Source organism: Populus euphratica, unplaced genomic scaffold (assembly GCF_000495115.2).
Source record: "Populus euphratica unplaced genomic scaffold, PopEup_1.0 scaffold52.1, whole genome shotgun sequence".
Taxonomy (NCBI): Eukaryota; Viridiplantae; Streptophyta; class Magnoliopsida; order Malpighiales; family Salicaceae; genus Populus; species Populus euphratica.
Window position 1 is genome coordinate 412,759 of NW_011499933.1, and position 109,672 is coordinate 522,430.

The 109,672-nt window shown below is 33.3% G+C and overlaps 15 protein-coding genes and 1 long non-coding RNA gene across 27 annotated transcripts in view; 8 read left to right on the top strand and 8 right to left on the bottom strand.

The window, feature by feature from the left end:
• Window positions 1-4,781, top strand: part of LOC105136233 (ankyrin repeat-containing protein At3g12360-like) — a 9,962-nt gene extending 5,181 nt beyond the window's left edge. For both annotated transcript variants that reach the window (XM_011041482.1, XM_011041480.1), the window contains one exon: window positions 4,167-4,781. In XM_011041482.1, coding sequence (XP_011039784.1) covers window positions 4,167-4,766 — 600 coding nt within the window. In that variant the 3' untranslated portion in view covers window positions 4,767-4,781. The remainder of the gene's footprint in view (window positions 1-4,166) is intronic.
• Window positions 752-3,092, top strand: LOC105136232 (zinc finger protein CONSTANS-LIKE 2-like). The gene is made up of 2 exons (XM_011041479.1): window positions 752-1,804; window positions 2,510-3,092. The coding sequence occupies exons 1-2, from the start codon at window positions 887-889 to the stop codon at window positions 2,867-2,869; spliced, it is 1,278 nt and encodes a 425-aa protein (XP_011039781.1). The 5' UTR covers window positions 752-886; the 3' UTR covers window positions 2,870-3,092.
• A 418-nt stretch (window positions 4,782-5,199) lies between the features above and the next one.
• On the bottom strand, window positions 5,200-6,239 carry LOC105136231 (uncharacterized). Its single transcript, XR_844312.1, has 2 exons — window positions 5,733-6,239; window positions 5,200-5,633 (listed from the first exon to the last, which is right to left on the bottom strand). It is a non-coding gene; the product is annotated as an uncharacterized LOC105136231 (long non-coding RNA).
• Window positions 6,240-12,997: 6,758 nt separating this feature from the next.
• Window positions 12,998-16,130, top strand: LOC105136230 (ankyrin repeat-containing protein At5g02620-like). The gene is made up of 3 exons (XM_011041478.1): window positions 12,998-13,746; window positions 13,916-14,460; window positions 15,509-16,130. Exons 1-3 carry the CDS (start codon window positions 13,125-13,127, stop codon window positions 16,058-16,060), a joined length of 1,719 nt encoding a protein of 572 aa, XP_011039780.1. The 5' UTR covers window positions 12,998-13,124; the 3' UTR covers window positions 16,061-16,130.
• Window positions 16,131-22,928: 6,798 nt separating this feature from the next.
• LOC105136228 (ankyrin repeat-containing protein At5g02620-like) lies at window positions 22,929-26,853 on the top strand. 2 transcript variants are annotated; one of them, XM_011041476.1, is made up of 3 exons: window positions 22,929-24,051; window positions 24,282-24,835; window positions 26,195-26,853. In XM_011041476.1, the coding sequence occupies exons 1-3, from the start codon at window positions 23,400-23,402 to the stop codon at window positions 26,783-26,785; spliced, it is 1,797 nt and encodes a 598-aa protein (XP_011039778.1). In that variant the 5' UTR covers window positions 22,929-23,399; the 3' UTR covers window positions 26,786-26,853. The 2 variants fall into 2 exon arrangements, with proteins under 2 accessions (XP_011039778.1, XP_011039779.1); XM_011041477.1 differs by having other exon boundaries at window positions 24,288-24,835.
• A 19,016-nt stretch (window positions 26,854-45,869) lies between these two features.
• On the top strand, window positions 45,870-46,865 carry LOC105136301 (histidine-containing phosphotransfer protein 4-like). The gene is made up of 6 exons (XM_011041590.1): window positions 45,870-45,929; window positions 46,043-46,176; window positions 46,287-46,349; window positions 46,510-46,581; window positions 46,671-46,743; window positions 46,833-46,865. The coding sequence occupies exons 1-6, from the start codon at window positions 45,870-45,872 to the stop codon at window positions 46,863-46,865; spliced, it is 435 nt and encodes a 144-aa protein (XP_011039892.1).
• Window positions 46,866-49,340: 2,475 nt separating this feature from the next.
• LOC105136234 (putative germin-like protein 2-1) lies at window positions 49,341-50,481 on the top strand. The gene is made up of 2 exons (XM_011041483.1): window positions 49,341-49,452; window positions 49,788-50,481. Exons 1-2 carry the CDS (start codon window positions 49,341-49,343, stop codon window positions 50,321-50,323), a joined length of 648 nt encoding a protein of 215 aa, XP_011039785.1. The 3' UTR covers window positions 50,324-50,481.
• Window positions 50,482-50,780: 299 nt separating this feature from the next.
• Window positions 50,781-52,627, top strand: LOC105136302 (probable protein phosphatase 2C 28). The gene is given in 6 exon segments (XM_011041591.1): window positions 50,781-50,813; window positions 51,344-51,543; window positions 51,636-51,873; window positions 51,963-52,033; window positions 52,035-52,107; window positions 52,268-52,627. Coding segments are annotated over 6 exon segments (753 nt in total). The 3' UTR covers window positions 52,406-52,627.
• A 48-nt stretch (window positions 52,628-52,675) lies between these two features.
• On the bottom strand, window positions 52,676-57,047 carry LOC105136235 (histidinol dehydrogenase, chloroplastic). Of its 3 annotated transcripts, none has more exons than XM_011041484.1 (15): window positions 56,901-57,047; window positions 56,618-56,736; window positions 56,392-56,522; window positions 56,215-56,267; window positions 56,052-56,124; window positions 55,809-55,910; window positions 55,627-55,728; window positions 55,435-55,506; window positions 55,298-55,360; window positions 55,157-55,198; window positions 54,638-54,697; window positions 54,392-54,502; window positions 53,741-53,911; window positions 53,311-53,401; window positions 52,676-53,128 (listed from the first exon to the last, which is right to left on the bottom strand). In XM_011041484.1, the coding sequence occupies exons 2-15, from the start codon at window positions 56,727-56,729 to the stop codon at window positions 52,845-52,847; spliced, it is 1,467 nt and encodes a 488-aa protein (XP_011039786.1). In that variant the 5' UTR covers window positions 56,730-56,736; window positions 56,901-57,047; the 3' UTR covers window positions 52,676-52,844. The 3 variants fall into 3 exon arrangements, with proteins under 3 accessions (XP_011039786.1, XP_011039788.1, XP_011039787.1); XM_011041486.1 differs by having other exon boundaries at window positions 56,392-56,513; window positions 56,618-56,717; window positions 56,901-57,046; XM_011041485.1 differs by having other exon boundaries at window positions 56,392-56,513; window positions 56,901-57,046.
• Window positions 57,048-57,952: 905 nt separating this feature from the next.
• LOC105136236 (protein POLLENLESS 3-LIKE 1) lies at window positions 57,953-62,100 on the bottom strand. Of its 3 annotated transcripts, none has more exons than XM_011041489.1 (6): window positions 61,657-62,100; window positions 60,514-60,726; window positions 59,804-59,952; window positions 59,660-59,728; window positions 59,362-59,578; window positions 57,953-59,307 (listed from the first exon to the last, which is right to left on the bottom strand). In XM_011041489.1, the coding sequence occupies exons 1-6, from the start codon at window positions 61,873-61,875 to the stop codon at window positions 58,216-58,218; spliced, it is 1,959 nt and encodes a 652-aa protein (XP_011039791.1). In that variant the 5' UTR covers window positions 61,876-62,100; the 3' UTR covers window positions 57,953-58,215. The 3 variants fall into 3 exon arrangements, with proteins under 3 accessions (XP_011039791.1, XP_011039790.1, XP_011039789.1); XM_011041488.1 differs by having other exon boundaries at window positions 57,953-58,683; window positions 58,732-59,578; window positions 61,657-62,099; XM_011041487.1 differs by having other exon boundaries at window positions 57,953-59,578; window positions 61,657-62,099.
• A 798-nt stretch (window positions 62,101-62,898) lies between these two features.
• LOC105136237 (small RNA 2'-O-methyltransferase-like) lies at window positions 62,899-69,800 on the bottom strand. Its single transcript, XM_011041491.1, has 10 exons — window positions 69,521-69,800; window positions 68,476-68,751; window positions 67,973-68,062; window positions 67,349-67,806; window positions 66,868-67,110; window positions 65,295-66,247; window positions 64,630-64,781; window positions 64,407-64,523; window positions 64,174-64,296; window positions 62,899-63,635 (listed from the first exon to the last, which is right to left on the bottom strand). The coding sequence occupies exons 2-10, from the start codon at window positions 68,731-68,733 to the stop codon at window positions 63,174-63,176; spliced, it is 2,856 nt and encodes a 951-aa protein (XP_011039793.1). The 5' UTR covers window positions 68,734-68,751; window positions 69,521-69,800; the 3' UTR covers window positions 62,899-63,173.
• Window positions 69,801-71,011: 1,211 nt separating this feature from the next.
• Window positions 71,012-75,771, bottom strand: LOC105136238 (6-phosphogluconate dehydrogenase family protein). 4 transcript variants are annotated; one of them, XM_011041492.1, is made up of 11 exons: window positions 75,574-75,771; window positions 75,430-75,483; window positions 74,432-74,520; window positions 74,020-74,134; window positions 73,013-73,163; window positions 72,831-72,913; window positions 72,506-72,601; window positions 72,105-72,247; window positions 71,752-71,836; window positions 71,520-71,599; window positions 71,012-71,387 (listed from the first exon to the last, which is right to left on the bottom strand). In XM_011041492.1, exons 1-11 carry the CDS (start codon window positions 75,685-75,687, stop codon window positions 71,300-71,302), a joined length of 1,098 nt encoding a protein of 365 aa, XP_011039794.1. In that variant the 5' UTR covers window positions 75,688-75,771; the 3' UTR covers window positions 71,012-71,299. The 4 variants fall into 4 exon arrangements, with proteins under 4 accessions (XP_011039794.1, XP_011039797.1, XP_011039795.1 ...); XM_011041495.1 differs by lacking the exon at window positions 75,430-75,483 and adding an exon at window positions 75,011-75,071 and having other exon boundaries at window positions 75,574-75,761; XM_011041493.1 differs by lacking the exon at window positions 75,430-75,483.
• A 3,501-nt stretch (window positions 75,772-79,272) lies between these two features.
• Window positions 79,273-83,974, bottom strand: LOC105136239 (probable LRR receptor-like serine/threonine-protein kinase At4g20940). Its single transcript, XM_011041496.1, has 3 exons — window positions 82,216-83,974; window positions 80,543-82,090; window positions 79,273-80,058 (listed from the first exon to the last, which is right to left on the bottom strand). The coding sequence occupies exons 1-3, from the start codon at window positions 83,270-83,272 to the stop codon at window positions 79,490-79,492; spliced, it is 3,174 nt and encodes a 1,057-aa protein (XP_011039798.1). The 5' UTR covers window positions 83,273-83,974; the 3' UTR covers window positions 79,273-79,489.
• A 5,612-nt stretch (window positions 83,975-89,586) lies between these two features.
• Window positions 89,587-94,681, bottom strand: LOC105136240 (obg-like ATPase 1). The gene is made up of 12 exons (XM_011041497.1): window positions 94,511-94,681; window positions 94,261-94,428; window positions 93,611-93,734; window positions 93,219-93,310; window positions 92,988-93,086; window positions 92,687-92,800; window positions 92,535-92,599; window positions 91,956-92,072; window positions 91,627-91,702; window positions 90,822-90,914; window positions 90,570-90,620; window positions 89,587-90,010 (listed from the first exon to the last, which is right to left on the bottom strand). The coding sequence occupies exons 1-12, from the start codon at window positions 94,595-94,597 to the stop codon at window positions 89,912-89,914; spliced, it is 1,185 nt and encodes a 394-aa protein (XP_011039799.1). The 5' UTR covers window positions 94,598-94,681; the 3' UTR covers window positions 89,587-89,911.
• Window positions 94,682-97,121: 2,440 nt separating this feature from the next.
• On the top strand, window positions 97,122-100,087 carry LOC105136241 (heat shock protein 90-2). Its single transcript, XM_011041498.1, has 3 exons — window positions 97,122-97,335; window positions 97,842-97,983; window positions 98,064-100,087. The coding sequence occupies exons 1-3, from the start codon at window positions 97,213-97,215 to the stop codon at window positions 99,896-99,898; spliced, it is 2,100 nt and encodes a 699-aa protein (XP_011039800.1). The 5' UTR covers window positions 97,122-97,212; the 3' UTR covers window positions 99,899-100,087.
• Window positions 100,088-102,398: 2,311 nt separating this feature from the next.
• The window catches only part of EMB2758 (Tetratricopeptide repeat (TPR)-like superfamily protein), a 17,970-nt gene continuing 10,696 nt past the window's right edge, over window positions 102,399-109,672 (bottom strand). Inside the window, exons 2-4 of one of the 3 annotated variants that reach the window (XM_011041500.1) lie at window positions 105,703-105,832; window positions 105,538-105,583; window positions 102,399-105,012 (exon numbers count right to left, since the gene is read on the bottom strand). In XM_011041500.1, the coding sequence (XP_011039802.1) occupies window positions 102,555-105,012; window positions 105,538-105,551 (2,472 nt within the window). In that variant the 5' untranslated portion in view covers window positions 105,552-105,583; window positions 105,703-105,832 and the 3' untranslated portion in view covers window positions 102,399-102,554. Of the gene's footprint in view, window positions 105,013-105,537; window positions 105,593-105,702; window positions 105,835-109,672 lie in introns of those variants that run through there. The other 2 variants (XM_011041499.1, XM_011041501.1) reach the window with 2 other exon arrangements.

The following is a 109,672-nucleotide window of genomic DNA, read 5'->3' on the forward strand; positions in this document are numbered from 1 at the left end:
TTATCTTAATATTATGTTCATTATAACAAAGTTTGCGTGTTAACTTCGTATGACTGAGTTTTTTTATATATATTTTTTAATTTTATCCTTTATCATTAAATTATTTCACAATTCAAGTTGACTCAAATTAATTTATTTTTTATTTTTTATTTTTTTTGCAATTTATATTATCATTGTTGTATTATTTTAATCATGTTATTTAAATGAAAAATTAAACCAATCACTTGAGTATTAATTCTTTTAAAATATTCTTTATATTAAAAAAGATTTTATTTAGCCTGCGGGGTATTGCTTAGCATAAATTTTGATATGTTTGTTTTTAAGTTTCAAAAATATTTTTTAAAAAATTAATTTTTAAATTTGTTTACTTCAAATTAATATTTTTTAATGTTTTTATATCATTTTAATATATTAATATAAGAAAGTATTTTAAAAAATATATTATTTTAAATAAAAAATATTTTAAAAAATACTATAAAACATTCCTTAGTTATCAGCTCAAAACTTCAACGTTACAACGTCAAAATTTGCATCTCAAGAAAGCTGAAAACCCCACCAAATGTTGAACCCATTACACTCCACGTGTTATTCACATGTTACAACTTCCAAAAAACCATGAAAACTAATACTCACTGACTGACACGTGTATTCGCAGAATCTTACCCATTACAGAGTGGACCAACAACGACTTGACTCTGACAAGTGTCTTCATAAGCAAGCGAGTATTGCAATCTTTCTCTATTCCCAGCAATGTACTCCAAACCCCAAAACGGTTCTTACTAAGAGCCATAGCAGAAAACCATGCAGTAACTCTCTCTTAACTGGGACCCACTCCGACACTCAAACAGCCACAAGATAATGAAACAACTTCTCAGCCACTTAATTTATGCCACGTGTCACGTCCTTGATACTCTCCTCCCCTCTTGTGTTTTTCCTACAGGTATCCCTCATCCTTGCACCTAATGCTCACTCACTCTCATACACAGCTAAAGACAGTATAATTGAGATTGGTATTGGGAGAAAAAGAGAGGAAGTGATGCTGAAGGAAGAGAGCGGCGGCAGCGGCAGCGGCGGCGTCGTCGTTAACAATTGGGCACGCGTATGTGACACGTGCCGTGCAGCAGCTTGCACTGTTTACTGCCGGGCTGATTCGGCATACCTATGTGCCGGTTGTGATGCCCGTGTGCATGCTGCAAATCGTGTCGCATCGCGCCATGAGCGCGTGCGGGTGTGCGAGGCGTGTGAGCGCTCCCCGGCTGCCTTGTTGTGCAAAGCAGATGCGGCATCTCTGTGTACTGCCTGTGATGCTGATATTCACTCTGCAAACCCACTAGCACGCCGCCACCAACGAGTCCCAATTCTGCCCATTTCCGGCTGCCCTTACGGTACCCAAGTAGGGCCTGCAGCTGGTGAGACTGAAGATCAGTTCATGACACAAGAGGGAGAGGAGACTATTGGTGAGGAGGATGAGGATGAGGCTGCTTCATGGCTGTTGCTAAATCCTGCGAAGAACAGCAACAACCAGAATAATAATGGCTTCGTGTTTAGTGGGGAGGTTGATGAGTATTTGGATATTGTTGAGTACAACTCATGTGCTGAGAATCAATATTCTGATCAGTATAATCAGCAACACTACAGTGTTCCTCCAAAGAGTTGTGGGGGTGACAGTGTTGTGCCGATTCAGTATGGAGAAGGAAAGGATCATCAACAACAACAGCAACAACAGTATCACAATTTTCAGTTGGGATTGGAGTATGAGCCCGCTAAAGCTGCTTATAGCTACGACGGTTCAATCAGTCAAGGTGTAAGTACAACTCACTGTAGGATTTACCAAAAGTTCTAATACTCTCAGAAATTTTATCATAGTATCTTCTCTTGAACAGTTTTGAGCTCTATTAAGTTCATGTTAAGATCATTGGGAAATATCTTTAGTCCACAACCTATTTCAACGAAGTGTTCTCAAAATTTAATCTCATTTTTACTATCGGCAGCTTTATACATATGTTAAATTATTTTCTATCTTTGTTGACAATTAAGTTGCTAAACTAGCTGAACCAGTCTGCGTACTCCTTTTAGTATCACTTAGGTATCTTCATAAAGCTAGTTGTAGACTGGATATTAGAATCGTTTGTGTGTCAAGATTAAAGAGCTTAGAAGTATCATATTCTACCACTCACACTGCTTGTACTGGTAAAAATCCGAAGGGGATATCTCTCTGCACTTTAAGAGCTCTCTATTCCTTTTACCTTTATATTTCTCCTTTAATGGATGGAATCTGAGGGTACAAGTGTTTGAGCACTTTTGTTTTTCATCCCCTTTTCTTCCAAGTGATTGATTTAGGATTGACATCATTAACTTCCAAGTAATCCATTAATAACATAGTGAGTATGATCTTATAGGCAACAGAAAAATATATGTTACAGATAGTGATAATCCAATTAGTTCCCGACAACTTGGTGAAATTTTCATATGGTTCTAAACATTTGCTTTTCTTTACTCATTTAATTAGGTCTCCATGTCATCCATGGATGTTGGGGTGGTGCCAGAATCAGCAATGAGCGAGATCTCAATCTCGCACCAAAGTGCTCCAAGAGGGACAATCGACCTTTTCTCCAGCCCTCCTATCCAGATGCCATCTCAACTTAGTCCGATGGAAAGGGAGGCAAGAGTCCTAAGATACAGAGAGAAAAAGAAGGCGAGGAAGTTTGAGAAGACTATCAGGTATGCCTCAAGGAAGGCCTATGCAGAGACCAGACCCCGGATAAAAGGTCGATTTGCAAAGAGAACAGATGTAGATGTCGAAGTGGACCAGATGTTCTCGTCAACACTAATGGCAGAAACAGCATATGGGATTGTCCCATCATTCTGAATCCAGTGTGTAGGAGAAAGAAAAAAAATACCTCCTTAGACGGGGCTTGTATTTGTTATTGCTAAAGATGTGGTACTGATACTCTGTTTCTAAATCTAATTGGTCTTGATCAATGAGACATGCCCTTAGTAGTTTTGCTAAATACAGTAAAGCTGCTGCTATTTTGTAAATGTCTGTATCTACTAGTTTTGAAATTGAAAAAAGAAATAAAAAAGTTAAAGTATGATAATTTTTCCTGAAATTAATTGATAATTGAATGTGATTTAGCCACCAAATACTTGACATGGGAAGAAAACGAAGTTCCAAATGGTCACTGAAAGTAATGCCGGGTCCATCCACAACAATCTGATAATTATATGCAAGAAAATATATATATATATATATATGGATTCAATTTCTTGATTTCTCAATTTGGGTTCTGAATATCTCTTTTTTTTTTTTATTTGAAATCAATTCATTTTATTGATATTGTTAATGATGAGATTTGATCACTGAAGTTGAAAGGGTTTTTTTTTTTTTTTTTTAACGAGGTGAGGAATGACCACCGATTCTTTTAGCTCCGCATCTTAACCATATCCGGGTCCACATAACTATTGCATCTTCTATTTTTAGTTTTGTTTTAAAAATGTATTTTATTTAAAAAATTAAATTAATATTTTTTAATTTTTTATAGTTTTAATAAGTTAGTGTAAAAAATAAAAAAAAATAAAAAATATTTTAATATATTTTTTAAAAAATTACTTTTAAAAATAACATGTACTGCAAAACTAAAAATAAAAAAATCTTTGAATAATTTAATAATCTTTTTTATTTGGAATGAACTCGTTTTATTGATTTTGTTAAGTTTTTCATCTACAATAACAGATTATGCATATGAATCGCATGTAACTGTTTAAAAAAACATATATTATTCAATAAATAAATGGAAAGTAGTACAAATGAAGGAAAAAATACAATAAATTAAATTTAAATAATCTGAAAAATAAAGTTGAAAAATCTAGTAGAAACTTGACATAATCTTACAAGCAATTAAGGAGAGTAACAATAAACAATTATATATTGGTTTACCATCCTAGCTAGGAAATTAATTTTTAGAATGAAATGATGTAGAATTGATGGTATATAAAATTTAAGTCCACATCTTAGTTTTCTTTTTGGAGATAATTGGGCTAATATAAAGCATGCGGTTTAATTTCAACCAAATTAGTTTTTTTTTACCTGCTAATAAATGATATTTGTTAAATACCTAAAAATTAATGATGGATTGGTACGATATTTTAACCTAAATATTTTGCAGAAAGAGATCCTAGAATCCCTTGAAGATGTTGGCAGTGGACCGCTTGGCAGCCGCAAGGTTTTGAAAGGACAGAATGAGGGGGAAAAAGAAGCTTTGAGTAGAGCAAGAGAGTCTCATCTAGTAGTTGGGGCGCTGATAGCAACGGTAACATTTGCAGCAGCATTCACCCTCCCTGGCGGTTACAAGAGCGACCAAGGCACTGCGATTCTAGCTAAAAAAGCTGCTTTTATAGTATTTATCATCTCAGATGCAATGTCAATGGTGCTCTCCATTTTAGCTGTCTTTGTCCACTTTTTGATTTCGCTGATTCATGGTTTTGAAATGGTCAAGGATAAAGTGATAGATGAGGATACCACTGAGATACTATTTGTGGTTGCCACGTTGTTTACCATGATTGGCATGGGTACAATGATTATCGCATTCGTCACGGGCACATACACGGTTCTAGAACCTTCCTCGGAGCTTGCCATCAGCACTTGTCTCATTGGCCTGAGCTTCTTCGTGCTTGGGAATTTGGTGTTTGCGTTCATTTACAAGGATTCACTAGGGAAACAAGCAATCCTAAATTTTCTATCAGATAAACTCCGATTTATTTTTTAAAATTCTTATTATGTTCAGAAATCATGCAATTGGTTGCCAAATCAGTTCTCATTTTTTTTAATTGATGCGCAACACTAGTCAAGTGTCAAAAACTTTGACACTATTATTTATTTATTTATTTACTTTCTTTTTCCTTTTCATGACCAAAATTTATTGACACAAATTGTAGTTGGGACAACTAAATTTGTTTTCCAAGTACAATTTGCTTTGATGGTTTGTTTATTAATCAAGATTGTACTTGCAAAGTATTATCCTGTAAGGAAACTACTCTAAAAAGTGGGATATGCCAAGTTTTATTCCTCTTTGGCTCCTCTGCCTCGTAGCTAGCTTGTTCCATGAAGTGCATGTAAGGTAGGCAGAATGTCATCGACTCCATTGGATAACAAGTCAGACCTGACAAACCCGACCGGCCTTGATATACAAGACCGTGTGTCAAAATTGTATCTTGTCCATGATAGATGAAAATAAAGACTGACATCTTTGCCGCTTAAGGTAACGTTAAACAAAGAACTTAAGATGAAGGCAATATTAAACAAAGAGCTTAAGCATACATCAAGCATGACAAATCGCAGAGTTTCCTACAAGAATTTAAATTTGGCATGAGGAGAGGCTCTTGGGAATTGGAATAGATTTTCAAACATGCTTTAGCAAGAACCTCAGCAGCTCCATTTTCTTCTGACACTTCTTAGGAAGCCAGTCTTTGTCCCTCCCTGCATACTTTGATTCTATGTTTTTCTTATCGCCAACAATTCTGTGTAGTCTGATAGTCTTCAGCTTGGGTGACAGACTGCGTAAAGTGGCCTTTTGTGATTCTAAGTACTAGTCTCCTTTCTTGAATTGATGCTTCTTCCGGAACTTTTAATGTATCTAAAAATTCAATTTGCTACATTACATGTATATATGTTATACATGGTAGAAAGATAGATGGATGAAAAGGACAAACTGTGAAAAGTTGCAAGCACTCACATAAACATAGGAGGAAGATGTCACTTCAAGAGTCGGTGGCTCAAGCTCTGGTGAGCTCCTCAACAAGTGAAACGTCCCTGGAAGCTCCCATTTTCTTAGCCAAGTTTCTAATGTCAAACATTTGCGAATTCAGATGGAAGGTTACATATTAATCGCCTCACCCACTGAAAACATCTTTGCTCATGGAACAGGAAAGAACAAAGTGAAGAAGAAATATGAAGACCATACATTGATATAATACACATTTATGATTGGAAAGTTGGAATGCAAACAATTGTCTTGAGTTTCTCTACAATGATTATGAATTTGTAGTCTCTGTAATTAACAATTTATCAGTAAGAGCAAATTAAAATTAACATACCATTGAAAAGATTTATAGGCACATTTGGGATTGTGTCCAGGATCTGTTCTGTTCCCAGATTTCAATAATAAAAAATGTATTTGAAAATCCTGTGATCTCCAACACAGGTTTGGCCTCCAAAAACTTAAGGCCACGATATAGGAGCTGCAACACTTTCCCAAACACTACCTGTATCAAAATATGTTTCAGAGATTAACACTCGAGTAAATTCATAGGAAAATTTAACTGACTTATTTTCTAAATGAAATTCAAGCAGCAACAGTTCTTAAAAAAGAAACACACACAATGCATACTAGGCATGTGAAGTGTGACTTTTCCACAAATTAATAAGCTGAAAGAACTCTGGCTTGACTCAGATCAATGGCACTTCTCAGCAGTTTGTTAAAAGCTTCATCATCTACAAGATTTTCTAGCTTAAGCTGAAAACCAAGCTCTACTCTCTCCAGGCAAGTGCAGGACCTATCTTCAATCATGTAGTCCTCAAAGTCCAATTCTCCCCAAAGAGACAAATGAGTGTACATTTGGAGCGCAAATCTTCAGATCCTTACTATTCCACCCATTCTGTTTTAAATAACCTAAGCACAAACTCTTCACGTTCTTCCCATTCAGGTTCTCGGATTTCATATCATTACACTCCAAGATAACCAACTTCTGCAGCGAAGGACTGTCAGACAAAATTATATTCAATTTCTCATCACTGAGATCATCACTCTTTCTCCGTAATAAGCTTAGGGCCAATTAACGGACCTTGTATTATAATAACAGAAACATGCCAGTTCCAGATGACAAAGGTCATCTTTATACATGGTAAAATGAAGCTCTTCAACCAGCCTTTTAACAGCGAAATGAATCCGTGCATAGATAGTTGACTCGAACTCATGTTTGTATACAAAGAGGGCAAAAATAGCTCAAGACAATTAGATACCAACTAGTTAGGGATATCACGCTACATTACGGGTAACATTCCAAACTAAGTTCTAATGTATATATATAAAAAAGAAGCTATGAATCTGTGGACATGTGTTTTGATGGCATAATATTTCAAAATTGAAAATTAAAATTATGATATTTGTACAAATTAAAAAATATAAAAAAATAAATCACATAAACAACTGTTAATGCTAATTAAATACTAAATAGAGAGTTTATTTTTTTTGTGTAAAAAACAAAAAATAAATGTAAGTGTAAATATTTGAACTAATAATGTAGTCACTTTTTGATTTTTTTATTTAATTGTGTCGAAATAAAAATGAATATTTGTAAAAAACATAATGATTTGAATTCTAATGAAAAAGATATATATTTACTATTTAGTCAAAATTATCGTTTCATATTAATTTTTTTATTTAAAAAACATATATTTTCTAATAACAGTATAGTAATTTATCAGATAAAGAATAAAGAAAATAAAAATAAAAATTAGAAAAATTCTATTGATTTGAAATAAAGAGTAGAGAATGTATCTCTCTAATTTATTACACAAACATGTCATTTTTTTAAGAAGTATTGTTTTTCTAATTTTTTTTTAAACACAGGTTATTGTGAGCCAACTTTTAAATACCAGACTAAATTTTCATAGTGCAAAACCAGCCTTTACACAGCTCTTTCTCCATGACCCGTGGCTCCGAGAGGTTTTTCTAGTACCAGAGTTCTGAAGAAGCAAACCCCAAGCCCCTAGTTGATATACGGTTAGACTACCACCTTGGGGTAGTTTTTTTAAATCATAATCTTATATATATTTTTAAAAAAAATTACTTTGAAGATTTTAATAAAATACAAGAAATACATTAAATAAATAGCTAGTGATATCCTGAATGCTGTCAAATTTTCGCAGCATTTCATTACAGAAGTGAGTTTTTATAGTGTCTAAATATAAATATACATTTTGGTGTGCATGGCTTTAGTGAGTAAAAACTAGACGAGACTTGACTAGACAATATGAGAGAGGTCATAATTAGTTGTTCTGTGAGAGGTGAGGCAGAAATCCTATTCTGTCAGATTTTAATTCGAGTCTAAATGATGGGTTTATAAACTCTAAAACCGCGTTTTTTTTTTTACTATAATTGTATATTGTTCTTATAAAACATTCTGAATTTATTATTTTTTAAATAATAATTCATTTTAATCTTTAAAATTTTATTTTTTATAATTTAATCTTAATTAAATGTTAATTACTTATGATTTCTTAGTTAAGAGTAAAATTAAAAAAATAAGAATGAAAAGAAAAAAGACATCAAATATGAGTGGCGTACTAGAGACTTCAAATAAAATACATTTTTAATCTTTAAAAAAATTGGCATTTGATGTAACCATATTATTCGATAGTTTCACCCATATTTACCTAATGTTTTGTCCATGTTTTATATGTAAAATGCCTTGATATTCTTTGTTTTATGTTTTGAAGGTACTTTTAGATGAAAAATGCAAAAAGGAGTAAATTGGAGATAATTGGCAGATTTAACATTCAGTCAATGTTTTGTGCAGAGCGTGAGTTCTAGAGATCGAAATGAAGTGATTCCAGTGGCACTAAAAAGCTAACATCCATACCTTTTTGGAAATGTAATGCAAGAAAAATAAAAAGAGGAAGATCATGGAAATCACATCCTTCAAAGTCAAATCTCGCATTCTGCCACTGTTGACCTTTGTCTATTCAAAATTCAATATCTAGAGCTATAGAAGTCCAATTTATGCAAACTCAATTGTGTTGGATTCCTGACTCAAAGTTCTATAAACGCTACAAATTTCATCCAAAAACGATGTCAGATGAGGGAGATATGAGTTTTCAAAGATGACAACTAAATTCTGCCAACAATCAAGTTTCGTGAAGAAATGAGTCCAAATTACGTTTCGAAGCTTCTAAACCGTCATCCAAGTTTTTATATCAGCAATTTAGCTCCTCTAAGTCAGAGTTTGAAGATTTCATGCAAGGCTATTTCTCTTTTTTAGGGAAAATAGTTATTGAAGTACTTAAATGTCAATTGTCAACTTAAGGGAGGACTACTTTGTAAATTAGGAACTAGGGTTTCTTAGCATATAAAAAGAAAGAGAGAGAGGAGAGAAGGGGGGTAGCAGCCAGAAGTGAAGAAACACAAATTCTCTCCTCTACAAACCCAAAAAAATCATGCTCTCTTCATTTTTTAAGAGTAGTTGTTCAATGGTTATGCAAGGCTAAGCTCTTTTCTTGTTGCAAGGACACAACAAACCTTCAGATTTCAAGAACCGTGAGATTTATTCTTCCTTTTATTTTCAGTTTATATTATGAATAAGTATGGTTGTTTTCCTATGCATATTTTCTATGATTGTTGTTGATAATTGCTAGAGCGGAACTCTAAGTTATTATTGTGAACAATTTATTGCTAAGTTTGGTATCAAAACCGGAGTTGTGATGTATGAACTTGTGAAGCAACTAAGCTTGATAATTGTGGCGGAACTATATTATTAAACTTAGGGAGAACACTCAAATATCTAGTTCTTAGGGCTGTCATTAAACTAAATCATTAATGCGGACATTGTGATTGTTTGTTGGTTAGGGTTAGTTATACGGCGGATCCGTTAATTAACCAACATTAAGAAAAGATAAAAATTCAAAATATAAATTGTAGTTTTGTTTCAAGGATCGGTTCTAATTTCCATTGGTGGATGTGTGCTTGCAACCAAGGTTTGTTTTCTTGATAAATTTCGATTTCAATTGATTTTGTTTGCTAGCGTAATTTCTTCCATAGTTTAGATCATCACAAATCAAAACCCCCAATTTGCATAACGTATAGCATAAAAATCTGAACTAAATCTTCCTTGTGGGATCGACCCCTTGCTTGCTCTATACTATCTTGTGTGTTGTGTTTTAAGCTAGGGTAATTAATTTGTGCGACCACGACATCGCAACAACATTCATATAATTCAGGTCTCTTGAAATTTTTAAAAATTAATTTTGATACACAATTTTATTTGTGTTATTTTTTAGTCTAAGATTAAAAAAATGAGAGAGATAAGTGTTGTCAAATTCTAATAATAAGAGAGAGTTAATGTTCACTCTATTTTCAGCCATCAAAATATGTTTTATTAGTGTCCATGAGTTCATAGATATGAGAGGGGATTTATAGTGGTTGTTTAAAGCCTAATGTTGCATAAAAATTTAGATTTAAGCTGGAAAAACCAAAACTACCTTATTTAATTTTAAATTTTTGGAATTTTTTTTTTGTATTTGAAGTTGATGAAATGATTTTTGGGTATTATAGAAGTGTTGGTGAAGTGTTTTGAGGTTGCAATAACTTAAAATTGAATCTTTTTACTAAAAAAGGTATTGCCTCAATTTTCCAGCCATAACTATGATGGTCAAAATTTGGGATCACAAATGATACATCATTTATATTTTTTTTTTTAAATAAAAAAAATAAAATCAAGCTCAAGCATGCGAGGTTGGGCTTGAATGCCCACCCACGCGGGACATGGGCTGTTTTCTAACTTTTTTTAAGGAGTAAATATAAATTTAAGGTAAATAATTATTGAACTAGATTGATTCCATGACCCGAAATATATATTTGATGAGTTAAGTCATAATATTTTTTTTTATTCTAATTGACATCTTCTTTGAATGTTTTTCTTCTTAAATAAATTTTAAATTTATGATTGAATTAATAACCCTTATTTGTGATTAGTTTTCTTATTTAACCTTTTTTGAATGGAGATTTTTTTAATAATGTTGCGTGTATTTAGTTTTTGAAAAGAATATTCTAATTAATCTATAATGCTTTTAAAAAAATTTCATATAGATAAATTTTATATTTTAAAATAAAAAATATTTATTTCAGATAATATTTCTAATATGTGTATCATTGCATAATATTTTTGTTTTTTATTTTATTTAATCAGTTTAATGCATGTGTCTATTTTTATTATCATTTAATTAAATAAATTTAACAAGTATAATCGAGTAAATAACTCATCTTGTAATATTAACTGTATTGATTTATTTATTTTTCTTGATTTTTTAAATTTTAATTTTAGTTATTGTTAATGATTTTTTTCTCATTTATTAATACATAAAATTCTGAATTTATTTAATTACATATATTCCTGAATGTCTTAATTTATATATATTTTTAATGTATAAAAAAACAATATAAATAATATTTTTATATAAAAAATACCTAACCATGATATAGGAGAGTCAAATAACAAGCTGATAATCCAGACAGATTCCTCGCCAGCTAATTAAAAATGACTCCAAAAAATCAATGCAGATGCCTTTATAAATAGGAATTATTAATTAAAGAACTCTTAACTTGCTTGAAAATGAGTCCAAATTATTAAACTCATTGCTAATTAACAAACGTTTAATCATTTAAATAGTAGTAAAGTGGTAAGTATTTGGAATCAAGAGATTTGCTCTATTTGTGATCTCAGGTTCAAATTCTTAGTTGCTCATATGATGGTCACTAGAAGCTTACATGATCCTAAACTTCAGGGCCCATAAGATTAGTCGTGGTGCGCGTAAGCTGGCCCGAACACCCATATTAATCTAAAAAAACATTTATTATAATTAAAGACATTAAACAATTCACATTAACTCTTAAAAATCGATGCAGATTCATCATAGACAAGACTTATTAAATTAAGATTTCTTAAATTGCTTGGAAATGACTGCCTATGTGCCTTACAAGAGACTGGTAATCACTATATTTTTAGTATTCTACTATAAGTACTATATGATTATCTCTCTATATTTGGAAATGGATAAGGATGAAGTGATAGATAAGGAAATCCCTGGGATATTATTTGAGGTTGCCACGTGGCTGACCATGATTGGCATGGGGACATTGATTATTGCATTCGTTACAGGCACTTATGCAGTTCTAGTACCTTCATTGGAGCTTGCCATCAGCACTTATCTCATTGGTCAAACTTCTTCTTCCTTGTGTACTTAGTGTTTAGGATCATTGACCAGAATTTACGAGATGAGATTGAAAGGGTGACGTCATATGGTCAGCAATCATGTGGTTGGTTGCCAATCAGTTATCAATTGTTTTATTGTAATTGATGCGGTTCACAAGATTTGTGGTAAAAAACTCTGACACTATTTTGTATTTATTTATTTTCATTTTTCTATTCATGACAAAAATTTAGTACAGCTAAAATTATTTTCCAAGTACAATTTGCTTCGATGGTTTTTTTGTTAATCAATACTGTACTTGCAAAGTGTTTGTTTTTTATTTTAAAAGTGCTATTATTATTTTTTTATTTTTTATAATTTTAAATCATTTTAATATACTAATATTAAAATAAAAAATTATTTTAATATATTTTAAAACACGACTAAACAAAATATTCTAAAAAGTCGGGAAATGCCTAGTTTCATTCTCCTATGGCTGCTGCGCCAGCCAGCTAGCTTGTTCCATGAAGTGGCTGGAAGAATCTCATCGACTTTATTGGATAGCATGTCAGACTTGACCAACCAGATAAGAAAAAAGGAAAAAAGAAACCAACTAGCTATGAATCTGTGGGACTTGTATTTTGATAGCATAAAAATATTTTAATTGGTAAATCACATAAAGAATGGTTAATCTAATTAAAGGCTAAAGCAGTTGGGTATTTTTTTATATAAAAAAACAAAAAATAAATGCAGGTGTAAATATTTAACCTAGTAACATGGTTGTTTTTTTATTTATTTAATTGTATAAAAATAAAAATAAAAATAAAAATTTGTAATAAAGATAGTTATTTAAATTCTCTGAAAAAAACAATTTTAGTTAAAATTCTCTTTTCATAAAAAAAAAAAAGTTAATGCTTGCCATCAGCACTTGTCTCTTTGTCTGATTTAATGTTTTTAAATAAAAAATATTTTTTTTAAAAAAAAAAAACCGCCATCTCAAACTCTCTTTAAATACTCTTTTATCCAGGGAGGCAACAAACCACAGAAATCAGCAGCTTGTGATCAGTTGAGTGGAACCTCTTACCTTTGAGCCACATTGGTTTCTCCTCCCCTTCATTTGTTTACATTTCATTTAGTGAGGTTTTCTAAGCTACAAAATAGTATGGATCCTGTCTTGTTCAAAGCTGCAGAAGCGGGCAATATCGGTCCCTTTGAGAATTATCAAGCCTGCAGCCTCAATCAGTTATTGACTCCAGACGAGAACACCATTCTTCATGTCTACTTGAAAAACCAAAGCAGTGAACCGGAATCCACTGATTTTGTTGATAAATTTCTTGAAAGGTGTCCACCACTGTTATTCCAAGCCAATAAGAGAGGAGAAACCCCCCTCCATTTGGCAGCAAGATATGGCCATTCCAATGTGGTAAAAGTCCTAATTGACCGTGCAAAAGCTCTACCTGCAGATCCGGAGAGCGGAGTAACTAAAGCTAAAATGATGTTGAGGATGACCAATGGAGAGCGAGATACAGCGTTGCACGAGGCAGCTCGAAATAGTCGGAGCCATGTGGTCGAAATATTGACTAAGGAGGACCCTGAGTTTTCATATCCCGCCAATGTACATGGAGAAACTCCACTTTATATTGCTGCTTATATTGATGATTACAGTTGGGGTCAAGAACGAGAAAAGGTGATCGATGAAATCCTTACTAATTGCATCTCAGTGGACTATGGCGGCCCTAATGGTAGAACTGCTCTACACGCGGCAATCGAGGTGGGAGATCATGGTAGGATTTTTCTGGAGAATTAAATAATTTATATATAATATTGTAAACTATAATTTAAAAGCCACGTATATTTGATTATATATATATATATATATCCGTGTTTGCTTCATAATTAGCTATTTAAATCTCTGTTGTTCATGAAGGAGAACTTTATTGCTTGTTTTGTTGGTTTCAGAGACAGCAAGAAAATTGTTGGAAAAAGAAAAAACGTTGACGAAAACAACCGATGAGAACGGCTGGTCACCACTTCACTACGCTGCCTATTATTTAATATTGCCTAATCGTATAGTGGAAGTATTACTAGAATGTGATGCGTCCGCGGCCTACATTGCTGAAACAGAGAAGAGGAGAACAGCACTTCACATTGCGGCCATTCGAGGACTTGTAGACGTAATGAAAGAGATTGTTTCTCGATGCCCAGCTTGTTGTGAGCTAGTTGATAACAGAGGTTGGAATGCCCTTCACTATGCTGTGGCCAGTAAAGATAGCAGAGCATTCAAGGAATGTATGGAGATTCCTGAACTTGCAAGACTTCACACCGAGAAGGATGACGAAGGAAACACGCCCTTCCATCTAATTGCTGCTTTATCGCAGAGTTGGGGAAGTGTTTTATTTAACGATAGTTATGGTTTTACTAAATGGCAGATATATGGTCTTAATAAGCGAAAGCTACGCGTCAACGACATTTTTGAAGGAGATTTTGCAGGGATGCAGGTAATCAATCCTCTATGAATTAACTGTTGTGATAATTAACGCATCCATTAAACCCCCCTATATATATATATATATATATAATGAATCAATTTCTCGATTTCTCAATCTGGGTTTTGAATATAATTAAATCACAGCAAACTAGTTTTCTATGACCGATTTTCATCTAGTTCCTTTGCATCTCCGATTCTTTTAGCTCCGCATCTTAATCATATCCACCAAATGGTCCCCATAACTTTTGTTCAGTTTCTCACTGTATTATTTTTTATTGGGATCAGTTTTGTAACCGGTATCATCTTAAAATATCTTCTGTTTCTAGTTTCGTTATAAAAATGTATTTTATTTAAAAAAATTAAATCAATATTTTTTTATTTTTTTATAATTTTGATAAACTGAAATAAAAAATAAAATAAAATATTTAAATTTTTTTAATATATTGTTAAATAAAAAAACTTTTAAAAACCATTTCTACCTTAATACTAAAAAATAAAAGTGAAGTCATCGGAAAAACTTAAAAAAAAATTTTATTTGAAATCAAGTAATTTTATTGATTTTGTTAATTTTTTCATCTACAATAACAGATTATGCATATGAATAGCATGTAACTGCTTAAAAAAGCATATATTATTCAATAAAAAAATGAAAAGTAGTAATAAACAATAAAAAAACATATATTGAAATTTTGAAAATCTGAAAATTAAAGTTGAAAAATCTAGTAGAAACTTAACATAATCTTACAAGCGATTAAGGAGAGTAGCAATAAACAATAATATATTGGATTACCATCCTAGCTAGGAAATTAATTTTAGAATGAAATGATGTAAAATCAATGGTATATAAAATTAAGTCCACATCTTAATTTTCTTTTTGGGGATAATTGGGCTAGCTAATGTAAAGCATGCGGTTTAATATATACACTAACAGAAAGGATTTGATTGCGAACAAACTAGTTGCGGAAACAAAAACAAAGCCCTGGAAGTTGATATATGATATTTGTTAAATAGCTAAAAATGATGGATATCTATGACATTTTACCCTAAATATTTTGCAGAAAGAGATCCTAGAATCCCTTGACGATGTTGGCAGCGGACCGCTTGGCCGCCGGACTATGGCTTTTAAAGGACGGAATGTTGGGAGAAACAAAGAGGGGATGGATGCTTTGACGAAAGCAAGAGAGTCTCATCTAGTAGTTGCGGCGCTGATAGCAACTGTAACATTTACAGCAGCATTCACCCTCCCTGGCGGTTACAAGAGCGACCGAGGCACTGCAATTCTAGCTAAAAAAGCTGCTTTTATAGTATTTGTCATATCAGATGCCATGTCAATGGTGCTCTCTATTTCTGCTGTCTTTATCCACTTTTTAATTTCGCTGATTCATGGTTTTGAGTTGTTCGATGAGAAAGTCGCTATGAAACAATTGGGGGTTGCCACATTGTTTACCATGATTGGCATGGGTACAATGATTATCGCATTCATCACGGGCACATACGCTGTTCTAGAACCTTCCTCGGGGCTTGCCATCAGCACTTGTCTCATTGGCCTGAGCTTTTTCTTCTTTGTGTTTTTAGTATTTAGGACCATTTTAAAGGATATGGAAGATTAGGTTTACTAGTGAAACAATCAAATCAATTCTAAATTTTTTATAAAATAAAACTCCATCTGATGTATTATTATAAATTTTTATTGTCATATGTTCAGAAATCATGTGATTTGTTGCAAAAATCAGTTGTCAAATGTTTTATTTATTGTCATTGATGCTCATTACGAGTCAAATGGTCAAAAACTTTATACTATTTTTATTTATTTATTTTCTCTTCCCTATTCTTGACCAAAATTTAGTAACATAAATATTAGTTGGGACAGCTAAATTTATTTTCCAAGTATAATTTGCTTTCATGGTTTGTTGATTAATCAAGATTGCACTTGCAAAGTGTTTGTTTTTGTTTTCAAAAAACATTATTAATTTTTTTTGTTTTTTGTTTTTTGTTTTAATTATTTTTTTATGATTTTTTTTATTTTAATGTGTTAATTTTAAAAATAAATTTTAAAAAATAAAAATAAATTATTCTAATATATTTTTAAATAAATAATAATTTAAAATACAATTATTATCGCATTACAAAGAATCTCGCTTTCACCGTAAGAAAACTACTCTAAAAAGTTGGGATATGCCAAGTTTCATTCTTCGATGGCTGCTGTGCCAGCTAGCTAGCTTAATCATATCCATCTAGTTCCTTTGCATCTCCGATTCTTTTAGCTCTGCATCTTAATCATATCCATTAAATGGGTCCACATAATTTTTGTTCAGTTTCTCACTGTATTATTTTCTATTTTCTATTGTTTTCTAATGTAAAGCATGCGGTTTAATTTCAACCAAATTAGTTTTTTTTTACCTGCTAATTATATATAATATATACACTATCAGAAAGGACTTGATTGCAAACAAACTAGTTATGGAAACAAAAACAAAGGCCTCGAAATTGATATATAATATTTGTTAAATAGCTAAAAATGATATATGATATTTTACCCTAAATATTTTGTAGAAAGAGATCCTAGAATCCCTTGAAGATGGTGGCAGTGGACCGCTTGGCTGCCGATATAAATATTTTTTAGATTAATATAAATGTTCGAGTTAGTTTATATATATTATAATTAATTTTATAAATTTTAAAATTAATAATTATATAACTTTTTTATAATTGTTATATAAATAATTAAAAACTTGAAAAAAAAAATTCTTGGTACTTAATTATTATTATTTGACCAGCGCAAGGTTTTGAAAAGAGAGAATGAGGAGAGAAACAAAGAGGAAGAGGATGCTATCAGTAAAGCAAGAGAGTCTCGTCTAGTTGCTGCGGCGCATTCATCACGGGCACATACGCGGTTCTAGAACCTTTCTTGGGGCTTTGCCATCAAGACTTGTCTCATTGGTCTGAGCTTCTTCTACCTTGTATCTTTAGTGTTTATGTTCATTGGCCAGAATCTAAAAGATAAGATTTATTAGTGAAACAATTAGTTCTAAATTTTCTATCAAATAAAATTCAGATGTATTTTTTTTAATTCTGATTGTTTTTGAAAAACAATTGTGATATCATATAGTCAGAAATGATATGGTTGGTCGCCAAATCAGTGGTCAATTTTTTTTTAATTGTAATTGATGCGCATCACAAGATTTGTGACCAAAAACTATCACACTATTTTTTATTTATTTATTTTCATTTTCCTATTCGTGACTAAAATTCAGTGACACAAGTACTAGCTGGGACAGCTAAATATATTTTTCAAGTATGATTTGCTTTGATGGTTTGTTTATTATCAAGGTTGTACTTGTAAAGTATTTGTTATTGTATTTAAATAGTGTTATTAATTTTTTTAATATACTGATATTAAAAATAAATTTTTAAAAATGAAAAGTAAAATATTTTAATATATTTAAAAATAAAAAATATTTTAAAAAACAAAACAAATTAATCTGAAAAGTGGGAATATGCCAAGTTTCATTCTTCCTTGGCGCCTGTACCAGCTAGCTAGCTTGATACATGAAGTGCATGTATATGGTTGGAATATTCTCATCGACCTGACAAACGAGACATTAAATATATACCAACTAGTTACGGGTAACATTCCAAAACTAAGTTGTAGTGTAAAAAAAAAGAAAAAAAGAAAAAGCTATAATCTGTGGAGTTGTGTTTTGATTTTTGATAGCATAAAATTTTTAAATTGAAAATTGAAATGATGGTGTTTGTATTAAAAAAATAAATAAATTAAAGAATTAATAAATCGAATGGTTAATCTAATTAAAGGCTAAAACAGGTGGGTTTTTTTTGTAAAAAATAAAAAAAAAATGTAAGTGTAAATATTTAATCTAATATCTTTGCTTTTTGGTTTTTTATTTAATTGTATGAAAATAAAAATAAATATTCAATGATAAAAATAGTTATTTTTAGTTAACATTCTCTTTTCATATTAATTTTTTTAATTTGAAAAACATATCTTTTCTATTAGCAATAAATTTTAATGGATAAAAAATAAAAAAAAAAACTAAAATAGAAATTAGAAAAATTGTATTGATTTGAAATAAAGAGTGAACAATGTATCTACTCAAAACTTCTTTTTTTTTTTTATTAATTTGTTTCTTTCTTTTTTGTTACAAAAACATGCTAGGGGTTTTTATGTTAATATCACTCTTCATGAAAGATGGATATTGTACAAAATCTCTTCCCTGGTTCAAATCCAATACCTATTTATGCATAGTGGTTAATGATGTGGCTAAAAACTCAGAAAATATTAAGAGATCATAAATAGATCCCTGGTGCTTTTCTTTAATGTCCTAGTAGAAGACCGGTGATATTGTGGAGATTCTACTTTCCAAAAATAAAAGTATTATTATCCAGTTACACTTGCTTCCTTCACCCAAATATAATTTTTTATTACATGATTTTTATAGACAAATTTGTTTTCATGAAAAGTATAGAAGCATTCCCATAATGAATATTTATAGAATATTCCACTTATTAGAGCCTTAGTGGCGATAAGTTCACATAGATTCTTTGTGTTTACAATTTATTTGTTGAATCTTTAAATATATGCTTTTTTGATTTTATTCTCTTGTTGTATAATGATAAAGAGCCTAATCGTGCTATTTTTATCCGGTATGCTAGTGCTAAAATAAAAGGTTAGCTTAACATATAATTTATAAAGATGAAATATAAAGCCAAGATCAATATTGTGATACCATATCTGAGTAGACTAATAAAATATCTTACCAGTTAAGCATATAGATTTTTTTCGTAAAAAACATGCAAGCAAGAGTCAAAGAAGGATTGATGGAGATTGCATATGGCTAAGATCTATTATAGAGTGCTCTTTATAACAAGAGTAGTTTTATCAAAAGAGTTGAAGTATTGTGCTTATTTTACATATTATTTTTCATATTTCTTCATAAAACTAGAGTTGTCTTTTATCTTTTGGTGCATCTAATGGATCAATATGTTGTATTTCTTATTGATGAAATGAAAGAGTGAGAAGCTATTATTGTATAGCTAAAACAATATTGTTGAGTATCTATACTTGATAGATGAGTTTTTGAAGACCCGAAGTTTTTATGGTAAGAGATCAATTACTCTTTCTTGTCCTAAAATTTTGTCAACCATGAAAAGTTTTATAGTGTTTTTATGAACACATTAGCTAATTGATTTCTTATGTTTGCATTACAATGGTTCTCAAAGTTGAACTGGAAATTTGTATCAACCATATATCTGCTTCAACCAAGCCTAAGGTTCATAATCTTACAAGTTACAAACCTTTACCACACCAATTGCGATGAATAAATAATTAAAAAACATGGCTCAAAGAAAAGGTAAGACACAATGGAAGAGTAGGTTACCCTTCAAACCAATGGTTTTTATCACTATTTTTGTATATTGCATATACTCTTAAACATTCTTGATAAGATCCTAAAAAATCCAAGCATTTTAGGGGAAATGTTTATGTCTTGAATAATTGGTTAATCTCTTGACTTCATTCTTCTTTTGAGGTGGATGGTGGCTAATTCTTGATAGTTGTAAAAAAGTCTCATTTGGTGATTTTTTAGGACTCTCTGAGAATTAAGTCAATGAGTTTGAAGAGAAAATATAATAATATTACAGAGAAATACTCTCTCTCTCTCTCTATATATATATAATAGAGAATGAAGATTCTAAACTATTTGTATAAAAAATTTTTAGTTTATTTATAACTCATAAGTCTTTTATTGATAAGGAGGGACAAAAATATAATATTATCTTGATAATATTAATAAGAGAAAGAGAGAGAGAGATCAAACTTGAGAGTGAAAAATTCAAGATTATCCCTGGAAACATCATAATGTCTGAAAGCCCATCTAGAGAGTATTATTAGTTCTCCTAATTCTAGTTAGCCTAGGTGACATTTACTTTGACCATAGAACGAGATCTTCATGCTTTGTTAAGGTGGACCATTTCAAGTTATCATGTAGGGTGGAGTCATCACACCAGAGAGAACCCTTTTCGATGAGATTTAGCAATTATATTAGAAAGATCCCTTCCAAGAAGATTGTGCAATCATGCTAAGGAGAACCTCTTCCAATGGATTGTGCTTTATTACAAACGATGTTAATAATGAGGTCCTAAAAAATCTAAGTAATTTAAGAACAAGACTTATGTCTTAGATATTGGTTAATTTCTTAATTCTGAAAATCTGGTCTATTTTCTCTTTGAGGTGGATGGAGGCTAGTACCTGATACCTGTGAAAAGGTTTCCTTTGATGATTTTTGGAGACTCTCTAATGATTAACTTAATAACTTTAAAGAAAAAATATATTAATATTACAAAGAAATATTCTAAAAATAAATAAATATACATTAGAGAATGGAGATTCCAAACCTTTTGTATAAATGATTTCTAATTTATTTATAGTTCGTAAGTCTTTTACTGATAAAAAAAAGAAAAAACATAATATTTTCTTGATAGTATTAATGAGAAAAAAAACATATCTAATAATATATATATTAATGAGGGAAAATGATGGGTGCTTAATATAGGTAGGAAGAATAAAGTAAAAAATATAGCTATATTCATAAAGAAGGGTCTTTTTCTTAACTTATCTTAAGAGAGGTTGGTTGGGTCCTTCCTTTGACCGAGTCCAAGAGAGGTTTTTTGGACCCTTAAAACCGGATTCATCAATACTCTTCATTATGATTAACCTCACTTGGCTTCGTAGGGGTCAATTTCTTTGCCCCACTTGCTTGTTTTCTGTCCTCTTTTTTCTTATGGTTAAAGCTTGACAACAATATCCTTATCTTCAAGTCTTCAAGCCACATTGTCCCTGGTAATTCAAAACCACGGGAAAGAGATTCATGCCAAGTTGGGTGCAGTTTTGTCTAGGTTGCTGCAAATAACGGTAATCGGGCTTGTCAAAGAATGTGTACTTGGAAGGAAATACTTCTCTCCTCCTCAAAACATTAGGAATTGACTTTTTTACCATCAATACATTTTTACTCCGACTTCAAATTAGTAACTACACCAAATTACGAAAAATACTCAGTTATTGTATAGATGATTGAAGAAGAACAAATAAAATTCTATTTCTTTCAAGGACAAAGCAAAAATTTGTGGTTATCAGTTCCATTTTGTAAAGCAGAACTTTCTAGCATGGCAAAAGACATTTTAAGCACACAAAGGCATTTTAAGAGAAGGCAGCTTTCCTTTTATGGCAGGTTGAGGAACCAATTTTTTGCTGTCATTGTTGAAATTATCTGCAGAGAAACCATCCCAGATCCATATGTGGTCTGCTGAGGAAAGAAAGGGCTAGAATAATTGCATGATGATCTACAATGAGTGAAACAATTGAGGTTTTTAGTGCCATATCTTATTTGATTTTTATATATTTATTTAGCCTTTTTTCTTCGTGTATTGCAGAAGTTCTTGAACATGAACATACTCAGTATGATTGTCCTACCTTGTCTTCCTCGACGTCAATTTCTCTTCCCCACTTGCATCTTTTCTGTCTTCGCTCGTTTTTCTTCTGGTTAGAGGAGACCCCAATCTCCTTTATCCTTTATCTTTGAGTCCAGGATGTGTCAACCATTTTTTTTTAAATTTGTTTTTTTAGTTTGGAATTAAATTATATTTTATATTTTTAAATTATTTTAATATATTGATATTAAAATTAAATTTTAAAAATAACAAAAAATATTATTTTAACAAAAAAATCTGATCCGTGTGCGCTTGTCAGATAGCTATTCCATGGGCAACGCCAAAAAGTTGAAAATTCAGAGCCAATTTGCAACTAGGTTGAAAAAGACTAAATTGCATGCTATTTTATTAGAATAAATAACGAATCAATGCAGATTCCTCGCCAGCTAATTAGAAATGTCTCCAAAAAATCAATGCAGATCCCTTTATAAATAGGAATTATTAATTACGAAAAAATATATTTTTCATGACTTCTACTTTTGAAAAATAAAGTCATAAATACTTATAATGTGTCTGGATTGAAACCATATTCTTAAAAAATTAATTTTTTTTTATTAAAATTTAATATAATTTATATATTTTGGATCATTTTGATGTTAAAAATAATTTTTAAAAAATAAAAAAATTATTAACATACATTTCAACACAGAAAATTATTTGCAAAACAATCATTACTACATTGTCAAATAATTTCCAAACATAAATGTATATTCTATTTTACTATAAGTATTATATGATTACCTCTCTTTATTTGGAAATTAAGTTTTTTAATAAAGATTTAGAAATCATACTTGATTATTATTTTAAGGAGAATAACATTTATTAACCATGTTAGATGATTATAAAATCTTCTAGCGATAGAATCTGCTAATGCGACCAGTCCCCATTGAAACGATCAAAAGCGACGGCTACCGATTCCCCTGTTCTTATTCGTACTCTATCTTCATGACAGCTGCCACTTACTTACTAAGTTGTCAGCAACTTCATTTTGGCTTAAAGAAATATTGCAATAATTGTGGGAAATACACTTCCAAATCTTATTAATAGAGCCAACTCCATCCATAACCATGTTGTTCAACAATCACCTAAAAGATGAAGTTATTTGCGTTATGAGTCTCTTTGGGATTAGCATGAATATCTTGTTAGAACCCCAAATCTTAATATATATATATATCCAAAGTTTTGCCATCGTATAGGGCAGTTGAATGACTTTCTAATAATAGAGTAGCAATGATTTAAAAAAGTCCTAAACATGATTCATATATCATGCTTTGCGAAAAAAATCTTTTATGCCCTTTTGTAATTGTGTTATCTAGCTTTCTCCTTCGTAAAAAACCAAAGAAATCAGCAGCTTGTGATCAGTTGAGTGGACCCTTTGTGCCACAGTACTTTCTCCTCCCCTTCATTTGTTTACATTTCATTTAGGGAGTTTCTCTAAACTACAAAATGGGTTCTTCTGAGAAAATGAAACGTATCACCTATATGGATCCAGTCTTGTTCAAAGCTGCAGCTGAAGGTGATATCGATCCCTTTGAGAAATATCAAACCTGCCTTGATCAGTTATTGACTCCAGACGAGAACACCATTCTTCATGTCTACTTAGGAAACCAAAGTAGGGAACCGGAACTCACTGATTTTGTTGTTATAATTCTTGAAATGTGTCCACCACTGTTATTCCAAGCCAATAAGAAAGGTGAAATCCCACTCCATTTGGCAGCAGCATATGGTCATTCCAATGTGGTAAAGGTCCTCATTGACCGTGCCAAAGCTCTACCTACTGATTCAGAGAGCGGAGTAACAGAAGCAAAAAAGATGTTGAGGATGACCAACGAAGAGCAAGATACAGCGTTGCACGAGGCAGCTCGACATCGGCGAAGCCATGTGGTGGAAATATTGACTGAAGAGGACCCTGAGTTTCCATATTCCGCCAATGTTCATGGAGAAACTCCACTTTATATTGCTGCTTCCATTATCACGAGGTGGAGGGAAGAACGAGGAAAGGTAGTCGATGGAATCCTCGGAAATTGCATCTCAGTGGACTATGGCGGCCCTAATGGTAGAACTGCTCTAAACGCGGCAATCAGGGTGCGAGATGATGGTAGGATTTTGTGCTCAAGTCTGGAGAATTAAATAATTTATATATAAAAGCGACGTATGTTTGATTTTATATATCCGTGTTTGCTTCATAATTAGCTTTTTTTAAAAATAAAATAAATTATACCACTAAAATTCTTTGTGAGTTTAAGTATTGGATATATAGTAATTCACATAGACCATGCGAAATCTCTGTTGTTCATGAAAGAAAACTTTTATTCCTTGTTTTGTTGGTTTCAGAGACAGCAAGAAAATTGTTAGAAAAAGAAAAGAAATTGACGCAAACAACCGATGACAATGGCTGGTCACCACTTCACCACGCTGCTTGTTATGACTGGTCTCCTCGTATAGTGCAAGTATTACTAGAAAATGATGCGTCTGCGGCCTACCTTGCTGAAACAGAGAAGAGGAGAACAGCACTTCACATTGCTGCTATTCAAGGACATGTAAACGCAATGAAAGAGATTGTTTCTCGATGTCCAGCTTGTTGTGAGCTAGTTGATAACAGAGGTTGGAATGCCCTTCACTATGCTGTGGCAAGTAAAGATAGAGTAGCATTCGTCCAATGTCTGAAGATTCCAGAGCTTGCAAGACTTGGAACGAAGAAGGATGACAAAGGAAACACGCCCTTCCATCTAATTGCTGCTTTAGCGCACCAGCAGAAGCAATGGCAACGTGTTTTATTGAACGATAGTTATGGTTATAGTGGAAGGGAGACGATATGTGGTCTTAATAAGCGAGAGCTAAGCGTCGACGACATTTATGAAGGAAATTTTGCAGAGATACAGGTAATCAATCCTCTATGAATTAACAGTTGTGATAATTAATGTATCCATATATATATATATTAATTTCTCGATTTCTAAATTTGGGTTCTGAATATAAATAAATCACAGCAAACTGGTTTTCCTGTACATCTCCGATTCTTTTAGCTCCGCATCTTTAATCATATCCACCAAATGGGTCCCCGTAACTTTTGTTCAGTTTCACTGTATTATTGCCTGTCGGGATCAGTTTTGTATCGTCTTACGAGTATATATCTTCTGTTTTTAATTTCGTTTTAAAAATGTATTTTATTTAAAAAAAATTAAATTAATATTTTTTATTTTTTTATAATTTAGATAAGCTGATATCAAAAATAAAATAAAATTTTAAAAAATATTTTAATATATTTTTAAATAAAAAAATTTCAAAAACTATTTATACCATAATACTATGCATACATAAAAGTGAAGTCATCCAGATAACTTAATAATTTTTTTTATTTGAAATCAAGTCATTTTATTGATTTTATTAAGTTTTTCATCTACAATAACAGATTAGGCATATGAATAGCATGTAATTGCTTAAGAAAACATATATTATTCAATAACAAAATGAAACGTTGAAAAACAAATGAATGAAAAAAAAATACAATTAGTTAAAATTTTGAAAATATGAGAATTAAAGTTGAAAAATCTAATAGAAACTTAACATAATCTTACAAGCGATTAAGGAGAGTAACAATAAGCAATAATATATTGGAATGAAATGATGTAGAATTAATGGTATATAAAATTAAGTCCACGTCTTAGTTTTCGTTTAGGGGATAATAGGCTAATGTAAGGCATGCAGTTTAATTTCAACCAAATTAGTTTTTGTTACCTGCTAATATATTCAGTAACAAGAAGGATTTGATTGCTAACAAACTAGTTCTGGAAACGAAGGCTCGGAATTTTATATATGATATATGTTAAATAGCTAAAAATAATGATTATTTGTTTAAATTTTTAGATTGAGTTGGTTTTTTAAAAAATAGTATTAAAAATTTATTGATTAAGCAGTTATAAATTTAAATCTCACAATTTTTATTTTAATTAAGAAAAATTAAACACAAAATAATGTGAATAAAATCTAAAAAAATTTCACTTGAAAAAAATACTAGAAAATAATATAAAATTATTTTTAAAATCTCTTTAACCTCTTAAATTTAAATCTTATTATCTTTATTTTAATTAATAAGAATTAAATACAAATTAATAGGAATGAAGTTCAAAAAATTTTCACTTAAAAATATATATTAAAAAGTAATATAAAATCCTCTTTAACATCTTAAATTTTTAGAACAATTATCTACCATATTTTACCTGAAATATATATTTTTGCAGAAAGAGCTCGTAAAATCTCTTGAAGATGTTGGCAGTGGACCGATTGGTCGCGGTCCCTTTGTTATGAAAGGAGAGGAAAAGAAAAACAACGAGGAGAGAAACGAAGGAGAAGAGGAAGCTTTGAGTAAAGCAAGAGAGTCTCATCTAGTTGTTGCGGCGCTGATAGCAACGGTAACATTTGCAGCAGCATTCACCCTCCCTGGCGGTTACAAGAGCGACCAAGGTCCAAATAAAGGCAGTGCAATTCTTGCTAAAAAAGCTGCTTTTATAGTATTTATTATATCAGATGCAATGTCAATGGTGCTCTCTCTTTTAGCTGTCTTTATTCATTTTATGATTTCACTGATTCATGGTTTTAAAATGGTCAAGGATGAAGCGATGGACGAGAATACCACTGGGATATTATTTGGGTATGCCATGTTGCTGACAATGATTGCCATGGGTACAATGATTATCGCATTCATCACGGGCACATATGCGGTTCTAGAGCCTTCATTGGGGCTTGCAGTCAGCACCTGTCTCATTGGCCTGAGCTTCTTCTTCCTTGTATATTTAGTGTGTAGGTTCATTTACAACAATTTAATACATTAGATTTACCGGTGAAACAATCATTTCTAAATTTTCTATCAAATAAAACTCCGATGTATTTTTTTTTTAAATTCTTGTTGTTTTTGAAAAAAATTTGTGATGTCATATGTTGAGAAATCATGTGTTTGATTCCTAAATCAATTGTTAATTTTTTATATTTTATTTTGTAATTGACGCGATCACAAGTTAAGTTGTCAAAAACTCTAATATTATTTTTTATTTGAAATCAAGTCATTTTGTTGATTTTGTTAGGTTTTTCATCTCCAATAACAGTTATGCAATGAAACACATGTAATTCAATAAAAAAACGAAAAGCAGTACAAATGAATTTTAAAAAGTACAATTTTAAATTTTAAAAATCTGAGAATTAAATTTGAAAAATCTAATAGAAACTTAACATAATCTTACAAGCAATTAAAGAGAGTAACAATAAACAATAATACATTGGAAATTAATTTTAGAATGAAATGATGTAGAATTAATGGTATATAAAATTAAGTCCACATCGTAGTTTTTTTATGGGGATAATTGGGCTAATGTAAAGCATGCGGTTTAATTTCAACCAAATTAGTTTTTATTACCTTCTAATATATACCGGTAATAAGAAGGATTCGATTGCAAATAAACTAGTTGTAGAAACAAAAACAAAGACCCAGAAGCTGATATATGATATTTGTTAAAGAGCCAAAAATTATGGATATTTTACCCGAAATATTTTGCAGAAAGAGATATTAGAATCCCTTGAAGATGCTGGCAATGGACCGCTTGGCAGTCGAGTTTTGAGAATAGAGAATGTTGAGAGAAAGAAAGAGTTAGAATGTCTAATTGGTCTGAGCTTCTTCTTCCTTATCTATTTCGTGTTGAGGTTCATTTACAAGAATTTAGGGGATGCGATTTGGTAGTTAAGCAATCAATTCTAAATTTTCTATCAAATAAAATTCAGATGTATTTTTTAAGACATTCTTATTATTTTTGAAAAACATTTGTGACGTCATATGGTCAGAAATCATGTGGTTGGTTGCTAAATCAATTGTCAACTTTTATTTTTTATTTATTTTTATTTTTTATTGTAATTAATGAGCATCACAAGTCAAGGGGTAAACAACTCCAACACAATTATTTATTTATTTTTCTTATTTATGACTAAAATTTAGTGATGCAAATACTAGTTGGTACAGCTAAATTTATTTTCCAAGTACAATTTGCTTTGATGGTTTGTTTATTAATCAAGATTTTACTTGCAAAGTCTTTGTTATTGTGTTTAAAAGGTATTATTAGATTATTTTTTTAATTTTATATTATTTTTTAATTTTAGATTGTTTTAATATATTAATATTAACAATATTTTTTTTTAATAAAGATAAATAAATTATTTTAATATATCTTTAAATAAAAAATATTTTAATAAACACTTTACCATAATCATTGTCGCACCCGATATCGTGGCGGCCTTAAAAATCTCTTAAATCTTTGGAAAGAACGGATTTCTGACATCCTGTTCTTTAATGAGAATATTCTTTGTTTAAGAAGTCGCCACCTATTATTATGGTTACTAGGAACCCTAACTGGTCAACAGAGATTCTATGATCCGAGACTGGTTACGTAAAGGGAAAGATATTATCACCCATTAAACATCCTACCTAAGGTAGGCTGCATTGCTGATTTTTGTCCTTAATTGCTAACATTTTTTTTGTTGGTTTATACTATGATTGTTTGTGTGTAATATTCCTAACTCTAGCGCCAGTGAATATTCAACTACGGATATTTCCAACTCTGGCGTTGGTAAATATTACATAGGTATCAAAATAAATAAATTTAAATCATCTTTTTTTCCTTTTATTCCTGACTCTGGCATCAGTGAATAAATAAATAAAAGTAAAAAAAAAAATTTTACACATGCACATATTTTTTTTATTTTTCTAGCTAAATAAAATAAAATACAATGAATAAAAATAATATAAATTTAAATCGGTATTTTTATTCCTGACTTTGGCGTCAGTGAATAAACCAATAAATTTATATTATTTTTATTCATACATACATAGTTTTTTATTTTCATATTTTTTATTTTTACCAGCAGGCGTGCGTGAACTGCTCACGCACGTCTGCTACAGGAAGCATGTAATTAAAATGCAAGAAGGAAAAGAGCAATTTACCTGGTGCTGCAATTAAAGATGATAATGACAGTGGAGGGCCGGCCGCTGATGCTATTTTCTCTTCCTTTGTTTTCCTCTTGGTGTCCCTCTAGTTCTCCTTCTCTCTGCCCTCTTTTTCCAAGCACACCCCTAGCAAACACAGACCAATTAATTATTTTAGCAAGAAAAGAAGAAAACTTACCTAAGCATGTGGCTGCTGAAGGCGAAGTCGAGGGGGATTAGGAAGAAAAAGGGTTGAGGGGTGTCGCAACACGCCGTCGGGCGACGACTCCACTCCTTTTTTGTTTTTTTTTTAAACAAAAGGAATTTAGTTTTTATTTGATTGGGGGAAATAAAGATTTTATTGGAGTCGCCATCTAGTAATTTGAGGGAACTAGAAATCCAAAATTAGACACTGGTCCCAGAGATTCGGGTACTGGGTTAGTTATGATTAAGGGAAGGTAGACACCACCCTTAAAACATCCTTTCAGAGAAAGGTTACCTTTAACTTGTGTGTTTTTCTTATTTTTGATTCAAATGCTATTATATTTTTGAGCATATTTGTAAAATTTTTAACATGGTTAACGTCGGTCCCTAAAAATAGGAGACGCGTTAAAAATGACATCAGTCCCTAAAATTAGGAGACTTTGTCTAAAATATCGACGTTTATCCCTAAAAAGGAGAGTTACGTCTAATTTACCAAATAAATAATAATGGACATAATCCATATTTGGTATTTAATTTTTTTGACATCGGTCCTTTTCTATAAATAAAAGAGACGTGTCGAGGAAATTTATTTTATAAAATAAAAATTATTTTGATATCATTCACAAATAGATATATCAATTCTTGAAAATTGGGTTTTTGACCTATGAACAGTGATATGATAAAATGGGTGTTAAACCCGCGTTGTTATTTATTTTGGTTTTCTTTTGTTTTTTTTTTATGCAAGAATTTACAAGTATTTATATATAAAAATATCAAAAAATACAATAAAATATCATAAAAATTACCTGAGCACCCCTGTATAGGCAAAAAACTGAAATACCCTCGGATTTATCGAAAATTTACGAAAATGCCACTGGACCCGCGGTTACTGTTCACACGCGGGTACTGTTCACGGGCGAACTTTTCCGGCAAACGATAGTCGATTCTGGTAGATCTGAGGACGAGGATTCTGATGGTGGTGGTCTCGTTGTCCGTTGATGGCTGAGGAGGGAGAATCGACGACTTGAAGGTCGTTTGGTCGATGTCGGTCACGGCCTTTTCCCGGCCAAATTAGCCGGTGAAAAAGTGTGAAAAGGCCGGGGTTTTGCTCAGGGGGAGGTGATGCACAATTCTGCGGTGGTTTCACGGCTTGCGACGGCCGTAAATGGGAGATCCGTGGAGAGAGAGAATCGCCGGCGAGAGGAGAGAGAAGCTCTGAGTTTTGATCTGGTGTGGGCGAGTGTATGGTGCACTCATGCGTCTGAAGGCTGTGAACCGCTGGATCTTGGATGAATAGATCGTGCGGCTGTGATTCGTTTGATCTCCAAGTTGATCGGACGGTCAGGATTGAATGGCTACGATCTGGTGCGGCGCGGTGTACCGAGTGCTCGGTATACCTGCTGACGTGGCGCAACCAGATCGAAGGGCAGATTATTTGAACGGCTGAGATTGATTTGGGTTTTAATCTGGTGTGGTAAAGCCTATTGTATCCTAAGAAATCAAAGGCTCAGATCTAAACACTATTAGATCTAACGGTTGAGATATTTTTGGTATTTTTTAATTTATTAAAAAAAAAATTAATATCTTACTAGGGTGCAGAAAAATATAAGAAAAATGAATAGTAACCCAAATAGTAATACGTGAGAATTGAGAATCAGAATTTGAGAATTGAATTTTTTAATCTTTTTTTCTCTTCTGCTTTCTTGAATTCATTGGCTATCCAATGAATTCAGATAATAATTCACGGATGAATTGTTAGCAATTCACGGATTCAAACTTCCACCGATTACTATTTGTCTTATTATATATAATAATATTAAATATTAAATAATAATACTAAATAATAATAATAATATTTATTTACAGGGGTAAAAATTAAAAATTCAAATCAGTATTATAAAAAGTTTTTCATCCGCTAAAAATTAATTTTAAATTATAAAAAAACTTTTTTATACGGGTATCAACTCGGTGGACCGGTTTTTTTGACCCAAAAATACCAGTTTTGACAAAAATAGTCCGAAACTCATTTTTTATCGCGGTTGGCATGGTGGGACCCGTATTGACCCGGTGGACTCGGTTTTGACCGAAAATGACGGTTTTGACCCGAAACAGCTCGAAACTCATTTTTCATTGTGGTCGACATGGTGGGACCCGTATTGACCCGACGGACTCGGTTTTGATAGAAAATGACGGTTTTGACCCGAAACGTCCTGAAACTTATTTTTCATCCCGGTCGACATCGTTTAACCCGTATTGACCTGGTGGACTCGGTTTTGACAGAAAATGACGGTTGACTCGAGAAAATATATTTTAAACTCTTTTTTTTCTTTTTTTTTTTATCTATTATATTTTTTTGTAATGAATAATAAGATAAAATAACATTCCTAAAAAATTTTAGTTAATCCAAAATTGGGTTACAACAGTTGCCCCCTCTTTACAATGCTTACGGTGCAAAGACATTAAAAAAATCATTTTCTTTTGACTTTGCATAGGAAGTATTGTAAAGAAAAATGCTGGAGATGTTGAAAAACACATATATTTTCAGTTGGTCTAATTCTTATGGGCGACCTACCCAAGTGAAAAACATGAAAATGTTTTCAATCTTGATTTAGTGAAATACATGAAAGTGATTTCAATAATGGTTTGGTGAAATACATGAAAGTGATTTCATTGATGGTTTTCCTGAAATACATGAAAGTGATTTCAGATTGTTTTACATGAAAGTAATTTCATCCTTGATTTTGTGAAATACATGGAAGTGATTTCAACGATGGTTTTCTGAAATACATGAAAGTGATTTCATATTGATTTTGTGAAATACATGAAAGTGATTTCAACAATGGTTTTCTGAAATACATGAAAGTGATTTCAGATTGATTTTGTGAAATACATGGAAGTGATTTCATCAATGGTTTTGTGAAATACATGAAGGTGATTTCAACAATGGTCTTCTGAAATACATGCAAGTGATTTCATCATTGAGTTTCTGAAATACAGGAAGTGATTTCATCAATGGTTTTGTGAAATACATGAAGGTGATTTCAACAATGGTCTTCTGAAATACATGAAAGTGATTTCAGATTGATTTTATGAAATACATGCAAGTGATTTCATCATTGAGTTTCTGAAATACATGAAAGCGATTTCATCATTGCTTTTCTGCAATACATGAAAGTGATGTCATCATTGATTTTCTGAAATACATCAAAGTGATTTCAGATTGCTTTTATGAAATACATGCAAGTGATTTCATCATTGAGTTTCTGAAATACATGAAAGCGATTTCATCATTGCTTTTCTGCAATACATGAAAGTGATTTCAGATTGATTTTGTGAAATACATGGAAGTGATTTCATCAATGGTTGTGTGAAATACATGAAAGTGATTTCAATAATGGTTTTCTGAAATACATAAAAGTGATTTCAGATTGATTTTATGAAATACATGAAAGTAAATTCACTATGATTTTCAAAGTTAATGAAAACTTCTAAAGGAAGTCATATTTGTATGACTCAGATCCGATTTGTAAAAATTGATCTCAAAGATGATGAAAGCTTCTCACGAAAGTCTTATATCTACGGTTGAGATCTGATTTGTGAATCAATCTTAGAGATGATGAAAGCTTCTCATGAAAGTCTTATATCTACGGCTGAGATCTGATTTGCAATCAATTTCAGAGATAATGAAAGCTTCTCATGAAAGTCTTACGTCTATGGTTGAGATTTGATCATCTGTTCAGAGTAATAGTAAGAGTAGAATCCTTATAAATTACGCAGTTTTTGGTGACAAACATCATCAACTTCTTGTATTTCAAGCCTTTCAAAGTTCCCAACTCTTGAAGCTTTAATCATGTCTTCCTCTTCTTCCAATGTTAACCCAAATCTTGTTCCTACAGTAGAGCCTATAGTTTGGCGTACTACTTTTGAAGTGAATGGTCGTCCAGTTACAATAGAAGATACTGTAATGGACAATGAAGATACTGCTGTAGCCGTGGCTAGAGACATGGTCCTTCCCCGTGATGAAACCATGCTGGCAGCTAGGAGCGATATTGAAGCAGTGAATCAGTCACTTGCTCTCAGTATCAGAGCTACTTCATCTCTGGTGAACGTTGCAGAGCGTCTTCATGCTAGAAGACTTGAGCTGAATACTCAGGTTCTTGATCTCCATCATCTGATTGAGAACTTACGGAATAGACTCCGTGATGAAAGACGTCAGAGAAACGACTTGGAGAGGAGGAACCAAGAGCTGAATACATGTGTCGACTTTTGGAAGGACTATGTTAACACACGACACCTCGAGTTTGAGGAAGAGATGGAGAATATGCGTAAACAATTCGAAGAACTTCGAGGCCTGATTAATGATCAAGATGACAATATCCCTGATCGTCCTCGCACTGTTTAATATTTGTACTTTTAAACCTTTTGTCATGAATAAAAAATCCATCTTTCTTGTCTTCATTTATGAATTTTGCTTTTATGAAATTGCCATATTTGATGTGATTAGAATAACTTTATTTTGTTTGAATCTCGTTGGATCTCGTTGGGAATTTTGTTTCAAGAAATATCTACAAGACAAATATGCAATGTTTGTGAAGTTAGATGATATGAGATGCATCTTACCTTTTTGAAATATAGATCCCCCATTCATCTTGTCTGGCGATTTTGAATGTTAGCAAGCTCTTTTGATTCACGCGTCTTTCAAATCTACTCAAGCTGACCCATGCTGTTGAGTTCTCCAAGATAAACATTATTTGAGTTTCTCAATAGTCACTACCTCTTTATCCATTGGATACTTCATTGTGAGCATTAGCTTCTCTTTGGTCTGGCATCATGTTGCTGGTAACATTTCCGTTGTTGAGGATTTTTAACCAATTCATATGGTCAATACATGAGGATAATCCCACTCATTTTTCATGTGTATCTCCCACCAGGGAAGCAAATTTCTTTGTACCATTAGGAATCTATTGATTGCTTCTCTGTCTCTAGAAGATTTCTTGTGATTGCTTCTCTACCCTTGGAAGAAGTAACTGTCTCTTTTCATTTCCTTATTTGCTCTTGTTGTCGTTAGAATCTCTGATTTTCTAACACTGCCTCTTGGTGTCTCATATATCTGTCTTCTTCACATAGAAAACCATTTTTTTTCAAAAATGATTTTTCAAAAGATCTCTTTTGTTTTTGAAAACTGAAACTCTCAATGTTTGTTTATAACAATGTTCAAGCAACTCTAAGGATTTGTAGTAAATCTCTCAATAAAAGTAATCTCAAATAAAGGTAAGTGATGAGATGACCATCTGCTTTGGTTTTCAATGTGTTCAAGCAATCTTGAATGTATTTTGAGGGAAAAGGAACAATTGCCCTTTATTTTTAGAAGCAGTCCTTTTATCAGCATGAATAATAATGAGTAATTATTTGCTATATCATGACTCTTTATGAAAAAGTCTCTTATATTTTGGGAACGTTGTTTATTAATTCAGGTTGCTTCCTTGATTAGAAAGGACTTTAAAGGCATGTAATGTATTTATGGCTCAAGGCTGTAAAAGAAAGAGGATTTCATAAGCTCAAAGAAAGTGTTTAAGGGTTTGAAAACTATAGATCACTGTTATCTTATCTTCATCTTTTCTTTTGCTATCTTGACAACAAAATGATACTAAATATTCCAAATTAGGAATTTTTTCTATTTGTTGGGAATTCTCTCAATTATTTGGAATTTTTTATTTGAATTCCTTGTTGTCAGACTTCATAAGCTCACATGTCTTCAAGATGATTTCCATGATCATTTCTTTCATTTTGCCCCCAGTGTAGGGTGTGATCTTAGTTAAGGTTCTTATGAAAAAAACTTTAAATAGACTTGGCTCAAATTGGGACTGCAAAGGATAATTTTAAAAGAAAGTGAAAGGAATATCAAAGATGGCCTTTCTTCATTTCAAGTAGGATCGGTTAAAACCAATAAACTTTGTCCACATCCAGCGTAATATTTTGGATTTATAAGATACCACATTTTGCGAGTCCATGTCAAGCTAATGTACTACCAACCATTATTCATGCTGATAAAATGTAAGTCCATGACAGAATTTAAGTGATAGTTGTTCCAATTGCATATTTTTGACTTGTATGGTCATCTCTTTTAAGAGAATTGCTTTGAACATTATCCTAAACAAATCATTGATTTATTTCATTGAAATCATAAACAAAATCAATTCTTTTAAAACCTCATTTAAGAAGAATGGGTTCTCTTGTAAAAAAAACATTTGGAAGATTAGATTGTTGAGCCATTGAGATCATGCATGGGCTTTTTTGTGAAGTATATGCAAAGAGAATTTCCTGGCCAAAACTTCATTTCATTTGATTTTGATTGGATGAAATACATCATACATAATACTTTTTTACAGAATCAGAGTTCACGGGCCTAGGTAAATCATCTCCATCCATCCTAGTTAACAACATAGCCCCTCCGGAGAAAGCTTTCTTCACTACATATGGGCCTTCATAGTTTGGTGCCCACTTGCTTCGGTCTTCACTTGGTAGTGGTAAGATTTTTTTGAGTACAAGATCCCCTTCTTTGAATTCTCTTGGTCGGACTTTCCGGTCATATGCTTTGGCCATCCTTCTTTGGTATAGTTGGTGATGACAAATTGCGGCCAACCTCTTCTCACTTATCATGTTTAGCTGCTCATATCTCACTTTAACCCATTCAGCTTCTTCTAGTTTAGATTCTATTAGTACTCTCAAAGATGGAATTTCTACTTCCAAAGGCATCACCGCCTCCATCCCAAATACTAATGAATAAGGTGTAGCTCCAGTAGACGTTCTTACTGCTGTGCGATATGCATGTAGAGCAAAGGGAAGCATCTCATGCCAATCCTTGTAATTAACTACCATCTTCTGGATAATCTTCTTGATATTCTTGTTTGCAGCTTCGACAGCACCATTCATCTTTGGTCTGTAGGGAGATGAGTTTGAATGTTTAATTTTCCACTTCATGCACAATTTTGTGATCATTTTTCCATTAAAATTCTGGGCATTATCGGTCACTATCTTCTCAGGTGAACCATATCGACAGATCAAATCTTTCTCAATAAAACTCTTGACCACCTTTTGAGTTACATGGGCATAAGAGCTGGCCTCCACCCACTTTGTGAAGTAATCAATGGCTACTAAGATAAATTGATGCTTATTGCTGGCTTTTGGGTTGATTGGCCCAATCACATCTATTCCCCACATTGCAAATGGCCATGGTGATGTCATATTAAATAGAGGAGCTGGAGGTGCATTTATCTTATCACTATACACTTGACATTTATGACATTTCCTGACATAATCGATGCAATCTTTCTCCATGGTCATCTAGAAATACCCTAATCGTTGTAATTGTCTAGCCATCATATGCCCACTTGCATGAGTTGCACAAATTCCTTCATGAATTTCTTGCAATGCTAACTTAGCTTCGATTTCATCTAGACATCTCAGTAAAGTCCCATTGAATGACCTTTTGTATAGAATTTCTCCATCCAGGTAAAATTCCAGAGCTAACCTTCTCAAGGTCTTCATATCTGCTTTGGATGCCCCCAAGGGATACTCTTGATATTGGATAAACTGCTTGATGTCATAAAACCATGGGTTCCCATCTATTTCTCCTTCAACTGAACAACAATGAGCTGGAAAATTTCTAATCTCAATGCAGATTGGTTGTACTCTTACTCCGTAATCAGTTTTGGCCATAGAAGCTAAGGTTGCCAAAGCATCAGCAAACTGGTTTTTGTCTCTTCCCATGTGGGTAAAATCTATCTCATCAAAGCCCTCAGTCAGTTTCGAGAGATATTGTTGATATGGTATCAATTTTTCCTCCTTGGTCTGCCATTCGCCTTTCACTTGACAGATTATTAACATTGAATCCCCATAGACATCAAGCTTCTTTATTTTCATCTCCAAAGCAGCTTCTAATCCAAGGATACAAGCCTCATATTCAGCAGTATTGTTAGTGCATTCAAATTGTAGTTTGACTGAGATGGGATATTGCTTCTTGTCAGGTGAGATTATCACAGCGCCTGCTCCATTACCAGAAACATTCACTGCCCCATCAAAATACATGATCCACCAATCATTCTTTTCTTTGTCCTCTTCTACTATCAACACATCCTCATCCGGGAAGTCAAATTTCAAAGGCTCATAGTCATTGATAGCATTATCTGCTAGATGATCAGCAATTACACTTCCTTTTACAGATTTTCTTGTCTTGTATACAATGTCATACTCAGCCAACATCACTTGCCATCTTGCTATTCGGCTTGACAAGTAGGGTTTCTCAAAGATGTATTTAAGAGGATCCATTTTTGAGATCAACCAGGTGGTATAATACAACATATATTGTCGAAGACGCTTCGTACTCCATACAAGAGCACAACATAGCTTCTCAGTCACAGTATATCTGGATTCACAATCTGTAAACTTCTTACTCAGATAATAGATAGCTTGCTCCTTTCTTCCAGACTCATCATGTTGTCCCAACACACAACCCATTGCTACCTCAGTTACTGTCAAATACAAGATCAAAGGTCTTCCAGGCACAGGGGGCACGAGTAAAGGTGGATTCTGTAAGTATTGCTTTATTTTATCAAAAGCCTCTTGACAATCTTTGTCCCATATACCAGGGTTCTTTTTCCGAAGTAATCGAAAAATTGGCTCACATTTTGTTGTTAACTGAGATATGAATCGAGCAATGTAATTCAAACGTCCTAAGAAACCTCTTACTTCTTTCTCAGTCTTAGGAACTGTCATAGCCTGAATTGCTTTCACTTTATCAGGATCGACCTCTATTCCTTTATTGCTTATCACAAATCCTAGCAACTTTCCAGACTTTACCCCAAACGAGCATTTTAAAGGATTTAGCTTCAACTGATACTTTCTTAGTCTTTCAAACAATTTTCTTAGAACCTGAACATGATCTTCTTCGTTTTTAGACTTGGCAATCATATCATCCACATACACTTCAATCTCTTTATGCATCATATCATGGAAAAGTGTCACCATTGCCCTTTGATACGTGGCTCCAGCATTCTTCAACCCGAATGGCATCACTTTGTAGCAGAATGTTCCCCATGGTGTGACAAAAGTGGTCTTCTCTTTATCTTCTTCAGCCATTTTAATCTGGTTATAACCGGAAAATCCATCCATGAAGGAGTAAGTTGAACTCCTAGCAGCATTGTCTACCAGGACATCTATGTGAGGCAAAGGAAAATCATCCTTCGGACTGGCTTTGTTTAGATCCCTGAAATCTACACATACTCTGATTTTGTTATCTTTTTTTGGTACCACCACTATATTAGATACCCATTGAGGGTATTTAATAACTTCTAGAAAACCAGCATCCCACTGCTTCTCTATCTCTGCCTTGACTTTGAGCACAATATCTGGGCGAGTTCTTCTTAATTTCTGCTTAACAGGTTTACATCCTTCTATCAAAGGTAATCTGTGTACTACAATATCAATGTCTAAACCAGGCATATCTGTATAAGACCAGGCAAACACATCGATATACTCTTGTAGTAATGAGGTTAAACTGCATCTTTCTTCTGTAGTGATCAGAGTTCCAATCTTTAACTCTTTTTTATCTTGCTCGATGTCTACATTTATCACCTCTAGTTCTTCCTTCGCAGGTTTCCAAGCATGCTCCGACTGTTCTACCCGTCTAGCAAACTCTTCATCCCATTCCTCTTCATCCATTGCAATCTCATCCTTATCAAAGTTTGGCCATTCATTTTCAATGCAATATGTTTGTGGATTTATGGAGGATTCACTTTCAGAATTCCTGAAAGCGGAAGGTGTTTTTTAGTGTGAATGCATATCTTGTAGCCGAAAAAAATAAAAGGAATTCAAAAAACACTAATGAAAATGCTTGATCTCAATATTATTTTAAAAGTTGACTCAACAATTATGAAAAGACCTTATGTTGTCATCTTAAACCAAGATTTCAAACTAGGTATAAAAACACAAAGCAAAGTACAATGCAAAGCACATAAAAAGCAAATATAAGTAGACACTTAATCATTACTTCTTAAAAACAATTGGGGCTTCTTCAATCTCCCAATTCTGGAATACTTCTTCAACTGAAAGCTTTCGCACAAAGGCATTGGTTGGAGCTTCTTCTAGAGCATGGACAGTTAACTGTGGTAACAATTCATCTTCTTTTATTGTTCTTGGCTCATCATCACAGTTCCAGCCTTTCTCTTCACCTTCTTCTACATTGTTGATATCCATGACAACAAGTTTCTGTCCCAAGACTTCCATCATGTTTTCAGGTTTCATCACATATGCTGACTTTGGAAAAGAAACATAGATAGGTGGGATTGCAATGTCTTCTTCCTCTGGCTTTCTTCCTTCTATTCTAGCCAACCTTCTCTCTCGCTTTATCCTAGCAGCTCTCTTATGATCATCTTTCTTAGGCTTGAAGCCAAGCCCAAACCTCTGATCAACGGCCTTAATTTTCATCATGTTGACTCTTTTATGATTTCCAGCAATTAGATCATTCTGGAATGGCAGCCCATGTTTTAAAAAGCATTTAGCTATCATTCTAGCAGTACTAGAAATAGTTGGTCTTCTTAACACAGTATTCTCCGGTACCCATTCGGTGTTCACAATCTCGAAGGCATGGAGATCTCCATCTTTGCAATCTTCTGCTTCAATATAAGGGACCGCCACATTCCTTATCATGGACAAGGTTTCTTCTGCCTTAACTTTCACTAAAGTACCATTGATGATGTACTTCAGGCATTGGTGTAGAGATGATGTCACAGCCCCAGAGGCGTGTATCCATGGCCTTCCTAATAACATGCTATAAGAAGGATGGATATCCATCACTTGTAGGGTTATCAAAAACATCTGAGGCCCTATAAACAATTCAATATCAATGGTCCCTATCACCTGTCTAGGGGAACCATCATATGCTCTAACCGTCATAGTACTTGGCCTCATATGAGTAGCATCAATTGGCATCTCATCCAGTATATACCTTGGTAGCACATTCAAAGCTAAACCATTATCCACAAGCACTTTGCCGATCAGACAGTCCTTATATTTCACAGTGATATACAAGGGCTTGTTATGCCCAGTCCCTTCCGGGTCTAGCTCATCTTCAGTGAAATATAAGTAATTGGAGGCTTGAATTCTTCCCACCAAATGCTCCATTGTATCATGAGTAATATCCTGTGGCATATATGCTTCATTCAACACCTTTTTCAACGCTTTACGGTGTAACTCAGAACTCAAGATAAGTGACATTAAAAAGATTCTAGCAGGAGTTTTCTTCAACTGATCTACTATACTATACTCACTATGCTTCATCAACTTCAGAAATTCATTAGACTCCTCTTCACTTATGGGTTTGTTCACTTCCATATCTTTAAAAGCCTCAACTGTTTCTTTTCCTTTAGCTTTCCTTTGCCTCTCTAATTCTTCTGGTGTAAAACACCGACCACTTCGAGTTAAACCACTGATTTCTGTATGGACGACAGGAGTAGGATTTTTAACGTTGAAAGCATACCCATAATTGTAAGGCATTGTGCCATAACTTCCATTATTGGTACATACAGGCTTGATTAGGATTAGTTTTGGCGGACCACCCACAGTTGGTTGGAGTCTGCAAACCTCTCTTTTTTTCTCCTGGCCGCCTATCATCCCCACTGCACTGCTTTCTTCTTCACTTTCTATCCGTATCATGCCGAAAATCAGCATCCTTTTCACTCTTTGGTGAAATTCTTCGCAATCATCAATGTGATGTCCCACCTTGGCATGAAACTTACAGTAATTATTTCCATTCATTACTGGTTCAAACTCGGATAAATATCCAGACTGTACCATCATACCGTACAGTTTTTCCATGGAAACCTTCAAAGTTCTTTCCTTCTTACCCTCTACTCCGATAGCATTCACCCCTCCATTGCTTGTAGCATGATTGGGTAAAGGGTTAGAATTCACATTCGGTGCATCATCAAAAGTTATCCATCCAGCTTTTATCAATTGAAAGAGCTTGTTTTTGAATGCATTACAGCTTTCAATGTTATGCCCAGCAATGCCAGCATGATATTCACATGTCATATCAGGCTTATACCAATTTGGGTATGGAGGTTGTAGTGGGGTTAAAGGAACAGGGGCCACTTGCCCAATACTCAACAACTTCGAATACATTTCTCCCAAGGGAAGTGGTAATGGTGGCAATCGTTCTTGGGTTCTTTGAAAATTCCTTCTTGGAGGATTAACAATCTGGTTACTTTGTTGGTCATTTGGTTGGTTTTGCTGGTTGGTAAGGAAAGGTTTAGTGAAGCTTACACTTGCAACTTGTTGGGTAGGTCTTTGGAAGTTATAGTGATGGTAATTTTTCTTCTTACCCTTGTACCCTCCTTCCATATTGTTCACCTCAGACTCCTTCTTTTTCCTGATAAAGCCTTTCTTCTCAGTAGGCTCTAACATTCTCCCCATTCTTATTGCTTGTTCTATCCTCTCAGCAATAGTTACAGCATCATAAAAGTGCTGAGCTGAACTACCCACTAAGTGTTCAAAGTAGGGAGATTTAAAAGTGTTGGTAAACAGAGTGACCATTTCTTTTTCTAACAAAGAGGGTTGCACATGGGATGCTTTTTCACGCCATCTCAAAGCATATTCTCTTACAGTCTCTTTGTTGCCCTTCTCCATGACTAACAAGCTTGACCTGTCCGGGGCTACCTCCATGTTGAATTTGTATTGCTCCACAAAAGCTTTGACCAAATCTTTCCACTTTCTGATCTTAGTATTATCTAGTCTTGTATACCAACTTAGTGCTGATCCAGAAAGACTGTCTTGAAAGAAATGGATAAGAAGTTTCTCATCATTCACCACTTCTGCCATCTTATTACAATAAGATTTAAGATGAGTGACTGGGCATTCAGTTCCCGTATATTTGATAAATTCCGGTACCCTAAATTCTTTAGGTACAGCTACATTCGGGACTAAACACATCTCTGCAGCATGAACAGGATCATATAAGTCTGCCCCTTCGACTGCTCTCAATCTTTCTTCTAGAGCGGTCAATTTGTCATAATCAACAGGTTTAGAGTATCTCATCCTATGTGAGTCATCAGTTGTCAAGTTTATGATCGGCACTTGTGCTGGTGGAACATTGACAGTGAACTGCTGTTTAGATGAAGAAGGATTTGCTCCTAGATTTTGAGAAGTGAACACGAAAGGAGCTACTAGCGTAGATGCAGATGGAGTTGCAACTGCTGGCTGAGTAGAGGTATCCTCTCCAGACTTGGATGCCAGGGCCTGCTCGAGTAGACTTGTAAGTCTTACGATATCATTTTTCATGCTCTCTAACTCCCTTTGATAGTGAGCCTCTAGATGTGCTCTTTCTTCATTCTCCATTATTTTTCTTCGTAGTCGAGTGTAATGAATTTTATGGTCTTTTGGGGGACCTATATTTCAGCCTGAATGAATGCAATAAAAATGAATGAAATGCATAAATGGATGCAAAATGCCATATGAATAATGCATGCTTGTTATTTGTTTCAGGCATTCCTTTAACTTATGATGAGGAATAGACCAGATCAAATTCTCTTAAGAAAGTTCTCACTGAGGACTCCAAACCTACAGGAACTTGAACTGATTGAGGGAAGAAATTTGTTGCCTTAATTTTGATCTGGTAAAAAATTCCTCAATAAATTTGTTTTTTTTTTTTCATCTCACACTTCCTATAAGGATCGGTGGAGATATAATGAGAATATGGAATGTATATGAAAATGTATGTTAATGCATTGATATTTATTTGTGTCTTATATCCTACTTGATAGGATTTAACTCATAAGGTTTGGCTTAGTTTATTCTATCCTTAAAGAAATTATTTGGTTCTTAAATTGTCCGAATTACTTGTGAAGTAACTGGCCTCTTAACCTTATGCAACATGAGTATGGGAGAAAATTCCACAATACCCGTTGCATAGGGTGAGTTACAATCCAAGCGAAAGTCCAAATGAGCATCAGTGGACATAAGTCACACTTGCCACTTGAATCTTTCTTTTCTAATCTTAAAAAGGACAGCTCGGGTCCAGAGCTTTTATGGGTTCATCGTGAAGTGTGTGAATACACAAATAAATATCATGCATGCATGTGGCCAATATGAAAAATTGAAAAGAATTACAGTAATAAATAATGTAAATAAAATAAATACCAAAAATAAATAGCATATAAGAAAAATCATATGAAAAGCAAACACAAGCAGTTGGTTCAACCCTAAGTCCCCAGTGGAGTCGCCATTTTGTCGCTACACGCCGTCGGGCGACTGCTCCACTCCTTTTTTTGTTTTTTTTTTAAAAAACAAAAGGAATTTAATTTTTTATTTGATTAGGGGAAATAAAGATTTTATTGGAGTCGCCATCTAGTAATTTGAGGGAACTAGAAATCCAAAATTAGACACTGGTCCCAGAGATTCGGGTACTGGGTTAGTTATGATTAAGGGAAGGTAGACACCACCCTTAAAACATCCTTTCAGAGAAAGGTTACCTTTAACTTGTGTGTTTTTCTTATCTAATTCAAATGCTATTATATTTTGAGCTTATTTGTAAATTTTTTAACATAGTTAACGTCGGTCCCTAAAAATAGGAGACGCGTTAAAAATGACATCAATCCCTAAAATTAGGAGATTTGTCTAAAATGTCGACGTTTATCCCTAAAAAGGAGAGTTACGTCTAATTTACCAAAATAAATAATAATGGACATAATCCATATTTGGTATTTAATTTTTTTTTGACATCGGTCCTCTTCTGTAAATAAAAGAGACGTGTCGACAAATAATATTTATTTTATAAAATAAAAATTATTTTAATATCATTCACAAATAGATATATCAATTCTTGAAAATTGGGCTTTTGACCTATGAACAGTGATATGATAAAAATGGGTGTTGAACCCGCGTTGTTATTTATTTTTGTTTATTTTTGTTTTTTTTCACATGCAAAAATTTACAAGTATTTATATATAAAAATATCATAAAATATCATAAAATATCATAGAAAATTACTTGAGTACCCCTGTATAGGTAAAAGATTGAAATACCCTCGGATTTATCGAAAATGCCACTGGCGGCGTGTGTGGCTCACGCGCGGTAACTGTTCACGCGCGAAATTTTCCTAAGAAATCAAAGGCTCAGATCTAAATACTATTAGATCTAACGGTTGGGATATTTTTGATATTTTTTAATTTATTAAAAAAAAAAATTAATATCTTACTAGGGTGCAGAAAAAGTATAAAAAAAATTAATAGTGCCCAAATAGTAACCTGAACAGTAATTCCGAATTCACAATTGCAAATGCAGAATGAATTTTTTATCTTTTTTCCTCTTTTTTTTTTTTCCTGCTGTCTTGAATTCATTGGCTATTTATAGCCAATGAATTCAGACAACAATTCACGGATCGTTAAGATTTTCAACTTCCACCGATTACTATTTGTCTTATTATATATAATAATACTAAATAATAATATAATAATATAATAATACTAAATAATAATAATATTTATTTATAGGGGTAACAATTAAAAATTCAAATCAGTATTATAAAAAGTTTTTCATCTGCTAAAAATTAATTTTAAATTACAAAAAAACTTTTTTATACGGGTATCAACTCGGTCGACCGGGTTTTTTGACCAAAAATACCAGTTTTGACCCGAAACAACCCGAAACTCATTTTTCATCCCGGTCGACATGGTGGGACCCGTATTGACCCGGTGGACTCGGTTTTGATCGAAAATGACGGTTGACTCGAGAAAATATATTTTAAACTCTTTTTTTTTTCTTTTTTTTTTATTATATTTTTTTGTCATGAATAATAAGATAAAATAACATTCCAAAAAATTTTAATGAATCCAAAATTGGGTTACAACAAAATGTTTGTTTGATTACATTACATCCTTAAGCATTTATAACATTATTCCGCCATGAGATTATTTGTTCTCTTCTTATTTTAATTATGATATACTTCTAATAAATTTGAAGTAGCTATGATTTAAATTGCACAAAGAAAATATTAATTTATAATAACATTAACATTTTAGTTGTTTTGCATGATAGCAATTTTGTTATATATGTGTCTACCACCAATTATAAATTTTTATATTTCTTATTTGAATTATTTGAATACAGAGATGGAAATAAAGATCCATAAATCATGTTTCTATTTATTTATATCTTATCTATTATACATTAGATAAAAAAAATTAGATATTAAGGTGTGTGTGTGTGTAATAGTAAAATTATAAATGTTATGTATATGTGTATTATATCTATATTAGGATATGTATATACCATATTGGATTAAAAAATATATATAAATATTGCACACATATATGGTACAATGTATATATTTTGGATTTTAGGCCGGATTTGATAATATATATATTTTATTCATTATTTATTGAGTAAAATAATTATTAAAAAAAATAGAACCTCACCCATTTAAATAGTTTAGTTACGGTAAAGGTTGGATTTTCAGAATAAATTTTCATCCCTATTTTAATGGTGTAATCTGCAATTTTAGAAGCATTAAAAATTGCCTGGATAGTGAAAAATGTTCGTTTCCTGCATCATTTTTTGGCCAATATATAACTCCCATTCCTTTGCCATTCTACTACACAATTAAGCCTTAACCCTTCTATTTATTTTCTTCTCTAGAGACTCCATTCAAATAACTTTTTTGATTAATTTTGTTTCCTTCTTTTACCTTCAGAATGGCTAGCAATCCCTTGAGCCAACAGCTTAGCACCATGAGGCAATCATTCTACGAGGAGGTCTTTCTTTACCATGGAACAATTTCAAAGTGATTTACGTTTTTAATTTTTTCTTAGTGCACAAACTATGAAGAGTACACCAACATTTTAAGCTTGCATGTTGATTATTGCAGGGACTGTTGGATCATGGACAAGTGAATTATCTTGAGACTCTTGAAAATGAAGATGATCCCGACTTCATTGAAAATATTTTCACCTTGTTTTTAAGGGATTCATCTAAATACATTGCTTCTATTGAGAAGGCTTTGTAAGTGGGTCTAGTACTAATTAATTGAAATCTTGCATTTTTTATTTTAATTACCAAGATGGTGATTATATATGATTTACTCTTTTTTTCCCCTTATTGTGCTTGCACAGGGAGGATGATTTTCCCTTCATCCTTGAAAGAATGATGTATCGGCTTAAGGGCAGTAGTGCCAGGTAGGGGAAAAAATGAAAATCAACATCATATATATATATATATATATATATATATATATATATATATATATAGCATTTCATGAGATAATAAAATTCTTGCTGGGAATATTTTATTTTTATTTTTATTATTAATGGAATTTAGCAATGTTATTTCTTGTAGCATTGGTGCGACCAAAATCAATGACGAAACCAATAAACTCAGGGGATTTTGCCATGAAGGGGATTTAGAAAGGTGAGATTTATGTCTTTGAAAGGAGCCACAGGTCATGTGCTACATGTAAAAGATAGAGAAATTTATTTTTGCATGAATTTTATATATAGTGCCAAGGCGTCTCTCCAAAAACTGAAAGCAGAACATGCCAATTTCAAGCAAAAGCTTGCTGTTTATGTTGGGGTAACTCTCCCACTCTCAATTCTGTTTCAATTTTTGAATCATACACAGTTTTGTTGTATGTTCTTAAACATTTTCGTTTCAATTTTCAGATAATGAAGCAAGTCAAGCTCTCTGAGTATTGAGCAAGATATTCCACTAAAGCAGAAAATCTCCAGATGAGTTGGGGATTTGGTGAAGGAATTTATGTGGAAAGGAATTTAAATCCATAGATTTGTTTCATGGCTTTTTTATAAGAGTGTTAGGTGTCAAGCCTTCCCTTTTATGGCTAGTTTAGTAGGTTAGGAGAATCTAGATTCCTTGGAGCTTCTCTTAATCGAGAATAGATGTACAACAAATCAGATTTCGTTTAATTATTCTCTGTGATCTCATTCTGATAAAAAATATTGTTCTCTATAATTTGAGACCAACACCTGTTAAAAATTAAAATTAATACGTGAAAAAAATATCAAATAAGTTAATTACGCATATGCAAGTTTTTTTTTATAATAATAGATTGATTTATTAATTAAACGGGCATTTAGATAATGGCTTGCATATACAAGCTGTGAATATTTTGATAAATTCAATGGCATTAATATCAAAACATTGCATTTTTTACATAATTTTTAGGTAATGTTTGCTGATTATATATAAATATGCATGTTTTCATGTCTTTCTTGTTTTGAAAAACACAACCCCATTTAGAAATTAGAAATTATAGAAGAAATAAAAGATAGAGATGGCAAGAATATAAATTTATTTGATTGAAAAAATTAAAAAAAAATGAATATAAAATAAATATATTTATGAGATCATTTTCTCTATATTCAATTTATTCAATGGGTCAGGTTATGATTTTGTAGTAGATTAAGAGCCATTATAAAGCCTCCTTAATTAAATTAAATGATGATAAAAATATATGATAAAGGTAGAGTTGGTATTTATCTATAGCATGAACCAATTCACTCAGTAAAACTTGGATAGCATCGATCTATAAACACCTCTACAAAGATTATCGCGTAACTCAGTTGTGACGGATCTAATTAGAATTGTCTGTGTAATTTTCTTTATATATTTCACAAATCAGATTTTATATTGCAATAAAAAATAAAAACAGAATATATATATATATATATATATATATATATATATATTACATGATTTCTTAGAATATTTCAGATGGGTTTGCTTATGAAACCGGTTTGCAAAGTCTATATATGTAAGTAGGTGGACTTCAAACTAATTAATAACAATGTTCACCATACGTAATTAAATCTTAAATGCATAGCATTTGCAAACACACACAATATAGCTAAAACTATCATTAATATCTTAAGAGAATTTAGGTTATGTTTGTTAAGACTTTTCCAAATTGATTTAAGTTGTTTTTTCTTTTTAATTTATAGTTTTTTTAATTCATAAATATGTTTGGTTGGAAATAACTTTTAATTTAAATCAAAACCTTGTTATAGAATGAATTGAGTCAAGATTTTGACTTAATCAAAAGTTGAAAACCTTAACTTTTAACTTATAGTTCTATAAAATAATTTATAGTACATTTCTTCTTACCAAATATATTTCCAAATTTAATTCATTTTTAACTCATTTTTATCTTAGATTACTTCTTCTAAATAACTTTTGGATAATGATTCAAACTTAAAAATTATAATTTAAAATTTATGTAAAACGAACTTTTATGATATAATAATTTACCTTTAATTTATGAAAATAAATTCATGAATTTCAATAATAAAAAGAAGGAGAGAATTAGTCCTAATCAAGCATATATATTTTCCCCTTCCAAATGAGGTTATTAATTAAACCTTGCTCGTGCACTCCTGACTTAGTCCTCAACGCTGCAATGTCATAGTAACTTCTTGCCACATGTACAAAACTAGCAACCTAGAATTTCCTTGAGCTAACGTTTCTGTCTTCCTTCTTCTTCTTTTTTGGTCTTGTCTTCTTAATTTTTACTCTCCTTGTCCAAAGATCCTTTCTTTTCTCTCTTATTTCTTCTTACAATAACAAGTTTAAGATTCCATATCTTGATTCATTTTACTCAATGGACAGGTTATGAAGCCATAGCCGAATCCTTAAATATGTGTAAACCTAGCCAATGCCGACGGTAGAACAAAGTTTGTTCACACAGGCAGCCCCTTTGTACTTGGCACTTGGCAGCATACGAAATGTTAAGCTCCAATTAATTAATAAAAACTGCCTTACTCCGTCTTTCCACTTTAATTATAGCTTATTTATTCCTCCATGGCCAAATCTTAGCTAATTATATTAATAGGACCACTGGACCAGGTCCTCCATGGCCAAATCTTAGCTAATATAATGTTATATGTGGCTTATAGGATGCTTGCTTCTTATAAGTGGCACGGATTTGGACAGGAAAGAATTTAAAAGGGCTAATAAGACTCTTTCAACCGAACGGCATAGATGCTGGTGATTAACTTGATTAATTATATCCTCCATCTCTCTTTTATATGTGTATATAAAGGAAGCATGGAGCATATTTGATTCGCAACCAAAAAGCTTGAATAGCATTATATTCTTGGGGCACAAGCAATTAATAAATTGTATCAAAGAGCTAATTCCATACCTCGCATTTCGCAATGGCTCCTTCCATTCTTTTCCTGGGATTCCTAGCTTTGTCCTTCTCATGTGCCCTAGCATCGGATCCAAGCTCACTTCAAGATTTTTGTGTAGCTGATGGAGATAGCAACGGTTTGTTAAAGATATTGAAGTTTACGTCTAGCTTTTTCATTTCGTTGCATTGCTTGCTTATTTTGTGTTTAATATTCTTATAGTTTTTGCAGCTGTGGTTTAAAAATTTTAATTTAAAAAAAAACTATAAATTATAGTTTTTTCTTAATCAAAATTTCAAAAGAGAATTTTTAATGGGATCTATATAAAAATATTATAATATATATTGATTAATTAAATATTTTTAAATATGTAGTTGGGACAAAATACAAACTGAAACAAATGTAACTTTAATTTCAATGATTGTGTTGCCTTTTTACGGAGAAACATGACACATTTTGATTGTTTTATGGCAGTTATTGTCAATGGGTTGGCTTGCAAGGACCCCAAAAATGTCCAAGCTAGTCACTTCTCTTTCAGTGGACTTCACTTGGCAGGCAACACATCAAATGGAGTAGGGTCTAAGGTAACCGCAGTGAATGCAGTCCAAATACCAGGACTTAACACACTTGGTATCTCTGTTGCACGCATTGACTACGCACCATACGGCATTAACCCTCCACACACACACCCTCGTGCCTCCGAGATCTTGACAGTTCTTGAAGGCAGCCTTGAAGTTGGATTTGTAACATCTAACCCTGGAAACCGTCTTGTGACCAAGGTCTTACAAAAGGGTGATGTCTTTGTGTTCCCTGTCAATCTTGTTCGCTTTCAAAGAAATGTGGGAAAGAGCAATGCGGTTGCCCTAGCAGCCTTGAGCAGCCAAAACCCAGGTGCTATCACCATTGCAAATGCTGTGTTTGGGACTAATCCGGAGATCCCTGATGATATTCTTGCGAAGGCTTTCCAGTTGGACAAGAATGTAGTCAATTTCCTACAATCAAAGTTCTAGACATGGAATGGAAAATAGAGTTCGATTGGCCATTAATTTCTTTGTAATTCGTTAGTTTTGTACTTGTCTTTGTGTGCGTATGCACTTGTGCTTTATTACATGATGGTTGGTTTAAGTTAAATTGTATTAAGTGGATTAAAAGGTGTTCAGTCTTTCTTTATTAGCCACCACATCTGACTTCATTTTACAAGCTCCTTTCATGTATGAACCCATTTAACCTATTGATCTATGACTTAAACCTTAAACCGAGATAAATGATAGATTAGATACAATCACAAATGAACACACAAAATTAAGATTTATCGAAAGTGTAGATACTTGTATCCTGTTCCTACTCTTTTGTGACTGCATTTTGTAGAGGTACCAAGCTTGTATAAAAAGATGATCACCATGTTATGCCCGCTTGAATTAGCAGCAGCTATACTCTTTAACAGTTGAATGTGAAGAAGGTCAAGCTATGGCTATCATCAATTATTTGAACACCGTGAAGGTATGCCATCCAGTTTGCTTGTTATCTTACTAGAGTTTATATTTGCATCTCTTTTATGATATTTAGCATATCACTAAACCAAGCATGGAGGCCTGGATTGTTGGAATCGAAAAATCAGAAACCCAAAGTAACATGTATGAATGAAAGTATAGAAATTCATATATTAAAATTATCAATAAATTTATTATATGTATATATGTTTGTCTTTTCAATTAACATGTTTATATATATTAGGAGACTAACCAAACACAACCCTAGAGTGCAAGTCCCATGGTAGTTATCATAAGGAATGTTGGTAATATTTGAGTTTATTGTTCTTCCTTGTGTGCACAAGGAAGGGATCATTTAAGTCACTCTGTAGAGCAAAACGCTTGACATTCTTTTGCTTCCTGAATTCTAAACTTCCTTTTTCGTTAAGGAAGGACTAGCTGAATCATTTTGCAGGATTAGAAATAGGGATTTCTGATATCTATTATCTGCTCAATGGAAGTTGTAATCTGATCATTTATGATATCTACGTGTGACTCAAGGAGGACAGTGGATATGATTCTTCCACTAACGATAAAAATGATGAAGAAGAGGAATCTCCTCGTCGGAATGTCATCCCTGGATACCATATGGTCCGAGGAAAATTGGGCCATGGAATGGAAGATTATGTAGTGGCAGAAAATAGGAAAATCAATGGCCATATGTTAGGGCTTTATGCGATCCCTTCGCTGCTATATTCTTGGTTTATAAGAACTTTTGGACAAGAAATTCCTTTCTTTCTTTTTTTCATTTTCAGCCTGATTTCTGGGCAAACCTGAAATGAGCGATCAAGAGGACATATAAGGTTACTGATAATGAGATTGTGGATAGAATAATTGGTTCTCGAGGAGGGTCAACAGCAGTTACAGCAATACTAGTTGATAAAGAGAATTTAATTGTGGCCAATGTTGGTGATTCTCGGGCTATCTTATGCAGAAATGGTGTGGCAATACAAATCTCAGTAGATCATGATCCCCAGAAGGAGAAAGAACACGTTAAAAGCAAGGGTGGATTTGTGTATGAAGCGCCAGATGCACACAATTATCCTTTCTTCTGAGGATTGAAAGCGTAGGCACTCCTTTCCTTTCTGCATACAATTAATCCATGATTAATTCAGGCAAGGTTCCGCGTGTGGACGGGCAGTTAGAGATGGCGAGGGCTTTCGGTGATGGGAGATTAAAAGAGCATATCAGAACCAGATATAATGATTGAACATATTGATGAAGATACTGAATTCATAACTTTGGGGAGTGATGGCTTGTGGAAGGTTAAAAAAAAAAGGCTTGACTTTGCCTAAACTTGGCACGTTGTTATCATTTTCGATGCATATTTGAGCGAGCATAGCAGAATAGCAGAACCAGAAGGAATACAGTGGTGCTGTTTTTCCTTGAAATAAATTAATGACCCTAACAATCTGTTATATACAGGTGATGTCAAACCAAGAGGCTTATGATTGCATTGCCGATCTGGAAGATGCTGAAGAGGCAGCAAAAAAGTTGATTGAAGAGGCATTAGCCAGGGGAAGCATGGATGAAATCTCTTGCATGGTTGTAGCTTTTCTCTAATCATGTTCTTGTTAGGCTCTGGACAACATCTGAGCACTTGTCTTCGCTTTTTACTGTTGTCAACTGTTTTATCAGGCATAGATTTAAGGACTCCTACTTTTCCTGTTTCTTTTTCCTGACATTCGTGAGGTGGATGAGTACATTAGGATATTTAGGGTTCGTTTGACTGGCCTATAGAGGCTAGTCCATTCCCTGCCATTCCAAGAATCTGCATGTCACCCAACAGGACCTCAAATTAGATGGTACCATTCAATATCTATGCACCTTTCAAGGACATGAACCAGAAGAGATTTATTTATGATTCAAAGGGTTAAGTTACATTACATGCCAAAACTTCTTAGGGATAAAACAAGGTGAGGATTTTTGTCGACTCAAGTGGGCTAACAATTTAGTCCCAAAAAATAATTACATATTGAAGATCAGGTGCCTATTCGATACACTATCTCGTATTGGAAACCTGTCTGGCTTCAATATCCTGAAGTCTGAGAGTTACAGCTCTCTTGTGAGCTTCCAGTCCTTCAACTTCTGTCATGGTTGCCACATATGGGCCAAGCTTTCTAAGACCTTCCTCTGTCAAAGACTGCACCGTCATGTATTTCTGGAAAGAGTCCAAGGATACCCCACCATACATCCGTGCATATCCATATGTTGGAAGGACATGGTTTGTCCCACTGGCATAATCCCCAACACTCTCTGGTGTCCACGGACCCAGGAACACAGAACCTGCAGTGAAAATTATCCAAGGCTGTGTCATATATTTGTTCTCTTTTAGAACAGTTGGAGCGGGGCATTCACTTGTTTTCAAAGGTAGAAATTGAGTGTGGCATCGAAGGTGATAGTAACAATGTCGACATAGATGGCAACAAAGCTGAAGAGAAATACTAGATAGCATTGAAAGACCATACCTGCATTCTCAATAAAGCTCTCCCACTTTTCTGCTTCTTTTACATTAATGATCAGATGCTCAGGTGCATACAAGTTTGAAAAGGAGACAGCCTAAAAGACCCAATAATCAAGTTTTTAGTATACAAAACAATTTTTTAGCAATTCCTAAAATGCCAAACAATCCATGAGAACAGTCTGGGAGGAAATGTACTTGGGCTTGTCAAAAACATTTTTCATGCTTGTTAACAACATAGAATGCAATTAGTAGCATGAAGATTCTGATAATTATGATTCAACAACTGCATGTTACAATTCATTAGACAGTAAGAACTTATGCAGTTGCTTCCTATATAATTCTAGATCCCACCATCTTAAAAATGCAGAGAAAGCAACTTTCATAGGATTGAAGCAACAAATACACAGGTATGAATTTTCAAACAGTGGACTGACCTCAACCATGTCTCGAGCAAAGACAGTGAAACTGTGGCTCAGGGCTTTTGAAGCATATTCACCCCTTGGTAGGCTTTGACACTGCTTACTTATTTCCTCTTCAATGGCTTTCATATCCACACCATCCCCAGCAACTACAAGAACAACCTGACTGTCAGGGCCATGTTCAGCCTGGAAAATTCAAAGAATTTAATAAAAACATCAGAAAAGATAATCTCTGGCATAAATGAAAGCAACAAACATCTAATCCCTGGTACAAAATCAAGGCTTTGAAAAAGGTCTTAAAGGAAATTTTGATTTAACTTTTTACATTGATGATTGAAAAATGTGACGGTGAAAATTTCAGTATACTGCCCTGAGATGGAGCACAGATTCAACCATAAGGAGAACTAAATATACCACATCGTAAATATCTTTTCATATTGCATAATGTAGTATAAAACTAAGTATAAGACAATGCATTTTGATATATCAGTTTATCCTGCTTTATCTCAGGGGGCAAAATAATTTTGCTTTCCTCTGCTTTCCATACAAATCTATCACAACGTAGATTTCATTAACGAGGGAGGATTATATGCAGATGAAATATATGTGCCACCCACATAACATGAATATATATATATATAAACTAAAAGGAAACGGGCTAAGCACCTGGGATAGTAAATCTGCAGCTATATGAACAGGACTAGCATATCTGTCAGCAATGACTAAAACTTCAGAAGGACCAGCAGGCATGTCAATTGAAATCATTGCTTCACTGTTCTGTTATGTAAAAAAAAGAAAAAACAAGGAGTCAAATTGGAAAAAAGATCAGCATTTTCTAGCCAGACAGGGAAAGAGATAGAGTTTCTTAGACTAATAGACTTCAATAACTTCTATTGATGAGAGTATCCATACTTGGAGAATCATTTTTGCAGCTGTCACGTACTGATTTCCTGGTCCAAAAATCTTTGCAACCTACAAATTTCAACCCAAAAAAGCTAGCTCATTACAACCAGTAAAGAATTAGCTATCCAGAGTAACTAAAAAGCTTCTAAATATTGAAGCTTGCTGTATCTTGTGTTAATACAAAACTTGTTTGAAAGTTGACTTTCTCATTTGAAAAATTATCAACAAAACTATCTTTGCTGATTTCTCAACAAGATTTTTAACATAAATTTGAGAGAATTACAGTGAGGTAAAGAGAGAAACCCAATATATGCAGGACCACCTAAAGAGCGTACATTTAGCATTTGAAATGGAAAACAAAATAAGCTTTTTTGTTTATCAATTCCATAGTAAACATACTCTGGTTAGCAAACAGAAAATGCAAAACACAAGAATAAAGACCACAGAGGACCAATAAAAGGATTATGTGTTCTTATTATCAGCTTCAGCTACTAACAATTGGGAAATAAGATGATGAGAAATAAATACCTTAGGGCAAGAGTCTGTTCCCCAAGCCATTGCAGATATGGCCTAGAAATCAAAAGTTCATAAGACCAGTAGGAACATGAATACAATAAAGATAACTGTGCCAAATGCACAAAATAAATAGTCACAAGTTTGTTTTCTAACCTGAGCTCCACCAGCTTTAAGGATGTGAGTGACACCAGCCTTCTTGGCACAATACAGTACCTCCTACAGAAGACCATCTCATTGAGTACATGCTTTGTAAGAGTATAACATTTAAAAAGCCAAAAAAAAAAAAACACCTTGCATATGCTGCCATCCTGAGCTGGGGGAGTCGCAAGGACAACAGTTTTACACCCAGCAATTTGTGCAGGCTGGTTTACAAAAAAAAACTAAACTGTCAACCAAACAAACTTAACGAGAATGTGGCAATCATAATAAAGATTAGAACTTGAACCAGCCAAAATAATTGATACACAATGCAATCAACTTACAATAGCAAGCATCAGAGCTGTGGATGGCAAAACTGCAGTCCCCCCTGGTACATAAAGACCTACAGAACTAATGCTTCGAGCCACACGTTTGCAAATAACACCCTAAAATATTTTGAACTGTCTAAGCTTTGTATCAACACAATATGCAGTAAAGCAAGATCAAATCTCTAGTATTGACATACCTTCATGTTTTCAACACTTTTTTCAGCTGATTTTTGAGCAAGATGAAATGCATATATGTTGTTATACGCCACATCAAATGCTTCTTTAACAGTTGCATCAAGCTGCAATACAGCAAAAGCCAAAAGATGGAATGTTTGAAGTAACATTTGGACCAAAAATAGCAAACCATACAAATCACTGAATAGATAAAATAAGAAGTGCAAGGAATTTCTTCTACTAAAAGATATGTTTTTGGAATTCACCTCCGGATCAGGAAGCTCAGAAACATTCTCGACGATCTTGTCTAATTTGACTTTGTCAAATCTTGAAGTATAACTACAAAGAACATATAAACATAGCCTCTTTACTAAAAATAGCTCCATGGTAAAACAATAAAGATAAAGTACTAATTAAAGAATCACTAACTCTTTAACTGCAGCATCACCTCTTTGACGAACATCATCAACAATAGGATTAACCTAAAAACCAACAAAAAACAATACAGCCTATCAGTAATTAGCTTATCAGAACTTCAATACAACAATCTTAAATTTAAAGAAAAAAAAACGCCCTTTTTCAAAACAAAACAAAAGGGTCACTTACAATTCCAAAAATGGAAGAAAAATCAATACGAGGCCGAGCTTTCAAACTCTCAACCTCTGAATTATTAAGTTCTGACAACCTATATGACTTCATTGCACACATTACTCTCTTCAACTTAAACCCTTCAACAACTACAGAGAAGAAAAATAACCCATCAAATTAACAATAACAAGAAGAATTTAAAAAAAAAAAAGCAAAATTGAAACTTTTTAAATGGAATACATACCCAAGAAATTAGAAGATGGGTTGTATCTGGGTTTTGGAGAAGCAAAGAAACTGAATTGTGGAAGCTTTGTTAAAGTGTTGTTCTTGTTAAGTAACAGAAGCTGGGAGTCCATTAATCACCTTCAATCAATCAGATTAATCACGATAAAGGACATAATGAGAAATGAGAATTTTAGTATAAAGTTACAAACTTTATCAGAATGTAGAACTTTAGAGTATATAGTGAGAAATTAAAGATGGGAACTTTTATAAAAGAAAAATGGAGGAGATTGTTATAGAGTTACCTAGTAATTGAGAAAGATGGTGGTGATAGTTAATGAAGAGTTGTGACGGCGGCGGTGCTGCTGCTGCTTGTTTTTAGTCTAGTGTCTGTAAATACGAGAGCCGGTCAAGAAAAAAAGTTGATTTCACAAAAAGAAAAAAAGAAAAAGAAATTGGATTTTTCACTCTTTCAGCTGGTGTTGCATATTGGTTGTTTGAAATATTGAATTTATATTATTGTCCCTCCAAAGCTCTATCTTTTTATATTGAATTTATATTATTGGCCCTCCAAAGTTCTATCTTTTTAGCTTCTTCCTATAAATATTGGGTTTTTATTTTCACCCTTGGACCAGGTTAGCATGTTCCTATTTTGGGATTAAATCCAAGAGAAAAGTTTAAAAAAAATATATTTTGTTCCTGTGTATGAATCAATAGTAAAGTCAAAGGAAAAAAAATATATTTCTCATGTTATTAATTCTATTAGAATTTCTTCTCAAGAAGAAATGTCACTATCTATTTTTCAATTGATATTTTATAAATTGTTTAAAAATTAATGGATATAAAAATAATACAAAAACGATAACAATAAATATATTGAAAAAAAATAATTACATAAAAATTTTATTTAGAAATTTTTTTATTGAATATTTTATTTTTAAGTAGTTTGTCTCTTTAAAAAATTTATAATTTCTTTAATAATCCCAGAATAATTAACTTAAACAAGATAAAAAAACTAAAAATTTGAATTAGAAAGGAAAAACATAATAAAAATTTAAAATAAATTAGAAAATTCAAAAATAAAGAGAAAAACAACAACACTAATATAATTATCACTTTCTAAATCTAATTTAAAGATCTTTTAAATTTTAATCAGTTAGTCAATCCCATTATAGAATTAAACTAGTAAAATTTCTTAACTGAATATAAATATAATACAATCATCAAATCAAAAGTTATTCATCATCTTATGCAATTCACATATTCTTTAGATTTAGTTCTATCATAAAGAGCTCCATAAATATTTCTACAAAATTATCTACATAGCCTAGTGATACGAGATCCGCAACTAACTAGCTAATCAGAACTAGAAGTTTTGTGTTTAATATCATGATTGATGAGTGACATGGATACACTCACTATACAAGGAAACAATGAAGGCGGGAAGAAGGCCTGAAAAAGACATCACAATGCTTGATGCAACAGTATCTCACCAAGCAGAAAAAATTTGAGATAGAAAAAAGAATAAACACTCCATATTACATGATTTTGATCGGTGCAGTTCAAAAACTCTCAAACATCACTGAATTATATCCACTTCTGACGTATTTTGATTCAAGCTCATGGACTATCTGGAGTAGGAGTTATGTCTCGGAAAACCTGCAACCTGTTTCTCCTCTTTGTATTCACATCCTCTGCAGATTCGTAAGACAGTGAGCGTCGCGCATTGGAATTCCTTGATGAAACTGCATTCAAGGATGTAGCATAGCCATCTTGAAGATCAGCTGCTTCAAGTTTTTGACATATAGTTCCTAGCTGATTCTTTTGGTAAGAATTCTGATGAAATGTGTTGACATTTAGATTTTCATCACTGCATGCTCCTTCATAATTCCAACTATGGAAACTCTGGCCAAGGTCTGTAGTTAACAGGTCCACTTCTTCTTCTTCTTCTTCTTCTTCAACCATATCTGCCCAACTCTTGCGATGAGATTTGAGTGAGCTGTCCTTTCCAAGATACTTATTTCCAAAAGTTTCTGCTGATTGATCCCAGTCACAAGTAGTGGAGGCTTTTGATACCCCTGCATTGTCAATAACCACGGTCTGCTCCGTGGAACACTTTAGACTTGTGTTACTGTCTTCTGTTGCAGATTTCCTTTGGCGACCACTTTCCTGAACATTTCTTTTCCAGCTTGTATGATTATCAGTTAAGTCTAATAGTTTTCCAGAGAGATTCCGGATTGCATTCTCTTTTTCTGTCTCAGCTGTATCCTCTCCCCACCTTATCCTTCTCTGATCTACATTATCGAACCCCCAGCAACATCTTCTTGGTTGTGTATGTATGGCTGGAGATGTAAATGTCTTCTTCTGTTCTGAACTTGGGCCTATTTCAGCAAAACTAAACCGATAATCCTGCATTTTGCTGGCAAAACCAAGCCTTTCACCTGGGCTGGCAAAACTAGAATCTCTCCTCCAGCTATTTTCAACTGCGGTTTGTGGAGAAGACTGGGGACCACCTCTCAGTCCAGGTGATATACATTGAGAACTCCTATTATTGGATGCAAAGAAGCTTTTCTCATTCTCAGAGTGATTCTGCAAATAAGATCTTCTATTATGTTCATCTGACAGCACTCTATCTTCATTAAATACACCTGTGCACTTTCTAGAGTCCACGAATCCCGAAACATCTCCATTCCGGGAGCTAGCAATCTCTTTCAAATTTCTGGTGGTAGGCAATGCCAAAGACCTTTGGTGAACTTTTTCATCTTGTTCGGTTGGTTTAACTATTAAATGTGACTCTAATTCAGTCAGGATTTGACAGGCACGCTGGAAAGATTTAGCATAGGAATCATCCATTGGTTTAATTCCAGATGAAGCTTTTACGGTTTGAAGCAGAGATTTTGCTTCTGGAATTCTGTTCATGTGCATCAAGCAGATAGCCAAGTTGCACTGCTTGTTCTGATCTGGCTCCAAAGATATACCTTTCCTGAAAATCAAATTTTATTTCATGAAGAAGATCGCCATTTTCATGTCTAGGTCTATCTTCCAACGGAGAAAAATAGTTTACTTGTAATATTGTTCAGCCAAACCATAATCGTGATGCTGTAAGCAAGCCCACGCCAAATTCCCTAATATCCTGCATCAGTCAAAATGAAATAACAACCAGAGGTATGCAGTATAAATAGGAAAGACGCAAAACAAGTGGGATCACCTTGATCTTTCTTGGTCAACAGTTATTTGAATCTTCCTCCCTTGAGATCTGGCAGTCTTTATCTTCTTGCCAGAAAAAGCAATACCCTCTTCAATGAGCTTCAGTTTGCATTGAAGCATTTCAATCTCTTCTTCAATCCTTCCAGATCTCTGCGAAAGAAGAAAAGTCTCGAGATATAAACATGCTTCACAATCCATCCAATATATTGTGACAACAGCCTCAGGGAGCTAAATGGATGTGCTAACCAGATTCCTCAAAACAAACAGAAAATTATTTGGCCACACACATCGCAAATGCATGCTTCTAACTCAACAATATCTCCTAGGTCTCTGAAAATAATAATTATCTTTACCATCTAACAAAAAAACAGATTGACCTGCACTACGTATGAAATGTGAACGCCTTTGCATTCATTAAAAAACCTGATATAGAAGAAAATTTCAGACCTTAACTACATTTCAAACTGAATGAGTTCCATTTTGTTTAAAACAGCACCATTGCAACAGATGATTTCTTCAACATTAGTGCAGAAAACTAGGAAACCTTGCAAGGATGCTTTCCCAAGACAACTCATAAATGATCTAAGATGGTTCTTTACATAGATTTTCCTCATGAAATGTCAATAATGGAGAAATCACATTACCAAATCATCAGAGTCAATTATTGACAAAATAGTACAGTTTGCAAAGATGGAAAAGGTAGCATTTCACCTTGTAAAGTTCAACTAGCACATTGTCAATAGATTCCTGGGAATCATAGGGACAGAGATGACGAAAGGATTTGATCGCCTCAATTGCCTCATCAGCTCGATCCAATTGCTTCATCACCACTGCCATGTCTTTCAAGGCACTATCAACTCGATCCCCAGAATTGATAGCAGCCCAGAATAGGGAAACAGCCTTGCTTGGATCCTTCTCTATTAACTGTAATAAAAGATTCAACTATCAAAATCAAACACAAACACAGAATCCGAACCCGAAAATTAATATATCCAATTAAGTTCCAAAAATCATCCATTAGTGAGTCCTCTTTAAACAGTCAAGATATCCAGGAGCCTAAAATGGAATGTCAAAAACTGTAATGAAATGTGAATAGGTACATTTCATTACAGTTTTTGACATTCCAACAAATTAACCTTATCTTCTTTCCCAAGGAAACTAACAAATAATCTAATAGCTCATAGTGGTATAAGCTAATTGTATTACTCGTTACTACTTCAGTGCCTTAATTCCCCTTATCAAGTGACAATGTCTAATTCATGACTCTATTTATTTCAATTCCCTTTTCCTTTTCTCACATTTCTTACCTTGCAGCAGTTACCATGTGAAATCGAGTGATTTTTCATGCAAATAAAAGTTCTATTCTCCTAAAAATCAATAGGGAGACATGATATGTCAAATCTCATTCTAACCTGTATTATCCAAACCCGGAAATTCACAAGACAGATTACATTTAACTTTCAAGAACCAGAAATTTCAAAGGAAGTTCTCCAAAAAAAGAGAGATTAAAATCAAGTTATGGAATAATTTGGCATTTCAATTATTAATTAACCAAGAACAGACATAAATCCACAGTTTAATCTCCTCTCCCAATTTCAACCAAACAGATAATTTGTAAGTAAACGTAGAATAGGAAAAAAAACACAAAAAACGAAGAAGAACCCACAAAAATTCATGAAACTTATCTACCATTAGATAACTAATACTCTTCAAGAACCCAAGTATTTTCCAACTAAAACAACATATTGAACAAGGATTGAAACTAAACTCAAAACCTGCCAAGACTAAAACTTCTTCAAAAACCCCATAAAAACCATTAATCGAAACAACAAAACAACCCTTAAAAGTTATTACCTGGACGTGTTTGGCTCTGACATAAGGAGAATCACCGGCAGGGACTTTATGAATAACATGAAAAATATCACGTTTACAACTAGGAGAAGACACCCTTTCTTTCCTCTCTGACATTGGCATCATGGCAACCGCCGGAAAATGTTGAGACCTCCATGACGCCGGCGGTGTCCAGAATCCCTTCGCCGGAGAATTCTTGTCTTCGTTGTTATTAGACCACATTTTCAATAGAAAGTGCAAATCTTTAAGACCTTTAATTTTTTTTGAATTTTTTCAAGAAAGTCATATAAGAAAAGAACTCTAAGAAATGCGTTTTTCGTGAAGGGAATGATAGGAGGTTCGTTTTTGCTTGGTTAGAGAGAAAGTGAAGGAAATTTTTTATTGAGAGAGGAGAGAAATCATAGAGAGGTGTGATGATTGAGGGAAGCAAAAGGGAAGGTGAAAATGTGAAAACAGGAAAGACTAGCCGTTTTATAACAACTAGCCGTTGGAATTCGCACGTGTGGCGTTTTGCACTTGTGTTTGTGTACATTTTATTTTATATTTCGAAAATCACTCTGTTTTTTTTTTATTTCTTTACTCTTTCTTTTTAGGGATTGAATATTTTTTAAAGTTAAGTAAAAAACATTTGCTTGATAGTAATATTTCCAGGGTCTAATCCTAAATAAATTACTGGAAATCAACTAGGTATATATGATTTTTTTTTATTTATTTAGAAAAAAATTCTTTAAAATTAACTTGATAGAATTTTAATCAAGTTTAATAAAATCAATGGAGATCAAGTTTAATAAAATTGATTAAGATTAACTTGTTGATTTATCAAAGTGTGGCTAAATATTAAAAAAGAAGGTATTTGAAAATATGATAATTATTGTTTTTTAAAGTTGTTTTTTTAAATGAATTAAAAAAATATTTTTATAGTTTTTAAATATATTTATCTCAAAACATTCTAAAAAAAATTAATTTAAAACAAAAATAAATTCATTTTTTTATGAAAAACAGGTTAAATCATAACCCCGAAAAAAAACTGAAAAACAAGTCTAAATCAAGCTTAGGGTAATGACTTTGCCAAAATCAACCCACTAAATTGGACTAAGTTTCATGGTTACTATTCTCAAAATCTCTATGATCTATCCATTTTATTTTTTATTTTTTTTTATTTTTTAGAAATAATCGAAAACAGTAAGATATGAAAATGAATCGGTAAATGATTTTGCATGTAAAACAAACCAACATAGATACATATAGATGATCAAAATAGACTTGTATTAATTAGGCAGGAATTCTCTCAGTATTCATAAATGGCATGGGGTCTTTGAACGAATAAGAACATGCAATCCCTTCATTTCACTGCCAAAATATTTGGTCCGGCAGCAAGAAAAAATGCATCTTTTCTGAGCCTGCACTTGCCTCATTCTGTTAGATACTTTCTCCTTCCTAGAAATAATGTAATATATCAGTACAGGGCTGTACTAATTAACTAATATCTTTGCCAGGGTGTGGTTTAGAAACGCTAAAAATTAGTTTCTTGTCGAAGAGGGTACCGATCTATCATCGCGCTTCCACTCCCATATAACTTTGCAATGCTCAGAGGAATTTTCTTGCGTTGGAAGATCATTTTCATCAAGTAGGCTCTCCTGTTTAAAGACAGCAATTTGCGATGCAAAGCCTGGTTCCACATCACCAGAACCACCAACCCCACTGAACTCGACACTGTAATGGTGCCTCTTGGCTAGATCTGATGCCCAATGGTTGAACTGCTCTCTTGTCCACTCAAACTTGTGGTCATGGTTGCGAAATTTACATGACTGTGACTGGCTTTTCTCCTCTGGATCGTCTTCTTGAGTTGTGGGACTGGATCCTTGTAGAATCACGTTGTATTCGTAATTTGGGGTGGAAACTATAAGAACCTTTGGACGAAAATAACTCAATGCAATGTCACCAAAAAGACAGGCCTGTTCCTCCTCCATATGCTCAATTACCTATAAGCTCAAAGACATCAGGTGAAAATAAGAAAAACAGAGGAGATGGAAACCAGTTCATTGATTTATAGAAACGACATCTTTAATGATGCTAAAAGTTTCTGGCAGTACAATTACACCTGAGAAAACGCAGTGTGGAGATACTATTAACATAGGAAGAATAAGAATTTGGCACAACTAGAGGCAACAGAGGGCTAATCAATTTTCAAAATACTAATATAAGTTAATTTTGTAAGGCACATTTGAGCTCTCCCAACATTCACAGGGAGGTTGTAGACTGGCACAATAATATATAGATAAAACATGTCAATAAACCCCAAAAATTCTGGGAATCCAAAACATAGCACAATCAAAGGCAAACACGAATTCCCTTTCTAAATGTTCAAAATTATGTAATATGCAAAACATATTTGTTGATAGATACTGCCACCATTGTATGATATTCCAGCCAAAGAAACAAAAAAGAAAAATCACACTAGCATGCTAACCCAAGAGCTCCAAACGAGCAAAAAATGTGCCACAGGAGGAAGGTAAATACCTCTAAGCAAGTGCCAATATCAAATCCACACAATCGAGGATCAAACTCTGTGATGGAACCATCATAAAGAATAGCAGATTTGATGCCTGTATCTGACTTTGTGCTCAGTTTGGTATGCAGTATCTGCATAATTAACAATACCCAAGACATGTGACTAATTCAAGCGTGTAGCTAACAAACAAATAAAGGGCATAGAGCATAGCAGAGAAACATTGCTCAGAAATGATTCAGACCTTTGCAGCACGGCTAAGACTCTTCTTTGATAAGTCAGCACCCACAATCTTTTGTAGTGAAGTTGGGTAATCTAACAAAGAATCCAATAAACTTCCAGAGCCACATCCGAAGTCAACCTGAAAAAAAAAAAGTCAGAGACAAAGAAGATAAATGGTGAGTGATAAAAATTGCAAACTCAACATTCTGTTGTTTACTGTTAAATAAAAAATAAAAAATATGTACCAAAGTTGTAGCACTGGATTTTTTAATATGCTGCACAGCATATTCCACCCGTTGCTTGGAGAGCGGAGGGCTGAAAAGAGCCTGCTCCATTCTTTCTTCTGGTGGTTCTGTCACTCGCAACAAGGTTACATCGTATTCTAAGCAGCAAACTTCTGCCAAAACAGGAACACAGAAGATCATTTCAGAGTAAGTTAGATGTCAGATCCAATTGTTAAACTAAATTTATGTCATAAACTAAGATTTTTCATTTTCAAAGAGTACAAGTACAGGTTGTCATATAACATAAATTCCATTATATAGTAAGTCAGTTCTGTTTCTAATAATTATAGGAGAAACAAATCATGCTCGTTGTTCCCTTCATGTCATATATGGTTGTCATTATAAGAAGAAATAATTAACAACAAAAAGAGCGATTCATCTCAAGAATTAATAAAAAGCACCAATCTCAATCTCCAAATCAAAGATAAATAAAGAAATGGATAAGATCTGCTTCCTTATTGGAAAATCCAAAGTTTTAGGAAAGTAAATCAATTTAGTCACCCATGTCTTGATTCACTACATTAACTAGGTTATCTATGTTTTGATCTAGGTTGAAAATAGAGACCAATAATTCAAAACCAAGGTTGCGAAAATCATCAATCAGATGTCAAGAAGCACATAATTACCTGAGGATAACAATGAAAGAATCCTTGCAGGATCATCAACTGCAGCTAAAATGAACTCTTGAGGGGGCAAATTCATGTTGAAATGAGCACACTGGCCAACTGACATTTGTGTCACAACTCCTTCAAGAGTGGAAACCACTGTTCCATTCCCTATCTCAAACTCAAATTCATCTTTACTTTCAATAAGCTCTTTTGTATGTCCACCTTCTGTCACCAAGGACACAGAGTAACTTATACTCAACAAGGATCCATTGGAGGGGCAGACACCGGAATATGAGCCTTCAATGTTTGGTAAGCAAACATCTTGTCCTGACAAAGTATATTCCATATTAGTACTTTTTGATTCAGGTAATTTGGATCCTTGACACCGACTTTGCTGAACATTATGAAGAGATTGGCATAAAGCAAACTCTTTAAGAAAGTTTTCAGAAGATAAGCTAATGTTGAGGGCATCAGCAGAGCAATTTAGCTTCTCCAAAGGCATGCCAAGGTCCTTGAAACATGCGTTTAACCATGAGAGAACTTTCAGAGAAGCACTCTGGATAGCATCAGTTTGCTTCTTATAAATCTCCCTAGGGGAACACTCTATGATCAAATCCTGACCCTTGGAAAATACTTTTACTGTGCACCTAAAGCTGCTTTCCAGTCCTACTGATTCTCCACCAGCATTTAAACTTCCTCCATTAGTGTATTCAGTTGCTAGTTCAGCTGCCTCGGTAACCTTCAACTTCTTCTGTGATCTTGGTAACTTGCATGATGCCTTTAAAGGAATACTTGTAATGGAGAAGATAGGTTCAGATAGCTGGTGCTGACGGCAGAATGTGCATAGGATTTCCCTTGGGAAGGAACCCCTCCAATTTGTTTTTGTAGTGAATACGGAGGGCAACTCTGCAGCAAGTATTGCTTCTCGAGACAACTTGTAATTTCCACTAGGTATCTTGCTTAAAAGCATCCTGAATAAGCCAATCTAAATTGATTAAATAATGAATTGTTGAAGGCTTAGTGTATTAAAGTACATTATGGAACAGTGCGTGCATTGCATAGGAGATGCAAACTTTGGTGATAAACTGTAGGGGTCATTCATTGCCACAGTAATTAATATGGAGCAATAAAATGGTCTAAATTCTAAGTAATAGACCATACAACAGTTGATTAATTAAAAAAAAAGTTTGGTATTCATCTTCACACAAGCAATTATGAAAAAAGAAAATAACAAATAAAAGGAGTATATCCAGCAAAAATATTATGTGAGAAAGAAAAAAAAGTTCAGTGTTCATCTTCATATAAGAAATTTCAAAAAGAAGATGAAGAAGATGGATGGATTATATCAAGCAAATTATGTGCAATTGAAAATCCAACAATAAAATGGCATCATATTAGAATGAATAACTTGAATTTAATTCAACAAAAAGCTTAACCTTCAGTGACATTATTAAACATGAACTAAGCATTGTACTACCGAAGCACATCAAACTTGCATCAAAACTAAGGTTTGAACAACATTGCAGAGAGAAGACAGAAAAGACTAATGATGGTAAAACAAGAGATTCATGGGAAAGAATTCAAAAGAGACCTGTAATATGATTGGAGGGACACATCTTCGTGGAAAAGTTCTTTAGACCTCCATGTGTATCCAACAGATGCCATAATTGCATCACCATATATTTCTTGACCACAGAAGTAGTTTGCCCTTGCATTCAAAAGTCCTTCTACGTGAAAATCTTTCACATTTGCATGGTCTGACAATAGTTCCATCACAAGTGATTCAGAAGCAGCAAAATACAATCTTGTCTCAGAAGAAGCTTTACCAATAGTCCTGTTGGAGAAAAAGTATGTAGTGGTTCCAAAAAACAGTCATTCTTCTTCCAGTTTGATAGGAAAGAAAAAACATTATTTGATAAAACAGAATATGATGCTACAAAAAGAAGAATAAGGCATCTTCCAAACAAGAAAACAACATCACATCATGTCATATCTGTAAGGAATAAGGAACCCAATTTAGGCGAAAAAATACACCATCTCAGGCTTTCTGTATTATAACTAATTCCACCTACCTTGAGAGCAAAACTTTGCTGGCATCTGTTACACCAAGTTTTTGTGCAATAACATCCAGGTAATATCCAGAAGAAGAAATATCAAGAGTCAATGGCTGAATAGTCTCGTCCAATGAAGCTGGGATCTGTATTGCTTTAACTAATATGTTTTCTGGGGAACCAGATTGCTGAATATCTGATGACTCTATAATCTCAGTGGGATATGGATTTTGCTTCTGAATTGAAAGCTGCCCCTTGGATGTTACAACAGACCCTGCTAATCTTGGTATAGCCCTCATAATTGATGACAAAGCCAAAAAGGGTTTTGATTCCACCTCAGTGTTGAGTAATTTACACAGATTACTTGTCTTTGTATCACAGGCAGCAATGACAGAAGCAGGTATCAGACCATAAAGACCACCTTTTCTCTGCAAAGCTGCTCTAAGGTGACCACTCAGCGGATGAAGAGATGAAAGGAACTAACAAAGACCCAAACATAAAGGAGGAGAGGTTAGAGCACATCATTATGCACAAACCAAGTCAAGGATTCTTGCATATATATGACTGGCAAAAACCAAGTGATCTGCAAGTATTACATGTAGAACACAAACTGTTATACAATTCAGTTCTATACAAACTACCAACCTCGTCTGTAAATATATATTTGATTCGATCAATCAAAGCATCACAAGGATCCTTTTCAGATGGGTTTTCATCTGCAGGATTGTTGCCTAGCTGCAGGATAAATAGTAAATAAACAGTTAAGTAGTTAAATTACATTGCCAAAAAAAGAAGGTAGGGACAAAAGAAAGATCTACATCAGTCTTCAGTTTAATGAACTAAACTATAGCAGAAGAAAAGCTGAAAACTGCATGATAAATTAATCTCAAATAAAACATGATGAATAAAAGAGCAAATGTGTAAAAAATACATTGCTTCTCTATAAGCAATTGCGCTGTCCAAAGAACAACTTAATCTCCTCACATAGTCACACAGAATAAGTATCTACATTCTGGCAGAGGAAATAACCAACAAAACTTTAAAATTAACAAATAATCAATTCCATATCCATCTAAGTTAGTCTGTCTTTCATCACGAGGAAAGTTCAATCAAATTGGAAAAATCATAAGAAGGAAGCTAAAGCATACCCTTTTTAAAGCCAAATGAGCAGCAGACTGCTCGGAATCCTTCTTCTTTCTGCAGATATCAGAAACAACAGTAAATTCTGGAAGTTCTAACCGGCACCGAAATAGAGAGGGGCCTTTCTGAGGAATTGCCAATCCTGGGCATCCATTCTGAGCTGACTCCTCCTTTACCTCCTCGACCGTATAGCATGCCTTGTTACCAAACTTTTGGTGTATGATAGCCTTAGGTGTAAAAACTGTCTTCTTCACTCCAATTTCCATATGCAACCTCCAAAAGTTCTAATAAAAGTCACAACCACACATATAACTGTTACTAATGAAAACAAATTCAATTACATAAAACAAAACTTTATCATGAAATGCACAATGCTAGAAGCCAATTTGCTCTTTGTCTTTATTCAGAAACCAAACAGCCACGTACATAAAAATAAATAAATAAAAGACAGTTTAGGATAAAGAGCATAATTAAGCAATTTTTAAAAATAAATACATTTGCTTCACTCCATTTTCCATAAGCAACCCACAAAGGCTCTAATAAACGTTACATGCACACATTATTAAAATTTTACGAGTAACAGGTGGTATATAATAAGGACACCAACTTTTATCAAAATGTTAGTAATTATAATAACAACAACAAGTATAATAAAGAAACAAACCTCAGGCAATCATTGTGAAAAAAAGACAACAATTAAGCAATTGGAATAGTAAAACACATCTGTTTCTGAGGTTTCTCAGTAACCAAACAGCCCCATACATAAAAAGACACGAGCTTTATGCAATCAATGAAAAACAAAGCGAAGAATTAAGCTGTAATTGAAACAAAAAGCATAGAAACACAAAAATCTAAATGACCCAGAACTCAAAATTCTCAAATGGACAAACTTTACCATCTCCCACGCTCAAAAGTCACCCTATATGCGTATGTATAGACGTATCTGTAGTGTATGACTGAGTATGTACAGATACTGTACAATAAGCATGCATAAATACATTCAAAAACAACAATAAAAGAAAATCAGAGAAGCAGGGAGGGGGAGGGTTGTACCTGTGAAAAAGAACAACGTATGCAAATGGGGCTGTGGATTTGTTTGGCCTCTTGAGTTCCTTCTCCGCTAAGAAGAGTGTTTTTGCCTTATGGGTTCTCTGGGGTTATAGAGAGAGATGGAGGAGGTGGTCTTTATAGTCTATGAGGACTTCGGAAGATTAAGACATCACATAGGGTCATAAGGAACTCATGAAAGGAGTTCCCCAGAAAGCACTGAGGTATTAGTACTTGAAAGTAACAAGGGTATGCATTTTTTCCACAGGTTTGTCATCTATGCTTTTAACTGGTCGGGTGGGTTGGGATGAATACTTTTTAAAGACAGTTTTTTTCTTTTGGATATAAATAGATTGTGTTTACATGTTATATTGCAAGGTGTTAAACTCGATTCTATTTGATGAGTTGGCTAATAAAATTTATGATTCTAAAGTTTAATTTTGATCGAATTTTAAGTTAAATTTTGAAAAATATTAATACAATGAAATTTATTTCATCTTACCGAATTTCTGATTAATCTTACCGAAGTAAATATAAACTTTGCTAGGTGAATATCTCGAAAACTTTTTTAAGGAAACAAAATAAAATAATATTATTTTAATAATAATAATTTACTCAGTTAATGTTGGTTCCAGCCACCTAATAAGCCATGTCTTTTCCCAAATTGGTTTCAAATATAACTTCAAAACAACAAGGATTCATTTTGTTCGATGTGTTTCTAAGCTTCTAAAGTGTCGGATAAGGAAAGAATAAAATAGAAGAGTGAAAAGAAATGGGACAGCTTGGTGAAGAAGGGAATTTTATGCTTTTTTTTTTTTACATTGAGATTGAACATGTTTTTCATTTAAAATTTGAAAAAAAAGTATTTAATTTATATTTTTTTGATCATTTTGACATGCTGATTTTAAAAATTAAAAAATATTATTTTAATATATTTTTTTAAAAAAAACCTTTATTATACTTTCAAATACCCTCAATCTTCTTTTCCTTTTGATAAATTATCAAGATTGGAATAAATATATGAATTTAAAACCATGCTATGACTTTGTTTTAGAAAGCAACATATTATAATAAGTTAAAACAATTCTTTAGAATTTTGACTTGCGGCGAGAGAAGAAACATACAGCTTCAGATATATTCAAATAAAATTTAATAAGGCGGAAGATATCACATCCATATGTTTGTCCACTATAATAAGATAGCCCATGTTTTAGCTAATATGGCAAAGATACGCTGCTGCTGCTAGTGGCATGGAGGGTGCCCCTCCTACAGTGGTTGACTTTTCAAAGATGATGTACCCTTCTCTCTTTTCATAGAATGAAAATTGACTGCATCAAATATTTGGGGTGATGGGATCAGCCTGTTGTTGTCATTTTGTGCTGCTTGTTACTAGTTTGAGGATCTTTGATCTTCAATTTCATCATCATCATCATACAGTATATTTGCATTCCCATTTTCAATCCTCTAAGAACAAGTTTCACTATGTTGATATTAGTCTGTCTTCCAAAACGAGTGTTTCTTGCCCTTTGTCAAGGAAATTAAGGTGGACAGAAAAGGAAGAACATATAGCCCTTCTCTATATGAAGCATTCTGTATTGTAAAAGTTTGTGATTCATGATGGATATGGTCACCAAGCTTCACAAAGGGAGACAGTTCCTGTCAGTGACAATTTATTTCATACAGAACGAGGCAATCAATTCACTAGCTCTAATAATGGTTCCACCTTCAGAGTTTATGAACACTAGGGCCCTTGTTATCTGCTACTAGAAACCACTCTTTGGTCAGCTAAAGTTCATCCTGGCCTCCGTAATAATGGCGGAAAACACAGGAGAAGTCCTTGCTTTCATGTCCATCCTTGCACAGCTCAGTGTATCTGCACAGAATGCATTGAAGATAAAGGAAAGCAGAAATCATATGCACTCAGTTCCGACAGTTTCATGTTAGTTCAGAAAAAAGAGATTCAAAAATGGAAATGTCATTTGTTGTACGAAGCAGAGGTAGTTACATCTCTTGTGCTTGGTATGTCAGAGGACATTGAAGACCACCCTCCTTGGCTGATGTTGCAGCAAGGTTCAAGTCCTTAGCCTGCATCATACAAAAGAAAATGTTCATCATGCTCATGAGCAGGCCAAACACTCAAATATTGTAAGGATACAACAGCCATTCGGCAGGCAGGTTTCAAAATCCCTTCTCAATAATAATTCGAGTATCAGCGAGAAACAGGCTAAATCACCCACCATGAGCTTAGATGCAAATCCGCCAGCGTAGTTCCTTGAAGCTGGCACGCCTTCCATCACTCCAGGAACTGGATTATAACTATCACTGCATGTGGGAAATTTCATCCAGTTAAATTAGTGGTTTCCAGGTAATTACTCATCATATTTAGAGATTTTAAACTGGAGATTCTTGTTCTTCATTTTCATTTCTTAGGTATTTTGAAGTTAGTCACTCCTACTAACTCTCTAGCACAAACTTGAACCCAAACAAGGAACTGTCACTGGTTTAAGAGGCTGGCTTCTTCACAATGTCACTCGAAATTGAAGCCAAGCTATCCAATGTCAGTAAAACCTGTAAATGTCAAGACAGATACCTACTCCAACACCGAGCACTTGAAGTGTTTAAAACCTTTGTCAGGGTACCAGCAGAAATTCCAAGTGACTGACCAAGAACAAAGGCTTCTGATACCCCTAGCATGCTCACAGCCAATGCCAAGTTGTTGCAAATCTTTGCTGCCTAAACAACAAATGCAGCACCAGAGATATCAGATGCTTGAAAAGTGAACTCCAGGAGGTGAAGATTGAATATATTTTTCCACTCATGTGCTGAAATATAGCATTCCTTTTTCATTGATTGCATTTCCATTTATATATCTCAGTTGCAGGACTAAAATTGAACCCTCATGATTTTTAACATATGATAAATTGGAAAATAAATACCCATGGTTCGAAATAAACTTAATAGGACTAGCTTTGAGTGCTAGCGATAACTTACCGAACCTGTTCCTCCTCCACCACAATAAATTGCATTTTTACCCATTGAAAGAAATAAGGGTTCCGCAGCAAGATAAGCATCCTCAGAGCCACCAACCTGAGTGAAAAAATCTTTTGCCCTTCAAGTAAATTATAAGAAGAGCACAGGTGGTATTTAAGATGTTATGTGGAATAATAGCAGTCTAAACCAACATACTCTCCCCAAGTATGGCGTCCCTGGTCTCAAATCTTGCCGCCTTAAACCCAACAAAGTAACTTCAAACGGAACTAATGGAATTTATAAAGAGCAAGTGAAAAGGGATTCTGAGAAAGGTGAGAAACCATACCATAAAAGTAAGTGTACCAGCTTCTGCAGCAAGAACACCTCCAGAAACAGGAGCATCCAACATGACAGGTTTCTCCCAGTAACCTGCACAAGTCATAAGAGATATAATTCGTTGTTAGAACAGGGGAGGAAGGGAAGGAAGAGCATTAACGATTTGTAACAGAAAACACTACAAAGTGATACCTTTCTTTTCTTTTAGAATACAATTAGATACTGCAACAGAAACTTTTCTCGATGTCTGGGGATCAATTGTAGATGAATCTATTAACAATTGTGGTCTCATGGGATTTGTACAACGAAGCAAACCCTTTGGTCCAGTGTACACATCCAATACCTGCATCATTTAGACTACTGCTCTCATGCTGACAGACAAGGCAGGGTAAACAAAAGAAGAAGGTGGAATCTTTCAAAAAGCATGTATTGATTCAGACTGAGACATCTGAGTTTTCAAACTATTAAAATTAAACAGCATGCAGGAAGAAATATGGATGCATCCATACACAGGATAAATTATTAGAGAAGAGGATTTTATAGCTACTTCAGCAGTAGATTTTCGTTGCATTTGGGATTTAAGTTTCAGTTTTTCACAAGAAGTGTGCTGATATTCAATGTTGTCATCCAGAGAATTGGTGCTTTTTAAGCAATGGTCATAGGCTCATTGCTGTCTAAAATCTCTCATGAAAGGCTACAGAAGCATGAATGGTTTAAATCCCCCAATTCTTAGCTTTACTTTCCAGTTTCCCCATTCTTTATCCTTGCAAGCATGCCAAAACATGTTGTGAATGATTTTGTTTCAAGCCTCATTTCTACAAGCACATTATCAAAGGGTTACTTTGACTTTTTATGAAAAGAAGAACCATAGATATGAAATATTTCCATTTCTTATCTCTAAGAACCGAGAACTCTTTTCCAAATCCCTGATGCCACCCACTGGGAATTATATTATAGTGTGATTCGATGAGCTCATTCTCTTACCTTACCTAAGGAACACCAGCTCTTTCGACTTTATGGGTTGCAATGCAGAGGCTTTCATATTTATATTTATATTTAAAATATTCAGTAACATAACACAGAGGATGAAGCAATGTCTTAACAAGTTAGTACATTATATGAACACAACGGTATGTAACCACAGAGCTGCATATATCCTGAACATCACAGACATGACTGAATGGAACTACAATACTTACATGAGATGAAGATGGCAGCATTGTTATAACAACATCACTTGCTTCTGCAACTTCAAATGGTGTTTCTTTCGTTGGAACTCCCATGTCAGAAAACATCCTCATGACATTACAGTTTCTGAAATAAAATCGAATTTTACCATTGATTCCAGGTGATTAGATAGATGCATGTATTACCTTCCATATATTAAACCACGCAACTAAGTTTATAACACAGACAAAAGAGTTTTCAATGCCAATCTTAGGCAAGCCAGCTCCTCTCAGCACATATCTGTTAACATTTTCACTATGTTCAACAACTCTAACAGCTAGCGTTGCCAAAAGATTATAAAACTCAACCTGTTATTTACAGAACTTTGTTTCAATCAATTTACAGAAGCCATGGCCACGACAGGGGAAAAGGCTTATGACTTACATGTCATGAACAGCCACTTTGTATCCATTCTTGATCAGGTTATTTGCCATTCTGGATCCCATATTTCCCAGCCCTATGAATCCTACACTCTGTAGTACACCAATCAATTGAAAAGGGCATGAAGAGCATTATAAAACAAGAAAAAAAAAAACATAAAGCAAAAAAGTGACATTGTTTCAGCTGAAATAGGCATTTAAACAGCCAATCCTTCTTCTTGATGCATAGTGCATGTGATTTAACAAGCTAATTCATATACCATTCACAGTATACATTTCCGGCAAAAACAAAGAAGAAAAGAAGTCTTTTTCAGTTTCAAGGGTGCAGATCAGGGCTAGAAATAAACCATTCATTCAACACTAAATTGAACTCCCCTTGAACTTTGTTTCACATAGTTGATAGAAATATTGTCATAAAAAATGTTACTAGCTTGACAACAACTCACACCCAGTTCCATATTTTCATACAGTACTTGATTGTGCCTCTTTTTTCACTCAAACACCCTGCAGAACATTCAGTGAGGAACATAAAGACTCGAATTACTTAAGGTAATCGGCTCATAAAAGAAAGCAAATTCCTTACTAGTGGAAACCTTATTTGTCGAAGTTGAATACCATTTTAGTTTTCCTTCAGTCAATTTGATCTGGAAAAAAAAAAATCAGCAATCATTCTCCAGTAATTTTCAAACCACTGACTTTGTTATTTAAAGATTACTAGTTGTAGCCTTGCTGAGAAATTCATACACAAGACAAGCTTGAATTTTGAATTTTAAAGCTATTAGCAAGAATTTAAAGCCCTCTTTAGTCTTGAAACATGGAATTCAGAACTATTTGACAGTGACATAATTCTATATTTTTTACTAACTCGTTCTCTTAAAGATAATATGATTATCCATGTAATTAACTTGTTAGAACCCCAAGAAGCAAGCTTTAAAATTCTTTTAGATCAAGATTTTAAAATTATTCTCTTCTGTTTGACTTGTTTGAATCCAAAGAACCAACCTTTTCATTGAGTTGTTCATCATCATCTAACCCATTTGAACTAGAAGTTTGATTCTAATCTAAAGCATGCCAAACCAGTGATTCTAACAAAACGGGTATCCACACATTACTTTATAGTATTGAAAGAGATACTAAAAGGGTTACCTCAAACTGGGATGATAGTTGTGAAGAAGAGAATCCATGAAGTGGAACATGGTGAAAGAATGGAGATTTGGTTTTCAATAGAGACAGTGAAGCTCTCAATCTGCAAATTGCCATGGATAAGTGTCACACCTTTTTTTTCTTCCTTATCGGACAAAGCTTGAAATGGTTTTTCGGTACTATCAAGTATCAACTATGAGTTTACTTCTTGATTACTGTAGCCTGTTTTGTTACATTGGATTGTTACAGATAGCTTCTTGTCTTTTTAGCATTTTATTTACTTATTTCTTTATTTTTATTTTTATTTTAGCATTTTGATCTGACACATCGCGTGGCTGCTGACGGTGTTTTCTTTTTCTATGGACAAAAAAAAAAAACAGATTCTTTAGAAGAGTGCATGAAATTTTCACATGGCAAATCAATGAGACAAAACAATATACCTTCTTGCATTTATTACCACTCACATTCCTTTCTCCAATTATTAACCTCGAGCACTACACATGCATCTGGCTAGCTCAGAGTACTCTGGACTTGGTTTCCTGAATTGCGGGTGGCCTTGGATTACATGATTAAAATGATATTTTTTTAATTTTTATTTAAAAAAATTAAAATTATATTATTTTAAAAAAAATAAAAAAAAATCAAACTAATTTTTCATCGAGTTCCATGTCTATCTACCAGCCAGAAACTAGATTTAATAAAATGACCTCAAATGAACCTCTACACATGCATGCATGTTTAAACTTACTTGCCAAAATGCAATGAATTAACCTCAAATTAACCACTACACATGCATAGATACTTAATAGCTAACTTAAAGTACTAGGAGAATTTTGATGGGAAACAGCAGCTGACATGGATATGAGAGCCAAATTAGGAAATTTTGAGAATATAATTGTCCCTTTTGTTGAAAGATTTTTGTCATGGGATGAAATATGGAAATGAGTAATAGGAAGTGTAAGTTAATAATTTATAGTTGGTTTAAGGGATTTGATACTTGTTTTTTTTTAAAGAAGATCTTGAGTTTGAGTTTTGTAAATAAAATAGACCGTCATTAAAAAAGCTTTACTTTTTAATGGATAGTTTCTATTCAATAATTAATTAGGATTCAGTAAGCTTTTAAATATTAAAATTTAAATAAAAAAATAATTTATTCACAATAAAATTGGAGTTGGTGGTTGTTCATGGCTACTCTTAGCTAAACTGGTATGAGTATTGTAAAATTTAGTTAATGTAATTTCTTTATTGCAACATATTATATTGATGATGCTAGAGTTGGGTCAATTTGTGAAGTAATTTTAGACCTTTCGTTTTGAACTATCAATGGGATGGTGTTAGAGCTTGATTATGCTTTGATGTTTGAAGAATGGACTGTAGTTCCAATTAATATAGGAATGGCAACCTCAATGGTGACCTCCATCAACTAATCTACCATATTTTTGTATTTATTCAATTTTCTAAAATTAAGAAATTAATATAAATAAAAATAACACGGTAAAAAAATATTGTAAATTTTGCATGTAATATTTTAAAAAGTATGGAAATGAGCTAGCACAAACTCCAAACAAAAAAAAATAAAGAAAAAATGAATGAATGAAACTTCATAAACATATCAAATATGTGATAATAATACCTTCAAAATCATTAAAAAACTTTAATAAAACAAGTTCACAAACATTAAAAAAGATTATTAACAAACATTAAAAAAGATTATTAATAATGATTAATATGATTCACACATGCTATCTAATACCAAGTAAGTCAATAATCATCTTTTTTTACATGTGATATTTTAAAAAGTATAGAAATGAGCTAGCATAAACTCCAAATTAAAAACAAAAAAGAATAAAAGAATAAAACCTCATAAACATGTTAAACCTTTGAAAATAGCACCTTCAAAATTATTAAAAAAAAATTAATAAGACAAGTTAACAAGCACCAAAAAAGACTATTAATAATAGAAATGATTATTTCTGATTCGGTTTAGTTTTTATCTTTAACAACCAATTAAACTGAAAGGCAAAAAAAGAGACCCAAATCAGAACCAGTCCAAACTGACCAATTTCAGTTTGATTTGGGTCCGGGTTTTTAGGTCCAAAACCAGAAAAACCTATGATTATCTTTATGGCTTTGTAATGGGCTTCATAATGGGCTTTTAGTGGATTTTTGAGAGGCTTATAATTGATGTTAATAATATCTAATTTTCTTTAAAAAAAATTAAAGTATATTTAATTTTTTTTCCACTAAATATTCCTTTATATTAAGTTGTTATTGTCAATCTTATGTTCAATATATTTTTTACCTTCCTAATTTTTTTCTCCTGCTTCAAAAAAATTTAAATAACATATAGTTACACATCAATAAGTTAAAATTCAAATTAATCTAAATTATAAAAGGCTTAAAGAAAAAACAACAAATAATATTATCATAAAACACTTCAAGCTAAAAAAAAAAAATCTTCATTTGCACATCATTTCAATAAAAAAAACATATCAAGAATATTGCACTTTCAGTTCCTTTCAAAATTCTTTATTGAAGCATCGTCTTAATAGTACCACTTTGATACTTGAAATTCAAAATATAGAATGATAACATGATAAATTAAAGTAGAAGATATAAAAAATAAAAAAAATAGAATTTTTACCATATATTTTGAATAAATGCATCAATTTGTGAACTAATTATCATATGTTACTATATGCAACTTTTCACTGAATTCTATAAAATAAAAAATTAAACATGTTATAATAAAAAATAAAAATGCATTAATTAATAAATTATAAAATAAAATATGTAAATTTATAAGAAAAATTATCTACTTCAACGTTTTTGTAGGGTTCAAAATCATTAATCAACGTTCCATCATCAATTGAAATTGATCCATGATGCAATTAATTTTAATAACAAATAAATAATTGAATTGTTGTTAGAGATAGAAAAATTCAAAATTGGTGAAGTATATGATAAACTGTACTAAAAACAGATTCAGAAGCCACTGTAAACATAGAAATAGATAAAATATATACAATTTTTTAAAATATCTTATATTTTAAAACATTAATTATTTATCAATTCCAAATATTTAATTTATTATTATTAGCATCCTCACAATTATCAATAAAATAACTCTCCATTTCATTTTTATTTTATATACTATTTTTCTCTTATAAGAATCCTTTGAATTGAATTAAAGCATTAACATCTATATCGATGTGATCCATACACGCTGTTTAATACCAAGCAAATCACTGGTTTGTTTTTGAATGATGCCTGTGAATTATATTGGTATTGTTGATAACTTATATTTGTGGATTTATATTATTAAACTATACCTATAATTCTTCCATTTCTTCTATTTTAGGCTCTGTGTCCACGCTTTACCATAGATTTATATATTTTTTTATTTATTTAAAAAGCAAAGCATGTTTAGACACTACCTCAGATTTTAAAAAATATATATATAAATATAAAATAAATCAATTCGAGTTATACCTTTAATTGATCAAATAAGTTAATTTTATTTTAATAAGATAATAAAATAATTTAACAATAATAAAAAGATAAAATTAAAAAAGAAATTGAACATGATAACCATGGGAAAAAATCTTTAGAAGCATGTAATTGGATAAAAAAAACTTAATTAATTCTCTGATTTCTAAAAATGAAAAAGAAAACAAGAGATGTGAAAATACAGAGAGCAACGCAACCAAACATTCTGATCCAGGTGACCACAAGATCATCAAGAAATAGCCTTGGACTGAAAATCCTCCATCCATTCCTTTTATACAACAATGGTTAATCTCAGTAGCTGCTAACAACACTAAAATGCAAAGGAACAAAGGACCAGAGATATGAAAAGAGGCCAATGAGATATTAAACCCCATATTCAAGTCCCAATCAAAGTGGAACTGACTACAAACTATATCGACGAAAGATCTTCATATATGGTCTTGATGCCTGGCCTGTCGGAGACAGACCTTATACATCTTAAAGCTATTCCAAGGACCTCCTTCATTCCCTTGTCAACTGCGGGGTTCACCATCTCCGGCACCAGTGCAGGATCAAAGCAATCCATTGCTCTCAACCGCACCCAATCTGTCAAATCAACGCTCCCCCCTTCCCCAGAAATCACATCACCTGCACACCTTCCAGTTAAAAGTTCCAACATTATCACTCCAAAGGCATAAACATCTGACTTGAAGGAGGGAAGTGGCTTCTTGGAAGCAGCCAACTCTGGTGCGCAATAACCCAAGACCCCAGCATCAAGTATCTGTTCAATGGTGCCGGCTTGAGTCATGAGTCGATGGCGGCAGTAATCAACAACACGTGCATTGAGATCAGGCCCATCCAGGAGTACGTTTGTTGATTTAAGGTTCCCATGTGGAACAGCACGGTCAAAATGGAGATAGTTCAGGCCACGTGCAACATCAACTGCTATCTTGAGCCTCTGAACCCAAGTTAATGGGAGGCCTTTTCTTCCCGGTCGATCTGAAAAGTCAGGTTAATAGAAATCAACTTTGTTCAATATATGAAATTCATGCCATTACCAACGTATTTTGAAGATCCTATGATATTGGAACACATTGCTATTGAGTGGCGAGCAGATAATACTCTCCATGCATGTGATTTGGGAAATAAACAAGTCTGCATCGCAGGATTATTTTTCTCTTAACATAATACAGGTTGTAATTAAACTCTAACACTCTCTATGCAGACAAATTTCCCACTTAGCGAGATGCAAGTATCAAACTAAAAGGCATAACGATTATTAAGTTTCACATTTACAAGACTTTGTCCTGGAGCCTCAAATTTTGCAGATATTGAAAGCATAAAACAGTTACGCTTCACTTCAGATGTGTTTTTCTTCTTGCTGGGGAGGGGGGGTTCTTTGTTTTCTGACTATTTTACTCAGTTTCATAGAATCGGTAGCAGTGCAACTATAAAGATTGAAGCTAGAAGATCAGTATCTTACCATAGAGAAAGCTTGCAAGGTTTCCAGGTGAGATGTAATCCGAAAGAATGAGTTTCTCATGCTGTGTGGGGCCCCAGTAGTATCCTCTCAAACCTACCACATTTGGATGCCTGATGTTTGTAAATTTTTTGGCCTCCTTGGCAAACTCCTTTCTTTGTTTTGCCACCCCTTCTCTCAACCATTTCACAGTAATGAAGACCCCATTATCCAGTGTTGCCCTGTAAGAAGTCCCATGACTGCTCCTGCCCAACACTTCAGCTGGAGCCCTTGACAGCTCCTCTGGTGTCATTGTGATTGTATCATCAAGAAAGTACAGCTCACCAACCAACCGGTCCGGTGACCCTACATCCAGTCGTGCAAGGGTGTCAGCAGCAAATGAATCCCCAGACTTTGGTGACCAAGATAAATGGCTGTGTTTTGTTGGTGAGAAGCCAGTTACTGCAGCCATTTTCTCATCAGGGCTGATAATCTCAGATGATGATCCTTTCTTTGATGTCACAAGATCCTCAGCTGAAACAACCAACGCACCAGATTTGCCTGTTCCACTAGTGCCAGAGGGGATTGTTTGAATGTGCCTACGGATACCAGTATTTGTAACTTGACCTGGTGGATTTCTCCTTCTTATACGAATGTAAAGTATGAAGATGGCAAGCATGATAAGAATGATCAGTACAGTCACACATGCAACAATGACTACCACCTTGACAATGGTGTTGATTGGTTTCCCCCCAGGATTTCCACCAGGAAGATTGTTTGGTCCAGGAGGACCATTTGGAAGGCTTAATCTGTTATTTCCAGGATAGAAAGAAGAAGATGGAAACCTCCTCAGGTTTTCTGGGACAACCCCAGAAAGATCATTATATGAAACATTAAAGCTGCCTATGCTCTCTGACAAGTTGTTTGGCAGAGGACCTGTGAAATGGTTTTGAGATAAATCTAATGAAATAAGCGAGCTCATGTCAGCCATGGAACTTGGAAGGGAACCGGATAAATTATTCCCTGAAAGATTGAGCACTTGAAGACCAGCAAGTGATTCAAAACGATCAGGAAAATAGCCATCAAGCTGATTATTAGAAAGATCAATAACTTGAAGATTGGATTTACTATTGGAAGGGGGAGAGAATACAATAGCACCATCGAGTAAATTATTTTCAAGGTGGATTTCTTGCAAAGTAGGCGACATTAGTAAATCAGTTAACATAGCTCCATCTAGCTGGTTCGAACTAAGATCTAGGACTCTAAGCTTTGGATACTGAGTGATAACTTCTGGGAGAGAGCTGGTAAGTGAATTGTGAGAGAGGTTGAGATAATTCAAACGCAAAAATTGTGGAGCTATTTCAGGGATTGGCCCTGTCAAATGATTCTGGCTTAGATCAAGATACTCAATGTTCCCCCACTTCACCATTCGGGTTAAATTTCCTTCAAATCTGTTGTTTGATAGATCAAGCACAGCACAGCTTCCCGTCACCAAAGGAAGTTCCCCGACAAGCACATTTGATGACAGATCAAGGACACGAAGTGTTGTTGACATAATCATGCTTATTGGCCCTAAAAGATGAAGCTACAACGTGAGAGGCAATCATAAAACAAAATAAACATAACTAAGCCACTAAAAGTATTATAACTGAGCACAAGCAACTCAGAAAATGCTAAAGCAGTGATTAAAGAGGTACCTGAGAGATTATTGGCACTCAAATCCAGTTCATTTAAGAGCAAAGAATCTCCTTTCAATAGGTCATTAGGAATATACCCGGAGAATTTGTTGTTGCTGAGCCTAAGGACCTGAAGCTCATAAGCAAAATCAAAGCCTGGCAATTCTCCTGACAACTGATTGTAGCTTAAATCCAACACCTTTACACTTGCAAACAATTGCATGTCACCTCCATTTAGCAGTGACCCACTAAGCTGGTTGTGGCTAAGATTCAAAAGCTTAATGCTCTCAGACATACCCGGAAGTAATCTCTGAGAACTAGAGCTCACTAGCATATTTCCACTGAGATCAACATGACTAGCATTGGTTTCAAGAAAAAACATCCCATCTAGATGACCATCAAACATATTCTCATGCAAGTCAAGCACCTGTAGACTTGAAATCAGCTCAAATCCCTTTGGAATCCTCTTGGTAAACCCATTGGAAGACAGATTGAGATATACCAGGTTATTCAGCCTTGTCAATGACATTGGCAATGACCCAGAAAACGAGTTGCGGCTCAAGTCCAACGACTGGATAGATGCAAACCCTGAAATTGAATCTGGAAGTGAGCCAGAGAAGTTGTTCCCAGCCAACGAGAGGTTCCTTAATCTCCCTAATTTACCAATCCCTGGTGGTAATGATGACGAAAACAGATTGTTCGACACATCCATAAACAGAAGGCTTTTAAAGTCACCTACATTGTCTGGAATCTTGCCAGTTATAGAGTTGTTTGCCATGGAGAGTTTGGCAAGCAATGTAAGATTTGCAAACACACTCAAATCTACATCAGCCGAGAGACCCAAGTTATCAAGAACAACCCCTGCAACATTTTCACCATTGCAGACAATGCCATTCCAAGAAGAAGGGCAGCCACCAAAATCAACGGACTCCTCATTCCATGACTCAAGAACATAACCAGTGGGGTCATGCTTGATACCCGTCTTGAATTCAAGCAATGCCAATATGTCCTGTGAAGGCAATTGCCCCATGGCAGAAAGGAAAAATAGGGATAACAGTAAAAGCCTTAAGAGCTTCATATTCAATCTATCAAAAACTGGAAAGGGGGTTTCTAGCTTCTAACCAAACCAACTAAATTTCAGACCTTACAAGCTCACAACTAGACCCAACAATGGCAGCTTGAATGTTACAAGAAAACAATCCTTATAACAAGAAGAAACAAGCTCAGTCTTGTAAGGGAAAAAAGTTGTTAAGCTAAATGACAAGCAATTTCAAACAAGTCTCAACCATTTAACAGTAAAAACAAGAGAGACCCGGAAAGCCTTTTCTTCAAGAAACAAGAGCATTGACGTCTTTAGAGAGCATAAGACAGTACCACTCAAGAAAAAATCACCAACTCGGTGACAATGGAGCTCCAAGAGAGCTTTACTGCTACCAGTGACAAAAACTCAGCTTCAACAAAGAATATTTTTTTCTTCAACTGACGCCAAGCATTAACACCACAAAATGGGGCCCTTTCTTTGAGAGATCTAATCATCTAAGAAGAGCAAAAACTTTTAACATTCTCTCACAAGATCTCAACTTTCATTAACAATGGAGGCTTAGTAGAATCTCCTACTCTTAAAAGACTAAAACTTTAAAGCAAAAATGCAAGAAAAAACCCAACTTTCTAGCAAACAACAAAAACCCAACTTTCTAGCAAAGAACAGGGCTTTACAGCAGAACACTCGCGGGTTTTAGTTTATCTCAAGAAATCATGAAGAAGAACAAGGATGGGACAATAAATTAAAAAACCCCAAGGTTGTAAGAATTCATAAATATAAAGGGACCCATAAAATATTTTATCTTAAAGCCCTCTTTTAATTGCCCATCTTAAATCAGCTTTGTAATACCAAAGGACACTAACTTTTTTCTTTAATTTAGAAAGCAACAAAACCCCATCTGTAGGCATGTGATTTTTTCATTAAAACAAAAAACCTAATTTGTTTGCATTGATTTTTAATTTTTTTATCAGCCATCTTTTTTTTTTTTTAATTTTTGAGCAATGTTGTCTGGTTGGCATTCTGTTTTTTCAATTAAAACGATATATTTTGTTTTCAAGTGTATCTGTGTTGTTTTGGGATTGTGTTATTTATTAATTTAACAAGTATAATTTTAATTTAAAATTAAAGATAAATTAATTTGAAAGTATACAATTTAAATATTAAATACAAGTAAAAAACTAGTGTTAAACTGATATAATCTAATTAACTCACCGAATCTAAAAAAAAGTTTGAATAATTGATAAAAATTATAGTTTAACTCAAAAAACTTCAAGACAACATCTTTTTTAAGAAAAAACAATGTTGAGATAACAACATATTAAATCAATCGGGTCAATTTTAGTTAATCTTTAAAATCCATGATCCAAGTCATAAGATTATAATAACCCTAAATAAATCAAATTAAAATAAATTATAAAGCTCAATTTATAATAAATACATTGCTAAACAATGAAATTAAAAAAAAATCAATCTAAATGAAAGATATAGTAAAATAACCGAAGTCTATTAGGGTTAACTCACGAAACATATAACTCGGGTAATGAAATTAGAATAATTTTATAGGAAACAAATCAAAATAAATAACAAAGTTTAATTTTTTATCAATTAAATATTAAAGATGTTGAATAATAAAATTAAAAAAAATTAATTAAAAAAATAAATAAAAAAATTAAAATCAACTGCATTAACATGTTAAATTCGTGACATGAATAATGAGACTAAGACAATTATAAAAAAACAAATCATAATAAATTATAAAATCTAATATTTAATAGTTAAATATTAAAAAATAAAATTAAAAAACATAAATTAATATAAAAAAAATATTTGATCAAATGAGATAAAAGGAACAAAACTAGAATATTTCAAATTAAATTTCTTGAATGAATAGAGATTTTGAGTGATATAAAATTTATATTGATTTATTCTAATTTTTAAACCAAAAACAAGATATAAGGTTTTGAGTGAAATAAAATATATTTTGATTTATTCTAATTTTTTAAATTAAAACGAGATATAATTTCGAATTTTAAAGGCAACATAACAAAATTTACAACCTTGTTTTCGAGGGTTTTAGACTTTTAGTGTTAGAGAGCGAAAAAAATAAATGGAAAAATGTTAGGGTTTTTTTTTTTTTAAGGGGCATGCACATTTTTCAGGGCATAAATTAGGGATTTACCCGCCAAAAAGACAAGGAATCTTTCACTAACAACATGGACTTCAAAAGATTTATCAAATCTAGTTTATAATTGTTTTTCTGCTTGGAAGCACTATAAATAAAAAAATAACAATTTTGTTGGGGCTAGTGCCACGTCGGAAGATGGGCCCCACCTAGTGCCCTTTGACTAGGGGCTACAAAGGGTCACTTCACCTTGCAAATCCACGGGAGGCGAAGTTGGTGAAGAAATTATGATAGGGTATGTTAAACTGCGACCCATGGGTCCCATATTTTGGACCACCACTCAAATTGTGACACGTTGGCATTGTATGTCCCTTATAAACCACCACTGTCTTAATGGTATGGTACCCATCTTGCTTGTGTAAGCAAATCTAGAGGGCCACATGAGAACAGATCACCAAACCCTGGTCCACAATGGATTTCTTTGCGTCCTGTTTGGTTTGCATTTATTAAACTCAACTCAGGACTGCAGGTTGGTCCAGAACACGGTTGACCCGCTCTCTAGCCATTCATTTAAAAAAAAAATCTTGTTCCACGTTCTTAATTTTCTTTTTTTTAAATAAAGTTGATTTAACTTTTCTGTTTATCTGATAAAAAGTAAATTTTTTTGGAAATAAATTTTTTTTAAAAAAATTATTTTCTGATGTTTGATAATAAAAATAAAGTTGATTTCACTTTTCTGTTTATCTGATAAAAAGTAATTTTTTTTAGAAATAAATTTTAAAAAAATAAATTATTTTATGATGTTTGATAATACAATAAAAAATAAGTTAGAAAATATTTTTTAGTATTTGATTATGTCATGAAAAAAGAGTTAAAAAATAACTTATTAATATTTTATTTTTTTCAAGTTTATTAAAATAATAATGTATAAATCTTACAAATTAAAAATTTAAATGAGAATGAAATTGAAAAAAATATAATTTTATAAATTATCACAAATAAAATAAATAATAATCAAAATAATAGAGATCAAATCTAAAAAATAAAAAATAAAAGATGAAGAAATTAAAATAATAATAATTAACTTTTTATAAATTATTTCAAATAAAATAAGTAACAATTAAAAGAATGAGAACCAAATTTAATAGATAAAAATTTTTAATAAAAAAATGATAAGAAAAAAGCAAATAACAATTATAAAAATAAAGATCAAAGTCAATATAAAAATTAAATTTTAAGAGATGAAATTGAAAAATAAATATTCAAAACAAAATATATATAAAAATTAGAAATTCAAGAATCAAATTTGATATAATTAGCAAATAATATAACATTTCAAAAAAATTTATAACTTTCGAAAGTGTTTTCCTTCCAAATTTTTTAGGAAAATATTTTTCTAGAAATCAAGCTAAATTTTTTTATGACCAGAAATTTTTTTTTATTAACTAGTTTTTTTAATAATAAATAAATACAAAAAAAATTTAAAAATAATTTTTTACATATTAGCTTCTAGAAACAAACATAATCTAAAATGAATTAAAATAGATAAAGATAAATCAGCGTGAGCTAATCAACTCGAGTTTTGCATCAAATTTTCGGTTAAGGTTTGATAAATTAAAATAATTTAGGTTGATTGAAGTTGTTGTTGTGTTTCTTTTCATAATTTTTTTAGTATTTTATTATTTTTATTATTATTATTTTTTACATGTGAGAATGATGTATAGCTGAATTAAAGGAAGGAAGGATCGTAGAAACATAAATGATCACTAGATTTCTACTCATCCCGCGTAGCAAAAGACGTTGATGAAGGATGAGTTAGTGGGAGGCAATATGATCACGGTCCCATTTCACATGCACCCTCGCATGGTGTTCTTCAAGTAGTTGATGATCGATGCACTGTTAGAGAACAGGAGAAACATGAGAACGCACCAGACACCTCAGAGATCATAGTTCTTGTTCTTAATTAGAGCCAATTTGTCTGTGGTTAACCTCATTTGAAACTCTAATTTGTCGTGGAAAGGCGTCTTTTGATGTTTTTTTCCCAGCCACCGCGGTTTGAAACGGTGGTGGCCAATGCAAATCAATCGCCTGTAGACTTGAAATCAGCTGAAATCCCTTTGGGATCCTCATGGTAGATCCATTAGAAGACAAACACAAACATACATGCACACCAGATTATCAGGTCTTGTCAATGGTGTTGGCAGCGACCCAGAAAAGAAGTTCTTGCTCATGTCTAAAGACTGGATTGACAAAAGCCCTGAAACTGATTCAGGAAGCTTGTTTCCAGCCGATGAGAGGTTCCTCGAGCTCCTTCATTTTCCAATCCCCACCGGTAAAGATGCCGGAAAAAATCTTAGGCTCCTTCATCTAAATATAAAAAATAACAAAAATAAATTAGAGAGGAGACACTTTGATTTACTACAATAGTTTCTCTTAGAATTTGAACTGTTTATAACATTTGAAAAATATCCCTGCTAAAAGATAAAATTCTGGTTCATGACACACAATCCGTCTTCTCTTTCACCTTCTTCACTGCTTTCTTCAGCAGTAATTTCTCTTTGGTTATCTTTGCCTTGACTTCCCTAGCTGCATAATGGTATAGCTTGTTTTTTTGTATAGCTTGTTTTTTTGCCATGATTTTGCTGATGGAAATTGGTTAAATGGGTGGAATAATTATTTTTAAAAAAAAATTACATGTAGGACATGTCATCCATCTAGAACATTAATGTTTTGTTTATTAGTTTATTTTCTTATCATATTTTGTGATTGAAGAATTAAGATATAATTATATTTATCTTTATTTCACCTTCAAATACAAAAATGCATATGAAAAGCCTTAATAATCTCATTTTGAACTCCAAAACACTTTTTAATCACTTAAAAAAATATTCATGCAATGATAATATTTTTAAAAGAATAAAAAAACTACTTGGAACTTGGGTCATGAATTTAAGCAAGTTTAATAAATTTAATAATATAATCGTAAAATAAAAGGCCAACTAAAAGTAAAAAAAAGAAAGAAAGAGACACTAACTAATAAAAAATAATTCTGATTTTATAAAAAGATACTTATAAAAAAAAGAACAAATATATAAAAAAAAATGAAGTTTAATCACTATTAAAACAAACACTAAAAGATGAATTGAAAAAAAATTAATTTTAAAAAATAAAAAAAATTAACTTCTAGTTAGCATGCAAAATATATAGTTAACTTATGAAGACATGATAATCTCATAGAAAAGAAACTAAATAAAACAATGAAAGTCGAGTTAATCCGAGTTAATTCAACCACCTATAACTCGGGATATAAAATTAAAATAACTCTATAAAAAAACAAGAAAACTTATAAAGCTGAAGGATAAATACTATAATATTAAATGATAAAATTAATATATTAAATAATAATATACATATAAACCAAAATTAAATCTAGTTAATTTTTAAAACTCATGTTTTGAGTTGTGAGATTGAGTTGCTCTATGAAAGGCAACCTAAACAAAATCACAAAAATTTCTAACCTTTCAAAACTAATAAAAATATCAATTAAAATTATAAGAATCAAATTTAATACAAAGATTAAATAAAATAAAAGAAATATGGGATGAAAATAAAAAATAAAATGAATCAAGAAAATGATAAAAAAAAATAAGAATGAAGTTTGATAAATAAAAAAATTAAATTTTATAAATTATTTTAAATAAAATAAATAAAAATTTAAAAATAATAATTAAAAAAATTAAAAAAAATTGAAGAGTTAGTATAAAAAATTTGAGAATTTAACGTGAAGATCATCCTCGATGGTGACAAACTAGTTATTTATTTGCCACACCCGCTGCCACAAAATCTAGACACCCACACGGTAACATACACAATGCACTAGTAAATTATTTTTTTAATAATATATAAATTTAATAATAATTCACCCCTTAAATCACATGGTAATAACAAAAACACTATAATAAAAAGACAAAAAAAAAAAAAAACCCTCTGAAGGATAAAGTAACTTCATCGTTTTACTTCTTAATTTTTTTTTAAAAGACCATGCAACCCCTGGATGTTAAAGACAATTTTATTTTATTTCTTTGTTTTTTAAAAGTGAATTAGTTTTTTTTATGGTAGGAAAAAAATAACCGGATAAACCTCGTATTTTTTTTTGTTTTTATGTAATAATGAAGGGAAGAATCCTAAAAATAAATGATCAGCAGAAAACTACAACAACCACATAGCATAACCACCAAGAATACACAAATCATTGACTGACGGATTTGAAAGCATAAAACTGAGTGTAATCTAGAACAGCTTTTAGAATAAAATGAAAAAGTTCCACATCAATCTCAGGGCCTTGCAATATTTGCTCAAAGATGTTTGCAATTACATTCCTGCATGTATCGAAATATCGACTCAAACAAAGGACTACAGACAGCAAAACAGGATACATATATATCGTTATCTTTTCATATGGTTGGGGCATAGCGCCTCAAGATATAACTGAGTTAACAATTTCCGATTCCAGTGTCGATATGCTAACTCCATTGCTCAGTGCAGTTATGATCTTACTTCTTTCCACCCCCGGACACGTTGAACTTGAAGAATATTATGTCTCCATCTTGGACAACATATGTCTTTCCCTCCTGCTTGTACTTCCCAGCAGCCTGAGCCAATTTGCAAGAGAAATTCAATTCGTCATAAAAAAGGGGCAGGCTAGCATATTTTGCAAAACAAGGGCCTGTAGATAAATCTAGACATGAATGTGGGACTAATTTGTGGGAATTTACCATTCAAATTTCCTCAAATATCACGTTTCAACTTTAAAAGCTTGCAAAATCAATGGTCCGTGAGGCACCCACATCAACATTATATTAAGAACACCAGTAGCACCACCAAATGCAAGGAATCTTTTTGCAAGAGCGCTACACAACATTCATGTTTTGCACAGAATTACAGTGCATGAAACAAATTTAAACAGCTGTTGGATTAATAGAACCCACTAGTGGGGTTTCACAAGGGTTTGTCCCACAAAGCCACTGGCAGCAGGATCTTGGAGCAATCAGTTTCCTTTTTGCCATCGTTGAATTTCCCCTTGTTATAGCTATTACTCTGTCTAATTCCGTCTCCACACAGTTACTAAGGAAAAATATTGGAGCATGGAATACTCATTCAACCCCTGAGGTTTGCCAAGCAAACAAACAATGTTTCATTCAGAGCACATACCTTGACAGCTGACTCGCTACCGAGCTCCTTTAGATCATCAAATTTCATGACCTGATCATTGCCAGAAAATCCAATAGTTACAAGTCTCAAGGCTAAATTTTTTTTGCAGCCACCAACAGAAATCAAATATGCATCAAGACCATTAATTGACTTTGAAATTAGAAAGGGGGAGGGACAGTTAAGATTGAAAAAGGTAAAATTGACCAGTTTGTTGAAAACAAGTAAATCAAAAGCCATGAACCAGGAACAAACCTCAGCACATATAAATCCTCTCTCAAAATCAGTATGGATTGTCCCAGCAGCTTGAGGGGTTTTTGTCTGTCGTCTGATTTGCCAACATTTCACCTGCAAGAGCAAACAATTATGGACATTACGCTAATTTATCAGAACAAAGGTTATAAATGGCTGTCTGGTAGAAGAAGTTGTGCAATAAACAGGAAGTAAATAAAACCATTCTGAAATGAGACAACCATACAAAGAGAGATAATAACCCAGTATATAGGATAAAAAATGGGACATCGGGATAGTTTTTGATGAACAAAAGGTTATAAACGGTCTGCTGGTAGAAATAACTATGCCATCAATGGGAAGGACATTAATTGTAGTGGAAGAAGCATACTTGCACAGCAATACCAACCCTGTAGGACCCAAGAAAACAAGGTCCCAAACCAGTTGTACCGGAGTGTTGCAAACAGGTTATGAAAAACTAAGGAAGCTTGAAAATCACGATCAAGTGGGAAATAGACAATAGTAACTGCTACTGATGTTGAAATAAATTCTCAAGTACTGGTGCAATCTGCTAGGAACTAACAATTCATCCAGATGTTTCCCAAGAGACAGCACACTTTTTTAAGGCCACAAATCCAAGTCTGTGAGCATAACTTCCTAAATGATAGCCAAAACTTGCAGCAATATTGTTTCTTAGGCAAATTTCAATTAATGAACTAGGACATTGTAATGTGATTTGTTGAGTCATCAATTAACAGGAAATTGCATATAAAAACACATTATGTTTTTTTATTGTAAAAAATCAAAAAAGGGTATAGGTATCTGTTACCTCGTCAGGGCCAGCAGTGAAAAAATATATGAGATTAATTGCTGAAAATCCAGTCTTTATGATCTTTGGAAGGGCACTGCAGCAAAGTGAGATTTGGTCAACATAGCATAATGTTACAAGAAAAAAAACAAATTTAAAGCACATCACCTGTAAATAACTATATTCTGCAGCACATCTCAACTTCAAGAAAAATATAAGGGGAAGGAGGGCGGGGATTAGTTTTTTTTATTACCTAAACACAACTGTTTTTCTCTCATATGAGCATACAGATCTACAGAGGAACAAATAGTTAAAGATATAATACAAGCCACTGGCTCCTCAATACCAACCTTTGTACCTTGTTCTCCTCACAATATTTAGCTCCTTCATGCGGTAGCATATCAGCAAGATTTCTCTCTAAGACGCAGCTGAAAGGAATAATGGTTTCGCCCCCATGTTCCTGCACCCTAGGAAAGAAAACAATTGACTTATTCCTTTCGTAGAAAAACAACTAGAAGAGATATATTTTTGACAAGTAGATGGCAAGCATAGAATGATGTTGCTGGATGCACTGTTGGAAGTTCTATATTTATCAAGAAAAAAGAACAGGGTGATGTGCACATAAGCATGCTTTCTTTTCTTTAAATATGAAAAAAGCAGTTGTTAGTGTTATTGATGTAAATTGTTGGGGTCCAAGAACACCATATAACATATAAGACAAATGTTGAGGACAATTACATACACGTGTGTGAGCATCAATCTGTTATGAGAGACAGAGAAGATTTGTGAAACATTAAATGTTGAAAGCAGCAATAGGTTGCTGCAAATGCTGTCAAGCATGACAACGAGCATACAAAGACTCACACAGGGAATGGGGTGATAAGAGTTCATAGAAACATAGGTAGACTTGAGGGAAAAATTGGACTTACCATGTGTGAATCTTGGGCAAAAACTTGTTCTTTTTTCTTTGGTAATCTCTTTCATTCATGTTAACCTGCAAAATGAATGCAAGTTTCACCCAGGAAGATCATTAAAACTGTCTATGAAGAGCCTTAGAAGGATAGGAGGGTAAAATACTTACCAGGTAAACAACAGGCTTGGCAGTAAGCAGCTGAAAAGTATTCAATATCTCAATATCAGCAGCTTTCCAGTCTCCTAAACGTACATCTTTCTCTTCCTCAAGCCATGCCTTGACCTAACATGCACCGTCATTGCTTGACATCAGTTACAAGAACAAGCCAGTAGTTGTCAGAAAAGGAATAAGCCAGCAGTCCTTATTAACCATTGCAAATGAAGAACAAACCCGTAGCCAGACCTCTCAAACCAACATGAATAGATGAAGACAGATATTATCCAAAGTTCCAGGCCACAAAAATACATACCCTTTGACACATCTCCATTTCTATTTTCAACTGCTTATCATTGCTCCTTTTCATGCTCTTTTCAACATCCTCTATCCTCCTTTCAATGAACTCTATATCCTACAATAATGTTGCAAAGAATATAAAAAACTGCTTCACCTCAACTGAAAAGTTTCACAGTAAATGGCCAAAAATATGTTACAGAACGACAACATTTAACTGCCAAACAGCATCAGTGTATCCATAACATACCTTCAGTCTGAGCTCCGCACTAATAACCTCGAGATCTCTAACTGGATCCACAATGTCATCAACATGGATAATATCTGGATCCTCGAAAGCTCCTATTAAACATGCAAGGATACGAAGAGTAAATTCCATTTCAAGTGCACTTTTAACATCAAGTACAAAAAGCAGAAAAAAAATCTCAAGTATTAGGTTCCAATCCTATTTCTGATTTCTAATATAGCTCCAACAACACTGAACAGTTAACTCTATCCATGGAAAAGGAAAGCAAAGCACCATGTTCCTTATTCCCCTCTTTGACACATGTGCAATAGTGGTTCTGCTATCAAGATCAGACATTAATCGCATCATTGAAGTTATAGAGATCCAATTCTCATACAAAAAGTTAGAAGCCTTACGCAAAACATGAAAAATTCCATCAACAGCACGGATATGAGACAAGAAACTGTTTCCCAGCCCTTGACCTGCATGTGCACCTCTAACCAATCCAGCAATATCATGAATTTCCAAGAATGCTGAAACCTGACCATTAAAACATTCCAATATTTATCAGCCCTAGATAAAATGTCATTTTCTTCACTTTCCCCTCGTATTTTCAATCAACTCTATGTGTTTCTTTATTTCCTTCTTCAACAATAGAAACCATGTTAAATCCAGCAAACTCATAACAACCAAGTCAAATTGAAGATCTATTTGAACCGGTTACGTTAGAACATAAAACCCACGAATAACAATCATAGAATTAAAACCCTTTAAATATATCGAATATAAAGTACTTAGATAAAAGAACAGCACAAAATGTAACTAATCAACACCAACCAAAAACAGAGACTTCTAAATATAAAATTTTATATCTTTAAATAAACCCCAGTAATAAATTCTCATTGTTTTCACTTCTACTTCTACCCATATTTCAACCAGCTCTATCCATTTTCACTTCATAATTCAACAATTAGAGCATGCTTAATCAGTCAAATTCATAGAAAAAAAAACACTAAAAATTAAGGCTCCACATAAGGCGGAATTTAACAGCTTGAAGACCACAAACCTCGCTTTTCGGCTTGAACAGCTGGCAAAGCCACTCAAATCTCTCATCAGGAATATTGACCCTGGCCTCATTAGGTTCAATAGTGCAAAACGGGAAATTCTCAGCTGGTATTGACATCTTTGTCAGCGTATTAAAAAGGGTCGATTTCCCTACATTCGGCAATCCAACCTGACAAAAAAATTAATTTTACACATAAAAACACGAAAAAGAGGTCAGAATATGGAAAAATAGAGGATGGGAGATAAATTACAATGCCGATCTTGAGGTGAGAGGAGAATCGGCCGAGAATAGGTCTCTCAGATGGTGCTTCTTTCGATTTTGATGCTTTTGGCGGCATGTTTTCGGAGAGAGGGATTTGATTTAGGGTTTTAGAGAGCTGAAACAGTGAGGGAGTGGTCAGTGGTGATGCAAGGGTGAAGAAGTGGCAGAAATGGGACTGAATTGGGCTTTGGTTAGATTTATATGGGCCCTTTGGAAATAGCCCAGTTAGTAATATTTAAATCGAAGTTATGACCTGCTGAGTGCTGAGGATGGGGGGGTCCCTGTAAAAAAACAGTCTCGTTTCAAAAACAAAAAAACAAATTAAAGCAACATTTATTTTATATATAAAAAATATTCAAAATAAATTTTAATTAGATTATAAATTAACTCATCAAATTGACAGGATTATGCCGATAAATTTTTATCTTATTTAATTTAACATCTCATCAAGGTGGAATCAAGAGTACGAAGCTTATTTGTCGCTATTTGCATGGCTAAATTACTACCATGCCCTTGTGGACAGTAATTATCACGCTTTCAACGAGGAGCATTTTCATCTTGTATGAGTTAGTTATACAATAAAATTATCACACTGTCCTTTAACTATACCACAAGTTATGCGTGTTAACTTACATTTTTCCGGGACAATATTATTTATTTTTAAACTTATTTATTAATTTAGCTTCTTCTTTTTTAATTCTATTGTCAATTTAAGTTTTCTTACTTATTTACACACAATCAAGGTGTGTGTGAAATTTTGTTTTTAAAGGGTATTTAGAAGTATTGCTGCTTTTTAAATTTTTTTATTTATAAATATATTAAAATAATATTTTTTTTATATTTTAAAAATAATTTTTCATATCAATATATTAAAATGATATGAAAATATATTAATTTAAAATAAAAAAATAATTTTTTTAAAAAATTTTAAAATATAAAAAGAAACAAGATATTAATCAGAGCAATAAAAAATAACTCAAGTGCAACAATGTCTCTAGTAAATGCTATCTAATAAGGAAAAGAAAATGCTTTCAATAAAACCCTAAATCCTAGAGAAAAAAAAAAAAAAGAAGAAGAAGAAAAGTTCAAATCTTAGCAGGGTTCGTTACAAGCATCATATTCTTTGCTTGTTCATGGCGAGTCTCGCTTTTTATCTAGTTGTTTCTAGAAGCCATATCCTTTGCTTGTTCGTGAAAAAAAAAAAAAAGATTTCAACTTTTCGATGGTAGGTAGGAGTCTTGATAATAGTCTGTCTTATATATATATATATTTATCATATTCTCAAATCAATTGGTTCAGTCCATTTACAAATTTTTATTTATTTATTTAAAAATACAATTATATATTGAATTTCTTTTTTACAAAAAAAAATAATACAGCTCATAACGTGCCATTAATCTAGTGCGTGTAGTGTGTGTACATGTATATATTATTTATGAACTTTGGTTGAATAGGTAAAAAGTTACTTATGGTAATTATAATTATTTTTGGTTTGATTTAGTTTATATTAAAAAATAATTAAATTAATATTTTTTAAATAAAATTGGTTAAATTTAGTTTGATTTTGGTTTGATTTTTTAAAATAAAAACTAGTTTAAATTGGTTTATTTTAAGTTCAGTTTGAGGTTTTTAATTTTAAATTTATAAAATTAAAATTAAATTGAACGAGTCAGTTTTTTTAAAATTTTAATTAATTTTTTTAATTGTTAAATGTTTTTAAGTTATTTTTTAAAAGTTTTCTTAATTTAATTTTTTTTTATGATTGTTTACTCACTCTTAGTTTTAAGCACGACAACGTTATGATATAAATAACTCTTGCGTTTTCAACCCTATATGTGTTGGTGGCAGTGGCACGTGGGTGACGTTCAAGAGCGTGCGCAATATATATATATATACTCACACTTAAAATTAATTCTAGATTATTGATATAGCATTATTGTTCGTGCTCCCAGTATCTCTCAAATCAATCTATCATGACCAAGCCAAGAATTTGGGCTCCTAATTATTATCAAAATCCATCCTAATTAATCCAAATAAGGAAAAGAAAATGCCAAAATCTCATGTCGTTAGACTTCTAGAAACAATAGCCGCGGAACCCAATCAAAACCCAGAAAGCAATACCAGCCATCGACTTACAAACCTCCTCGTGATTTTTCTTTATTACTGGGAAATAAAAAAGAAGACAATTTTGTAAATCTCACTCCCTGTACTTTTGAGTGTATTTCACTTCAATCCCTATTTTTAAACTGCTAGTGAAATCCAACACTTTTTTTTTAATATCTCTTTCGTATTTCTCTTATCTTTGGTTATAAAAGCTCCTAATACAAATAACCCAATCTCTTAAAATTGAGGAATATAATCTGGGCAATAGTGGGAATTGAAGAAGATGAAGGATGTAAATGCTACAATGAATAAGGAAAGGTATCTAAGGAAATCAAGGGTGCAAATCGAATTTCTATAAAACTATAGTAACCAAAGCGCACTCTTAATTTCCCCTGGCTATTATAATAAGGAGATATCCAGGATTAAGGAAAAAAAGATCAGGGGTGGGGCCAAGCAATAGAAGGATCTAGAAACCCTAGCAATATATAAACACTCCTTAACCCCTACGCTCGCAGCCTCACTCTCTGATCCCCAGTCCCTTTCTCTCTTGTTTGCTCTCTGAAGTAATTTAGGTTCTTATTAAGAGCGATGGCGGATGTGGAGACGTTTGCTTTCCAAGCCGAGATCAACCAGCTCTTGAGCTTGATCATCAATACTTTCTACAGCAACAAGGAGATCTTTCTCCGTGAACTTATCAGCAATGCCTCTGATGTACGTTATATCTTCCCTTTCTCTGTATCCCTTGTTAACTACGCTGTATTTGTTTTGTCAATATTAAGATTCTCTGTTTGTTTGTTGTTGATGATGCTGATTTGTTCTTACGGTTCAAGAGATTTTTTATATTGTTGATGATTTTGTTTGTTTGCTGTTGGTGATTCTGATCTTTTTAGGGTTTAAGAGATTCTAGCATATTGTTGATGATTGATTAGTTAATAATGTTATGTGTTGGGCTAGAACAGTGGGTTATTGTAGATGCTGGAAGGAAGGGATTGATGTGGTCGTGGGAATGTGTTTTAATTGGTATTGGGCTTTGGTGGTGTGTGATGGCTTGTTTGACATATCGGGATTTTGGAGGTGGTTAAATGAGTTGACGATAAATATTGCTTTTATGAAAGTAGTTTATAGTTTTGAGACGTGGAAACTTGTTTGATTGTAGATCAGGGATTGATTGTGAATGGGTTTTTGATTGATTGGATTATATGGTGATTTGATTTCAGGCATTGGACAAAATTAGGTTTGAGAGCTTGACAGACAAGAGCAAGCTCGATGCTCAGCCTGAGCTTTTCATCCACATTGTTCCTGACAAGACCAGCAACACATTGACCATCATTGATAGTGGTGTCGGCATGACCAAGGCTGGTGAGTGGTTTTTCCTATAAAATTGTTTGTGTCGTGTTATTGATTGCTTGCTTTGCTAATGTTGATTTTTCTGTTCACAGATTTGGTTAACAATCTTGGTACCATTGCCCGGTCTGGAACCAAAGAGTTCATGGAGGCATTAGCTGCTGGAGCTGATGTGAGCATGATAGGACAATTTGGTGTTGGTTTCTACTCAGCATATTTGGTTGCAGAGAAGGTGATTGTGACCTCAAAGCACAATGATGATGAGCAGTATGTGTGGGAGTCTCAAGCTGGAGGGTCTTTCACTGTCACCAGAGACACCTCTGGGGAGCCCCTTGGCAGGGGTACAAAGATCGTTCTCTATCTTAAGGAGGACCAGCTTGAGTATCTTGAGGAGCGCCGCCTAAAGGATTTGGTCAAGAAGCACTCTGAGTTCATCAGCTACCCAATCTCCCTCTGGATTGAGAAGACTACTGAGAAGGAGATTTCTGATGACGAGGATGAAGAAGAAAAAAAGGACGAGGAGGGAAAGGTAGAGGATGTTGATGAAGAGAAGGAGAAGGAAGAGAAGAAAAAGAAGAAGATCAAGGAGGTGTCTCATGAGTGGTCTTTGGTGAACAAGCAGAAACCCATCTGGATGAGGAAGCCTGATGAGATTACCAAGGAGGAGTATGCTGCTTTCTACAAGAGCCTTACCAATGACTGGGAGGAGCACTTGGCTGTCAAGCACTTTTCAGTTGAGGGGCAGCTTGAGTTCAAGGCCATCCTCTTTGTTCCCAAGAGAGCTCCTTTTGATCTCTTTGACACAAAGAAGAAGCCCAACAATATCAAGCTCTATGTCCGTCGTGTGTTCATCATGGACAACTGTGAGGATTTGATTCCCGAGTACCTTAGCTTTGTCAAGGGTATTGTGGATTCGGAGGATCTTCCTCTCAACATCTCCAGAGAAATGTTGCAGCAAAACAAGATCCTCAAAGTCATCCGCAAGAACTTGGTGAAGAAATGCCTGGAGCTCTTCTTTGAGATTGCTGAAAACAAGGAAGATTACAACAAGTTTTACGAGGCCTTCTCTAAGAACCTCAAGCTTGGCATCCATGAGGATTCGCAAAACAAGTCAAAGCTTGCTGAGTTGCTCAGATATCACTCTACTAAGAGTGGTGACGAGCTGACTAGCTTGAAAGATTATGTGACAAGGATGAAGGAGGGCCAGAGTGACATTTACTACATCACTGGTGAGAGCAAGAAGGCTGTTGAGAACTCTCCGTTCCTTGAGAAGTTGAAGAAGAAGGGCTATGAAGTTCTCTACATGGTTGACGCTATTGATGAGTATGCGGTTGGCCAACTCAAGGAATTTGAGGGCAAGAAGCTTGTCTCTGCAACCAAGGAGGGCTTGAAGCTTGATGAGACAGAGGATGAGAAGCAAAAGCAGGAAGAATTGAAGCAGAAGTTTGAGGGTCTCTGCAAGGTTATCAAGGATGTGCTGGGAGACAAGGTTGAGAAGGTTGTGGTGTCTGACCGTGTGGTTGATTCTCCTTGCTGTTTGGTGACCGGTGAGTATGGCTGGACTGCCAACATGGAGAGAATCATGAGGGCTCAAGCCTTGAGAGACAACAGCATGGCTGGGTACATGTCGAGCAAGAAGACCATGGAGATCAACCCCGAGAACCCCATCATGGAGGAGCTCAGGAAAAGAGCTGATGCTGACAAGAACGACAAGTCTGTGAAGGACCTTGTTCTCCTTCTCTTCGAGACTGCACTTCTGACCTCTGGTTTCAGTCTAGATGAGCCCAACACCTTTGGCAACAGAATCCACAGGATGTTGAAGCTGGGCTTGAGCATCGACGAGGATGCTGTTGAAGCTGATGCCGAAATGCCCCCATTGGAAGAGGCCGATGCTGACGCTGAGGGCAGCAAGATGGAGGAAGTCGATTAAGAAAGAGGGCATAAATTAGCTTTTAATGTTTCTCTCGATAGTTTTATTTTTAATGTTTGTGGTACTCTAGTTATATTTTTCTCCCTGCCTCCTCCCGAGGGGGTTTTGGATAATTTTGGGAGCTTGCTTTGAAGCTATGTTTTTCGGCATTTTATTAAAGGTTTTTTATGCAGTGAGGATCGAAAGAATAGTGTTGTGACGTGCATCGCTGAGTTTGTGTTTGTTGGACCAGAGTGAGTCCTTAGCTCGGATAAGAAGTCTCAGTTTTCCTATTAAATTGATTTGATTTAAAACTCAAGACGCCACCACCATGGGCGTCTCTGCTTTTCATGTCCAAGATTTTCGAATGGCAGCAATGGTAAATGAACAGAAACCTTGTCTTCTGGTTAAGTGCAAAACAGATCCATTTATTAACGAGTGTTCTTCCTCTCATAGAAAGTACAGAGAGAGAATTCTAAAATTTGAAATGCCTCAAATATATATTTTGAATTCCGAAAACGTCTCTTCAACTTGTTATGCTCTCTCGCTCTCTTTATCCTTAAGAAGCCTGGAAAAGCAAGAAAGCCAAAAAAGAAAAATCCACCAGACAAGATTCCTCCACCCCGACCACCGCCAAGGTGGGAGTCGAGGCCCTCCATCATCGGTTCGTTCTGGAGTTTAATAAACCAGTAGGGGTCATCTCAACCAACACATCTTATGGACGAGCAACAACAAAACAGGGTGTCAAGAGGAGGAAGTGTAGATACGGGCATGGAAATCTGGGGCCTTTTTTTTTTAATTTATTAAAATAATAAAGAATAATAATAATAATGAATGAAAATGAAATTAAAAAAAAAATTAATCTGATAAATTATCTTAAATAAAATAAATAATAAAAATCAAATTTAATATATTAAAAAAATTAAAAATAATAAAATTAAAAAAAATTATAATTTCATAAATTATTTTCAAGAAAATAAATAACATAAAAAAGAATAAGAACTAAATTTGACAAATAAAAAATTTTAATTAAAAAATAACTAGAGAAAAACAAATATTAATCATAAAAAAAAGAATTAAAGTTGATATAAAAATCAAATTTTAAGGAATAAAATTGAAAAAAAAAATTTAAGACAAAATATATAACAATAAAAAAAATTTAAAGATCAAATTTAATATAATCAGTAAATAATATGATATTTCTAAATTTTTCATAACTTTTAAAAAATATTTTTTGTCCAAAATAAAAAAATATTTTTCTCAAAACAAAACTATTTTTTTTATTGAAAAGTTTTTTTTTTGACTAAATTTTTTAACAATAAACGAATATAAAAAATCTAAAAAATAATATTTAAGAAATCATTTTCCATAAAAACAAATGAGCTATCAAACTCTCTCGTTTCTGGAGCATTTCAGCAACAAAAAAACCCTTATTGAAATGAATGTTCAGCATCTCTGCGCATGTACTGCATACCATTTGTATTCGGATGGTTTCTCTAACATCTACATTTCCACTTATGTATTACAATACCAGATTATGCATTCTTCTAAACCAATAACCTAAACAAACTTGAAAATGAACAAGTCAACCGAGTCTTTCTATGCCAAGTCTTTGGCATGGTTACCTTGCAATACCTTTCTCCTCGTGCCTTAGAAAGCTATTATAGGACCATTTCCTGCTTGCTTAATTTGGCCCTTGCATTGATCCCCTGTCTTCACTGCATGCAAAATATTACAAACCGCCCATAACCAATCTAATAACCTGATAAATCAGCCCGAATTTTCCATCATCATGATCATGTTCAAGGGCAGAAGCTGCTTGCAAAAATGAGAACTGTCAGGACTCTTGGGGGGTAAACTTGATCCAAAACATTAATGAGAAGAAGCATCAGGGATCTTGGAGGATATAATTGATCCATTGCAATGGAACATCAACAAACCAATGCATGCCCCACTCAGCCGAAGCTTGACAACACTATTTATTCAGTCGCCCCATAAGTTGAGTGCGAGGGCCAGATAACACTAAAGTGTGAAATTTTCAAGATAGGATAAAGCTCCAAGCTGAATATCAAAAAAGAAAAGGATAGCCAAGCAGAAACTAGGGGCGGAGGAGGAATGGGGATCCATAACTATTACATATTGTTGATTCATGCTGTGTGTTTAAGCTAACAATTCAACAAATAACTCAATACTGTACAGCGCTCAGTAGCTAAGCATCATTCTCAGATATATATATTTGCTGTATTGTACTACTGGACACGGGGCACCATTTTTTGGCCACCTTGGCTGGACATGGATGTGATGGTTAAAGGGGCGGGTTCCTTGGCTGCAGAAGAGAAATAGGGTATGACGTAATGCACTCTCACCGTTCCAAATAGACATACTCAGTTTAAAGGTTCAAGCCGAAGAGAACAAGCAAAAGCCCAACACGTTATTTAAAAGGTCTTGAAGCTACCAAGACATGTAACTTCATGGAGGAGTTGAAGGCAGTTTGAACTACTGACCATGGTATTCTTTAAGCAAGGAAAAAGGTGTATGATCACATAATTAAATAAAACTTCTGTACACGGCATTTGATTTTCATCAGTACAGCAGAGCTTAACGAAATTTTCCTTGGCACCAGGGAACATAGATATTCATCAAGGTTCTTTTAACAAATATTCAATCGTGATTCATGTTACCAATAGTCCCCACAAGAGCAGGTTCCTCCATTGAAGTGATGGAACCGGCTGGAATCCCTCACAATAATTTCCCTCTCAGTAATTATAGATATAAATTTCGTTACAGTGTGGCAATCACCACAGACCCTCAAGTTCTTGAAGATCCGAATAGGAGTTTTAGGAGAGGTGCTAATAATTCCATAAGCGATAGCCAGCCTCTCACTATGGCCCATGAGGATGTGCTCCTTCTCATCCTCTTCAACATCTTGCAACACAAAGCAAAAATCTGGAACATAACCAATGGTCTTTATTTTTGAAGTCAAATCCCTCAACTCCCTGTATATCTCCTCACATTTTGGATGACTTTGGTTGCCAGTGTAGAAGATGTCGACCTTGTTTTTCAATATGATTGAGCTCCATCCAGGATTCTTCCTCAATCCCCTATCTCTAGCTAGTGATCTCACATCATCCACTCCTTCCCATTTCCCAAAGTTTGCATAAATATTTGATAGCAAAACATAGTAGCCAACGTTCTCTGAATCAACTTCAAACAAACGTTCAGAAGCATGTTTACCCAGCTCAATGTTTCCATGTATTCTGCAAGCATTGAGAAGGGCACCCCATGCAGAAGCATCAGGCTGAATTGGCATTTTTAATACAAAATTGAATGCCATTTCCAATTCCCCAGCTCTACCAAATAAATCTACCATGCAACCATAGTGCTTCAAACTAGGCTTAATTCCGTACTCTTCCTCCATCATGTTAAAGCACCTCTGAGCATCACTGACCAAACCTGAATGACTACAAGCTGACAATAGCGATACAAATGTTATATGATCTGGCTTCACTCTCTCAGCTCTCATCTCTCTAAAAAGCTCAAGAGCTTTCTCACCATCCCCGTGAACTCCATAACATGATATCATAGCATTCCAAGGGACTGAATTTTTTCTAGGTACTTGGTAGAATAATGATATTGCATCATCTAATTTTCCACATTTACCGTACATGTCGATGAGGCACGTGCCAACAAAGACATCTGAGTAGAGACAATTTTTAATAACTTGTCCATGAATTCTCATTCCTTGCTGCAAGGCTCCCACATGAGAATAGGCTGGTAGAATGCTTACCCATGTCCCTTGATTTGGGATTATCTCTTCGTGTTCTTCCATCAAAAGATATACTTCAATTGCCTCACTTGCAAGGCCATTTTGAGCATAACCAGTGATCAAAGTATTCCAAGAAACCACATCTTTAATGGGGAGTCCTCCAAAAACTGCACGCGCATAATCTAAATTGCCAATTTTGGCATACATATCCACAATCGCATTCCCAATGATAATATATTTCATGAACCAACCTTTCCTCATTACAAATCCATGAACAGACCTGCTATTTTGATGATCATTTAGTTGAGCAACAATGGAAGCTACACTGACTAGAGTCAACAAATCAGGTTGAACTCTAGCTTCTTGCATCTTATGAAAGAATAAATGAGCAGAAACTGGATTGTTGTTTTGCTCATATGCAGCAATTATCGAGTTCCATGATACAATATCTCTTACCACCATCTGACCAAAAACTTTCTGCGCATGCTCCAAGCTACCAAATTTGGCATACATGTTAATCAAAGCATTAGACACAAACAGTTCAAATTCCAATCCATGCTTTATAACATACAAATGAATTAACTTGCCACTAAAAATATCACCCACTTGTGCACAAACAGGAAGAACACTGGCAACAGTAATAGCATCCATTTTTACCCCTTCCAATCTCATCTCATCTGCGATATCCAATGCCTCTGCAGCATTCCCATTCTGACAATAACCAGAAATCATTGCATTCCATGAACCTCTATCACGAGCTGGCATATCATCAAACAATTTTCTTGCATCCCCCACAAGCCCAAATCGCGAATACATATGTACCAAGGAAGCAGCTACAAATACATCCCATTCAAAACCCAACTTTAAAACCAAGCAATGTATCTTTTTCCCATCTAGCAGATCTCCACAAGCTTTAACCACAGGAGGAAAAGTGTAAAAATCAGGTCGAAGACCAGAGGTTGAAAAGAACTTGTTGAAACAACCCAAGGCTTCACGGAAACGACCATGGCTAACATAAGCAAATGCCATAGAATTCCAGGTATAAACATCTTTATTTGGTAGGTGGTGAAAAGTCCACCAAGCTAAAGAAACATCACCATGCTGAGAATACAAATTTACAATCTTTGAGGAAAGGAAGTTGTCTTTAAATCTCCCTGACACCACAACAAGTGTATGAGCACATTTAACCTGCTGCAACTTTGTGCAGGAATTGAATAGAGCATTGAAATCAATCCCTTTCGTCTCATTTTCAAGATCATCTGATGTAACTTGCAAGTAATCTGTGACGGTTGCTGTATGTAATGTTCTATGGGATTGAAACAATGAGAAAAGTTTGGAAAAATGCCTTCTTTTGCAGTTTGGCACCAATCTGAGACACCAAAAGATGCAAGAAATAAGTATTTCATTAAAATCTCACATGATCAACCACCCACCAAATCATTAACAAATTTTGCTCACAACCAAAACAGATGACAAGAAACTAACAGCACAATAAAAGAGACGCTTTAAGAGATAGACCTTCGAGAAATTAAAATGATAATAATCACCACCCACTAGACCATTAACAAATGCTTAACCATCCAGAACCAGAAGAAATCAATTGTAGAAATCCTTTAATAAGACCCATTAAAGGAAATCCTTCAGATCGCAATAAACTAATAGCACAATTTAACAAGACTCTTTAAAGGACAAAGATCAATTTTAACATATAAAGTTCAATTTTTCTGCTTTAAAGTACCAATCTTTGCTGGTGTTTTGGGTTACTTGGTTTGTGGGTATTTAACGGTATCAAACTCAAATTCATAAACCTCTTAGGAAAAGCAACCTCACAATCACACACGGATTTTTGGCTATAGAAAAAGAAGGAAGTCTCATTGCTTTATGTTTTGCTTACCTTGAGCCTTTCATGAGCTTCTTTCATTTCATTCTGTATTCCCTACCTGATAACACTAAAGCCATTAAGAATTACTAGACATGCAAGGGGGAGAACTTTTATCACTAAATTATAAATGAGAAATCAAAATCATAACTTTTTGTCGCAAAAAGAAGAATTACTCACCTTGAATGAGGGGGCTTAGTGCAGGGGTTTTTGGTTTTCCTTGTGGGGTTTAAGATCGTATTGTACAAGCACAGAGGTCGACATGTCGTTTTGGTATGGTCTCTAGTTACCACTCAACGCAAGAACTGTGCTATTTTTAATTATAGTTTGTAATTGCGGTCAGCCATTCGGTTCTGCATTTTTCATTCTCTGATTCCAACTCTCGTCCACAGCTTCAAAAAATAAAAACAAGAACAGTAAGAATCACAATCAAGAATCGAAACGACGACGTGAGTGAGTTGCTAGAGTTGATCCATTTTTACCTATCTCAACTAATTTTATAAATTTTAAAGTTAATAATTATATAAATTTTTAATAATTATTATATTAATAACCAGAATCCTTAAATTAAAATCACAAATTTTTTTTTTTTTTTTAATTCCAGACTCTTACTGGATTAAGTGAACGAAAGAGCAGTTAGGGAGTCCTTTTATCAATCAGGGATCCGTTGATTTGGAATATTAAAAAGTGACTTAATTACGTGGCAGATGCTTAGACGTTGATTTGGATAGAATTGAGAGGTGGGAATTTTTTTATAGGAAAATTAAGATTATAAAGTTGGTGGAGAGAGGGCTGCTTGTTTTAAAAATGTGTTTAATTTAAAAAATATCTATTTGATTTTTTAAGTGTTTTTTATTGTAATTTATTAATATTAAAAATAAAAAAATATTTTAAAAAAATTCCTTCAATCACAATGGCATGTGATGCTTGGATGATAAAAAAAACAGGGAAGACGTACTACTTGTGATCTTTTTACGCTTTGCTGCAGAAAAAATAATCCTCTTAATTGGTAAGGAAATAAGCCTTTTTAGAGCACGTAATATCTATTTATCAAGGTGATTATTTCCCTTTCAGATTGATAAAAAATTGAAATCAGTTTAAATTAATGGCTTTCAATTTAGTTTAATTTTTTAAAATAAAAATTTGACTAAATTGATTTAATTTAATTTTTTTAATTTGATTCAGATTTTATTTGTTAGCTTGGTTTTTTAGTTTGACTTGGTTTTTTTATTTGACTTGGTTTTTTTTTTATTTTTTCAGTTTTGGTTCGGTTTGTCTTTTTAATTTTAGGTTTATAAAACCGAAATCAAATCAAATTAATTGGTTTTTTTAAAATTTTAATTAATATAATAAATTTTTCAACAGTTTGGTTTTTTTAGTTATTTTTTTTTATTTTCTTAGTTTAATTAGTTTTATAGTTTTTTTACTCACCCCTATTATTTACTTTAAGTTATTTTTTTTATCATGAAATTAATTTTTTTAAATTAAAATTCTCTCATGCTTTTAAATTAATATTTTTATTTTTTTTATTTGTCATTTTATAATTGTTTAGTGATATCTTTGTCTTTTCATCATGCTTTTATATGGTAAAATAACTTTGCTACCTTTAAAAAAAACTTTAACTATAATCAAGGGTCTTTTGAGACATTTTATTTTTTTGATATACAATAGAATTATATATTTGATCTTGGGGTTAAAAAATCAATTCATTGACACATTGGTGGATATCTTTTCATATCATTATTTTTTATTTTTTATTATTGGTTTGGTGAAGTGTAATGATGTAATTTATTATTTAATTATTATTTTTTAAAATGAAAACACTACTAGCATGTGAGAGGCGCCGCACATTATGGGCGGTGCTTTCTAGCAATATGATTCCGCCTTATTTTTCTTTTTTTTTTTTGTTGTATCCTCTTCTTTGATGGATAACATATGTCTTTTGAAAATGGTTGGTTTATCGTCAATGATTTTTTTTATTTCTCTCTCGTACTCTCAAAACCCCTCATTGTTATTAGTGCTTCAGAATCTATAATTTTAATTTTGGTTTTGTTTTTTTATTAAAGTTTTATTTATTTTCAATTTAATCATTCAATTCTAACACACACACACACATATACTAGAATTGTGATCAATTATAAATTTTTAATTATGTTTCTACCACAAGCACATTGATACACAGTTTAACAATAGATTGGCACTATATCCAAATCATTAGAATTATTTCTAGAGTTACAAAAGGTGTGTGTGTGTATTTATATAATGTTTTTCAATTCAATCCTTTTATTTTTGATTTCTTATTTCTTTCCTTGGTCTTTTTATCAAAGTTTTTATAGTTTTTAATTTTATCCTTTAAACCAAGTTTACAATTTTGTTTCCAAGAATCATAATATTAATTTTAGTTTGGTCCTTCTTTTATTTATTATTTGTTTTCTTTGTCTTTTTGCTGAAATTTTTATGGTTTTTAATTTTATATTTCAAATCAAATTTGTAGTTTTTGTTACAACAATACAAATAATGATAATTATAGTAGTTGTCATAATAATAGTAATAGTAATAGTAATAATGATAATGATATTAACAATATTACAAGTACTATTACTAATAATGATAATAATGTTAATTATAGTGATAATAATAATAATCTGTTATAGTAATAATAGTAGTAATAATAGTAATAGTGATAATAATTGTAGTATTAATGATATTTTTGTATGATAATAATAGTGGCAATAATAGTAGTAATTGATTAGTACTTAAAAATGTATTTTTATCATGATTTTATGTCATCATTTTGTACTTGAAGTATCAATAACTATTTAACTAGAATATGTTTTATAATAACATATCTAATAAATATAAGATATCTTTAATTTATGATAAATTCATCTTAAATTCAGGCCTATCACATAAATGAAAGAATTAATTGATGAGTTTGACTATTGAAATTGAGAAGATAAAAAGAGGGTAAAGTTTAGAAAAGAGATGATGGTCCCTTCCAAATTGAAACATTGTTTAGTCATTGGGTCATATTTAGAGTTGTAGATCTTGGATTTTAGTTTGCTTTATATTGTTAGAAAACTAAGAAATTTGCCTAAAACATTCATGATTATCCAAAACTCAATTTTATCATCTAGAAGTCAAATTTTAGCACAAAAAAAAAGTCTGAATCTGTCCTGCAGCTAAAATACTGTTTAGTGTTCAACTCATATCTTGAGTTCTAGAAATCGAAATGACCTCAATTTTTTTAGTTGGAAAGCTGAAATAATTTTCTAGAACGTTCATGAACACGGTTTGTTTAAATTCTGATGTTAGCAATAATGTTTTGTTTAGATAAGAAGAAAAGGATTGTTACGAAGTCAAGATGTGACCATTTACTCAACAATTAGTCAACAAATCAATAGTTCCAAATTTTAACATATAAAATGAGACATTTACCATGCATTTAGGTATCTTAGTTTTCAGATTAAGATCATGTTCTTTTTCTTTATATTTTTGTAATATTTAAGTTTTGCTTTCATTAATCTTTTTGTTTATGCTTTTCATTTTCTTTCCTTTACTTAGTTAACTTATATCTTATTTATGTTCTTATCTTATTTATTTATGTTTATCTTTTTCATTATGTTTAGTTAAGTTTATTATGTCAAGGTGAAAAAGTTACACTAATAGTATAAGAATAAGTATAGTATAAACTCAACATGGATCTTAATGTTTGACACTAATATGTTTTGTATTTGTTATCTTATTTACTTTTAATAATTTTCTTGTCAAATGGTTAATATATATTTATGTTGTATAACTCTTGGTACAACAAATACTTAGCACTTTCATAGCCCAACTATATGGTATAACCAACACGTGTACTATGAAAAGAACTTGATTTGTTGTTAACATAAGTCATTGTCATAACCTAATTCTGGGTTATTCCCTAAAATCCACTTTTTTAAAAAATAAAAATCAAAAAATAAAATAAAGGCTAGAAATGTGGGGAAAACTGATCTAGAAAGACTAGGTAAAAATAAAGCTGCAATTTTGGGAGGAATTTCAAGGCCTAATTGTACCCTATTATGCCCAAAAATAGAAAAATACAAATTCAAAGGTCAAATTAAATGATTATTGGACAAATTTGCATAAAAATTAAGTCCAATAA

What these genes read in the sequence shown, in the direction of transcription:
- LOC105136241 (XM_011041498.1), top strand. Translation starts at nt 97,213, where the DNA reads ATGGCGGATGTGGAGACGTTTGCTTTCCAAGCCGAGATCAACCAGCTC. An exon ending in TTATCAGCAATGCCTCTGAT is followed by an intron (nt 97,336 to 97,841) that starts GTACGTTATATC and finishes ATTTGATTTCAG; the next exon opens with GCATTGGACAAAATTAGGTT. An exon ending in TGTCGGCATGACCAAGGCTG is followed by an intron (nt 97,984 to 98,063) that starts GTGAGTGGTTTT and finishes TTCTGTTCACAG; the next exon opens with ATTTGGTTAACAATCTTGGT.
- LOC105136236 (XM_011041487.1), bottom strand. Translation starts at nt 61,875, where the DNA reads ATGTGGTCTAATAACAACGAAGACAAGAATTCTCCGGCGAAGGGATTC. An exon ending in GTTGACCAAGAAAGATCAAG is followed by an intron (nt 59,729 to 59,803) that starts GTGATCCCACTT and finishes TGACTGATGCAG; the next exon opens with GATATTAGGGAATTTGGCGT. An exon ending in TTGGCTGAACAATATTACAA is followed by an intron (nt 59,579 to 59,659) that starts GTAAACTATTTT and finishes TTTGATTTTCAG; the next exon opens with GAAAGGTATATCTTTGGAGC.
- LOC105136301 (XM_011041590.1), top strand. Translation starts at nt 45,870, where the DNA reads ATGGCTAGCAATCCCTTGAGCCAACAGCTTAGCACCATGAGGCAATCA. An exon ending in GGCAATCATTCTACGAGGAG is followed by an intron (nt 45,930 to 46,042) that starts GTCTTTCTTTAC and finishes TGATTATTGCAG; the next exon opens with GGACTGTTGGATCATGGACA. An exon ending in CATGAAGGGGATTTAGAAAG is followed by an intron (nt 46,582 to 46,670) that starts GTGAGATTTATG and finishes TTTTATATATAG; the next exon opens with TGCCAAGGCGTCTCTCCAAA.
- LOC105136240 (XM_011041497.1), bottom strand. Translation starts at nt 94,597, where the DNA reads ATGCCGCCAAAAGCATCAAAATCGAAAGAAGCACCATCTGAGAGACCT. An exon ending in TGTTCAAGCCGAAAAGCGAG is followed by an intron (nt 93,735 to 94,260) that starts GTTTGTGGTCTT and finishes TTTAATGGTCAG; the next exon opens with GTTTCAGCATTCTTGGAAAT. An exon ending in GAGGAGAACAAGGTACAAAG is followed by an intron (nt 91,703 to 91,955) that starts GTTGGTATTGAG and finishes ACTTTGCTGCAG; the next exon opens with TGCCCTTCCAAAGATCATAA.
- LOC105136238 (XM_011041492.1), bottom strand. Translation starts at nt 75,687, where the DNA reads ATGGCAATTTGCAGATTGAGAGCTTCACTGTCTCTATTGAAAACCAAA. An exon ending in TGCTGCCATCTTCATCTCAT is followed by an intron (nt 73,164 to 74,019) that starts GTAAGTATTGTA and finishes TAAATGATGCAG; the next exon opens with GTATTGGATGTGTACACTGG. An exon ending in GATTTGCATCTAAGCTCATG is followed by an intron (nt 71,600 to 71,751) that starts GTGGGTGATTTA and finishes TGTATGATGCAG; the next exon opens with GCTAAGGACTTGAACCTTGC.
- LOC105136230 (XM_011041478.1), top strand. Translation starts at nt 13,125, where the DNA reads ATGGATCCTGTCTTGTTCAAAGCTGCAGAAGCGGGCAATATCGGTCCC. An exon ending in AATCGAGGTGGGAGATCATG is followed by an intron (nt 13,747 to 13,915) that starts GTAGGATTTTTC and finishes TTGTTTTGTTGG; the next exon opens with TTTCAGAGACAGCAAGAAAA. An exon ending in GAGATTTTGCAGGGATGCAG is followed by an intron (nt 14,461 to 15,508) that starts GTAATCAATCCT and finishes AATATTTTGCAG; the next exon opens with AAAGAGATCCTAGAATCCCT.
- LOC105136237 (XM_011041491.1), bottom strand. Translation starts at nt 68,733, where the DNA reads ATGGAAATTGGAGTGAAGAAGACAGTTTTTACACCTAAGGCTATCATA. An exon ending in TCCCTCCAATCATATTACAG is followed by an intron (nt 66,248 to 66,867) that starts GTCTCTTTTGAA and finishes TGGCTTATTCAG; the next exon opens with GATGCTTTTAAGCAAGATAC. An exon ending in GTCTTAGCCGTGCTGCAAAG is followed by an intron (nt 64,297 to 64,406) that starts GTCTGAATCATT and finishes TTAATTATGCAG; the next exon opens with ATACTGCATACCAAACTGAG.
- LOC105136239 (XM_011041496.1), bottom strand. Translation starts at nt 83,272, where the DNA reads ATGAAGCTCTTAAGGCTTTTACTGTTATCCCTATTTTTCCTTTCTGCC. An exon ending in GAGTGCCAATAATCTCTCAG is followed by an intron (nt 82,091 to 82,215) that starts GTACCTCTTTAA and finishes TTCATCTTTTAG; the next exon opens with GGCCAATAAGCATGATTATG. An exon ending in CCTTGCAAGCTTTCTCTATG is followed by an intron (nt 80,059 to 80,542) that starts GTAAGATACTGA and finishes CTGACTTTTCAG; the next exon opens with ATCGACCGGGAAGAAAAGGC.
- LOC105136232 (XM_011041479.1), top strand. Translation starts at nt 887, where the DNA reads ATGCCACGTGTCACGTCCTTGATACTCTCCTCCCCTCTTGTGTTTTTC. An exon ending in ACGGTTCAATCAGTCAAGGT is followed by an intron (nt 1,805 to 2,509) that starts GTAAGTACAACT and finishes TCATTTAATTAG; the next exon opens with GTCTCCATGTCATCCATGGA.
- LOC105136234 (XM_011041483.1), top strand. Translation starts at nt 49,341, where the DNA reads ATGGCTCCTTCCATTCTTTTCCTGGGATTCCTAGCTTTGTCCTTCTCA. An exon ending in AGCTGATGGAGATAGCAACG is followed by an intron (nt 49,453 to 49,787) that starts GTTTGTTAAAGA and finishes GTTTTATGGCAG; the next exon opens with TTATTGTCAATGGGTTGGCT.
- LOC105136235 (XM_011041484.1), bottom strand. Translation starts at nt 56,729, where the DNA reads ATGGACTCCCAGCTTCTGTTACTTAACAAGAACAACACTTTAACAAAG. An exon ending in TTTCTTCCATTTTTGGAATT is followed by an intron (nt 56,268 to 56,391) that starts GTAAGTGACCCT and finishes GTTGGTTTTTAG; the next exon opens with GTTAATCCTATTGTTGATGA. An exon ending in TTAAAGCTGGTGGAGCTCAG is followed by an intron (nt 55,199 to 55,297) that starts GTTAGAAAACAA and finishes TTTGATTTCTAG; the next exon opens with GCCATATCTGCAATGGCTTG.
- LOC105136228 (XM_011041476.1), top strand. Translation starts at nt 23,400, where the DNA reads ATGGGTTCTTCTGAGAAAATGAAACGTATCACCTATATGGATCCAGTC. An exon ending in AATCAGGGTGCGAGATGATG is followed by an intron (nt 24,052 to 24,281) that starts GTAGGATTTTGT and finishes TTGTTTTGTTGG; the next exon opens with TTTCAGAGACAGCAAGAAAA. An exon ending in GAAATTTTGCAGAGATACAG is followed by an intron (nt 24,836 to 26,194) that starts GTAATCAATCCT and finishes ATATTTTTGCAG; the next exon opens with AAAGAGCTCGTAAAATCTCT.